Here is a 121,896-nt window from a genome sequence, read left to right as displayed (position 1 = left end):
TTCAATGTCAGGCTGTTTCTGTTTATCCTTTAAGACATGGCTTGGAGAGCTCCGCCTCCAGGAAGCTGGCTCCCTAATATCCTCCCACTCCTGTGATGTCACTGCTGCTGCATCGTTAGTAATCCTGTAATCCTGTGTCTGTGTCTTACTCGCCTCCATCTCCCAGTGCCTAGTGCGTAACAGGCATTCCATACCCATAATAATCACAGCCAGCAAAGCACTAATGCTGACAGGTCAGTGTCAAGTAAACCCTATGAAGAGGCTCTTGAGCTGGGCTCTGAAGAGCATGTGGGGACCCGCTCAGCGGAAATGGGAGTGCAGGACCTCCCGGGTAGGGTAGAGTGAGCAGCAGGCACACAGGCCCAGGAGAGGGAAAACGTGTTTTCAGGAGCTGTGTGGCTATGGGTGGTGGGAAGGGCAGACAGGAACCACGGAGGGGCAATGAGTAAAAGAACATGATGAGAACTACATACTATGGATTGAACCCAGGGTCTTGGCACTAAGTTTCATCCCAGGTCATTCATTCATTCATATATTAATAGACAGGATTTCACTAAGTTGCCCAGGCTGGTATTGAACTTTTGGGTCCTCCTGCCTCAGCCTCCCAGAGTGCCAGGATTACAGGTATATATCACCACACTTAAGTTGAGACCTACATTTCAGAAAGGTCTCGCTCTGGCCTGGGCAACTTGGCAAGTCCTTGACTCAAAAATAAAGAAATAAAAAGGGCTGAGATATAGCTCAGTGTAAAGGCCCTGAGTTGAATTCCCAGTACCTGCAAAAAAATGGAGGGAGGGCGAGGAGGTGGGGGAGGCCTCTGGGATAGCAGGAGGTACACACTTTCAAAATACAGTTGGTTAAAGTCATCTGAAGGGCTCATTAGGACCCAGACTTTTAGGTCCCACCCCTGACTCCACACTCTTCAGGCCTGGGGTGCAGCCTTGGATCTGGATTTCTCACCAGTTCCAAGCTGATGCCAAGGCTGCTGGTCTGGGGACTCCACTTTGAGAACCCCTGGTGCAGAGGATGAGCTGGAGGGGAGTGTGGAGCCAGTGAGACTCAGGAAGGTGACTGAGGTGACCCAGAGACAGGGTGGGCCACGTTTCAGGCCCAGATGCTGCTGTGTCCTAATAGTGAGATGTCAGTCACAATGCTTCTTGCCACAGAGGGACAAGAAGGCTGCTTGAGGGGAAATCAGCTGGAAAATATGCTCCTGCCCAATGGCTCCCTATTTCTGCAGTGGCGTACCAGACTCACAGCTGGTAATGAGCTTCATTCAGAAAATACAACACAGACAAGAGGTCCAGAGCTGCCGTCGTTTAATGCCACAATCACACACAAGGTGCCTGAGCTGGTGCTCAGCAGGGTGGGACCCATCCCAGCGGTAGTGATCCCTATAGAGTCCCAGCATGGGAAGCAGGTTCCCATGGCCCAGACCCAGCCTCAAGAAAAGGACTGCTCCAAGTCTCCTTCCTTCTCACCCAGGCTTGGGCGGGTGGCCAGCTTGTGGCCTCCATGGTCACTGAGGGCCACACGGAAATACAGCGTCTCTGATGCTGAGACCTCAGGATGCAACAAGAACCAGAAAGCTGTTCAAAGAGCCCAGAGGCTTTCACTTTAAATCCACTAAGCTGCTCAACACTCAGACACCAGAGCACCCAAACTCTCGGCAACACCAAACACTGCAGAACGGAGGCTGAGAATGCTCGGGAGGGGAAACAAAGTCAAGTCACCCTAAAGCAAGGCTCCCTCTTCCCTTGCACCCATGCTAGCGGACCACATTAGGTGGAGAAAGACGTGTCCTGACACCTTCAGTAGTAAGAAATCTCTGAATTCCCAACTTTACTAACAATTTAATGCTACCCAGTTCCCTGGGGTCCCGAGCCTTTGATGTCCCTGAGGACATGAGTGACTTGGGGATCACTAGCGGGACTGAGAAATTTCCTGGTAGAAATCACCAACCACAGAAACAGGCTTTTCTCCTGACTTAGTTTTAAAGTTTCTGTGGCCCCCAGAGGAAATACCATTCAAAATGGTGTTCTTAAAGCACTCTACCGATATGGGGAGGTTTTAGACTGTTGAAGTAGCACAGGTCTATAACCCTATCACCCTGGGAAACTGAGGCGGGAGTATCCCAAGTTCAAGTCCTGATTAGGCAACTTAGTGAGACCCTGTCTCAAAATTAAAAAAAAATAAAAAGGGCTGGGAATGTAACTCAGTGTGAAGACCCTGGATTCAATCCCCAGTGCTGTTTTAAAAAAAAAAAAGGCGGGGGAGGTTTCAAGTGTTACTGGCAAGAAGGAGGCACAAGGTTATTTCCCACACTGAGCCTGGGGCTTAGTCTGGGAGGTCCAGCCCCTTGGCCAGGCAGGGTGCGAAGGGGACAGGACAGGATGAGCAGGGGCAGCTGCTCAGGAAGGCCCTCTGTCCAGCCCTCTGGCTGGGCCACTGGGAAACGAGCTCAAATTCCAGGCAGACTTAGCATTAACTCATTCCTGATGGGTCCTGAGGGCCTCTTCACTCCTCTCCAATTTAATTCTGGGAGAAAGCTCCAGTCAGAGCCCAAGGCATGGAGGTCAAGTGTCTCCGTCCTCAGAATTGGTACAAGGTGAGGGCCAGGGATTTAGCTCAGTAGCACTGTGCCTGCCTTGCAAGTGCAAGGTCCTGAGTTTGATTCTCCATACGGGGGGTTGGGGTGGGGCAGGGGGATTGGTACAAGGCTAAAAGTTAGGCCAGTGGAGATCTCGAAACAGCACTGCCACCTTTAGCCCCACTTGCTCCAAACCACGTTGCTTGCAGCACCCCTGTTCCCACCCAAGGGCCAAGGTGGCGCCTTTGGTCCTGAGGACGCTGGACTTCTGGGAGGGTGGGCTTCTGAGGAGACCTGAGAGTGTTTAGGGGTGGAGTCAGGCACACAAAACAAGAGTGGGGGCATCTGTGGGCTGCTCCCCCTCCTGGGAGGAGCCAATGTGAGACCCCAGGCAGGCGAGCCACAGGCAAGACCAGACTGCCCCCAGCTGGGCATCAGCTTACATTGGGTCCCACACCCAGGTAAGCCCACCTTCCCGACTTCACACCCAGACAGCCAGCTCAGGAACAACCCTAAGAAGCCAACTTCATACTTTAAATCAACTTAATGCTACAAATTTAAAGAAAAAAAAGTGCTGCCCAGCTGAGCCCCTGAGGAACCCCTGCTCCCTGAGGGTGGGTGGAAGGCCTCTCAGACCCTCAGCCTTGGGTGCCCCTCTACAGAAGGCACAGCCTTGAATCAGCCATCCCAGGTGGGGTGGGGAATGTGTGGAATGGCCAAGTCTCTGGAGGAACAGGGTGGAGACAAAAGACCTCCTCAGGCCTGAGGGCCTGAGGGCCTGAGGCAACACCAGCCCATCTCTTTCTTCATCAGTTGTGGAAGCCTGGTCCACAGTAAAGGCCCTTTCCTGTCACCCCTTCAGCATTCCAGTGACAAAATGAGTAAACATGCCACCAAGCCCTGGTCACCTCTGTCCTTGGAGGTCTGTGTGACAGTTGGTGGGGAAACAGAGGCCCTTAAAGAATCAGTCAGGCAGGGTGACACATGCCTGTGATTCCAGCACTCTGGGAAGCTGAGGCAGGAGGACTGCAACTTCCAACCCTGCCTGGGCAATTTATCAAGACCCTGTCTCAAAACATAAAAAGGGCTGGAGATGTAGCTCTGCATGAAGGCCCTGGGTTCAATCCCCAGTTTAAAAAAAAAAAAAAAGAGGAGGAGGAGGGGGGGAAGTGGAGGAGGAAGGAAAGGGAGGAGATACCAGCAGTTCCTGGGGATCCTTCCTGAGGCTTCCTGTTTTCACTTCATTCCTCTGTTTAGGTAGAATTGCCTCTGCTTTTCCTTGATCTGGGAGGAACTCTGAGGAAAGGAGCCGGTGGCAGCCATGACAGCTGCCTCCACATTCCTATCTGTTTCCTCGGGGAGGTTCTTATCTGATTCCCTAGAGTCTTGTCTCCCTAGAGCTTTTACGTTCTACGAGGAGAGGGAAGAATTCCATAGGAAGCAGGACTCCTTAATTGACTGCTCCTGTTTCTTCAGAAGCCTCAATGCTGCCTGCCCCAGGATGGCTACTAGAACCTTCTCTGGGCTGACACTTCAGCTGGGTATGTCAGGCTGAGAGTAGGCAGGGATCTGAGGGCTTGGCACTTACTAGAATTATAAGCCCTAAGTGCAATTAGCATTCCAAAAAACTGGACAACCCCTCAGAAACCCAGTCTCCACCACTGAGGGGAAACCGGGGAGTTGGCCTAGGCCTGACTGAGAAGTCTTGTAGAAACTAGAACACTCTCCCTGCTAAAACTCAGGGAGGACAAACAAACAAAACTCAACCTGAAATAAATACAAGGGCATTAAGTGCTTCTTGAGAAATCAAGGGTCCTAATTACCTCTCAGAAGGAGGTGGCAGGGCCTTTCCCTAAACCTAGTCACCTGTACCTATAGTCCTTCATGTGAGAGGTCAGAGGTCAGAAGAGGAAGGACAGGACCCAGCCCCTGATACCCTCCTCACCCACATCCTCCATATCTCCCAGACACCTGCTGGCAGGGAGGTTGGGAAGGAGAGAAGACCGACATGCCCTGAGGGTGGCACCCTATGTCCAATGTTCCCATGTGGGCAGAGGGCCTGTCAGTGTGTCTGTGAGGAGGTAGAGACAGGTGTGGCGCTTCTAGGGGCAGGCGAAGCTGCTCAATTAATCAGCAGGTCCCCGAGGTCATAGGAGTCAAAGAGGTCACTGACGCCCTCACCGCTGTCCAGGCCCCACAGGTAGTCGTCCTGGTCCAGAGGTGGGGAGAAGCTGATCAGAGGGGAGTTGCAGGGCAGGGTTGGAGACAGGAACTGGTCCTCAGTCTGCTGTAGAAGGGGATGTGTCAGCTCCAGCATACTGTCAGTGGCCTCCAAAGGGATGAGGGATGGTGGTGGTGGCGGTGGCAGTGGGTCCTGCCGGGGAGTTGGCGCTGGCGCTGGAGACAAATAGAAAAAGGTTATCCTGGACCTCAGCTCATAGGACAGCCTTCCTGTTTGCTCTCTGAATGACTGCGTTCCTACCTTCCTCCCAGCCTGCTCACACCTAATGGCATAGGCACACTCTTCCTTTCTCAGCACCAGCCCCAAAACCTTCCTCATTCTCCTACTGTCCCTCTCCCCTCCAGTGGGTGCAGTGCACTCCCAGCATCTGCACCCAAATCATTCCTTCTTTCCCTGAATCATTAACTGTCCTCACTCTACTGCACCATTCCCATCAGAGCACACATATATTCTAAGAATGTGTATCTTTCAAAAGCAGCCTTCCAGACTGGGCATGATGGCGCACACCTATGATCCCAGCGCTCAGGAGGCTGAGCCAGGAGGATCGCCACGAGTCCGAGGCCAGCCTAGGCTACATAGTGAGTTCAAGCTCAACCTGAACTACATAACAAGACCCTGCGGGTCCTCCCTAAGGGACAGTCCTTTTGACAAATGGTGCTGAGAAAGCTGGATGTCCACATGCAAAGAAATAAAGTTGGACCCTTAACTAACAAAAATTAATTCAAAATAAAAGACTAAAATTAGATCTAAAACTATAAAAATTTTAAAAGAAAACAGAACAAAAGCATCATGACAATTGGATTTTTCAATGATTTCTTGGGTGACACCAAAGGCCAAGCAATAACAGTAAAAAAAAGATAAACTGGACTTCATAAAAATTTTAGCTGGGTGTTGTGGTGAATGCCTGTAATCCGAGCATTTTGGGAGGCTGAGGCAGGAGGATCACGAATTCAAGCCAAGCCTGGGCAACTTAGTGAGATCCTGTCTCAAAATAAACAAGGGGGACTGGGGATTTAGCTCAGTGGTTTTGCCACCTGCTGCGCAAGCGTAAGGACCCAAAATCCCGGTACCAAAAAAATAAAATAAAATAAACAAGGGCTGAGGATGTAGTTCAATGCAAAGGCCCTGGGTCCAATCCTAGTACTACAAAATAAATAAATAGGTAATAATAAGTTTAGGCACCAAAAGACAAAATCAAGGGGCCGGGGATTTAGCTCAGTGGTACTGCACCTGCCTCAAAAGCGCAAGGTCCCGAGTTCGATCCCAGTACCAAAAAAAAGAGAGACACAAAATCAACAGAGTGAAAAGGTAACCCACAGAGTGGGAGAAAATATGAAATATTTGCAATTTTTTTCTTTTTGTACTGGGGATCAAACTCGGGACCTTGTGGTTTCAAGGCAGGCGCAGTACCACTGAGCTAAATCCCCAGCCCTTGCAAATAATATATATCCAGAATCTATATAGCAAAATACTAAAACTCAACAACAAAACCCCTGATTCAAAATGGGCAAAGGACTTGAATAGACATTTCTCCAAAAAACATATGCAAATATACAGTGAGCACTGAACAGATGCTCAGTGTCACTAATCAGGGAAATGCAAATCAAAACTACAATGGCATACCACTTCACACTCATTGCTGCTACCTTCAAAAAACAAGAGCGGGCAAGAATGTAGGGAAATTAGAATCCTTGTGCATCACTGGTAGGAATGTAAAATAATACAACGACTATGGATAACAGTATCCCTCAAAAAGTCAAAAATAGAGGGGCTGGGCATGTAGCTCAGTGGTAGAGCTGCATGAAGTCTGGGTTCAATCCCCAGCACCATACACATAAAAAATTAAAAATGACCAGGCATGGTGGTGCACACCTGTGATCCCAGCACTTGGGAGGCTGAGGCAGGAGGATCACCATGAGTTCAAGGCCAGCCTGGGCTACATAGTGAATTTGAGGCCAGCCTAAACTACCTAGTCTCAAAAAAAAAAAAAATATTGGGGCTGGGGATATAGCTCAGTGGCACCACGCCTACCTCCCAAGCCCAAGGTCCTGAGTTCGATCCCTGGTACCAAAAAAAAATTTTTTTTAATGTAATTACAATATGATTCAGCAATTCCATTTCGTGGCATATACCCCAAAGAATTGAAAGTGGGGGTCTCAAAAGACATTTGTACACTCATGTTTATAGTAGTATATTCACAATAACTAAAACATGGAAGCAACCCAAGTGCCCATTGACAGGTGAATGGATAAACAAAATGTGAATACACACAACGGAATAGTATTCAGCCTTAAAAAGGAAGGAAATTCTGACATGGAGGGATCTTGAGAACACTGTACAAAGTGAAATAAGCCAGTCACAAAAAGACAAACACTGTATGATTTTATGTTTAAGAGATACAGACTTAGAATGTATCAAACTTGGAGGCAGAAAGTAGAATGGTGGTTGCCGGAGGCTGGGAAGAGAGGAGGAACAGAGCTTTTGTCTCATGGATACGGTTTTGGTTTGATAACAAAAGTTATGTGGAGATGATGGGGGGAGGTGAAGTTGCCAGCATTATGAAAATATTTACTAACACTGAACTGTACACAAAAATAATTGAGATGGTAAATTTTACATTACATGTATTTTATCACACACAAAAATGAGGGGGAAAAAGTATACCTGACCTCATGACCCTTTCTAATGACCGGCCTTTCTTATTACTCTTTTTCATTGTAAGTTTTTTCAAAAGTTTGAGAAAGCATGTACTTATTCTCTACTTCCCCATCACTATTCATTCTTCAGCCCATTTTAATCTGTGGTCGTCCCCAACAAAGGACTGAACCAATGGCCTCCTTGCTGCTAAATCCAAAGGTGAATTCAAGGGCCTCACGTGATGCAGCTGCTCAGGGCTTTCTCCTTCAACACCTTCTTCACCTGCCTTCTGTTCTGGTTTGGAGCCACAATGGCCCCCCAAAGGCTCACGTGTTGAAGGGGAGAATGTGGCAGTGTTCAGAGGTGAATAGATCATAAGGATTCTAATTTCATCAAGTGGATTAATCCGCTGGTGAATCCATAATATGATGGCATTAATGGAAAGTGATGGAAACTTAGGAGGTGAGGCCTACCTAGTTAAAGTGAGTGGGTCAGCTGGGCATGGTGATGCACTTTGGGTGGCTGAGGAAGGATTGAAACTTTGAGCTCCACCCTGGGCAACTTAGTGGTTTATCAAGAGCCTATCTCTAGGGCTGGGGATTTAGCTCAGTGGTTCCGGCACCTGCCTTGAAAGCGCAAGGTCCTGAGTTTGACCCCCGGTACCACACACACACAAAAAAGACCCTGTCTCCAAAAAAAGTGGGGGAGGGTGCTGGGGATGTAGCTCTGTGTAAAGGCCTTGGGTTCAATCCCCAGTACTGCACAAACGGGGGGAGAGGGAATCATGGGTGCATGTCCTTGGGGACCATATCTTGTCCCTGGCCCCTTTCTTTTAGTTCTTTCCCTTCTCTGCTTCCTGGCTGCCATAAAGTAAACAGCTTTTCTCCATTACACCCTCAGGCCCACAGAAATGGAACCACCTGAGCATGAACTGAAACCTCTGGAATAGACCTTTCCTCCTTTGGGTTGATTTTCTCAGGTGTTTTGTCACAGTGAAGAAAAGCTGAGCACAGCTTCCCATGAATAGATCTTCCCAGTTCTCCTCTTACCTCTTTGGCCACTTCCCCTTGGCTAGATCCTCTTTCTCTTCCCTCTTCTAAGCCTTGAAAGCCCCAGGCTCCATCCTCTAACTCCCCTCTCCTGTGGCTGCACTCCTAGACACCTCTGCCCCAGAGCCCTGGGCTCCAACACTGTCTTCAACCTCACTGCTTAGACAGCTATGATATATCCTGGTCTCCCCTGAGTCTGTGGCTCCTCTAGTTTTCCTTCATCACAGTTAACGAGTCCCCACTCACTCAGGGCCAAAATACCCAAGAATCACCCAGAATCCTGCCATTGTGCCAGTATCCAATCTAGCATCCTGTCCAGGAGCTACTGTGAATACACAAGCTGCCCATTTCTCTTCTGTCGCACTGCTGTGATCCTGGTCCCAGCCGAGTCCCTACTCCCCTGGGTCACTGCAGGAGACTCCTCACTGGTCATCTTGCTTTGACCCTCACCCCTTGCAGCCCATGTTCTAAATTAAAAATCTTAATGGCTTCACACTGGCTTGGAATAAAATCCGAGTTCTGGGCAGGCCTGAAATGACCTGGTACAATCTGGCCCCCGTCTACATTTACCCTTTTCAATTTCCTTGCAGTTCCCGCTCCACCTCCCCAGCCATGCTTTCCTCAGCACAAGCTCATGTTTCCTCGGAGGAAGGTGATTTCTCACACAGGGACAAGGAAAGGGAGACCAGAAATTGCCCATCAAATAGATCTTAATACTCAGAGTCCCAGCGTTGGAGTCATTCCTTAAGCCTCAAACAAATATACTTTGAAAATACAGCTGTGATGGTTGGCAGAAGGCCTGGTCACCCTCGGACTGGCTCAGTACTTGTCATGTTTCCAGGCCTCCATTTCCTCACCCTGAAGGATGATGACGATAACTGCACATGTAACTGCACATTTACCTCACGGGGTACTGAGAGGATGGCCTGACCGGAGCAGGGAAAGAGCCGGTCTGCACCAACCTGAGGTGGGCCCGCAGGCCTCCCTGGTTCCTATGCACAGCAGCACTGGGCTGGGCGTGGCTCAGGGGTGGAGCACTTGCCTAGCATGTGTGAGGCCCTGCATCCCATCCCCAGCACTGCTAGAACAAGAACCAAAACCCAACAGTTCCCATTTACCAAGGGTTACGACAGCCTGGCTCTGCTCTGAGGTGAGGCTTGGTCCACTTCCTCAGACCCTCAGTGGCCCCTAGGGAGGTAAAGCCATTAGCTCTATTTATAGATGAGGCAACTGAGGCCCAAAGAAACCAATTAAATTTGAACTAAAAAAATCTAATGTTTGAAGCCAGGTGCACTGGTGGCTGACTGTAATTCCAGAACTCTGGGAGGCTGAGACAGGAGCATCACAAGTTCAAGTTCAGCTTGGAAAACTTAATGAGATCCTGTCCTAAAATTAAAAAATTAAAAAGGGCTGGGGATGTAGCTGAGTGTGAAGACTGGGTTCAATCCCAACACGTGCACAGAAGAGCACCACCCTAATGTCTGCTTGGCATGGCGGTGCTGATACAGTAATAGGCCTGACTTGGGAATGAGAAGGCTGTGGGCTTGCCAGTCCTGCCTCTCTTGTCAACTGTCGGACGTGGTGGCTGTTTTCTCACAAGGAAAAGCAAGGATCTGCCTGGCAGAGTCACTGGAAGCAGAAATTGGGATAAGGTGTGTAGAAAGTCCTACTGCAGGCTTGACCTTGCCCTTTCATGCCCTGATTGAGTCCAGAGCCGACCTGCCCTTTGGTATTCTGACTGTGTGCCATACTTTCATGGCTGTTTTTCTATCCCCTAAACTCCACCAGGCCCTACACAGTAATGCTCAGTTCACATCAGGTGTTAAAAGCCAAACTCATGCTGGAGCATCACCTGTAACCCATGCAATATTCATGAGGGAATTTTTTGTTTGTCTGTCTGTTTGTCGAGACAAGTTCTCTCTATGTTGCCCAGGCTGGCCTTGAACTCTTGTGTTCAAGTGATCCTCCTGCCTCAGCCTCCCAAGCAGCTGGTACACACCACCACACACAGCTTGAGGAGGGTATTTCAAGTGTCCCTATTTTAGAGATGTAGAAACCAAGGCTCAGAGAAGTTAAAGTGACTTGCCCACTATCACCAAGTCACCAAGAGGTGAGGTACAAGCAGGAACCCAAGTCTCCCAATTTCAAATCCTGTCCTGTCAGCTTCAATTTAGGTTTTCTTCAGAATGCCAGAGTCTAGAGAGGGGTTAGAGGCAACTCTTGTTCAAACCTCTTCTATCATGGATGAGAGAAACAGGCTGCAAAGGGTTAGCAGTCCTCCTGGTGATGCCTAACCAGGGAGAGGACCCAAGTCCCAAAATGGCAGTGACCTCCACTTTGGGCCTGGCCTCTGGTGCTCAGGCCTCAAAATCCCTCTACTTCAGGCCAGAACATGGAACATGTGTGTGAGGGTGTACATGCAGGTATGTGAAGCCTTCAGGAAAGCTTCCTCCTCCTTCCAGAGCAGGGGCAATGCTGAGGCCATGTGACAAGGCTGGAGGGGCAGGCATGGCATGGGGCCTGGCTTCCAGGCTGGCTCCACCAGTGACTGCTTTGTACCCTCTAATCTCTGGGGCATGGATCTTTTTCTTTTTCTTTTGTGGCGGTACCGCACTCAGGACCTTGCGCTTGCCAGGCAGTCACGGCACCACTGAGCTACATCCCTGGCCCCCTATCTTTTTCTTTTTTTTGACACAGGGTCTCTTTATGTATTCCAGGCTGGCCTTAAACTCACTGTGTAGCCAAGGCTAGCCTCAAACTCATGGCAATACTCCTGTCTCAGCCTCCCGAGTGCTGGGATTACAGGCATGCACCACAACCAACTGGGCTCAGGTCTTGATCTGTCAAAATCTGGTAGCAACTTCACCCTGGTATACTCCATGGGGTCCATCACCTCCACCTGAGGACTTGGGACAAGTGAAGGTGGTTCTAACTCTGGAGACCCTCGAACATGTTGACAGAGAAGGCAGAGCAGCAGGAGGAACAACAGGGTGGGGCACAAGTCTGGGGTAGGAGATAGGCAGTGGGGAGGTGCCCAGGGGACAGATGGCTGGCACAGGAAGAAGCCACAAACACAGGGCAGACTACTAGAAAAGAGGTGGGAGTCTGGGTTCTGGTCCCGTTTCTACCATCAACTTGCTGTGTGACCTTAGAGAAGCCACCTGCCCTCTCTGGGTCTCTAGTTTATTTGTATGTAAAATGAAGGGTTGAGTTAGATCAACAAAACTTTCTAAAAGGCCAGACAGCATTTTAGATTTTGTAGGACACTTGTGGTCTCTGTAACGCAATTGCCTCCTCCTCAACTCTTTAAAAATGTAAAACTCCAGAAAACTCTTGGGCAAGTTTTACTTGAAAGGAGAGCAAAGGAAAGTGACTCTGAGCTGGGAGTGGAGGTGCATGCCTGCCATCCCAGACCCTCAAGAGGTTGAAGCAGGAGGATCAGAAGTTCAAGGCCAGTCTGGGTAACTTAGTGAGACTTGTCTCAAAATAAAAAATAAAAGGAGATGAGGATGGAGCTCAGTGCAAAGGCCCTGGGTTCAATCCCCAGTACCATGGGGGGAAAAAAGTGAAAAAACAAGGTAAAAACCCCTCATTCTAGCTTGTGAGCCATGCAAAAGCAGTCCAGCTTTGACCTGACAGGCAAGTTTGTCAACTTTTGAGTTAAAGAAATGAAATCCAACCTGTAGACCCCCTACCACCACCACCACCACCATGCATCTTCCATCAGACCAGTTCTAGCTCTGCCTTGATTCAAACACAAGGGTCCTAGGGAAGGAATCTTGCTGCAAATGGAACAGGAAGTGGAACGCTGGCCACATGGCCCTGTGGACTCCTGCCAGTCTAACCTAGGGTGGAGCCCAATAAAGGGCAAGAGTATGAGGGGCCTTCACAGCTTTCTATTTCTGCCCCTCTAGACTCCCACTCTCCTTGCATGCTGTCAGGTCTTCCCCTGCCTCTTCACTCCCTGGCAATTTCCTGCCAGGCATCACCAGCTCTACCACCCACTTCCCAGCCAGGTGCCCCTTCCTTGATCTATTTTCTACTTGTGGAGAGAGCACTGGGATAGCAGTGTGGAGACCAAGTTCAAGACATAGCCAGAAAAAAAAAAAAAAAGAGAGAGAGTCATAGCCTGAGTGTGATATTGGACACACTTATAATTACAACACTCTGGAAGGCTGAGGCAGGAGGTTCACAAGTTTGAGGCCAGCCTGGGCAATGTATAAAGACCCTGTCTCCAAATAAAAAAATCTAAATGAGCTAGGTGATGATGTAGCTGTGTGAAAGCCCTGGGCTCAATCCTCAGGAACACACACACACACACACAACATAGCCATGGACCCTCCCAGCTGGGGGAACCTAAGGTAAGTCACATCACTTCTGTGGCTGTTTATTTATCTCTAAACTGGAAATAATAAAACCTACTCCAAGAAATGTTATGAAGAGTATCTGAGATGGAAGTGCTTGGCCCCTGGGCATGGTTCAATAAACCTCAGTTACTACTTTCCAAGAAAGTTTTGAGCCTCCTCAAGAACCATACACTTTCCCCTCACCATGGGTTTACTGCATGTGGGGCTGCACCCTTAGCAGCCTGCACAGTAGCATCAGCCCTGGCGGTAGTGGCAGTGGTAAGGGTAGTGGCCGTGGTAAGGGTAGTGGCCAGTAGTTACTGCCAAGCCAAGTGCTTTACTTATGATCTCTAATCCCACAATAACCTAAGAGTTCCATATTAACTACTATGCCCAATGTACAGATGGGGAAATTGAGGCAGAGAGATTACTTCATCTGTTCAGTCACACATAGCTGGTAAGGGGTGGAGCTGAGATTCAAATCCAGACCCTCCTCTGCCCCAGAGCAGTATCAATTCCACACAGAAACAGGGGTGAACACACACTTCCTAAAGCAGAAAGTGCTATGCACACCTGTGGGGAGACAACTATGCCCGTAGCCACTGGGAAGGTGGGAGGTGTCGAACAAATGTAAGTGCAGAAGAGGAAAAAGGCCAGTCACTCTCCCCACCTCCTCCCCCTACCTGAGGAGGCTGCAGGCTCTGAGACCCCAGGGTCGGCGCTGGTGGTAGGCAGGGTGCAGTCAGGGCTGGGGCTGAGGGGGGAGGTGGAAGGGAGAGGCTCCTTGGCTGGACTGTCAGGCTCCTGCACCTCCTCCGGGCACAGGTAGACTTCAATGGGCCCCTGGGTGCTCTTCAGATATATCTGCAGGTTCTCCTGGGGAGAAAGAGAAGCCGGTCACTGGTCGGGGCATCTGGACAGTGGCTCATGGGTCACTGTGTGGGCAGGGACACAGGAGGCTGCGGCTCTGCGCCTAAGCAAGTCAGGCCCTGAGCTGGACACTGAGGCCTGCCTGCCACCCAGCTCCTTGGCCCCTTCTTCTAGCGGGAACACCTTGATTTTCCTTTGGGAACCCCCCTCCCACAGGTTATGCAGTTGAGGGAGAGGAGTCCCCAACTTCAGGGGCTGAACTTGGGAAAGTTAGAGGGACGGGATTGGTCCAGGGAGGCACATGGCTCAGGTGAACCCAGGGCTCTGGGTGGAATTATGGGAAATGAGCTCCCTTGCGGGGATTGTGGGGGGCAGGCAGCTGAGCTGATATCACAAAACTCTGTTCCCCACCTGGGAACAGAGACAGTACAGAGAGAGGCAGGGTGGGGACTGGGGACAGATAGCTTTGAGTCACAGCTCGGGCCCCTTGCCTCCAGTCTCCAAATTTCCCCCAGGCTCATCACATGGTCCCCTCCCCTTCCCCCTCAGACTACACCAGATAGCCCTGGCTTTCTGTTACCTGTAACCAGGAGTCCTGAGACTTGGTCTTCCCACCACTGCCCTTTCCCTACCATATACCCACAATGCAAGCCACAGGGGACTGCATACAAAGCCAGGCCTCCTGGCACTTGTCTGCAATCCCAGCATTCTGGGAGGCTGAGGCAGGAGGTTCACAAGTTCAAGCCCAGCTAGTGATTTAGTGAGACCAATCTCAACAAATAAAAAGGGATTGGGGATGTAGCTTAGTGTGAAAGCCTTGGGTTCAATGCTCTTTGCTTCCCCTCCTTCCCAAAGAAGGGCTGCACACATGCTCCGTTCTTCATGCAGTGTTCCACATGGACAAACCCTATCTTTTTCCTTTCTGCAGTGCTGGGGAGAAAACCTGGGGGCCTTGAACATGCTAGGCAAGGGCACTACCACTGAGCTACATGCCCAGCCCTGTACTCAGTCTTATCTTTTTGTTTTTTTGGTACCGGGGATTAAACTCAGGACCTTGTGCTTGCAAGGCAGGGGTGGCACCACTGAACTAAATTCCAGGCCCAATCTTGTCCTCTTTATTGTGGTACTTGGGGATTGAACCCAGAGCCTTCACACTGAGCTACCTCCCAAGCCCGTTTTTATTTTTAATTTTAAAATAGGGTCTCACTAAGTCACTAAATTGTCTAGGCATAGCTTGAAGTTGTGATCCTCTTGCCTCGGCCTCTGTTGCTCTTTTCAGCTTCTGTCTACTGCACCAGCTTGGAAGCCACTAGTGTTGCCAGGGACACAAGAATGAACCAGGAGAGCTTGGGGCTGTGCAGTGCCAGGGACAGAGTTAGCAAAACTGACCGGGACTCTCCAATCCTGTTCTACATCAAAAGCTTCCCCTCTCACCTCAGCTTTGTCTGGCACTTCCAGTCTTGTCTGTGGAGGGGCCTTGACAGCGATCACCGTCTGCTCCTTAAAGTTGCCCATGGCGCGGATGTCTTGGTAAGTCACATAGGCCAGCGTAGGGGCAGGAGGGTCAAGAAAAGTGACTGTTCAGAATTGAAACTCCCAGTCAGGAATGGTGGCCAACGCCTGTAATCCCAACACTTGGGAGGCTGGGGCAGGAGGACTGAAAGTTCGAAGCCAGCCTGGGCTACATAGTGAGACCCTGTCTCAAAGCCCCTCTCCCCCAGGTCAAACCTCCAGGCACCTCTTGTAAGTTCCTGAACATCACTGTCTCACTTCTATGCAGCTCAGAAATACCTAAGCACTGTAACCTGTCCTTTGAATATTATCAGCTGTCTTGAATTCCTTTAGCAAATTGAGATATAAATCATTTTTAATGCTGCTTTTTAATCAGCTAATTATATATGTATATATACATATCAGCTTTTTATATAAAGACTACCTCTCACACTAGATCATTAGCTCTGAGAAGGCAGGAAGATTTTGGGGGTGAGAGGGGTATTGAAACAGGGTCTCACTATATAGCTCAGTCTGGCCTTGAACTCACCATGAAGCCCAGGCTGGCCTCAAACTTGTGGTGATCTTCCTGCCTCAGCCTCCTGACTGCTGAGATTATGGGCATGCGCTACCACACCTGGCTAGAAAGATTTTTAAAATTTCCTTGTATTTCTCACAATGTCTAGCATTCTTCCAAAAACACAAGTTCAGATCCAAAACCCAATGAGACATGAAACTATTTGGAAAAACATGAAAGAGCCTTAGTACAATCGATGTCCATTGACTCCATCATTTGTTTCTTTTTTTTTTTGGTACTGGGGATCGAACTTGGGACCTTGTGCTTGCAAGGCAGGCAGCGGAACCACTGAGCTAAGTCCCTGGCCCAACTCCATCATTTCTATCCTAGGAAGACAACCTAGGGTAATACCAAAAATATCGGAAAACATTCTACATTGAAGATGTTCATTGCCATGTTGCTTATAAAAATGGAAATCAGAATGATTTAAATATCAATTCTAGGCCTTATCAACAAACTAGAATACAGTCTGAGTAGGGAAGTCTGAAACCACTTTTTTAAAATTTTAAAACAGAATCTCAATCTTGCAATCCTCCTGCATTAACCTCTCATGTAGAGTTGGGTTTTATATTCTACCATGTCTAGCTCTTCAAACTACCTTAATATGAGGTTCAACCATATAGACTTGCTTCATTAAAAGTAACAAGTGGCCAAATAACAGCAATTTTATGTGAGTCCATCAAATAGATTGGAAAGATATGTAACAGCATTGAAAAATGTTTATGGTAATACACCAAATGGAGAATGTCATATACAGCAGGTGCATAATTATATTCATTTTTTATTTTTATTTCTTGGGTTTTTTGTTTGTTTGCTTGTTTTCTGAGAAAGGGTCTCAGGCTGGGGATTTAGCTCAGTGGTTCTGGCACCTGCCTCTCAAGCACAAGGTCCCAAGTACCAAAAAAAAAAGAGGGACAGGGTCTCGCTTTGTAGTCCAGGCTGGCCCTGAACTCACTATGTAGCCCAGGCTGGCCTTGAACTCACAGCGATCCTCCTGCCTCAGCCTCCCAAGTGCTGGGATTACAGGCATGCACCACCATGCCCAGCCATAGTTATATTTAAATAACACATAAGTGCATTGTTAGGGACAATAAACTGGGTATGGTGGTGCAGCCCTGTAATCCTAGCACTCTGGGATGATAAGGCAGGAGGATTCCAATTCTGAACCTACTGTGAGCAATTTAGCAAGATCCAGTCTCAAAATAAAAATTTTTTAAAGGGCTGAGGATGTAGCTCAGAGCAAAGGCACTGAGTTTAATCCCCAGTACTGCTAAATAAATAAACTATTTGTTTTATTTTTAATAGATAGTCTTCCAAGGAAAAGCCACTGAAGAGGGAAGAAACTAATGTGCCTGACCCCTAATGGGAGTCAGCCTCTGCAGGAAGTACTGAATCCACTCTGAATAGATGGAAACCTGCATTAGGCCCTGCTTCCGACCCCACCCTCCATGAAGAGGATATCTCTTGTTGGCTGTATCCTCGGTCAGGTGCTTGAAGCTGAGGGAACAGCTCTGGATGAGCTGGTCCAAGGCCTGCTCGGTGCTTGTCAGATCCTTCAGCTCCTGTCCCAGCTGTTGCTGCTTCACAGGCCTGGTGGGGTCTTCAAATAGTCCCCTTCCTCTGGGAACAGAGCAGCCCCCAAAGTCAGTGTCCATCCACATCCGGGAACCCCAACCCCAGGACTATGCACTGTGAGAGGGGGTGAACCTCTGGGAGAAGGCTAGTTGTGTGGTCTGTGATGGTGTCACACCCACAAGGTTGTGCAAATTGGTGGGCCAGCCTGGCTCCCGGGGACTGACCATGGACTGGAACTTGAGGTTGGGGGCTGGGCTAGGGTGAAGAAACCAGTTAAGGCCGGAGCTCCATTTTTAGAGAGTTTTCAACTCAGTCCATTCCTGTGCCTCAGCCTCTTCCAGATGGAAGGGAAGTGGAAGGACCTCACTCCAGAGTCCCTGGCCTGGGTTTTCTTAGGGTTCATGCCAGGGATTCAAAGTCTCCTCTTTAAGGCCTTGTAGAAGTGGAGAGAGAAATCTAGGTTATGCCTAGTGAGCTCCAGGAGACTTTCCTAAGCTAATAGAGAGGGATCTTGGGATCCCTGACACAGAGGAAGCCTCTGAGGTCTTCTCAGGCCTTTAACCTTCTAGAAATCATCTTCTACTCTGCCCTTCCCTTCATGCTGTCTTATTACTCAAGCACTTACACCTACTCTTCCGTCCTACTTCAAAGACGTTGGCTCTGACCCAGCATGGAAACCTTTGGTTGCTCTGGATCCACCCCCAGCCCTTGTGTCCACTGAACGTTGGCCTCAGCCCATGACACTGGCTATGGCTCCTGGCTTCACACATAGCACAGGCACCCACCAGGTGGTGCCGTTGGCCCCTGCCCAGGCACTCACACCCACTGGATGTTGTTCTTGGACTTCTTGCGGATGAGCTGGATGCCCTCCAGTACATTGGTGATGTCATAGATGCGACGCTTCTGCACATCTAGCACCTCAGCTGCCCAGTTCAGGTCCAGGACCCCATCCTCTGACTCGCTCAGGAGGTAAATGAACTTCTTGGTGAGCAGCCCCAGCGATGTGTCATACCGAGTCTTCTCTCCAGGGGACTTGGGTGCTGAGGGGGAAAAGGTTCACTCAAGCTCAGGGAGGGCCAGCCTGCAGAATCCCCTCCACCACCCTGGACCGGTAGCACCCCCCCCCCCCACATTCCTGTCTACAGAGCTCCATGAGGCAGGGGCGTTCACCACTGTCATCCAGAGAGGAACCTGATACCTACAAGGCAAGTGACCTGCTCAAGAGCTCTCACAGCCAGGGGCACCATCAGGACAGGAAGCCAAGGCTCCTGACCGCTGTTTCAGAGCACCTTTGCATCACAACTCAGGACAGCCATCTCAATCCCTAACCCTACCAGGCCGGCTTCCTGTGTGAAGCTCACTGTTCTAAGTACTTGCCATACACGAACACATTTAATCCTTACCACACTGCATAAGATTGGTGTGCAACTATTCCCATTCTTCAGATGAGAAAACTGAGGCACAGACAGATTAAGTAACTTGCTCAACTCAGCTAGAAAGTGGCACAACTAGGATTCAAAATCCAGACAATCTGACTCCAAAGTCTTCCTTCTTCACCATTACCCCATCTTCCCAGTCAGGAATTTGGATTTAGGGTAGAGAGGGACTGACAAGCCTGGATTTGAGAACACTTTGTAGATGCATAGTTGCTTTTTCTTCTTATGTATTATCTGAGGGGAATCAGTCACAGGCGGGCTCATGAAAAGGGTCCCTTTCTCAGTGAGGCTGATGTTGCAAGACATCTCAGCTGCAGCATTTTAAACCACAGGGGGACTTTTGCAATCAAGTGACTCGCAGGTCACATAGCAAGTCAGTGGCTAAACTAGTTCTAGAACCCGAGTTAGAGAGTCTCAGATTCATCTGGAAGGAATTCATTCAGAATTCCTTAACACACAATGGTGAGGGTTTGGCATACAGTACTTTGTCATATTTTCTGCACATGGCAGACATTACTAATTGATCAGTGCACTCTTTTTCACCAGTCCAGCTGAGCTTTAGAATTCTTCAATGCAGTACTCCGGGCAGCCTCTGCCAATCAATTGGAGAAGAAACCGTCTCATCATTCCTGATCTAGCTGTGCCTCGTTTTACAGATGAGACAGCTAGGGTTCACAGAAGAGGAGAGACCAGTTAAGTCAGGTCAGAGCCCTGCCTGGACACCAGTATTCCACCCAGTCACACACCTTTTTCATTAGGTCTGGGGAAACTAGCTTATCTCCCAATCAGTGCCTCAAATTCCTACTTTAACCAGGATATGAACTTAACTTTAGTATGACTCCAGTTGCACTCTGGATCTTTTTTTTTCTTTTGAGACAGAGTTTAATTATGTAGCCCAGTCTGGCCTCACACTCACAATCCTCCTGCCTCAGTCTGAGCCCTCACTGGATCTGGTGGCCTCTAGAGCCTGAGTCTCGGAGATGAGAGTGTCATTTGCTCCCCAGAAATCAGGACCTGCCCCTTCTGAATGCTCATTTATCAGACCACTGACATACATGATGAACAGCCTGGATTAAGTCAAACTTCACTTCCCCTTGTCTCACTTAGTTAGCTCTGTCGGCATGTGGGAGAAAGACCCTGATTAGCCCATGTTCTGTCCTGAGCGAGGTTCTCTTGTAGAAAGGCCAGATTGAACTAAATATGAAAACTGTTTTCTTGATGCTTATATATAATTTTATTATTATAGTATAATATATATTTCCAGAAAGATACACAAAGCATATTACTAGTCACTTTATCTCATTGAACATCCTTCTTCACAGTGTGAACTTTTTTGTTTGGTAGTTTTTACCATATGTATATTACTTTCATTTAAAAAAGAAAATTGGCTGCAGGGAGGAAAAGGAACCCTTCTACATTGGTGGGAATGTAAACTAGTACAACCACTATGGAAATCAGTATGGAGAGTCCTCAAGATACTAAAACTAGAAATTCCATTTGACCCAGCTATTTCTCCTTCTACATATCTTCCCGAACGAGTTAAAGACATCACATTACAGTTAATCCCCAAAAGTGCTAAATACATGCATTCTCATGCTTATAGCAGCACAATTCATAATAGCTACATCTTGGAAGCATCCTATATGTCCATCAATACATAAATGATAAGGAAAATGTAGCATTTATATACAATGGAGTACTATTCTGTCATAAAGAGTCATTTGTAGTAAAATGGATGTACCTTGAGTCCATAATGTTAACTGAAATAAATCAAGCTTAAATATTGCATGGTTTCTCTTATATGAGAAACCCAAATTATAAAGAAAGAACAATGCAAAGGATAGACAGTAGGATGTAGGCAGATAAGAGCTTTCTCAAATGGGAAGGGGGTCAGGAGATGGAGGGAAGGCGAGAAGAGGGAAAGGAGATGAGAAGAGGAATCAAGATGTGTCGTGCACATGGACCAACTCTGCACGAGGAATGTAAACAATATGTACTGCACATATGTGCTAATAAAAAGGAAGAAAGAAAAAGAAAGAAAATTGGAGGCTCAGAGTTAGAGGTCACTTCACTGGGATTAGGGATTTTTTTGCTGGGATTAGGGCCAGAACTGAGCCTTCCGACTTCTCTCTGAGTACGAAAACTTTTACAAATAGTAAGCTCCCAAAGTAAACACTGGTCATACTTTGGTCATGGGCGTGGGGTGTGACGTGGAAGAGGCATGTCCTTTTGTCCTGATTCCACACTAGCTGTAGGGCCCTGGGCCAGGGCTGAGTCTCAAACTGCATTATCAGAAGGGAGATACTCCTATCTACTGGGCAGGGCCCAGTGAGAGAGCACACAGGAAACCTTGGTAAACTAGCAAGTGTGGTCCATTTCCACTGTGGGCCCAATACTGCTCCTGATGACTTGGCCCGCTGCCCTCTGTCCCTGCCCCACTTTCTCCCCAGGTACCCAGCCTGGATAGAAGCCTACTTTTGGGGCTAGGAAGGCCGTCCACTCGGAAGCCCTTCCCCTTGGGAGTCCGGAATTCAGGGACTGCAGGCCTCCCGATACTCTCCAGATCCAGCTTCCTTTTGGCCTAGGAGAGAGGGGGGAGAGAGAGAGAGAGAGAGAGAGAGAGAGAGAGAAAGGCAGAGCATGAGAGTCAATCTTTCTTCAGCCTTTCCCTGACCTGGGGCCAAGACTTGAGGCCACCAGCAGCCACCTCCTGTGGCGGTTGGTCACTGTCCTGTGAAGCATGGTCACACTAGGTAAGAAAATCTCAAGGTCTGAGAAGGAAACATTCAGAGGGGGCAAGTCCTGTTTTCCAGGGAATGAGTGACACTCCTATCTCTGAGGCCCAGGCACTGGAGGCCACCAAATCCAGTGAGGCCTAGGCTCAGGCTCCCTTAGCCCAGGCCATGGGCTGCCTCTACCCCTCCATGCCCGGAGGACACACCAGGAAGAAGGAGTGGGTAGGGTCGGAACCACATCAGGCTGGGCACCACAGCTGCCAAGCAGCAGCTGGCCCAGCCAGACGGGGTGCCCATCACAGCCTCACAGCTGGCCCTTATCAGAGTGCAGCCCGGCATCCGCCCAGGCCTAGGGGACTTCCTGGCTCGGTGCCACACCCCAGGGAGGTGCCCACACGGGAAGCAGAGCAAACACTCCCCACCCCCATGTTTGGGCTGTCACTCAAGGGCCCAGGGCCTCCTGAATACTCTATTTGTCATTCTTTTTTCCACAGAGGGGCAGACAATGAGTCCTCCCCCAGTGTCTTAAGGACCAGCTGCTGAAGCCCCCCGCCGCCCCTCCCTGTTCCCGCCAAGCTTGGGAAACACCTGCTGGGGAAATCAAACCACAGACCCATCTGCTCCTCCCTGCCACCACAGCCACGGGGCCCCACAGAGGCCTGGAGCTACACTGAGCGGCACTGCCCAGAAAGGGCCTCCCTCCAGGTTAGAGCTGGGCAGGGCCAGGGCACTGGAGCACAGGTCAGGGGGCTGGGCTGGAACCCCAGGCTCACTGTGACCTGGGGAAATGGTCTTTATCTAGGTTTCCTCCACTGTAAAATGAGGTGGAGCTATGGTGCAGATTCAGGAGGACACTTCTATGAAGTTCTCAGCCTGTGGCTCAGCACACAGTAAGTATTCAGGAAATGCATGGTACTTTCCCTAAAATCCAATCTCAACATCCTCCTTCATAACCTTCTTGAGCCACTGAGCCCATTTCCTTCCTCTTCTGTCCCCCTTGCCCAGACCCCCTGGCTTGGCTTAGAGGCTTATTTTAACACTTGGTGGTGAAGTCATGCTCAGTGGGGCTGAGTCGTCTAACTGCTGCTACCCACAGCTGGGCTGACAGGTGGGTGACAGCTCCTCCTGCACTCAGTCCCCCTCTCCCTCTCCCGCCTCCTCCAGGAAGTCTTCTGGAGCTGGTTGGAGGAGCTCTGCTCCATCATTAGAAATGATGCTCCTCTCCACACCCCTACCAAGACCCGGATGTAATCCAAACAGCTCCCTGGCTCATTCCTTTTGAACGTTCCTTACCTATCTCTCAACTGGTGAAATCCTAGATTCTAGGGGAACCACACCATCCTGTCACTAAAGAAAGGCCCAGTCCTTCCCTGAGAACTTCCAAATGCTCTGAGCAGGCCCCAACACCATCTCCTCATGGAACCTTCCACACTGCAGGCCCCCATTTTACATTTGAAGGCATAGTGATGGGGTGAGCCTAAGGCCTTTATCCATCCTGATCAAGGCTGTCCACACCAGGGTCTTCATCCAAAAGAATACCAAGGACAGGGAGAGCAGGGGAGATCAGGCTGAGTGCTGCCTGAAGCAGAGACGGGGTGGCCCAGGTCTCCCCAACCCTACTCTCCTCTCCTACCTGAGCCTCCCTACCTGTAGAGCAGAGTAGGTGGTGAGGACCTTGACCAGATCCTTGTGCTGGGCCTATCTCATGCTCCTAGATTCCTGCAGTATCAGTACCGGCAATCTCTCCTGGCAGACAAGGTGTAGACTCAGAGGTTAGGGTGAATACCCAAGGTCACACAGACAAAGGCAGAGCCAGGGTCTGAACCCAAGTCCATCGGGTTTCAAGGCCACTTACCAAGCTGCCTCAGCTCCATCCCACCCCCCACCCCCAGGATTTGCTGGAATATAGGCCAAGGCCTGGCTCCCGTCACTTCACACACTCACACCCCAGCTCCCTGACTCCCCCCACCTTTAAGCTGCACTCCCAGGGTCTCTAGGCTGCAAAGTATCTTCCCCCTATGGACACCTCTCTGACACCTTTGGGCATAATCCACAGAAAAGTCAATGTATGGGGGCAAAAGGGGGTTGCTCAGTGTTGGAGCACTTGCCTAGCATGCATGAGGCCCTGGGTTCAATCCCCAGCACCAAAATGAAGACAAGGGAGGAAGGAAGGAATAAAAATAAATTCATAGCTAGGATGATCTTGTAGAACCAATGTGGCAGAGGACTAGCTCAAGGAGAGGTTGAACTCCAGTCCTGGGGGGTCAGACCAAGGCAGTTCTCAGCTAGGCACCCCTTCATCACTGGGTGAGTTGGGAAGTCAGCTGACCTCTTGAGCCACTTGTAAACCAGGGCTAATCCACTCCACCTCTGCTGAGGAGTCAGCAAGACAGTGTACTAAAACACTCCGCTCAGTGCCAGTGTTAAAGCTGCCAGCACTAAGATGCTGGGGCATTAGCAGAGGCAGAGTTCAAAATGAGCTGCAAAGAGACAGCAAGGGGCCCAGGAGAGCAAAGGTCCATAGCCACACCGGAGGCCAGCCTGGCTCTAACTTGGACCTGCATTGGCAGCCCCTTTGGCGTGGTTAGGATTCACCCTGCCCACACCCAGGAGAAAAGCACAGTTCCTTCCTGTACAGAACTCCCTGGGCACAACCCCTTCCAGCAGCAGGCTGAGGACACTGGGGTCACAGAAAGGGAAGTGACTAGCTCAAGGTCGCAAAGAGAGAGTATGGGACAGGAGCACAGGGAAGGAGCTTCACCTCACTTTCACCTCTCAGCTGTGCCACTTGGTAGCTGGGCAGACTAGATTGGCTGCCTCACCCCTCTAAGCCTACACTTCCTCTTCTGAGCTGCCTTGCAGAGTTTAGTAAAATGTTTATTTTCTGCCTGGTATGGCAGTACACACCCTCAGTCCCAGCTGCTCAGTAGGCTGAGGCAGGAGGGTCATTTGACAACATAGCCCAGGCAACACTTGAGCCAGCCTGGGTAACATAGGAAGACCCAGTCTCAAACAAAGCATATTTTCTTTTACAGAAATCTAGGTAACATAGACAAATTAAAGAGAAAGAACCACTGCAAGATCCAACTGTCTTCAACAGCTTCCCGTGGGGCTGAGACATAATGCCATGTGCCTAGCCAGACGAGGGACTCAGCACAGAGAAGGGAGCTCTGCACAGGAGTATCCCCCTAGTCTCCAGAGAGTGGTGGCAAGAGCACGGGACATGGAGCAAGAAGAGCCGAGTTCTAGCCTTCATCCTGCCATTGCAGTTGGTTGCAATCCCTGAAAAGGGCAGCTCCCCAACAAATCCTGCTCACCCCACACTTTGCCGCTTGGCCACAAAGCAGGCAGCCACACCCAGGGTTGGGCTTGGAACTGTTCCCAGTCACGCCCTTGTGAAATGAGTAAGCAGGGGCTGGGGGGCCCTGGGCATCTGGGGACCACAGGGATGGGGATCTCATTGGCCTGGCAGGTCTTTAGGGGGTCTCGTACAAGGAGATCCCCACTTCCTGGATGGTGACTTGGGCAGGTGTCTTCACTTCTCTGCTCAGTCTCCTCATGTGCAAGGTGCCTCAGCCCGGGCATCTTGTCCAAGATAACAAACGTGACGAGTGCCAAGCAGTGCTTGGCATAGGAGAGGTGTTCAGTCAAAGAGAGCCATTCTTGCTAAGATCACTGAGCCCCTCTGGGAGGGAGGTACAGACAGTTGCACTCGGGTTCCTCTGGGAGTGATGAAAGTTCAAAACCACGGCTGTTACAGAAACTCCTGAGTCTGAAAGCAGCTGGCCAGAGGAGAGACTGGGCACACCCCCGAACCCCCTTCCCTGGTAACACCAGGCTCCTAAGTCGGGCAGTGCTGGGGAAAGTCAAGGCTGCATAGAGAAGGCTGTCTTGAGGGGCAGCCCCCCCACCTCCCTGTATGACTTTGCACAGGTCATATCCTCTCTCTGACCCTCAGTTTCTCCTGTAATATGGAGCTATCAACTCCATCTACTTCACAGGCTACAAAAACATTTCAGGCTGTAAAATGCTGAACACAAGACACCACAAGATAATAGCTTTCTTCAGTTGCTTGTCCTATAAAATGGGGATAACAGCATACCCACTTCCTACTCTTCTAGTGGGAAATAATGTGCAGGAAGGAACTCTGGGAAGGTAAAACAAGTGTGGTTCCAATGCCAGGAATTGGGGCTCTGCCTACAGCTAGAGATGGCTTGCATTGGTGCCTGCCAACTGGCACAGGTCTGACCAGATGCCTCTGAGACCATGGGAAGTCATCTTGTCCTTGTATCCCTACCCACAAATAAGCAAACATACAACACCCCAACTTCCCTCCCGGAGCCTGGTTCCAAATCCCAGTACTGGGAGCTGGAAGTGACCAGAGATGAGCCAGCACCATGCATTTTCAGAGAGGAAACTGAGGCCTAGACTTGTCCAAACAATACATGAATTAGAGGCAGAGCCAGAATCAGAAACCAGGCTCCCCAACCCCCAACCTCATCCTTGTTCCCCCAGGTCCTTTCCCACTCCACCCCCACACTGAAGTGGTTTCATTGCCCCAGAGCTCCAGAAATTCCACTCCCACGACACACACCCTGTGTTGCAGCCTAATGCCACCACACTCTGGACCCTCCCTGGCCACAGCCTGGGGGCTTGAGGAGGAAAGACCCATTTGAGCAGGAGGCCAATGAGGCTGTCTGCATTGGCATCCACTACTGGCTATCAGGAGGAAGACTGGGCCTGGGTAAGGGTGGAAGGCAAATACTTGGGAAAAGTTTAGCTGGATGAACAATCTGGAGTCTGCCCAAGCCACTCTGGACTGAGAGACCTAGATCTACCCCGGGTATAAAGTCCTCAAATTCCAAGCCCTGTGCCTAGATAATAACTGATACCCAGTTCTGCTTTCCAGACCAAACACTGTGCCCATGGTCACACAGAGGACTAGGGACTCCCAATGCAGTCCTCTTTACCCTGCTACCAAGGACGAGATTACTTCATCCAAAGTCTGAAAATGACGAGGTCTTTTACTAGGTCCTGGGAGCAATGGATTGTTTTGGAAACTGAAAGCTCATCTTCCTCCTCCCCAAAACTCAACTCCAAGCCCCCCTCCTTCCACCTGGAAAAGCACAGAGGGAAGCAGTTAGGGTCCCCAGCATTACCGGCAGCCGGCCGGCCGGCACGCAGCGCACAGCTTGGCCGTCAGGTCCGTGGGGGGTGGCGTCGAGGCAGGTGCCCGGCGCTGCAGCGGGAGGCACCGTCTGCGGGAACAGCGAGGTGTAGTAGGTGGTGGTGGCTGGGCAGAGCTGGGGGCTGCCAAGGCCGGGCGGCCACAGCTCAGTGGGACTCAAAGCGGGCACCCCCTTGGGGGGCTGCGTAACGGCTGGGGCCAGGGCCCGGGGCCCGCGCAGCATGGCGACTGCGGCGACCCCCACCCAAGCTGGCCTGGCGCTCCTGCTGGCACTTGCGGGCTTTGGAGCCTGCAGCGGCTCACGCGGCCGGCGGCATGGCGCGGAGGCCCGGGAAAGCCGCCAATGGACGCTTGCGGGGCACGACCGGACCCTCCCCTCCTGGCCCGCGGCCGAGCCAAGCAGTGCTTGGAGATCGCCTGGCGGGCAGTGGCACTGCCAGGGGGTGTTCTCCCCGAAAACGGCCCGCGGCCCGAGCGCCTGGGCGCTGGGGTCCGGCCCGACCGATCTGAGGAAGGGTCCCCGGAGCCCGCGAGCTTAGCAGAGACGCGATGCGCTCGGACAGTGGAGGGAACCTCACGGCCCCGAGTCGCTCTCTGATCGCTCTCTGGTCCCCAGCCTTTCTCGGTTTCTTTTTTCTTTTCTGTCTCTCTCTCTCTTTTTTTTTTTTTTTTTTAGCGCCAAACTACGAGCCGCGAAATTCAGATTTCCCGCGGAAAACGCAGCGCTCCGATTGGCTGTTGCAACAGGTACAGGCTCCACCCACCGGAAAGGACCAGCTTTCGAAGCGCCGATTGAGCCACCAGCTTTACTGCTTAAAGGGCCCGCGACGTGTGCTATTTGCCCAGCGTCCGCCAGAGAAGGTGGTTTCCGGCATGTACGGTACAGACTCGGCCCGAGCGGTGTACAGCTTGGTGATGAATGGGCTCGGGCTCTCTGGGGTTAGGAGAAAACATTTTGGTGCGGGAGTCAGCACCTGAAGCTACACGCTACAGTGGATAGCGACACGGCCTTTTATTAAATTTGCACTGCTGCTTAGCTAGATTATATGTATTTATGTCCCATTTCCTGCTAAAATTAAAACCAGGATACCTGTACTCTTACTTGACAAGGGTCGAGGGACGGAGCTTAACATTTAATTCCTCTTCCTAGGGAAAAACTAACATCTACTGAGCACCTGCTGTATGTCAAACACCACGTTAGATCATTAGATGTGTTGTTTTATTTAATTTACTCCAACAACCCTGGGAAGAGGAAGGTAAAGTGGGAGAGTCTGAGAAGGCGGGGTAACTTGCCCAAGGTCGTACAGAGAGATCTGCCACAGTCCAGCTCAGGAGCCCTGGTCTTTCCAGTAAAGGGCTCCTCCCGACTCTTCCCAAGCCGCGCCCTGCACGTTCACAGGCACCACGGGGTGGGGGTCCAAGTGCGGAGCTCCCTCTTGTTCACAGTTGTCTTCCCAGACTTAATGCTCAGTAAATATTTGAACATCTCCAGGTTTCTCCTAAACACTCCTTTTGTCACAAGGGTTTCCCTCCCTCGTTTGAAAACCTTCATTGCTGATCATCCCTTTACATTCCTCATCTCTCCTGTTGACAGAGGCTCAGGGAGGTGACAGGCTGTGAGGAGCAGGTCTGCCGATTCCTGCCTGGTGCTGTGTGACTTGTATGGAAGCCTGAGCCTTGGCATGTGAAGCCCTCCGTGGTGGCTTTGTCACCAGCATTTCTGGATTCAAATTCAGGCCCTGCTGACTTACTGGCTGTGTGACCCCAGGCAAGTTTTTTTTAAGTCTCTGAGCCTTGGTTTTCTCTTCCCAATAACACTTACCTCATAGCATTATTGGGAAATCTAATGAGATAATGCAAGTAAAGCTTTCAGCACAGATCCTGGTTCAGAAGGAGCTGCACGAATTGGCAGCTGTCACTACATCTCTGACCTTATCTCCAGTACACAGACCCTTTTAATCTCCATATCTCACTGGTCCTTCAAGGCCCGGGTTAAACTTCACCTCCTCTAAGAAGCCTTCCCTGCCTGCTTCCCTCTCACAGCCAGAGCTCCTCTTGCCCTCTTCTGACCCATAGTGTGTTCCACCTCAGCAATCAATGCTTTTCATTCCTTGTTTATCAGTTGGGTTGTAAGCTCCTTCAAGGGTCTAGGTCAGATTTCTCTTTGAATGTCCCTCAGAGCCTGGCCTGGCACATACAGAAGGTGCGTAATAAGTATTGGTCGTGGTTTGCTCATCTGTCTGTCCAGCAAAGAGTAGCTGAAGTGAATAAGATCTGAAATTGAAGGTCAGCAGGCCTCGATTAAATCCTGCTCTCTACTTCCTAGCCGGGCAGGCCTGGCAGCTTGTCCACCTCTCTTAGCCTCAGTTTCCTCAACCATCAGATAAAGACCGTGCTACTACTTGGCCTGTTTCCCAGGAATTCAGAGACAGTATACAGTGTCAATGGTGATGATGATTGAGAGTATTTATTGAGAAGCTATAGCTAGTATTTATTCTGCTGGGCTCCAAGCATCATCTTACCTTAAGCATTGTCTGTGATCTTCACAACCCACCTCTGACATAAGACACTATGATTATCCCCATTTTACAGATGAGGGAATCTGGAAAGAATTGTAGCAGAGCAGGTTTGGGAAAGAAGCAGGGCCCCAGGGCCAGGGAGGGAGATGGGGGTGGCAGGGTGGAGCTGGGAGGAAAGAAGGGAGCCAGCAGGGGGCTGAGAGCCAGCTCTCTGCGGTTGAGTTTCGGGCAGCTGGGACTGGCTTTGGAGTTTCACTGCCTGTGAACTAACAAATTCTTGCAAGAGGTGTAGGGCACAGTTCTCCTTGGGCCCAACTTCCTGTCCTTGAATTCATTCCTGGTGTTGTGATCTTGGTCAGGTCACTAGACCTCTGTGAACCTCAATGTCCTTATCTTTGAAATAGAGATGGCAAAAGTGACCTCTCCATTTGCTGCCAGGACTCTAAGGTATTGGATTTAAAGTCCTTAGAAGGGTGCCAGGCACACAGGGTGTACTTGCTATAATGCCAAGCTATGCATTTTACATGCATTATTTTGTTGAAACCTCTGAACTATCTTATCATAGAGATAACAATTTGGACAGATGAGAAACTTGAGGCTGAAACATGTAAAGGGACTGGATTAAATGCTGGTTAAAGATGAGATGAGGATCTAAACTCCGATATTTCTCTCCCAGGGCACTGAGATCTTCTGAACAAAGAACCAGCCCCAGGGCCCCTGTGAAGGAGGGGGTGTTTTGCCAATGAGTCAGGGGTTCCAGGGCTGCGGACACTGTTGGAAATGGAAAGTGTGTGCTGCACAACTAACTCATCAGTTAAGAGTGCTTAATGCCATTTTCCAGGAGAGGAAACAGGCACGGGGACATTAAGTGACTTGGCTGAGACCACAGAGCTGGTGAGTGAGGAAGCCCCATCCCAGCCAAGCCCAAACACCCCTGAAAAACTCCCCAAGCCAGTACAAACGTCCATTCTCACTGAATCTCTCAGCCTCACCGCCTCTTCTGGAAAATGCCTCATTTTCCTCTGCTCAAAGTCCTGTTCATCAGAACTCAAGCCTTAATACGTACTTCCTGTTCTAAGGTTCTCAGTGTTCAGATAAAGATCACCTGTTCAGGTGACCCCAAAATCACAGAGAAGGTGTGGGGAAGCAGGGGGAGAATTAGCCAGGCGTGGTAGCACCTACCTGTAATCTCAGCACTCTGAGAAGCTAAGGCAAGAGGATCTCAAATTTGAGCCCAGCCTGGGCAACCTAGTGACTTAATGAGACCTTGTCTCAAAATAAAAAATAAAAAAGGGCTGGTGATGTAGCTCAGTGTGAAGGCCCTGAGTTCAATCCCCAGTACTGGAAAAGAAGGGGGTAGATCTCTACCCCACCTTCATGCTTCTTCTACAACAAACATGCATTACTTTGGTAATGGGAGAATAAAAGTTGTTTAAAGGGCTGGGGATGTTTTTCAGTGACAGGGCCCTTGTCTAGCACAGGGCCCTGGTGAGGGCCTTTGATTCCATCCTCAGTACTGCAAAGCAAAGAAAGAGGAGGAAGAAGACGGAGGAGGAAGACGGAAGGAAGAAGTTGTTGCTTCAGAAAAGCTTTGCTAATGATGATAACGCTTGCTGGAAAATTGTTGTAATGTGGGGTTCCTGGGTTTTCAACACAGAAAAGGCCGTATGAATGTTTGTTAAATACATGAATCCCAAACCCTGACACTCCATTAGCTGTGTGCCTGTGAGTGTGTCACAATACTGTTCTGAGCCTCAGTTCCTTCACCTGAGAAATGGGGTCATCATGGCTGTCTCCTAGGGTGACTGTGTTGAAGTGAAACTGGGATGAGATAGGAATGTGCTGTGTGTGTGTGTGTGTGTGTGTGTATGTGTGTGTTTATCAAAATTTATTGAGAAGGCAAAAGATTCTGATGCACAGTTCTCCAGAGAAGAGATATAGAGGCTGATAAGCACATGAAAATAAGCTCCACAGCATCAGTCATTTGAGAAAGGATGAAGCCACAGGGATACCACATCATGCTCACAGGAATGGCTATCATAAAAGAGATGGACATGTATTTAACAAATAGGATGTGGAGAAACTGGAACCCTCATTCATTGCTGGTTGGGATGTGTATGGTGCAGCTGCTTTGGAAAACAATTTGGTAGTTTCTCCAAAAGCAGCTCTCACAGAGATACTGCATGATTTGGCAATTCTATCTCCAGGTATATAGCCAAGAAAAGTGAAAACATGTCTAAACAAAAGTGTATACATAAATTTCATAGCAGCATTTATTAGTAAAAAGAAAAAGAAAAAACCCCAAAGTTCATCAACTAATGAACAGATAAAAAATATATCTATATTTTAAAAATTATATAATGGAATATTACTCAGCCATGAAAAGGAAAGAAGTACTGACCCATGCTACAACGTGGAGAAACCTTGAAAACATGCTAGCTGAATGCCTATAAACCAGCACTCTGGGAGGCTGAGGCAGGAGGATCACAAGTTCAAGCCTAGCCTGGACAACAGGGACTTAGCCTGTCTCAAAATAAAAAAAAGAGCTGAGGATGTAGCTCAGTGCAAAGGCCCTGAATTCAATCCCCAGTTCTGGACAAAGAAAACCAGTATTACACTAAGTGTGTGAAACCAGACCCCAAAGGCCACACTTGTAGGCGTCTGTGTATATGAAGTGCTCAGTATGGGCAAGTCTACAGCGACAGAAAGTAGACTAATAGTTGCCAGGAGTGGGTCAGACTCATTTTACAGATTGGAAAATGAAGCTCAGAGAAGACAGCGGCCACTGTGCTCACCTGTGTGATGCTGGCCTGGCTGGTGACTTCACCTCTTTGAGCTTTAGTTTTTTTGACTGTAAAGTGGAGATAATGACGTCCCCTGAGAGGGTAGTCTATAGGGCAGCCTGACTGTGAGACCTTATGCAGATGTTACTTCCTTCTCTCCTCCTGCCTTTGCGTGGAAGCGGCCAGGGTTTAACGGTGAAGGCTGCCATCTAGAGGCGAACTCCGGCACCTGCCGAGGCGCTGTGGCGGGCTGTGTTCTCGAGGTACTGACCGCCTGTGGGCTTGAGGAAGAGACAAGGATGTGAAGGATACAACCCTGCTGGGGAGCCCAGGGCCACCAATTTGGCCAGATCCCTCCCAGATGTTTCCAGACCCTGGAGATGGTTTTCACAGATGTTGGGTCCTGCGGAGGTGGGAAGGAGAGCCATCAGATTTAGGTCCCATGGAAGGAAGGGCCCCTATAATTCCTGGAGTTATCAGTTTATTCCCTGCTGTTCCTGAAGGATCTCATTAAAATGCACACCAGACCTTGTCACTCTCTAAGCTTAAGGCCTGGCAAGTAGCTCCCTGCCAGGGCCTGGCTGTACCTAACACCCAGCACCCCTGACCTTTAGCCTCTTCACACATGGGCCTTAGGTTCTGATCAAACACACTCCTCCTAGCTCCCCCTCTGACCGCTCTGCTCCTCATTTGCCTGTGATGTTCTCTGCTTGAGACATCTCTCTCCACCTCTACCACCAGGGAAAAACTGCCCTGTTCTCAAATTCCTTCTTTTCTTTATACCAGATAAACAAACCACTGAGAATGTCATGTGGCCCATATCCACACAGCATCTCACAGAACCCTGAACAGAAATGAGTTGAGTTTGTTTGTTTGTTTTTGGTACGGGGGATAGAACTCAGGACCTTGTGCTTTCGAGGCAGGTGGCAGAACCACTGAGCTAAATCTCCAGCCTCTTGTTTGTTTGTTTTTTGTAGTGCTGGAGATTGAATGCAGCGCCTTGTGCATGTTACAAAAGTGCTGTACCACTGAGCAACATCCTCAGGCCAAAATGGGTGTATTTAACTCTTCAGAGTGACATAATTGAAACACAGGATGGCAAAATCAAGAGTCGAGGTCAAAACAGACCTGCCTGCAGTCCTAGCTACTCAGCAGGCTGACGTGGGAAGATCACTTGAGTCCAGAGGCCAGCCCTGGGCAGTACGGTAAGACCTATCTCAAAACGGGGGGCAGACCGGGGCTGGGGGTATAATTTAGAGGTGGTGCACTTGCATAGCATTTGTTCTTCCCACTCTTCCCTCATGGGTTTGATCCCTAGCACACCCCCCAAACAATCTGTTTTTGCTTCTGTATTTTGGTACCGGGGATCAAACTTGGGTCCCTGCGATTTCAAGGCAGGCGGCAGAACCACTGAGCTGATCCCGGGCCCCTACCCAAAACAATACGAACCGATTGCTAACATTGAAAAATGAGGCTCAGAGCTCTTTGGAAATAAACAAGACACCCAGTCTTTGGAATTCAGGTGGTGGTGGCCACAGGATGGGTGGTGCTGGCTATAGCATCCATCTTTCGGAAGCTGGCCCTGACCCCTGCCCCCCACCTCCTGTTAGCAATCCCAATCTGTCATCGGCTCACATCATAATTACAGCTGTTTTTATGTTTTGTGCTCCCAACAGCCTGAACAGTTCCTCCTTTTCTCTATCTTTACACCTCAATATCCAACACTGAGAAGACTCACAGAATTGCTTATTGAACTAATCACCATAAAAAGAGTTTTGGAGTAGTTGAAAGATCACTTACAATCCCATGAGTGCCTCTAGCCACTATCAGAGTCTCTGTTACTCTTGGTGAAGAGAAATGTTGAGTCAGAGACCCTGGGAAGCCAGAGGTCTTCACGGGGGCCAAATTCTCAGGTACTTCCTTCTCTAGGCCTATGGAGGCAGAAGCATAACTCCACACTTTCTAAACCACCTCTTTCCCCCTCCAACCCATCCTCTGATCTTTTCTCCCCCACAGGTGGATAAAAAGTGATGCTAAACTAGGCATGGTGGAACACACCTATAATCCCAACACTTGGGAGGCTGAAGCAAGAGGATCACGAGTTTGAGGTCAGCCTGCAATACATATCGAATTTAAAGCCAGTTTGTGTTACATAGTGTGACACTGTCTCAAAAATAAAAAAACAAACAAAAAAGGATGCTAACTGGGTTGGGATTGAAGCTCAGGAGAGAGGACACTTGCCTAGAATGTGCAAGGCCCTGCTGGGTTGGATCCCCAGCACCAAAAAAAAGATGCTAATCACTGAAAATCCAAAACTTTTTTGTCAGTGTTGAGGATTAAACCCAAGACCTCATGCATGCTTGACAAGTGCTTCACCACTGAGCCACATCGTCAGCAAAACTCCAAGCTTTCTAAGTGTTGATACACCACCACAAGTGGAAAATTCCATGCCTGATCTGATAGGATGGATCGCAGTCAAAATGCAGTTGCACTAAAAATATTGTACACAATCACGTGCAGCTTATGTATATAAGGTGGATATGAAATGTAAATCATTTTACATGTTTAGGCTCGGGTCCCATCCCTGAGACACTGTACTTAATTATGCACATAGGTCAAAACCTGAAATCTAAAGCACTTCTGGTCTGAAACATTTCAGATAAGGGTTATTCTCTACCTACACTAGCAAAGCGAGGGCACTCACACCTCAGATCCACTGCAGGGATCTCAGTCATCCTGTGAAGATGCCACATATATGATTGTCCTAACATCCTATAAATTGTGTATTACCATCACTCCCGTTTTACAGATGGAGCTTCATAAATTTGCCCCAGGCCACAGGGCATTTCTGGAGCCAGGACAGACTGGCTCTCACTCACCCTGCTCTCTTTCTTCTAGAAACATGGGCTTCAGCATGTGTATGTAGGACAAGAACCCCACCACACAGGATGGGTGTGAGGACTAGATGTAACAGGTGTGGCATCAGGAACACTGTACATAATACTCAGGAAGAAGTCAGTCCTCTTTTTTGCTCCTCTCTAGCGGGCAACTAACAATTTCAGCAACTGGCCACCAGAGGGAAGTCATGTGCCTAAGACCTAAGCCTTCCCTGGGGCCTGGTTACTGCTTTGACGTTAAGAATTCTGCTGAGTCCCTTTTCCCCTTATGTTCAGCCCTGGGATCAAGGACATTTCTCACCAGCGTGGAACCTCAAAGAACTGACCCATAAGGGTTATGCCTTAAACCCATCCAGGGCCCCTTTACCAACATCAGCTCTGGGACGGGAGGGTGGGGGCTGAATGCTGAGGGGGCCGTATGCTGAGGGGGCCCAGCTGTGTCCCATTTTCCCATTTGGTAGTGGTAGTGGTGGAGGGTGGCAATTATCAGCAGTTCCCCTCCTGCTGGAGGCTGGGTTCCTGGAGTCACAGCTGCAGGCTGGTGGGTAGCAGGGAAGGCTTTGGAATTGTCTCCCTGGGGGTTTCCATGGTTACAGATTGACGCAGGCAGCCCACTAGACTGGGTCCTTTATCTGCATTGTCTCCTGGGGAGACAATGGGCTTTGGGGATGGGGGCACTCTATGTAGATCACTACCTCAGCAGAGGCCTTGTGTGACCTGTGCTGTGAACCGTTTGACCCCAGCTGCTGGGGCTGAAGGAGCTGGGTATAGGAGTCAGCCTTGGCAATCACTCCTTGTTTTGGGGTACAGCACTGCTGCTATGGAGGGGCTGGAGAGGCCATCATGGGGTGACATAAGCAAATCCGAGGCTCCCAACAACAAAGCTACAATATCCACCAGGCACTAAATAAAATGCAAACTCTTTGGAGTGAGCTGGCCTAGATCAAATCATGACCGTCTTTTACTGGTTGTGTGATTTGGGCAAGTTAATTTACCTACTTGAGTCTCAATTTCCTCATCTGGAAAAGAGGACAACAAGGGTTTAATAAAATTGCTGTGGAGAGGCACCAAGCACAAAATTTGGTGTCAAGATGGTGCTCAGAGAGTACCTGAGTCCAGAGAGACTCATAGTAACTCATGGTACTTCTTGGGACATGGGGCTGGCTCTGTCACTCTGCAGCCTTAGCTAAGACCTTTTTCTCTGGGCCTCAGCTCCTCCATCTATGACCTGGGGAACCCAGGTTTATAAAAGTTGATATGAGACAATGATAAGAAAGTGCTTGGAAAAGCAGAAATCAAACCACTAACACACAGCCCTGCCTTCTAGGACTTATATGGAGTTTGAAAAGGCAATACATAATCTCAGGGGCCTGTGGTATTTGTGGAGGTGGAATCTTTGGGGCTATGGCAGTTAAGTGAGGTTTTTCCGAAGGAGGTAAAATGTAAGTGGGCTTGTGGGGGGTGGGGGTGGGGTGCTGAATCAGTGAATTATCCAGAAGATTCTATTGCACTATGCCAAGGAAAAGCAGAAGCCCAGAGGAGTGAATGGACTCAGCTCTCTGCCACCCAGCGTAATATCTTTCCTGGTCACAGCTGTCTTCTCCAGGGAAGAGTATATGTAGGTGAGGAGGAAAGGCAGGAGTAGGGAGAGCTATTGTCATTTGTGTCCCATGCAGCAGTCCCATTTATGGGACACCTTTATCTGAGACAAATTGATCATTAGCTCCATTTTATAGATAAGGAAACTAAAGATTTCCATTGTTTTCCAATTGATTTGGCAGGAAAATGCATAAGGCCCAAGAATAAAATAATTTTTTCTGGAGTATGGAATAGAGAATTTGCCTAAGGGAAAAGTAAAACAATTTCTTCATGCTTAAATCATCAGCAGAGAGAACCAAAATCTTTCAAATGTTTATTACTCATCACTCCATTATGAGGCACTCAGCACAGACCTTTGGCACAAGGTAAATGTTCAGTAAAGGAAGTTCTTATCACCATCCCCATTATTAATTGTTTATGTGTGTGGTGCTAGGGATGGAATCAGGGTGCTGTACCACCAATCTATCGCACCCCCCTGGAATTTTGATTTTGAGTTTTGAGACAAGGTCTTGTTAATTTACCCAACATACTTCAAACTTGTGATCCTCCTGCCTCAGCCTTCCAAGTAGCTGGGATTACAGGTGTGTGCCACTAGGCCTGGCCATCACCATTATTATTATATTTATTACTGTGCCTTCACTGCTGAGGATATAGGTAAATAAAACTCCTTCCTTTTTGGTTTTTTTTTTTTTCTTTTTGAGATAGGGTCTTGTTATGTAGTGCAGGCTGGTCCAGGTTGGCCTCAAACTTCCTTCAATATTCTTGTCTCAGCCTCCTGTGTGCTGGGATTACAGGTATGCGCCACCATGCCTGGCCTTCCTCGTATCTTAGAGAAGTTCAGCCTAGTGAGAGGGAAGGAGGTAGAAAAAAAATAATCTCTCACCTGCTTAACACTTTTACTTACACCCCCTTATTGAATTCTCAAAATAACCTTTGGAGGAAGGTTTTTTTTTTCCCTTGCCTTTTTAGAGAAAAGGAAAAAATAAGGCTCAGTGGGCTTCATTGACTTGCACAAACATTGTAAAATATGAAAAAAATAAGATTGGGGGTAAAAACACCTTTAATGGCTTAACAGAGGTGTTAAAAACCAATAAAGTATATAATTATATAAGGCACATAGATCATAGCCCCAATTTATTAAATAATACATAAAAGATTATTTTTTTTACTGAATTGCAAAATGAGCCAGGCTTCTAAGAGCTTTCATTTGTGGGGCCAGGTGCTTTCTACATCCCTTGAATCCTCCAAAGAACCCCTAAAGGTACAAGTGGAGAGCCCCTTTGAGAAATGAGGAAGCTGAGTCTCAGAGAGGTGAAGCTATGTGTCTGGGGTTGCACAGCAAGGAGGGCATACACCCAAGGCTGAGCCTCTCAGGCTTAGAGCTGGAGCCAGGACTTCCTTCTTGGGCAGTTCTGCCATGGATACAAGGCTACTGCTGTTATGGGAGGCATCCCCCTTCCTGCCTTTCTCCAGAGAGCAGGCTGAGGGGCGGAGATTGGAAGCAGCGCTCCACGTAAGAGGACTTGTTTCAGCCCATTTGGGAAGCAGCCCAGTATAGCGTGGCCTCTCAGAGCATGTGTGTCCACAGGCGTGTGTGTTCATGCAGGCTCATGTGTGACTATGTGTGAAGCTGGCCCCATGCCAGGTCTCACAGAACCATGTGATAAAAATCTGGTACCTCTTCCTGATATGTAAATTTTACTAAACAAAAAATTAAAATAAAAAGCCATCATGATTTTATATGAAGATACAGATGACTATGGAATGTATGAGAACAGATGTTTCTTGGCAGGCTGAGAAAATGAATAAACTAGCCTTTGCATGGGTGCAGAGGGGTGTGTGCCAAGCACTAATCTAAGAGTTACATATGTTAACTAATCCTCACCACAACTGTCTGTAGGACAGATTACTATCGCTCCCATTTTACGATGTAGAGACTGAAGACAAAAGAAATTAAGTCTCGTGTCCAAGTTCACACCGGTAGTTAAGTGGAAGAGTTTGGGAATACGTGGGTATTTTGATACCTGTATGGTCCGTTGCTTGTTCAGTCAAAGGTGTGCAAGTTTTGCACATGAAGGTGACCATAAAGAAGCAGGTGACTACCTCCTGACAAAATGACAAAGGCTGCCAATGGTGAGCAGGAGGGGCTCACCTGTGCTGGGTAGTCTGGCTCTGTTGCCTTTCATAATTCTTACACCCAATGTGTGTGAGAGAGACAGTGCACACATGCAATGGTGTCGGGTAGCTGCCCACACAGCTAAGAAGTGGCAGAGACAGGCTCTGTCTGATCACAAAGCTGCTGCTCTCACCCAGGACCATGTCACCTCCGGCTTCCAGGCCTTGCCCCCGCTGGGTTGTATTTCCCTTCCCCCCAACTCCCGCTGTCTTCCAGGGAGGGTGGGTTCTGGTCAGTCTAGGCCTGGACGGATTCACAGGGCTTGATGTGCTGTCTCTCCACCAGCCAAGATCACACTTTTCATGAAATCCTTCCAGACCACAACAATGAAAAAGTAATAGCTAGGCCCTAATGGGATGTGTGAAAATCTGGGGTTTTTCTTTTTCTTTTTTTTCTTTTTTTTTTTGGTATTGGGGATCAAACTTGGGATCTTCTGCTTTCGAGGCAGGTGGTGGCACCACTGAGCTAAATCCCCGGCCCTGGGGTTTTTCTTTGTTTTTGGTGCTGGGGACTGAACCCAGGTTCTTGTGCACACCCTGAGCCCCAGGATCTGACTTTTTATCCCCAGGTGTATGAAGGATTCTTTGCACTTGCCCTTGTTCAATTCACTTCTCTGCCGTGTGCCTCAGTCTCTCCATCTGTGAAATGGAAACAGTAATGCTAGCTATCACTGCTTGAGTGCAGGTTGTGCCCTGGCAAGCTCCTGAGTGCCTTACATTCAGTTCGTTGCTGAATCCTCACTAAGACTCTGAGGACAGGTCTCAGGATTCCCACAGTGTCACAGGGAGGAGCCTGAGGCTCTGAGAGGTATGTGCAAAGTGGCAGAGCCTGGGAGTGGAGGTGCTGGGATAGAGGCCTGCATTTCCTCTCCACACTGTTATTCCTTAAGGCAGGACACTCTTGGGCCAGCAGTCCTGAGATGCTGTGATTGCATTCTGCCCACAGCACTGCCTTCCTGGAAAGACAGGAGGGAGTTATGCTAAGAATCTGACACCAAGCCCAGCAAACTCCCTGGTGGGAGTCGCCCAAGAGCTACCCAAGTGCCAGGCTCTTTACAAATGTTGTTTAGTCTGATCAACACATCAGTCACATGTGGCTCAGAGAGGATAAATAACTCACCTGCAATGGCACAGCTGATAAAGGACAAAGCTGGGATTTCAACCAGAGTCTGATTCCCAGAGTCCCACAGGGAAAGCACCAGGGAACTTGCTGGGGCTGGGAGAGACCCACTCTATAGGCTGTATCTGTTTGTACAACGTATTCATTAGATTTTTTTCTTTTCTTTTTCCTGATGGTACCAGGGATCAAACTCCCGGCCTCGCACAAGCTAGGCAAATGCTACCACTGAGCTACACCCCCTGCCTATACAAAGTTTTAAAAGAGCTACAGACAGTAAGAGCCTTGGATGCGGATGTCTCCTAGTGTCGAAGACCTGAGCTGTGACACTTACTCCAAGGTGACCTTTGTTAGGTCATCTAATATCTGTGAATCTCATAGGGGTGAAATCAGCTCTGATACCGTAGATGGTAAAACACTATGTACTAGCAAGTGGCCTCAAAAACTGCCTGTCCTAGGGGGCGGGGATTTAGCTCAGTGGTTCTGCTGCCTGGCTTGAAAGCACAAGGTCCTGAGTTCAATCCCCGGTACCAAAAAAAAAATGCCTGTCTTTGTATATGAAGTTGAATCTGCAGTGGACAATGTGATTGACAGGATGTGGACTAACACACAGGCCCTTTGGGGCTTACCTGGATGAACCCTAGGGGGACACCAGGATCATAAACCATGGCTCAGCCCTTCACACATCTGCACAGACAGTAAGACCCACCAGGTCTCTGGCCCTAATGATGAAGAAAGAAGTCAGGTTGTGGAGAACGTATGTATCTACCCTGATGGTCTCCAAGTCCTCATCCCTTTCCTGAATACCCTACAGTGGCTCAGTACCCAGGCATGCCTTGAGAACCTGCTTGGGTGCCATAAATGGCATGGCCTGGAAACAAAATAAATTAGCAAGAACATGATCACTGAGTAGGTGGGTTATTGTGGGGAGGCTGCAGGGCTATGAGTTCCCTCACTGCTACACAACACACACTTTTTAGCCCTAAACCCACCAACTGCCAGCTGGCCAGAGACCACCTTGATTTAGGGTAATGAGCTCCATATGTTTCTGTGAAAGCTCAGCTAAGTTTTCCCCAGCCGTTCCCTGTCTTCTCTCCCTCCCTGCTTCCAACTCCCCCTTGGCCACCCTGTTCCATTTGCTCCTCACCAGGGTAGAAAGGAGGGGGCTGGGTGGGCAAGAACAAGGAGACAGTGCTTTCCAGAGCCTCAGGGTGGGGAGCTATGCTGTCCACCACCCGCTGGCAGTCACTCCTGAAAGTTGTGGATGAGGTCCTAGCTGCCCCATCCCTAAAGTAGGAATTACAATCCCTGCTCAAGGTAGGGATGGCATCCTGAAAGGACCTGAGGATAGGAAGCCAGGAGGCTTGGGCTCCAGTCTTCAGTCTTGTCTGGCCCATTAGTCTGCTATATGTCCCTGAGCAGACTCCTTGCCCTTCTGAGCCACATCTTTGTGTGACTTCTTTGAGTGACTAACAGCAGTCAGGCCCAATGAGGGCTTCTGCCTGCAGCACCTGGCACAAGGACAGAGGGTGTCCCCAGCCGGAAAGACATTTCCACAGCCTTGGCCTAGGATGGCCAAAGAAGGATGTAAACTTGAGCTCAGCGGGCTACAGAGAACTGCCCCTCTTTGTCTGGCCTGTCAAAGGCAACCCCCAAATCCTGATGTCAAGGTGACCTACTTACCCTGCTCCTGACTGCCCACTGTCCTTGCCCACAGGCTGATCCTCATGCCCTGCCCATTTGAGCCGGACCACAGAGTGACTACTGGCAACTTCTACCCACAATTATCCTTAAACTCTGCCACAGACTGGCTGAACCCCAATTCTGGTCACACTGACCCCTGATCTCAAGTCACACAGAGACCCCTTGACCTTGCCACTGACTGACCCCCAACAGGAGATCAGAGAACAATCAAATACTAAACCGTGAGTGGAACAGGCCTTCACAGAGAAGACGGGGAGGGGGGTAGGAGGGAGAGACCGGGGCCTGAGGCCACTCTCAGAAGGTCGGAGAGGCCTTGTGCAGGGCACGTCGCAGGCGCTCGAGGAATGCGAGTGGCCTGAAAGAATGAAGGAAGGAAGGAACGGGGCGCAGGGAGCAGCCCGGCCCGGGGCACAGCGGCCGAGGCAGGAAGCGAGTGGGGGTGCGCCGAGGCTGCGGCGGCCCGAGCGCAGCAGGGGGCAGCGGGAGAGCAGTGGGGTCAGCGCCTCGGCTGGGTGGGGGGCACCCCAGGCCCCCCCAGGCCGGGAGGCTGGGAAGCGGGAGGCCGCGCTACTGGCAGAGCGGCGGGGGCGCCGCGAGGCTCCGGATGGGCTGCGAGCCCCGCCCGCGGGCTGCGGAGGGAGCCAGAGCCAGAGTGGAGCCAGAGCTCAGACATCCGGGCGCCAGCGAACACCTGCGAGCAGCCCCCAGGGCCCGCGGGGGGAGCGGGCGCCGGGCGGGGGCGGGGCCGGACGACTCCGCCCAGCCGGGCTCCAGGCCACGTGGGCCGAAGCTCCGCCCCCGCCCGGCGCCAGGCAGCCGCGGGTGGGAGTCGCTCTCTGCCCGAGGCCCGCGGGTGGGTAGAGGGGACCTCTGGAAACAGCTCTGTGGGAAAGACAGCGAGCGGGTGCAGCCTGGGGCAGAAGTGGTGGCCATGAGAGGCGATGAGGCCAGGAAGATGGGTAATTAATTGAAAGTTGTCTCGCATATCTACAGCTGGAGAGGGCTTCACTGGGCTTCTGGACCGGGCACCATTTCTGGTGTCACAGGCATGAGATCTCTGCTTTGTTAGACGCTATGCGGCCACGGGCAAGTTATTCTGCCTGTTCTGAGATGATTTACGAGGTAAAAATAGCTCCCAAATGTCTATATTTCAGAGCTGATGGGAAGTTCGGATGTAAAATGAGCGAAAACCCCTCATTTAATAGTGAATCTTGTAGTTTCAGGAGCCTAGTAGCTACTTTATGAGTGTAGTCTTTTTATCAAACCACAAACTTTGAAGAGTTACCATACCATCATCCACCACCCTTTCACAGAGGAGGAGGCGGCCTAAGGTCTTTCCCTTTAGCAAGCTCCTACTGGGATCCAAATACGTGGCCGGCTCAGGGAAAGCAGCTCGTCAGAAGTCAAGGCGAGAATGTGGACTTTGCAGCTAGAGAAAGTGAGTGTTCCTTAACCCGCTGCCGCTGCCTTGCTGTGACCTGGATCGAGTTGTGCAGCCTCTGAGTCTATTTCCTCTGAAACAGCAATAATGATAACCTTGCTGGGTTGTAGTGACAATTAGAAAAAATTAAGATAAAATGGAGTTTGGCACCTGGTAAGTACTAGATAAGTGTTATGACGGAAGACACTATCCTCTGAGTTTTCTGACCTAGAGCCAAATTGCTTTCACTCTCTAATTAGACTAATGGATTGGCACATTGGTCTAAGCTTTTGTCCTGGCCACCTGAACAGCTCAGTCCTGGGAGTCCTGACAAGCAATTTCCTTGGAATTAGCTTAATAATGCCTGGTAGGTGTGTGATGCATTTCAAAGAACTTTCCCATCATTATCTTCAGTCAAGGGAGGCAGCCAGGCAAAAAAGAGTGGCTCTCAGAGGTGAAGTCCCACAACCTAAGAGCCGATGCTGCTCTTTCAATCCATCCCAGTCCTGCAGCTTCTGAGCAAGCAGGAGGCCAGACACTATGCAGAAATGGATGCAGGCCATGGAGTTTAAATACTTGGATCTATTGCAGTTAAGGATGTCTTATTGGGCCAGGCATCTCAGGACTACTTCCTCAAGATCAGCTCCCTTTTACAGATGTGAAAGCTGAGGCTCAACAGAGGCAAAGTCTCTCTAGCCTATGTGGCAGGCAGGGATTTGCACCTTCCTGTGGCTGTCCCCAGAGCCATCATAGCACCCCATCATATGCTCTACAGCAGACCTAAGTGGGGTCCTGTATTTGGTTTGGATTTTCATATGGGAACTAAGGGATTCCGGAGGTTGAGCATTGCTACTGTTCTGCAAAGTTATGTATGTGTGTATACTTTATAAAGAGAGTGTTCATACTATTAGATCATTGGAGGAATCAGGACTAGAAACAGGATAAGAACAACTGGTCAGGCTAGGAGGATGGTTGGCAGAGAAAGAGACTGTACCTCCTCCATGTCCTTGTGTACCCCAGAAAGCACACCAGGGTTAAGGCACAAAGGGTGATGACATGACATGTTTGTTATGAAACACTAAAGTAACACATGCCAGGGGCCAACTCAAAGATGACATCATATCATAAACAGGAATCCAGTAAGGCCAGGTGCCAGTGGAGCCCACCTGGGGAGCCACCAGGTGGGGGGCAGTAGGTGATGGCATTGATATCTTGCCACCTCTCCTACTCCGAGGCCTAGTTGCATGGAATGGCCAGTTAGTCCCTGATCTTGCCCACCTCAGACCCAGTGACTGTGGTTAAGGTTCAGATCCTACCTCTGCTCTCAAGGGGCTGTGAGAACCTGGTTCAGACCCATTACTACTGAGCCCCACTTTCCCCCTTCTGAAATGGAGACAAATATGCTTACAGAATAGGTTTCCAATGGAAGGAGGTACAGGGATGCCAGAGGAATAAGGGCTGTAGGGCCTTTTCCTCAAATTCCCAGCTTAAGGTCAGAACCTATATAGGGATAGGTACCAGTACCTCTCAACTAACCTAGAAATTCTTGTCAAGAGTAGCTGCAGATTTGAGGACAGAGCTCCTGCTCTTCTCTTCCCAACTTTGGAAGCCCGGGGGAAGCCATACCAGAGAGCATGAAAGAAATGAAAACAGGCCCCATGCTCAACTTATTCATCTCTGAAATGGGTCTATCAGCCATCACCCATGACTGGGCACCAGATGAAGCAGGCAAACTCAAGGTGCAACTCTTTACCACATCCCCTGCTAGAAAGGCATCATGAGTAATTAATGACATCTAAGAGGTCAGCCATTGCCAGATATCAAAGGAACTGAGAATTTAGCTCCCACCTTGCTGGATAAGCTTGTGCCAGTCTTATGTCAGAGGAGAGGGCAGGACCAGGATCTTTTCTCTGCTGAACCACCAATTGATTTGGGTTCATAGTCCCTTTCCACCACCCCATCCCACCCTGCCCCTCAGTTTCAGGTGGGAATTTTCTCACCTCAAGGTAATAAGTAAGTCTGCTCTTCCCAAACACCAGATATTCATTTCCCCAAAGTCACCATGTGAAAAAAAGCATCAGTACTTAAGGAACGGGGAGGCCAGTGATGAGACCATAAAGTGTTTAAAAATCGTTTTTATTATGCAAAATGTTAACTTTTATAAAAAGTTCAATATACATCGCATGATTACAGAAAGTCACCTTCCTGTAAAAAAGGTACAAAAGCTATATACTCTATTATAGAGTTCATAATAAGGGCAACAGAGCCTTTTTCCAAGGAGACCAGAAGACCAGCTCTAATGCCGCCTTGGCAGAGTTGGAGAGCAGCCATCCCCTACTCCCCAGCTCTCCACGCTCTGCAAAGACAAGTCCTTAAAACTTGAGGGTGAGGTGGGGGCAGTGATGTTGCCCAACTGGTGGCCAGAGCTAGCTCTGGCTCTTCAGGCCACCCAAGTTCACAGTCCTTCACTCTCGGGTGCCAGGTCCAGCCTCCAGGCAGGAGTCTGGGGAAGTAAAGTGGGCCGGGCGAGGTTGGGGCTCATCCATGCCCTCGAGATTCCGGCCGAAGAGGGTCCCCAGGTCCCAGGCGGAACGGGTGCCAGCACCTGCGTTCTGGACGGGGGAGGAAAAAAGATCAGGGAGCCGTCAGTTTCCGCCAAGCGCGCAGAGGCGGGGCCGCCCGCAGACTGGCCGGCGCCAGGGAGGAAACTTGGTCTCTACCTCCAGCTGATAACTCCGCGCCCCACACAGCCCCCACCAAATTGGTGCCAAAGGGCCACAGGCGGAGCTACCGCTATTCCTCTCCCTTGGAAGTGACACATGTTGGAAGGGAGCTAAGGAAGACTCAGCTCCCATTACGACTCCAAACAGAAAGGCTATTTTATTTAGTGGGACCTGCGCCTACTTTCCCCGATCTTTGGCCACCCTGGGGTAGGGGCAGGGCAAAGTGCGTTTAAGTCTGAAACGCATGCTAGACAGAATTGGTTCTGCCGATCATTTGAAGTGACCATGGTCACTTGCCCCTCTCTGGCCTCAGCTTCCCTAGCAATCCTTTACAAGGCGCGCCAACTCCCACATTGCCAGATAAGCCTTCGTCCTCCCGCCCCACCCCAAGGAGGAGATTCTTACCTGAAGGTGCCAGGACTGCCGGGTCAGTGGCAGAAGCTCCTCTTGTCGTTGGAGATCACAAGCTCCGGAGCAAGCTCAGATGTCTGAGAAAGGAGGACAAGGAAGAATTACGCGGAGCACTCGGAGACCTCTGGGGGGTCCCGCAGCATCCCGTCCCGGTCGCTCGCCTCGGCCCCGCCCCGGCTCCCACGCACACCTGGATGGGGAGATGCGGACCGTCTGGGGGTCCAGGGGCCGGCTCGGCTAGGACCACCTGCAGGTCGAGGATGTAATCGATGACGCGCTGCAGGATTTCCACCTGGCTAAGCTGAGTGCCTCGCGGGACTCCGGGCACCAGTTCCCGCAGGCGCGAGTAGCAGTGGTTCATGTCGTCCAGGAGGCTCAGCGGCTCCTCGGCAGCTGGGCTCTTACCGCGGCCCCGCGCGATGGCTAGACTGCGTTCCGACAGGCAGCACACCGCCTCGTAGCAGCCGCGCACCGGGCTCAGCGCCTTCATGTCGGGGATTGAGGCTGGAAGTGCCGAGAGGACCGAAACCCACTAAGGACTACAGGAGCTCGAAACGCGCGCAGTCCTGCCGCCGCCCGCTCTTATAGAACCCGCCTCCGCGGCACGCCCCTTTATTCAAAATATCCGCCCTGGTCACGCCCCCGACGATCCTGGCCCTGCCTTCCCCAACCCTGGGCGTTCACAGCCCGCTTAAATTGCTAACAGGCTTCCTCCCGCTGGTCTGACGCCGAAGACCGCGGAGCCACGGTTTCAAAGAATGAGGAAGCGCTGAATACTGGGGAGAGGCGGGCTTCTTCGCCAGCAAGGATTTTAAAAATCACTTAAAACCATTAACTTTAAGAATTTGCCTTTTCCTGGCAGTGCCCCAGATCTTTGAGCTCCCCTGCCCCCTGCCAGTGCGCTCTTAGCCCAACACTGGTTCGAACCCACAGCTCCTCCGAGGTCATAAATCCCTGAACAGCTAAGAAGCTTTTTTTTTTTTTTTTTTTTTTAAGCAAAAGATTTTTCAAGGGAAACTTGTAAGGAATTAGTGCCGCCTTGTTCCCCAATTTGCTGTTCGTCTGACCTCCAGACTCACTGGCGTCAGGAATTATCTTGTGACCAGAGGGAAAAAAAATTAATTGCGGTGAAGCTGAGGTTACAATGAAGAAAACAGATTTGGGCTAGGCGCTGAGATTGCAGCAGGAGGAGGGGAAAAGGGTTTTGAGCAAAGAACACTATTTATTTGAGCAACAGGGGGAAAGAAGGAAAAAAAAAAGGAAAAGAAAGCAGCCTTGAATTCATGCTTTTTGCATGGAGAAAGAAAAGAGCTCGGACCTTTTGCCCCATGAAACTCCATAAAGAACCAAATATATGCCCAGTTGTTCTTCAGAAGTGAATTTGGCTAGACTTTTGTACAGGATTTCAAATATGGGGGACAAGAGGGAACAATTTCTAGATAAATCTTTTTAGGAGCTCCCTCCCCTTTTGGTCAGCAAATCTATTTTAACTTTTGCTTCCCCATTTGTCCCCAACTTTCCACACACTTCTGTGCAGAAAACAATGATAATTTCATCACTCTATTGTCTGTTCCTTTCTGCTATGAAAAGGCAGCCACCTGGACTTGATTATTCTTCGCCCTGCTGAAGTAGCTCCAAGTTTATCTAAGAGACCAGAAAGACAAGACACTAGTGGGCAGGCGAGCTAACTCCTATGTTGCAAAAGGACATTGTGCTCAATATTCTTTGCTTGTCTTCTTGTCCCTTCAAAGGATTTTTGGGAATCTGCAGTTCCAAGATTCTGGTTTCCATCTTGGAAATGACTGAGTGGGATTCCCCCAATTCTTGCTCTCTTAATCTATCATCAGTTAGTAAATATTTATGGAGTGGCTTTATGTAAAACAGTGGCTTCTGTTCTCAAGAATCGCACAATTTGGGGAGACAAGATTAACACAGGAAACAATTAAGAGTTCAATAGTGTGTGGCACTGATTAACAGGACAATAGGAGCTCAGAGCTAGGACTGTCTCCAAATAGTTATATAGTGGAAAGGACACTGGACTAGGAATCTTAGGAGGTCTGTGTTCATCCCGACACCTCTGCTGACCATTGGTCATGTAATCTTGAAGAAGCCCAGGTACCCTGGCTTTAGTTGCCTTGTGAGTAAAATGAGGAGATGATTATTTTGAATCCTTGCCAACTCTGTTACATCTAAGGTTTTGTGAAATTGGGATCAGCAGGTGTGGGATAGCAAAGGGCCCCAAGAGGAGATATAAGACATGTTCAATACCACACCACAAAGAATACCATAGGGTTCTCACTTTGTCTCAGGAAAGAGGTCATCAAAAGTTTTCTTCTTGGAATATTAATGTTTTCAAGGACAGCCTTTTCATTATAAGAAAGAGGGTGAAAATAACCTGTTAAGAAACAAGTCAAGGGCCAGGGATTTAACTCAGTGGTTCCACCGCCTGCCTCACAAGCTAAGGACCCGAGTTCGATCCCCGGTACCAAAAAAAAAAAAAGAAAGAAACAAGTCAGTCTCTATATGCTGAAGAAGTACCAGCCATTGGATCATGGGAGGGGAAAACAGTGGCTATAGGGACTCCTGAATGTCCAGACAGAAGATCCTTCTTTTTCTATCATGCAGATTTCTGTGGTTTGTGCAAAACAGTAAAGCCAGCAGGTTCTAGAAAAATCCTGGCCTTCAGAGCCAGGCAGATTTATGTTCAAATCTCCATTATTCTCTTTTACTAACTACAAATGTGGGGTAAAATCACCTGTGCTTCAATTTTCCAGTCTATAAAATGGGGCCACTCAGACCAACCTCATTCATTCAACAAATAACTATAGATTGCCTCTTCTCTGCTGTAAGGTGCTTAACTAGGTCCCTCCATCTGATCTCTTGGTCTCCCTGGTGCCTAGGGGCCCAACATGGGGCCAGGTGTGTGGTGGTGCTGGGCCACCCAGATTCTTTCCTCCTTTTCCCTCCTACCTTACTACCACTGATGCCTCAGGCTTGTGTAGTGGTTTATGCTTTGCAAAACACCTTCACATTTACTATTTCCCATGATGCTTCTGATGAAATACCCACGGGCTGTGACACAGGCAGAAGGGTGCAGTGGGATTAGCAAGTGGAATTCTGTTCTGTTCATGCCAATAACTTGCCCTCAGACAAATTTCTTTTCTTTCTGGACCTTCCTTTCTGGGGTGTGTGTGGGGTTGGGGGGGGGACGACAAATGACCTTTAAGAGTCTTCTCCAAACTAGGATTCTAATTCTGAAAAAAACGGGTTACGGTTGGATTGGGAACTCTGAATAGAGTTCTTTTCCCCCCACAGCGGACTGGACAGGCTAGCTCAGGCCTTCTGCAACTTGTTTAGTGGTGGCGGGGCCTCAGCCTCTTATTCCAAATGCCTCTGAACTTTCTGTTCCCAGTTCTGCTCCTTTTACCAGCTTTTTCCCCCCTCTTGCATTTTTTATTTTTATGAAAGGATGTCATTAAGGCTTTTGTCTGCGCTGTTTTTGTTTCAGAACTTTTCTCACAATCCTATTTTTTGTTAAGGAATCCGCTCCTTTGCCCAGCTGTGGGTCCCGGTCCCACAGCTGTGTTGATCTAAGACTCAGCCCCAGACAGCCTGGCGCCAGGGTGGGACGTCATGCGTTCACACAGGGATGCGTGTCCCAGGCAACCTTTCCTCGGGCAGTCACCGGCCGGCGACTGCCTCCCCGACCAATGAGCGCCCGACACCCGAGAAAGGGGCGGAGCCTGCGCCGCCCGACCAGCGAGCGGCTTGTGAATTGCAGATGCTGGGAACTTGATAACGTTATTGAATTGGGGCCCTTTAAACTCTCTCTCTCTCTCTCTCTCTCTCTCTCTCTCTCTCTCTCTCTCTCTCTCTCTCTCTCTCTCTCTCTCTCTCTCTCTCTCTCCTGTTCTTCTGTTTATTCATTTTCTTTCCACCTTCCTCCTTTATCTATATATGTATACAACCCCGCCCCTTTTCCCCTTTTAACTATCTCCTCCCAGTGTCAGGAATCATTTTGTAACCATTTCCAGGAACAGAATCTTCCTCTGCCAAAATTCAAAAAGAAAGAAAAAGATTCAGTGTTGTGCTGTCTGATTTTTCTTTTTTTGAGGAGTTGGCAGAACTATTAAGTTATATTGTTTTGTCTTTAAAAGTTTAAAATGAAGTGGTAGTGGAGTCTCTGAGCTATTGATTTCAAAGTGAAAGTAACGATGATGAAAATCGCAGATGTCTTTTTTTTCTTTTTCCTTTCTTTTCTTTCTCTCTCTCTTTTTTTTTTTTTTGGCCTAGACTGGGCTTCTATCAATCTAGCTAGCTATCTTTTCCCACTTACGTTGCAGACTTGGGGATCAAGGGAACCTCAGAAACTTGCCCAAGACTACTTGGGATGCCAGTGGTTGACCTATGGCCAGAATCCAGACCTCCTCTTCCTCTGACTCACTGTCCCCTCTACCTCCTACCTCTTCTCAGCATGAGGGTGGTCTGCCATGGTCTCTGAACAGTCCCAGATGCTGAATTTCATAGTATGTACCTGCTTGCATTCACAGTGCCTGAAAACGGTGTGCTGAAGACTTTTCAGCCATACCTAGAAAAAGCATCCATCCTTCTCTCAGCACCCCAAAGTATGGTTTGGGACTGAGGTGATATGAGGAATGCACAAGAGATTCCAAATCAAATCCTTTGCCCAGACTACCCACCCTCACTCAGCCCCAGTTATGTCCTCTGTAAAAATGGGAAGGAAATTTACCTCACAGCCTGGATCCCAGGGAACAAGGGATGGAAAGTGCTATGAGAACCAATTAGTTATCTTTGTGTGCTGTGATGTGATGTCACCCCTGTTGAGTAGGATAGGAGGTGCCAGGTGAGGTTAGTGGTTCCTGCTCAGACTGTTCTCAGCAATGTGGGCAAAACTGAGGAAGATGGTATGGGAAGCATAGGACTAGGGCGGAGATCTCAGGGATTTTCAAGATAAGCTACCATCCAGCTCAGAAGCACTTAGAGCTGCTATTACTATTATAATCATCATCATTGTTCATTGAGTCCTGTTTGCCAAGACCTGCTTGCCTTCTCATCTGTTGTTTTTTGTTTGTTTGTTTTGCAATGCTGGAGGTCTAACCCAAAGTTTCACCCAGGCTAAGCAAGTACTCTACCATTAAGCTATCCTCTTAGCTATACCCCCTCTTTTATGGACAAGGTGACAGAGATTTAGGTGAATGTGCCTGCCTAGGGTTACCTGGCAAGTAGCAGATCCAAGATTTGCACCCAGGTCTCCCTGTCTCCAAGCTTCTGTACCTATGCTTTTCCTTCTGACCTTCCACAGGATCTCCTGGGAAGGAAGCCTGGACCTCTGAGGGTTTTATTCTACCAGATAGAGAAAAGCAAGGCAGATTCTTAGCCACTGAGGTGTTGGAGATGTCCCAGAAAGAACACTTTTCTCTATGCAGAAAGACTCAGCATCAGAAATGTTATGGAAATTTCAAGCTGTCCATGCCTCAGGGGACTGTGTGTGTATGGAAGGGGTGGGGATCAAACAAGGGCCTTTGTACATGCTAAGCACACTCTCCACTACTGAGCTACACTCCCAGCTCTGATGTTTTTTCTTAAAGAATAACTATTTGTGTTTTTAGGTGTCAGCCTTGGAACTCAGTTCCCTCTTCTCTCTCTCTTCCCAAAGCCAGCCTCACTTGATCCAGCCACATTACCCTGAAGTTAACTGAAGGTCTGACCTGGGGATGTCCAAGGTCGGACTCTGCTCCTGGGGTAGAGGGATGGGCACCTACAAAGCAAGCCGAGAAGTCATTTTCTGGAGATCTATATTGTACTAGTGCTTTATAAATTCTATCTTGTATAATCTGCCCTTAACTTTTTTGAGCTAGGGATTATTATGATTATTTTCTGGATAGTGAAGTTCGAGAGATTTGTCTACAAAGCTGGTGGGGGCAAAATTTCAGCAGTCAGAATTTGAATCCAGGCTTGTGGTGCAATGTTACACACAATGAGAGACATTTAAGCTGCTCACAATGTTCAGACACCAAAGGACCAGCTCCCCTAGCCCTAGCAGTTCTAGAGGACAGCCTTTGCCTCATTTTTGTTATGGGGAAAGTTTGTAACTTCTAGACTCTGAAGAACATCAGCAAGTTAGGAGAGAATTTAACTGACTTAAAAAATAGTAAAAGGAATAAAACTTGTAAGCGTATATTGCAGAGGTCTTACTTTTTCCAAAGAACTTTCCTTCGCAGTTTCATTGAGCATTCTCAACTGCCTCCCACACTCATCCATTTTACCATGAAGTTTTATTTATCTTCCTAGTCTCGGGATTCCTCACAGTGCCTGGTACAGATTGGGCATGTAGAAAAGATGTAGTGAATTAAGTTCCATCCCAGTAATCACTTTTGGGAGACTAGCACTTTAGAGGCTAGATTTAAAATTCAAATGCAAGCTGGGTGTAGTGGCGCAAGCCTGTAATCCCGGCACTCAAGAGGATGAGGCAGGAAGATCACTTTGAGTTTAGGATGGCCAGGGCTCCATAGTGAAAACCCTGTCTCACAAAAGGAAAGGAAGGGGGCCGGGGATTTAGTTCAGTGGTTTCACGATCCCCAGTACAAAAAAAAAAGGAAAGGAAGGGAGAGAGGAAGGGAGGGAGGGAGGGAGGGAGAGAGAGAGAGGGAGCAAGGGAGTGAGAGAGCTAGAGCACAAGGGAAAACGACTTGGATCTAAAATTCAAACACAGGGGTAGGGGTATCGGTAAGTGGTAGAGCACTTGCCTAGTGTGCACACCCCTAGCACCATATAAATAATAAATAAATAATCAAAATAAACGCAGGTTGACTCCCGGGCATAATGTTCGCTGCTTCAGACAGGAGCTAACAGTTGCATTTGGACCCCTATCAATCTGAGTTGAGGAAAGGCTTTAGACAGATGATGGGGTCCAGGACAGGAAAAGATGAAAGCAAAAAAAGGGGGGGGCCTTGAAGAATCCAGCATAGTGGTACATGCCTATAACCCCAGCACTCTGGAGGCTGAGGCAGGAGGATTGTAAATCTGAGCCCAGCCTGGGCAACTAACTGAGTGATTTAGTGAGACCCTCTCTCAAAAAACTAACTAAGTAAAAGCCTTTAAGAGTTGAAGAGTAGGGCCGGGGATCTAGCTCAGTGGTTTCACTGCCTGCTGCGCAAGTGCAAGGACCCGAGTTCAATCCCTGGTACCAAAAAAAAAAAAAAGAGTTGAAAGAGCAGTGTTCACTCTGCCTAGACACTGTCTTGGCTTGGCCTAGGTCCCAGCTGCAGTTCAAAGGCTGCCAGTGGGGAGAGTTGGGAAGGGAGAGGACTGGGCCTAGGAACAGAGCTGACCCTGCTATAGAGAAAAGGGCTCCTCAACCCCTAATAGGTCCAGTGCTTTCAGAGGAGCTGGAAGTGCACAGGTGCCAGATAGGCAGGGACTACATCTCACAGGAAACCTCCCAAAGCTATCCCTAAACATAATCATCTGCTGTCAGCAGATTTAAGAAGGAAAACTTTTTTTTATTTTGGTATCGGGGATTGAACTCTGGACCTTGCGGTTTCGAGGCAGGCGCCGGAACCACTGAGCTAAATCCCCAGCCCCATGGAAAACTTTTTTCGAGACAGTTTCCTATGTAGTCCAGGCCAGCCTCGATTTTTCCCAATCCTCTGGCCTCAACCTCCAGAGTGGTGAGATTACAGGCATGCACCACAACTTTTTTTTTTATAGCGAGGATCGAACTCAGGACCTTGCGCTTGTGAGGCAGGTGTGGTGCCACTGCACCACCCAGTTTGGCTTGAAAGATAACTTTTGCTGAGTGCCAATCATGACCTGGGTATTTTACCTATATTATTTCCCTCGATTCTCATATTGATTGAGGCTCAGAAAGATGAAGTAACTTGGGCCGGGGATCTAGCTCAGTGGTTTCGCCACCTGCTGCGCAAGCGCACCTGAGTTTGATCCCTGGTACCAAAAAAAAAAAGATCACACAGATGTTGGGAGGCAGAAAAGGGCTGCCCCAGACTATAGCTTATGCTATGAATGGTCACCAGCTGGAGGGAGAGCTCTCCAGATCATTTTTAACAAGAAATTGGGGCTGGGCTTGGTGGTGCCTGTCCGTAATCCAAGCTACTCAGGAGGCTGAGGCTGGAGGATTGCAAGTCTGAGGCCAGCCTGTACATCTTAGCAAGAACCTCTTGCGAAATAAAATTAAAAGGGCTGGGGAAAGTAGCTCAGCATTCCTGGGTTCATTTCCCAGTACCACCAATGGAAAGGAAAGGAAAACACATTCGAAATCCATTTTAGTCCACAGAACTTTATGGTGTCAGGCATTGTGTGCGTGCGTGTTCGTGTTCGTGTGTGTGTGTGTGTGTGTGTGTGTGTGAGCGCGCGCGCGCGGACCCTCTCTGGTCTGGGGACCCACCCCCCGCCAGGTGAGGGCTGCAGCCCTCCCGGGTCTGGCACCACACATGCCCTTCCCCCGTGTGGTGTGCGGCCTCTCCCGAGCCCGCTTCCGCATGTGTCCATCTTGTGCACCTTCCCGCAATCTCCGGGCCAGGTGCAGAACAGGGCCACGAGGACAATGGGCTGCGCGCCCGGGGGTGGCCTTTTCCTCCCCTCCCTCACCCGCCGCGACCCTGCCCTCCCGCACCCCGCGCCCCGCTGCCCTTGCCGCGGCCCTCCGACCTTGCCGGGCCTCCCTCTGCGGCCCTTCGCGGTGTCAGGCGCCGGCCCCGCGCCCCACCTCGGCCCTGCGCGACCCTCGCGCCCCGCCCGGCCGCCCCCACCCACGGCGGTCCGGGGCGCGCAGCTGCGGGACACACAATCGCCGGCGCCCCATCCCTGCCCCCTGAGCAGCCCCTCGTCCAACAAAAGCCGCTTTCTTTCCCCACAACAGATTAAAGACCAGGAGGGGGTGAAAAATAGCTTCTCTAGCCACTGGCGGGGGAGGGGAGCGAGAAAAGCTGGGGCTTTGGGGATTCTTTGATGGCGAATGTGTGGGAAACCCGGAGGAATGCTGCTGCCCGGACCGCGGCCACGAAGACCCACCCCTCGCGACCCTGGGACCCCGGGACTCGCGCGCCCCCTGCGCGCCCTGCGGCCCGGCGCCCCCCGGAACCTGCTCTCCCCGGGCTGGCCGAGGGTCTCCCCCCACCGCCTCTGCTCATTCGGTCTCCCTCAGTCAGTTCTCTCAGTTTCTGATTTCTCCATCTCCTTCCTATTCCCTCTTCTTTGAAGCCTCTTTTTCGCGACCCCCCTTTCCCCCTCCATCTTTTTCTCGGTTCTATCCTTTTCGTCTCTCCCTGCGTCCTTATCTGGATCCACACACTCATTCTCTCTCTCCCTCTTTGTCTCTCTGGGCCTCTTTGTTTCCGCCTCTTTCTATTTCTTGGTGGCTCCTTCCCGCCTCTGGCTGTGGCTTCCTGGGCTGGTTCAGAGGAATGACGGATTTAGCGCCTTCCCGGTGGCCCATTCTCCTGCCTACTTGGAGAAGGCCGGGAAGAGGGAACCGGGCTGCGGGCAGTTTGTGGAACTCGTGTAAAAATGCAGCCGGGAGCTGAGAATGGGAGGTCTGGGGAGCCCAGGAGACTGCGCGCGCGTGCGTGCGTGCGTGCGTGCGTGTGTTGGGGGGCCCCAGCAGGCAAGATCTGGGTGCAGTGGGAATCGGGGCTCTTGGAGGCCTCCAAGGGTTCTGAATTATTTTCAGTGCTGAAAGGAATTCCTGGCCCAGGACCAGGATGATGGCCTTGGGACCCTGATGGGAAATGGCTTGGCCCCCTCCTCTCTAGTCCTTGGGACAGGCTTTGGGAGGCTGGTTTAAAACAAAGGGATTCCAGGTGGCTGAGGGTGGGGACCTTCCTTGTAAAGACTGTGAGGTGCAAGGAATGGAAGAGCTCAGCCTGGGATCCCGGAAACCCAGTTTTTGCACTTGGCTGACACTGCATCAGTTCACCCACGTGTAAAATGAGTGTGGCGGTGCAGCCGTGTAATCTCAGCAGTCTGGAGGCTGAGGCAGGAGGATCACAAGTTTGAGCCCATCTTGGGCAATTTAGTGACTTACCGAGACCTTGTCTCAAAATTAAAAATTAAAAAAGGTCTGGGGATGTAACTCAGTGAAAAAGCCCTGGATTCAATCCCCAGTGTTGAAAAAGAAAAAAAGAGAAAAAAGATGTTTGTTTAATCAGTTATCCTCAGCCTTTTATTCCACCCACAGATTCCAAGATCTGATTTATTCCAAATGCACTGCTTATATTATTTAATCTACTTTCTCATTTTTTATTTATGAAAGACAAGCATTCAGTCAAAGTTTCTGATTAGCATAATTCATTGCCATGCAGAGCTGGTCTAATTCAAAGAGCAAAGACTCTCATGACCCCCAAAGGCACCCCAACCCTAGCCAATGATACCCCAAAGCTCTTGGGATTTTAGTAGCCTGGGCAGCAAGATGCTATGGAAAAGCACAGGTATTGGTGTCAACTTGGGTTTGAATCCTGAATCTGCTAATGTCCAGCTGTGACCTGAGGAAGAACACATCCTCGGAGGTTTCCTTATCTGTACAAAGGAGATATTCATAATATTCATCCCACAGATTTGTGGTGAGCACTGCATCAGATAACAGATATAAAAGTAGAAGAAATAGGTTCTCAATAAATAATGACCATTACAGTGTTGACACCCTTACATCAGCACTGCCCAGTAAATCTATAATGCAAACCACAAATGTGAACCACATGTGTAATTTTCAATTTGGGAGGAACCACATTAAGAAAAGGACGGTACAATGCATTTCAGTAATATATTTTAGGGCCGGGATTTAGCTCAGTGGTTCTGGTGCCTGCTGCACAAGTGCACAAGTACAAAGTCCTGAGTTTGATCCCCAGTACTACCACACACACACACAAATATATATATATATATATATATATATAAAACATTCCAACATGCAATTAATATGAAAAGCTATTATTTTTACATTATTTGCATAGTAGGTCATCAAAATCTGGTGTGCACTTTTTTAAATTTTTTATTTGTTTTGATACCGGGGATCAAACTCGGGTCCTTGCGCTTGCGCAGCAGGCAGCAAAACCACTGAGCTAAATCCCCGGCCCTGGTGTGCACTTTATAATTCAGCATATCTCAGTTTGGACTAGCCACATTTCAGGTGCTCAATAGCACAGACAATGCTAAGAAAGTCAAGATGGACATTAGAAAGGAGAGAAGCTGAGGCTTGAAGCCAGCTGGGATTTTATTGCCTAAAGAGAAGGCAAGTGGACAGAAGGGAGAAGGCAGAGAATAATAAGAAGAAAGGCCTGATCTTTTACCTAGGCAGAAGTGGGGGTGTGGGGGACAGGGCTAGGCATCAGCCAAGACTGCAGAAGTAGATGGAGATGTGGTATCTGGTAAACTGTGACTGCCAGGCTAAAAAGCATTAAACATGTGAGCATGCTTCTAAGGTGGGAAGGGAGAAGGTAGCCAAAAAAATCAGAGTGAATGTCTTTATGAGATCTACTTTATTCAGGAAATTAGGCAACAGCACCCTGGGTCCTATAGATATCCTCTATTCTATTGAACCCTCTGTTGGTACTGGTTACCATAAACTGAGGATTTATGATGGCCAGGCACTAAACGCAGCACTTCATATTAATTTTGTCTACAAACTGTCATTCAGTGCTGATGAGAATATAAAACTTTGGAAAATAGTTTGGAATTTTTTTTTTTAAGTTAAGCTGGGTGTGATGGTGCGTGCTTACAATTTCAGCACTATGGGAGGCTGAGGTAGAAAAATCACAGGTTTGCCTGGGATTTAGCTCAGTGGTTCCATCGACTGCCTTGCAACCGCAAGGACCCAAGTTCGATCCCCAGTATCAAAATTAAATAAATAAATAAATAAATAAATAAATAAATAAATATCACAGGTTTGATCCCAGCCTGGGCTATTTAGCAACTTAGCAAGTTTCTATCTCAAAATTTTAAAAAAATGAAAAGAGGCTGGGGATATAGCTAGGTGTGAAGGCCCAGTACCACTAAATACATAAATGAACAAACAAATAAATAAAAAGTTAAATCTAAGGTTACCATATGATCCAGCCAGCTTCCTCCTGGGTGACACCCAAGAACAATGACATGTATCTACCCAAAGACTTGTATGGGGGTGTGCATAGAAGCATTGTTCACAATCACTGAAAAGTGGAAAGGATTCAGATGTTCAGTAATGGATGACTGAATCAACAATATACAGTATAACCACACAATGGAATATTATTCAGCCATAAAAAGGAATGAACTATAGAAATAGGCAACAGCATGGATGGAATTATGCTCAAAAACATTATGCTAAGTGAAAGGAGCAACACTTAAAGGACCATATTATACTGTATGGCTCCATTTATATGAAATTTCCATAAAAGGCAAATCTAGAAAGACAAGAAGTAGATTAATGGTTGCCTAGGGCTAAGGAGGGGTAAGAGAATGATTGCTAATGTGTATAAGGTGTGTGAGGGTGTGATGAAAATATTCCCATGGGCTGGGGATGTAGCTCAGTGGTTCCGGTGCCTGCCTTGAAAGCAGAAGGACCCGAGTTTGATCCCCGGTACCAAAAAAAAAAAAGAAAAGAAAAGAAAAGAAAATATCCCCAAAGTGGTGTGGTAGTTGCATAACTCTGTAAGTATGCTAAAAGTCATTGAATTGTATGTATACCTAAAGAGGATAGATTTTATGATATGTAACTTGTACTTCTAAAGATAGAATTTATGATATGTAACTTGTACCTTTAAAAAAACCCAGATAATCCAGCTGCAGTGGTGCCACCTCCTGTAGTTCCAACTCTTTGGAAGGCTGAGGCAGGTAGATTACTTGAACCCTGGAGTTTGGGACCAGCCAAGGCACTATAATGACAGCCTATCTCCATAAAAGTGGAAAATAATTCTTCCAGCAACTTTTGGGATAGATGCTCTTATTACCCCATGCATATCACACCAATGTAGAGTCCCCTGCCCTGTGCCCTGCCTTCTGGGTTCTCCATCCCCTGGGAATTGCTGGCAGTGCCCTTTGTCTATTGGGGGCCTTTAACCCCCAAGTTGGGTACCAGCCACGTTTGCAAATCCCACCAACTTCTTTGTAGAGGCCTGGGGTAAGTCTGGGGGCTGGGAAGCCTGCCGTGAGAAAGCTCAGCCAGCAGCTGGGTCTGCAGCAAGTTCCATGCTCGGACACCCCCTCCCCAGCCTGGTCTCCCTCCCAAGGGACTGAGGAACTTGGCTCCCAAACAGAGGCCAGAATGTGAGCCAGAGACCTAACCTGTCCCCCACCCTGGATCCACTGGCCTTGGATCTATGAAGGGGAGGTGCTGACCCCAAACTAAACAAACAAACAAAACCCAGTGCCCCCTTCAGCCTTGTTACTTTATGTCCTCCCGTAGGACAGCCTCTTTCACATAGCCTTGGGTCTGGAGCTTTGAAACCTAGTTCAAGCCCATTTTCTCTGTCACCAAATCCGGTGTCTGAGCAGCTCACTTACCTTCTCCTAGCCTCAGTTTCTCTATCTATGAAGTGGAGACAATCATATGCCCCTTAGAAGCTACTTATGAAGATTTAGGAGACCAAAAGTTAAATTCAATTCATTTTAGATTGCCTTTTGTTACATCTTAAATTGTTAGGATTTTAATGATTCCCTCTCTGAAAATAAACAAGATTAAGAGAGTAGTTGGCGGCCAGGGATTTAGCTCAGTGGTTTCGCTGCCTGCTGCGCAAGTGCAAGGACCCGAGTTCGATCCCTGGTACCAAAAAAAAAAAAAAGAGAGAGTAGTGAAAATAGTTAATAAGAGTCAATGTTTATGTGCATTGATCTTGTGCTGTTTCAAGTGTTTTACACACATTAACTCATTAATCTTCACAACAACCTCAGAGAGTAGTTATTATTATCCCTCTAATTTTACTCATGAGAAAACTGAGGGTCCGAGTAGTTAAGTATGTTACTCAAAGACACATATAGTGGAAGGGGCAAGCTGACTGTCTCTAGACCCTTAGTTTTGTAGCATACAGAATGGACAAGAATAGAGCTTAAGAAAACACGAGCCTGGTTTATGCAAGTCCTGACATATGAAGACAAGGAAAAGCAACCATTGGTTAAAGTGACAGCTGATTGGCCCAAAGTAAGTGGCAAATCTGTGAACATTTCACCATTTCTAGGCCATCCTGCAGTGTGGCCACACATTTTATCTTCATGGAAGTGCAGTATAGTCACCATGGCAACTGTATTCATGTTTTTACCTCTAATATAAATGATTTATGTTTTAAATTCTTTTTGAATGGATAAAAAGTTTTCAATTTAATGTTTTAAATAGGCACTTGTCTCATTTGGTTCAAAAAAATTTTTTGAAACACATAAAAAGACACAAGGTAAAAAAGCTCCTTCTCACTCCATGGCTGCCATCCCACAGCTGGTGTCTTGAAGTTAGAAAGGGTGTGCTTGGTCTGTTCTGGACTCTTGAGGCGTGAAGCCCACCTGACTCTGGTTGATTTCTTCAGGTCGCCTTGGCCTGATTTCCTGTACCCTTTGATGCTCTGCTGCTCCTGCAGGTGACGCTTGGTCCCTTAGGGACATGGCAGGTCCCTTCTCCCTCTGAACTTTCCCCTGAGGCATCTCCTCGGGTACTCACTGCACTCCTGGCTGCATTCCCTTCCACCTGCAGGTCCCAGAGCTTGCAGAGCCTGTGAATGCCAGCTGGCTTCTCATCTCACCAGAGCTGAGGGTAGAGGCTGACCCAGAGTCACATCTGAGTGGCTTCACATCAAATCTAGCCCAGGAGTTTTCCCATTTCCTTCCTTCTTTCCTTTCCTGCTTTCTTTTTCCTTTTTTTTTTTTTTTGCTGTACCGGGGGTTGAACTCAGGATCTTGTGCTTGCAAGGCAGACTCGGTGCCACTGAGCTAAATCCTCTGCCCTCCTGCTTTCTTTTTCTTTTACTTTGTCTGTACAGTGATTTCAAAATTGTAACACTTGACCAGAAAATCTGAATTTTCCAGATTCACCTGACATATTGGCAGTCCAGGTCACAGTGAACTCACGTTCACTCATGATGACATCAGCTGAGGCTGAGCAGCAGTTGCCCCTTTAGAATGGGTACTTGCTTTCTGGGTCAGTGAGGTCCATACCACTTCACACTGGTTACTGTAGTGGGCAGATCAAGTGTCTACACCTTAGCCCCGCAGCCTGTGCAGACGTGATGTTACTTGGCAAATGGGAAGTAAGATTGCAGCTGGGATTAAGGTGGCTAATTATCTGACCTTAAAATATTGAGTTAAGGGGCCAGAGATCTAGCTCAGTGGTTCCACCGCCTGCCTCGAAAATGCAAGGTCCCAAGTTCGATCTCCAGTACCAAAAAACCCCACAACATTGAGTTAAAAAATAAACTCGGGATTATCTGGGTGAGTCTGATGTAACCATAAGGGTCCTTAACAGTGGAGTGAAAGAAAGAGATGTGGATGGGAACAGGGCCAGAGAGATGCTGTGTTGCTGACTTTGAGGATGGAGCAAGGGGCATGAGCCAAGGAGTTTCAGGCAGACTCTAGAACCTAGAGAAGGCAGGAAATAGATTCTAATTTTTTTTCCAGTACTGGGGATTGATCCTAGGACCTTTATGCTGAGCTACATCCCCAGCCCTTTTAAAAATTATTTTTCATTTTGAGACAAGCTCTTAATACGTCACTAAATTACCCAAGATGGGTTCAAACTTGAAATCCTTCTGCCTCAGCCTCCCAGAGTGCTGGGATTACAAGCATACACCACCACACCTGGCTAGGAAATGGATTCTAACAAGAGCCCCCCAGAAAGGACCCTGGCCTTGCTGATACCTTGATTTTAGCTCAGTGAGATCAGGTTGGGCTTCTAACCTGCATAACTGTAAGACAGTAAATGTGTCTTGTTTTAAGCCATTCAGTATGTAGTCATTTGTTATAGCAGCAGTGGAAAACTAATACAGTGGATACAGGGCTCCAGGGATGAGAACTAGTGACACACTCAGCTTTTATGCTCCAGAAATGGCTCATGGTGTTTGAATGAGTAGCTAGCCAGGTGGGTCCCAGGTAGAGGAAGGACAGGGTGGTTCTTCCTCAGCTTTTCCACTCTCTGCTCTCATGACAGTCCTCTGCCTTTTTTCTCCACAAGGCCCAGATGCTGTCAGAGAGTTGAGCAGTGATGTTAGGCCTTGGGGCTGCACACAGCAATGGCTCCCAAAGGTGGCTGTTCATGGTGGCCAGTGGAGGAATCTGACTTCAGGCTGAGGATGAGATTAGAGCGTCAGGGTGGAAAAGCAGGGAATATTCCCAGACTGGGTAAAAGGCCATCAGAGCTGAAGGTGGGAGTGTCAGATGTGGGTCCTGCTGGGTGTAAGGCTGGGAAGAGCAGGGCAGGGGCTGGCCCAGGCTGGAGGCCTGTCCCGGTGGTGCTGGCTGGTGTCATGAGTGACACATGGCCTGGGATTACTCAGGCCGACCGAATACCTGTGAGCACTGCCCTCAGCCTGCCTCGGAACTAAGCTTGCCAGCCTTGGGCTCAGTTTTCACTCCATTATAACCTGCAGTCAGCCAACTTACCAGGAGGGGGCTGAAGAACAAATTAATCCTGAGCTGTTCTGAATGACTGATGGGGGCTACTGGGTCAGACTTGGCAAGGAGATCCATGTGTAGCAGTTCGTGTCACTAACCTGAAAAGATGGAGCTGCATGGAAGGTAGCAGGGTCAAAGAAGGAAAACCTCCCTGTCGACATGGGACATCATGCAGATGTGACTCACCTGCTCACAGGTCCTATACCTCAGAACATTTCCCATCTTCCAGCCCTTGTGGCATTCCAAATCTTTAGATTTATTTTCACCTGGGCTTTCATTCCATTATTTCATTTACTTTGTATACTGGGCAAGCTTGCTTGTAGTTTTTTAAGATTTACTTCACACTTACTATGTAGCAGGCACTGTTCTAAGTGCTTTATAAGTATTAACTTATTTAATCATCATAGTAGCTTTGACAGAGGTACTGTTCTCTCCATTTTATATATATATATATATATTTTTTTCCATTTTATAGATGATGAAACTGAAGCATCAAGTGATTAATTTGTCCCAGGCCACATGGCACCTTCAGAGCTTCAGCTTTCCTGGCTGTAACTGGAGACAGCAAAGAGAACTCTACAGCAGGGCTTCCCAGCCCTGCCATTACTGATGATTGGGGCCAGATGATTCTGTTGTGGGGGTTTTCCTGGGTGCCCTATGATGTTTAGTTGCATCCTTGGCCTCCACCCACAGGTGCCAGTAGCAACCCCTACCCAAGTTTGGACAAAATAACTCCAGACCTTGCCAAATGTCCCCTGAGGGCACAATCGATCCTATTTGAAAACCACTGCCTAAGAGGATCCAGGGGGAGGATTCAATGAGTGAATGCACTTAAAATACTTCCATGCATTCCTTTCCCTACCCTACTATACCTATACTTCCGGGACCCTCTTGCTCTCTCTGCTCCTCTGCTATCTGTGTGTGTATGTTCTGGAGAGAGGGTGATATTGGGGTTCAAACCCAGGGCTCATGCATGCTAGGCAGGCACTCTACCACTGAGCCCCATGCCAGCCTCTCCATTGCTAATTTCAAAAAATATGCCCAACTAAGTGAAGGCAGGGTGCTACAGAGCTTCTTGCAAACTCAAAGCTGGCTCCAATAGTCAGTTCTGCCACTCCCACTAGCATGCTGCAGGACTTTAGCTGAAGCTTTTCCTTCCCTGAGCCTCAGTTTCCCCATGTATGCGAGGGGGCTGACCTAGAAGCCTTCCAAAAGATCTTGCTGCAGAAATCAGTGACTATGTAATTCATGTCAAATACAAATTCCCCTTACAAAGTCCAAATTCTTCCAGAGACTTAGTCTTCACAGGGTTTGAACTTTCTCAAGAAAAACCTTTCGAAAAATTCTTCTAGCTTAAAAAAAAAAGCTATTAAAAAAAAGTAAAAGTTTCAAGACCAAATCCTAAGCAAACAAGCCCAAACACAATACAGATGCACAGTGAGTGCTGAAGGTAAGGCGAGAACAGGATATGAAACCGTGCAGGCCAGGGCCCAGAAATGATTCACAGGCCTTTCGAGATGTTTCTATTTCAAGACGTGATCCGCCCACTGGATCTGGTGGCTCCAGAAACAAAATAAACCTTCAAGAAACCACCGTTTCTTATCGCAACAGAGTTAGCCTTGCCAACGTCCTCAAGTCTCAAGGCTGCGAACAGGAGGCTGAGTCCTGTGAATCCTCTTTCCGTTCCATGCAAGCCTCAAGCTGCTGGCTTGTTTAAAGAAAGTCTTTTGCATCCACCCTGGGTTGGCTGACCTGGGTTTAAAGTAACACAGCCCAATGGGTCCATGGCACAGTCTTTGATTTCCTAAGTCTAGTCTCGCAAGACCTCTGTATGGCTCTGTCCTGCTAGATGGGCAAGCTGGTCACTCCAGGTTCTGATTGTGCATTTTAATATTATACTTGTTCCAGGCAGGAAATATGAATTTCTATTTATTTATTTAGATATACTGAGGATAGATATATCTCCAGCTCTTTATTTTTATTTTATTTTATTTTATTTTTATTTTTATATATTTATTTATTTTTTGTACCGGGGATCGAACTTGGGACCTTGCACTTGCGAGGCAGGAAGCAGTAGAACCACTGAGCCAAATCCCTGGCCCAAGCATATAATTTTCATGGTGCACATGTAGAACTTGGAAGGAATTTATAAAATACTGATAAGTTCTCTTGATATTTGTTGTTCAGTATGTTAATATATTACAGCTTAATCACTTCCAATTGAAGATAGACACAAGCTTTTCAAATGCACAGTTAAATGGATTCTTTAAAATGGATTTTGAAATATGGAAATTTCTTTTGTACCTGCATTGATGTATGACACATGTTTCTGGAACTGAAGTCTAGGCCTATTTTTATTTTATTTTGAGACAGAGAGTCTCATTAAGTGGTCCAGCTGGCTTTGAACTTGTAATCCTCCTACCTCAGCCTCCCAAGTGGCTGGGATTACAGGTGTGTGCCACCATGCTCAGAGGGAAATGTGAATGTTAGCACACTGTTCAATATTTCATGCTCTCATGTAAAACAGAAATATAGAAGTCATTCATTCATTCAATGAAGGGCTCATCAAGTGCTTACTTTATGCCAAGCACTAAACTAAGCATCAGCAATGTACTGGTGATAAAAAGTCCCTGCCTTCAACGAGCCGTGTTGGTTAGGAAAAGCACACCAATTACATACAGGAGAAATATATGGAGCTAGTCTCTTATAGGAAATGCCCTGAATAAAAGGTGATACCAAAGTTGGGCAAGACTGAAAGAAATGCAAATATTTGTGATACGGGTAAGTACATTTTCATCTGTACTTACCCTTGAGTTTTTTTTTTTCCTTCTTCTTTCACTGATGCTTTATTTGCCCTGCAAAAGTCCAGAATCTTTTAGAAAGGGTCACCATCTGGCCTGAATCTGTTTTTCTCAGCATCTTATTTTCCCACCCGTCGTTTGTTCACACCACAATTGCTGTGTGGAGTTTTCTCTCCTCTTCTTGTTGACCTTGTTGGTCCCCTAGGGTCTGATTCAAACTCACTTCCCTCAGGAAGCCTGGGTAGACTCATCTGGCCACAACCTCACTGGTCTCTGAACATAGATCTTGCGCTCTTTGCTGGATCGTTAGCTCATCCTGCCTTGTGACTGCTCTTGTACTTCTGTCCTGAACTTTACCTAACTTAAAAATTAGAGGCAAGAAGATAGGAACTGTTTGTTTGTTTGTTTATTTATTTATTCAGTACCAGGGATCGAACTCAGGACTTTGTGCTTGCAAGGCAGGTGTGGTGCCACTGAGCTAAATTCCTGGCCCTGGAACTGTTATTTATTAAGTATTTTCTTGCAGATCTAAGATGGGAGGATCACAAGTTCAAGGCCTGCGTGAGCAACTCAGTGAGATCCTCTCTCAAAATGAAACGAAAAGGACTGTGGAAGTGGCTCAGTGGTAGAGAGCTTGCCTGACATGCCTGGATTCTATCTTACTATTGCAAAAAAAGAAGAGTGTTTTCTTGGTGTTAGGCATTTTACCAGCTTCTTATTGTATGTTATGTGCCTGATAAATAGAAAATAGAAGAAGTTCAATAAGTATTTTTTCCAATGAACTTGTAGGTGATTGATTTTACTTATACTTAATAATAGCCCTGTGAAGCAAATAATGCTACTGTTTGCAATTTACAGGTGAGGAAACTGAGGCACAGACAAAAAAGCCTGCATGTGAGATCTTTCTGTTCAGCTGGAGTTCAGGCTGTTTCTTCTACTGTCTTTTTTTTTTTTTTCAAGTATCTATTTTCCACTAAAGTGTTTTGCTCATAGCAGGTGCTTAGTAAATGGCTATTGCCTGCTATGTGGAACATGCTCCCTGCTTTCCCCACCCCAGGCATTATTACTTGGTCTCTTTTGCATGTTCATGTTCTTTAATTCTACAGTTAGGTTGAAGCCAGGTATGTTCATACATGCCTGTAATCCCAGCCCTTGGGAGGCTGAGGCAGGAGGAGTGCCAGTTTGAGGCCAGCCTGGGCTACATAGTGAATTCAAGACCAGCCTAAATTACATAGTGAGACTCTGTCTCAAAAAAAAAAATACGGTTTGGTTGAAAACCACTCACAGCTGGCTGTGCCTTATCTACCTTTCTCGTGAGACCATGAGCAGTAAATGAGATGTAACTTTTGTGTCCTGGCTGAGCACTCAATGCTCAGTGAAGACTTGCTGAAGGATGGAGGTGGTGGTGACACTGTGAGCTGAGTTAGGCCCCCAAAATGATTTGTCCAAGTTCTAACACCTGGTACCTGTGGATGTAACCTTATTTGGAAATAGGGTATTTATGGATGTAATTCTTTTTCAGTGCTACTGAAGATTGAACCCAGGGCTTTTGCACTGAGTTATATACTCAGCCCCTTTTTTATTTTTAATTTTGAGACAAGGTCTTGCTAGATTGCCTACACTGGGCTTGATCTTGCAATCCTCCCCTTGCCTCAGCCTCCCAGGGTGCTGAGATTACAGGTGTCTGCCACCACGCTTGGCTACAGATGTAATTAAGAGATGATTGGTTATTTAGGGGTTCCTGAATCCAAAGACTGCTGTCCTTACAAGAGAAAGTGAGAAGGAAGACACAGGGAAGACATTCAAACAAAGACAGTGTGAGGAAGACCAAGCCAAGGACTGTCAAGAGCTGCTGGTGGCCACTAGAAGTGAGGAGAGGGGCACAGAATGGGGTACCTTAATCTTGGGCTGGTGGACTCCAGGGCTGTGAGGAAAGGGCTGTCTGTCATTAGCCACTATGTTTACAGTCATTTATTATTGCAGCCCTGGGGGACTATATAGGGTGAGCGGAGAAGAACCCTGGCTGGGAAATTCAGGCTGAGGGGAAATAGTTCCACCTCAAGGTCCTGCACACCTGGTTTTGGCACCTGCTTGTACCATGGTCTTTGACTTTGTTCCCCTGAGCCTCAGTTTCCTCCTTTGTAAATGGGGACAGTCATAGCAATAGCTACCATTTGTGGCATACCAGACAGTGTTCTAAGCCTGAAACAGTCCAGACAATAGGCCAGAAGTGCCATTAATAAAGATACTGGATTTACTATTTACAATCCCACATTGCACATATGAAGAAAACTGTACCCGGCCTTGCTTTGTTCTAAATCTGATGATGAGATAAGTCAAGAAAAGAGCAAGGACATTGGAGCCAGGCAGCACCAGGTTCAAATGCTGGCCCTGGCATTTAGCAGCTGGGTGGCTAGTGCCACCTGCCTGGAAAATGGGGATGGCATTGATTCCTTCATGTGGATACGGTGATTAAAGCAAATAATAAGTGCTGTTAGGGCAACACAGTTCTGTCACATAGTGGGTCAGCAAAAAAGAGGAAGTGGCTGCTACCGCTGAAGATGCTGGTTTGCGAGGGAACAATTCAGGAAGCTCGAAAGCGACTAAGAAGAGGAACACAACAGCTGGTGGTTGATTTTCCCAGAGGAGAAATGAGGGACAGCGAGAGCCTCTTGGGCAGCTGTTTCCTGGGGCTGTGATGTCACCGGCCCATCCAGGAGGCCACGGTACCAGCGCCTGTTGCTGCCTCCCAGCTGGCCTGTTCCACTTCCTGCACCCTGGGCCTGCCCTTGCCTGCTTTCTCATGACCCGAAGGAGGCAGCTGGACTGTGACTCAAAGAACAGCACTCACATGCAAGTCGGGAGAGCAGGGGCCCTTCTCCACTCCTGGGAGCCTCTACACCTTGGAAGGGACCCTAAAAAGTGACTTTTGTCCCGTGGTATTCAAACTGGATTCCTCTGAGGCCTGGGGCTCTGTGAAATTGCCTCAAGGGACAGTGGGGACAGGGTGGGGACTGGGCATAGTGGAAGCCACAGGTCCTCAAGCAGAGTTCTGAGGGCACTCTCACCCCTCTCCAGAGCACCCCACTTTCTTTCTTTTTTTTGGTACCGGGGATCAAACTCAGGACCTTGCACTTGCAAGGCAGGCACGGTGCCACTGAGCTGAATCCCTGGCCACCCCACTTTCATCTTGTTTGTGTAGTATTGGGTTTCACATCACATTTAATTTGGGAATCACAGATTCCATGACAAAGGAAAGTTCTAAAATCTTTAATCTTATATAGTATGTGAATTAAATCTCAGTTAAAAAAAAACACCTCAGGGCTGAGGTGTAGTTCAGTGCAGAGCTCTTGCCTGGCATGCACAAGGCCCTGTTTTTAATCCACAGCACTGAAAACACAGAACAAAACAAAACCCAAGAACTAGAAGATAGGATGGGGCCCGGGATCTAGCTCAGTGGTTTCGCTGCTTGCTGTGCAAGCGCAAGGATCCTAGTTAGATCCCTGGTACCAAAAAAAAAAAAAAAAAAAAGAACTAGAAGACAGGAGTATTAAGCTTTCCAATGGGAAGAAATGATAAATGTTTAAGGAAAGGGGAATGCTAATTGCCCTGATTCGATTATTATACATTTTATACATGTGTTGAATTATCACCCTGTTTCCCATAAATGTGTACAATTATCATGTGTCAACTATTTAAAAAATAAAGAACAAAATCAAGATTTTTCTTTTCTTTTTTGGCACCAGGGGTCGAACTCAGGACCTTGTGCTTGCGAGGCAAGGCAGCGGCTCCACTGAGCTAAATCCCTGGCCCTAGATTTTTCAATCTTAAAGAAAATCTGTTCTGCTCCTTTCATTTTTCTGGAGGGGAAACTGAGGCCAAGGGTCACCTAGCCCATCAGTGTAGACCAGACCGGGAAACCGGCCTCCTGCTGCAGCTGCGGCTGTTTCTGCACCACGTGGTGGTGGGAGTGGCTGGGATGGGGGCAGAGCACTCTGCTTCCTGCACCTGGAGGTCACCGTGTCCCCAGCACTCTGTGAGACTCAGGCCAGATGCAAAGCGGGTCCAAGTTCATGACGGGGAAAGGTAAACCTGAGGCTCCGAGTGCGTCATCTCACTTCTCCGAGACTCAGCTGTGAAACAGAGATGCTGGGCGGCAGAGGATCTGACTTTTCCATTGTTCCTTCAATAAATACTTTGGAAGCACCTACTGTGTGCCAGACACGGTCTCGGCTTTGAGAACAGAGGAAGTCTCGGGATGTCAGGCTCTCTCAGACTCCTGCTGTCACGGAAAATTTGCAGTTTTGGGGGGGGTGGGGGGACACCAAACAAGTAATGAAATAATTCAATGAAAAAATGTCAGCGAATGAATGATAACTTCTATGATGAAAACACAGAGGGCCAGGAGACAGAGTACGTTTCTGATTGGATGGGGCAGCTGGAGGGGATCCTTGAACCGAGACCTCACGGAGGTGAGGAATTCACAAGTTCTTGCTAAGCGAGGAGGGTATGTCATGCCACAGAGCAGTATGTGAAGATCAAAACTGATTTCCCTGAATATTCATTTCTATTACAATAAATTACAATAATTGAATTAATGTTATAAATTACATATGCAATGTGCATGGATTATATATCTGTTTTCTTACTTGAGTTTGATGATGGTAATAACTGTTTAAGGTGTTTTTTTGGTACCGGGGATCAAACTCGGGTCCTTGAGCTTACGCAGCAGGCGGCAAAACCACTGAGCTAAATCCCTGGCCCTAAGATTTTTTGCACACCCACATGTGCTAACTCCTTCTTTTCTTCCCCTTCCCTCCACCCTCCTCCTCCTCCTCTTCCTCTTCTTGCTTCCTCCTCCTCTTCCTCCTCTTCTGTGCTGGCAGATGAACCCAGGCCCTCACACATGCTAGGCAATTGTCACAGAGCTACAACCATGTACCTTTTTATTTTTTATTTTGGGATGGTGTCTCTCTGTTTCCCAGGCTGGCCTTGAACTTGGCAATCCTCCTGCCTCAGCCTCCCAGATAGCTGGGATTATAGAAGTGTGCCACCGTGCCTGGCTGCTGTATCCTCTTTTAAACATTTTGATGTATTGCCTCATTTAATCCTCATAGTAACCAGGCATTAATATTTTACTACTTTACAAACCATTTTTTAAACCATTATTTACCATTTTACAAGTAAGGGAATTGAGGCTTTAAGAGGTAAATTGAGGACTTGCTTGAGATCATACAGCTGGAAAGCAGCAGAGCTAGACTTGGAAGTCAACTGATCCAGGAGCTTTGGTTTTAACGACTGCCCAATCTTGCCTAGTCCACTATCTGCCCATAGTAGGTGCTCAAAAAAATGGAAGTCTGCTTGTGTTTGGGAAGAAAGATACATGGCTGGGCTGTCTAGGGCCTTCCTTTTTTTGGTACGGGGGATCGAACTCAGGACCTTGCATTTGCAAGGCAGGTGTGGTGCCACTGAGCTAAATCCCCGACCCTGTCTAGGGCATTCTTGACCCTTGGCAGGTGGTCTTATGCTCACCTTTCCCTGCTTTGCTGCCTCAAATCTTCCAAAACAAATCCCTGACATCCGGGGAGAGCGGTGAAGAAAGAGAATCTCGGCGGCTGAACTGTCCTGGCAGGAGACAGGATGGTGTCTGCACTCATCTGTGTGGATTGTGAAATTGGGACAAGTTCTGAGAACGTGACTCATGAATTTTACGTCAAGAAGAAAATTACAAACAAGGAATAATTGGGAGCATCAGTTCACGGAGTGTCCTTCCCTGGTTGTGTCACCCCAGGCCCCTGACCCTCTACTTTAGTCACCACAGCATCTGGAATGAAGATGGCAACCTTGTACCCCTCCTGCAGCTTTGCGGCCCCCACCCCGTCCTTCACTGAGGATTTAGTTTGGCTCTTGCTAAACTTCCTCCTGAGCCTCCTCCAGTTTCCCAAAGTGATGCTCTGGCTGAGAAGCCTAGCAGGTCTGGGTACAGGTCCAGGCTCAGCCACTCGCCAGCTGGTGCCCTTGGCCAGTTTCTGACCTCGAGATCCTGATTCAGGGACTAATAGGGCTACAGATGCCCACTTTCCAGGGCTCCTTGAGGAGCACCAGCCCCAACAGGGCAGCGGCCTAGTCTGCTGTGTTCATTGCTGTAGCCCAGGGCCTAGAATGGCAACTGGTGTGTAACAGACAAATGAATGAATGAATGTTCTATTATGATGCATGGCACGTAGTAGGTGCTCAAAATCTGGCCACTGTTATTATTACAGCTCCTGCAAGGGAATCTGCTCAGCAGATGATTTCAGAACTCCTGCTGCTCAGCCTCCCTTTCCCTCCACCTCAATCTCTTTCTCCATATGTATCTCTATGTCTATCTCTGTCTCAGAGCATATGCCAGCTTCTGGCATATTGCTTGTTCTTAGATGGATTTGCTCATGTGAGTCTGTGTCCCAGAGCCTGGACACCTGGGCGATGGAAGGGGTAGGGCACCTGAGGCCTTAATCTTGGAAAGTCCCAGAGGAGGGCTGAGGCATCAGGGTCTCCTGGAGGCTGCTACCTGTGGGGCTCAACTGGGGCAGGCAGCTCTGCAAAGACTCCTCTCCCAGGCCTCTCCTCCCAGCTAGAGTCTCACTCCACAGATCTCCAGATGTTCCCCAGCCTGGTTTATCCTTTGGGATACAGAGACATTCTTTCTGCAGCTGCAGAGGGAGACAGACAGAGAAAGCACTTCGGTGAAAAGAGTGGGGTAGGTTGCTTGCAGCAGTCAGGGGCCCAGCAGGGAGCAGGAGGCTCCCCGAAGGGACAACTAGAGAGAGGATGGAGTGAAGGGACTTAACCTTCAGAGGAGCTGGCATGGTTAGGGACAGAGAAGACCCAGGGACTGCCAACAACTGGGCCACTGTGACACTGAGGGTGTACAGGGAAGATGTGGTGAAAGTTGGAGCTGCAGGACGGGAGCTGTGGCCTTTGATAAAGGGGCAGTATAAGAGGAGGAGCTACAGCAATACAGGCCCCACTGCTTCTCTCTCTTCCTGGAGATATCAGTCTTTGCCATGACTTCCATTGGCCATCCCCAAGTGGGCCAGAGAAGCTCAGGTGCTGGGCCAGAGAAGCTCAGGTCCTGAGCCAGTGGAGAAAGAGAGGGGGTTGGGATGGAGGGGCAAATGGACAATTCACGTCAGCCTTCATTTGGGTTAATTTGAGCACCTGTACGTGTGAAGCATCTTACATACATCATTATACTATCTGTCACACATATTGTGACAATTGCTCTGAGAAGTGAGAGAATCTATATCTTTTGCATCCATGCGTCACCAGGACAAAGCTCACAGTGACTCTCTGACTGACACGTCCTGCTGTCCAGGAGAAATGGCTTCTGACTGGGGCTCACATGGGAGGAAATCAGAATTTAGGGCTGACCAAAGAGGAGGAAGATGTTTCACACTGTGGAGCCTCTTCGATGTTTAGCAAAGCAAAGGCCACCCCTGGAAATGTTTGTAGTTGCTCCTGTGAAACCCACAAGGAAGAGGAGCAGAGGCTGGATTTGGGAGGTGACTGCGCCCCCATAGAGAGCAGTAAGTAATCAAGCAAGTGCAAGCCAGGGATTCAGCTCACTGGTTTTGCCACCTGCTGTGCAAACGCAAGGACCCAAGCTCGATCCCCGGTATAAAAAAAAAAAGAGTGGGCAAGGGAGTGGAGCAAGTTTAGGATAAGACTGGATCATTGAAATAATGTTGCAGGCTCTGGGCTCTGCTTTTGGTCTCCAGTCCACTAGTGCCTGGCCTAGGGTGATTTAGAGCAGGGGGAGCATTAGCTTGGTGTTGAGAATTAGATAAAGGGGTGATTGGAGGTAAGGACTTCAGTGGTGGGTCAGTATAGGACCCTCAGTGGTGCACCCCTGTAATCCTGGCAATTTGGGAGGCTGAGGCAGGATTGCAAGTTCAAGTCCCACCTGGGGAACTTAGTGAGACCCTGTCTCAAAATTAAAAATTTTAAAAAGACTCAGAATGTAGCTCAGTGCAAAGGTTCCAACTCAATCCCCAGCACCCCAACCCACCAGGAAATGCACCTCACAGGCAAATTGTTTATTATCTCCAAGGATTAACTAGCCTGGGAGGGCAACGACTGCAGCATCAGCAAGGACCCAGGGTGTCAAAGCATCATAAAATACAGAAAATAAAAACAGGATTAATACATTCAGGCAATGGCTAAAAACAACAGCGCATTTGTACTTTGGAATACTAAGAGGTAGCTAAAAATAGCAAGATGGGTCTTTATGTTCCAGCACAGATGACCTCCAAGACATCGAGTAAGAAGCAAACAAACAGGTTGTGGAACAGTACTGCATGATTCCATTTACATGTGGAAGAAGAAAACTACAAGAGGAAACATACATTTCTGTGTATCCATGTATGTGTGTGCGCGTAAAGAGTGTGTGAGTGGATGGACATCGAATTCGTAGCAAGAGTTATGCTTGAAAAGGGGTGTGGGATTGGAAAAGGACTAGAAGGTGGTCTCTCACTATGTTTTTATAATAAATGCAAACTCATATACATAAATATATAACTGGGGATTAAATCCAGGACACTACCACTAAGCTACATCCCAGCCCTTTTTCCTTTTTATTTTGAGACAAGGCCTTGGTAAGTTCCCCAGGCTGGCCTCAAATCTTCAATCGTCCTGCCTCAGCCTCCCAAGTAGCTGGGATTACAGGTGTGCCCCACCTTACCCAGCTGTGTAATGTTGCAGGCTCTGAGCTATACATGTGGTTTCCAGTCCGCTAGTGCCTAGCCTGGGGTGATTTAGAGAAGGGGGAATATTAGCTTGGTGTTGAGAATTAGATAAAGGGGTGGTTGGAGGTAAGGACTTCAGTGGGTTAGTATATGGCATTTAGGGGTGCACCCCTAAATGCAGCACTTTCTTTTTTCTTATACTGGGGATCAAAGCCACACATGCTAGGCAAATGCTCTGCTGTTGAGGTACCCCCTCCACCCCTCTCAAATACCTCTCCTTCCCCAGATAATGTCAAGCCTATGTGATGAACTATGACGTGGAAGCAGAGAGCAGGGTCCCTCACTCTGATGCAGCAATCAGGGAAGTCTTCCTGAAAGAGGTGAGTCCCAGGTTATATTTTGAAGGGTAGGTGAAAATTAGCCAGGTGAAGTTGTGAAGGAGTGTTGTGGACCAAGGGAACCGCGTGTCAGAGGAGTGGGGGACAGCTGTATGTAGGAGCATGGATCTGAGGGAGAAGGAGAGGGATGAAACTGGAAAGGCAGGTGGGACTGTATCTCCAGGGGCCTCCTGAGTCCAGTCTGATTTACCCAGAGATCTCTGGAGAGGCCTGGATCGCCGGGCAGTGAGGCAGTGCAGTGGGATGCAGGCAGTGAGAACAGGCTATGACATAGCTCACCCTCCCACGCTCCAGCCCATGCATCTTTTCTGAGTGCTATGCAGCGACTCCGAACTTTGAGGTGCACCAGAATCACCTGGAGGGTTTGTTAAAAGCCCTGGAGTTTCCAGCAAGTCTGAGGTAGCTCTTGAGAATTTAAGTTTCTGACCAGTTTCTGGGCCACGCTAATGCTGTGGGTTGGGGAACCCCACTTTGAGAACCACTCCTCTCCATTTCCACCCCAGGGCCTTGGCACCTGCAATTCCCTCTCCTGGGATGGGAATGTGAATCCCCAGACCTTTGTTTCTTCCTCGGAGGAGACTTCCTTGACTGCTCACTTTTAAGTAGCCATTTGGTCACTATCTTCTTGCCCTGTTGTACTTTCTTTGGGGCACCTAGGTATCATTAGAAATTATCTGTTATCTGTTTTTGTTTTTGTTTTTGCAGTGCTGAGGGTGGAACCCAGGGCTGAATTTTTAAAAAATCAAGTCCAAGAAAGCAAGAAGCACACACCCTCCTGTAATCCTAGAACTCTGGGAGGCTGACACAGGAGGATCACAAGTTTCAGTGGAGGTTGGACAACTTAGAAAGACTCTGTTTCAAAATTTAAAAAAAAAAAAAAAAAAAGGCCATTCAGTGCAAAGACCCTGGGTTCAATCCCCAGTAATGAAAAAAAAAAAAGCCAGAAGCCTGATCCTGGGCCCTCAGCCTGCACATGGAAGGCAGCAATTGTACAGAATGTCTATTAAATTCAGTATGGAGGATGGGACTCTGCAGCCTGGGGAGTCTGGTGGTCCAGGGCTTTTGGAAGGTGAGGGGCAGGTGCCTGGCAGGTGCCAGAAGAGAGAAAGCTGTTTGGATGCTGAGCTGAGGTATTGACACAGGTTAGAAAAACTCATCCTTCAGGGTGGGGGGCACAGGGTGGGGTGAGAAATAGTATAAAATAGGAGACCTTTTCAAGCAGATGCAGAGGAGGCAAGGGCATGCTGACATCACAGCTAGGAGGCCCCAGCTCCTGTGGCCTAGGGGCCAGGGCCACCAGTTCGAGCCCCAGCCTGAGTCACCCCTACCTGTACAGCGGGTATCTGGGCCAGGCCCAGGGAGGGACACAGAGCCGAGGGGCACAGGTGGCAGCTGCTACCCAGCCTGAGCCTCCTCAGCCATTCACCACCCTCTGCACTGGGAGGCCTGGGTCCTCAGTTTCCCCCTCTGGGAAGTGGAGGGAGGGGAGGAAGCGTTTGGACGCTGAGGTCTCTCAGAATCAAGCCCAGTTTCTCTGCTCATCCTGGTGATCTCACCCCAGCTAGTCACCATCACTTCTCTCTCACATCTGCCTTGGGTTCTGGGGCCTTGCAACCTCTGCCCTCTGTGGTATGTCAGCGCCTTCTCTCCTGTATCCTCCGAGCTTGGGGGTGTTGGGTGCAGGAGAGGAGGGAGCTTGGCTTTTGGAGTCTGGCCCAGCTGGTTCCGACCAGGCCCTGTTCCGATACTCTTGGTGGACCTCCATCCTCTGACTTCAGTTTCCCTTTCTAGATAGTGGGTCTGTCTACCTTTGAGCTTGTGGTTAAGAGAAAAAATGATCCTACTGTGAAAGTTGGTTTCGTTTGCTCCCCCACTTCCCCTGGCCCTAGTTCAGCCACTGCTGCCCTGCAACTTTTCAGAATTTCTTCAAATGATGAATTTCAGTAACACCGAGGGCCCCGGGGCCAGGCCACCACGAATCCTCCACCCTAGCCTGGCTGAAACAGAGACGGTGCACACACTGCTGCTGTCCCTCTCCCCAGAGCTGGCAGGAGACAGGAAGGATTGCTGAGCACCAACTGTCCAGGCGCCCTGCCAGGCCCTCTCTGTGCATCAGCCTCCCTCGTCCTCTTCCCCCTGAGGTGCCATCATCCCCACCAGGAAAGGAAGGCCTGGGAGTGTCCTGACTTGTCCCAGCAGAGATTAGTGAGTGATGGGGCTGGAGAAGTGAAGACACTTTACCTTGAGGGCAATGGGGAGCCATGGCAGGTTTTAAACAGAGAGCTATCTTTTATTATTCATTAAGTTTATTGGTATCATGTTTAGGTATACCATAAGATGACATTCATCATTGGAAATTTGTTCCTTTACATGATATATCTTGGTTCTTTTTTTTTTTGGTGCCGGGGATTGAACTCGGGATCTTGCACTTACAAGGCAGGTGCCAGAACCAACCACTGAGCTAGATCCCGAGCCCTCTTTTGTTTTTGACAGGGAGCTATCTTGACCAGACTTGGGCTGTAGGCTGGACAAAGTTGAAATAGGCAGGGAGGAAAAGAGAAGGACAATGGTTTGATTTCCTCTTCCCAGGATCCCAGGGAGGGGACCTTACCTTGACAGAGAGGGAAAGTGATGTGGGTGGGAAAGCTGGCACCTGGGACCTGGAATGAGTCTTTTGAACTGGGATTGGTTGGGGAACTTGGGGCAGGCCCAGGTTGCCTAATATAGGGGCTGTGTGGTCTTGGACAAGTGACTTGGCTTCTCTGAAATTCTAGTTCCTCATCTGTTAATTGGGCTTAATCACAGTCTGACTTCCTGGGGAGGCCAGAGCTGAGTGCAGTAAGACATGCAAAGTGGGTACCGGGCTCCACCATGGAGCAGTGTAGGAGGGGACGCCATCCTGACTGGTGCTGTGACCCTCCTGCTCCTGGGACGCCTTCCAGCAGGCGGGGTTTCCATGCCAGGACATTCCCACGCCCCTTGAGATTTCAGGTGGGCTTCCTTCGATGACACCACCTCTTGTTCCTGGCAGGGGAGGGGCAGCAGCCAAGAGTGCAGGTGCTGCCTATGTCCCTCCCTGTCTATTTCCAGCTTGGCTGCCTGAGGCCACCGCCAGGTGTGAGCAGTGAGTCAGAGCCAGGGGGAGCGGACATGGCAGTCCGGGGGCTCATGCTGAGTTGTCACAAACTCCCTCCCTCAGCCTTTTCCAGGAGTGCTGTGTTGCAGGGAGGGCCTGTCCAGCGCCAACCCCTACCCCAGTCAGTGTCACCAAGAGGACATGGGGACAGAACCCCCAGATGCCTCAAATCCACTTCTTTGCTGACTAGAGATGGGAGCAGAGGCCACATCCTGTTTCCTTCCACCCCCAGTGTGCCTAGGACAGGGCTCGGCACATAGTAGGGATGCAGTAATGTCCACCAACCGAGTGAACTATGTTAGTACAGGACTTCAGAGAAATGGGGCTTGTCATGCGGCTCTGGAGACAGATGGGGTGTAGGTGACTTGGGCAGGGAAACTGCCTCTTAGCCTCCATTTGCTCATCGGTGAAATGGACATAACAGTGTGGGCCTTCTTGGAGATCATTGTGAGGTATAAGGGAGACAACCTCAGCAACCTCTGGGCCTCAGACTGGATGGAAAGGACACTGATTACATTTCATAACAAGTGTTTATTACTGTGTCTGCTTCTGTCCAGATAGTGAGGCCCCTGTGAGTGGATGTTTCTGAGACAGGAGGCATGAATTTGAATCCTGGACTGGCTTTGGGACCTAGGACAAATCACTAGTCCTCTCTGAGGACTCTTCAATTTCTTTATTTGTGAAACAGGACTACTGAGGCCACGGTGAGGATTTAGTGAGGCGTGTATGGCAGTGTCTGCCGCATGGAAGAAGCTGTAACATCGAGGAAGAAGAACAGGCTTGTTACTGATCGAAAGGCTCAGCCACATATCCAGGTAGATCTGACAGCTGAGGGTGCGAGACACACACTGTACTCTGGAATGGACTTTGAAGCCACCTGGTCCAGTGTCCTTGGACAGGTCCTTTCAGCTTTCTGGGCTCAGTGTCCCATCTGTAAAATGAAGGACTTCGACCCACAGCCCAGTGATCATGGCTGTGGGAGGTGCCACAGTCCGAGGCCAGTGAGCTGACAAAGCAGTAGAAGAGTGCAGACGACCCTGGCTGGAAGTTGTCACATGCACCCTGGCCCTGGCCCTGCAAACTGCAGGGACGAACCAGAGGCCTCACCAGGCAGTGAGGACGAGCCCAAGGCAGAGGTCAGTGCTCCCTCCCCTGCTGTCCCCCAAGAGGCTGCCCAAAAAAGCCCTGTGCCCCCTTGTCATCCTGATCTGTCCTCACCATGCACAGTGACACAGTCATCTTTTACATGGGGCTACTTTCATTCGTGCAGAAACAGCTCAGCGAGGTGAAGGTACTCTCCTGAGGGCGCTCAGCAGCAAAGGAGAGGAGCCAAAACTTGATCTTGGTTCTCCTTCTCCCAGGCTTTTCCTGATCTACCTGGGGCCTCCCACAAGGAATTTTCTCCACCTGGACATCACTGCCCCTGCTCTGGGCCCTCTACTCAACTAATGTCCTCAAGTCACCCCAACTTCTCCCAGGCCATCCTGCACCCTGGCTCTGACTGAGTTTTCTGAAAGGGTGCTGATCACCTGGCTAATGCATGCATCCATCCATCCACTTATCTAACCACTCATCCATGCATTCAACCATCCATCCATCCATCCATGTACTCATCCATCCATTCACTCATCCAAGTACTCATCCAGCCAGCCAGCCACTCATTCATTCATTTTTTTTCCACAAATATTTATTGAGCAGCCTCTATGGTGCCCAGCTTTGTTTGAAGCCACCAGGGATAGAGACAGGTGAATGAAACACAATCCCTGTCCTCATGAGGTTCACACTGTATTAGAGGAGGAAATAGGCCATAAACTACAAGTGGCTCTAAAGAAAGATAAAGCAAGGTCTGCAGATGGGGTGAAGGGTGTGGTTTGAGATGGGAAGGTCAGGTCACCTGATTATACTGCAGGTGCTGGGTGCTAATTCGGAGCATGTGCCAAGTATGCTGGAGATATGGTGGACAGGGCAGCTCTTTCCTCCTGAGAGGCTGCAAGGCAGGGCTGAGAGGGTCATCAGGGAAGGTGTCACAGACTCTTGTCATCTGAGCTGAACTATGGAGAGTGTAGCGGGCCAAGAACTGGGGAGGAGGACAGAACGTGCAAAGACAGGAGGGGACAGGAGCATGGTGGTATGAGTGGAGACAGAGCCAAAACTGGAACCAGATGGTAAATGGTATTTAAATGTCAAACACACAAGTGTGAACTTGATCCTGAGGGTGATAGGGAGCCCTTGAGGGTTGAGGAGGGGAGGAACACCTGCAGATGGATTTTAGAGCTCTTACTAGCATGATGGTGCAAGGGACTGGAGGGCCCAGGTTGGAGAGGCCAGGTGTGGAGAGGTCCAGTTCAGGCTGGCCCTGGGGGATTGGAGCTTGGAAAATTCCAACCCTTCACGGAGTCATGGCCTACAAACACTGAGAACTGGATTCTACTGGAGGCAGTAGGGAAGGAGGGAGAGCTCACAGAGTGGAGCCGGAGAGAACAGGGCAGGTGCAAGTTTGGGGCTGAGCAGAGTGGGAGAGGGGCTGATGAATCAGCCTTGGAAAAGTCAGAGTGAGCGATGCACCGGTAGCACCCAGTGGTGACCAGGCGGGCACAGCCTGTCCTAGAGAGAAGCTGAGCTTCAGCTTTCCATTGCCTCAGCACTGCCAGGTGCCAGGAGCTTTGCAGCTTACTGTGTCACATTCTCCCAGCGGCATCTGAGCATGGCTCTTATTGCCCCATCGCACAGGTGAGGGTACTAAGGCTCAGGGACATGAAGTCACTTGTCCAAGGCCATGTGCTGCTCTAGAGCTGGAGTTCAGGTCTGTGTGGCTCCACAGTGCTCATGGCCTCTCCCATGGTGCAGGTGTAGACAGAAGGTGCCAGGGAATGGCTGCTATGGATCTCTTGGCTGACCTCTGTGGCCTTGAGGGGGCTGTGACCTGGGGACGCTCCACAAGCACTGAGGAGTTTTAGGGACAGGTTTGAGTGTGTCCTTTCCAAACTCCATGTGGAAACTTAATCCTCGATGCAACACTATTAATGGCAGGCCCTTTAGGATTAGTGATTAGGCCATAAGGGCTCCCGTCTCTTGGATGGCATTAGTGGCTCCTACAGAAAGGCCATCAAGAACTGGCTGAGCCCTTTGCCACTCCACCTCTTCCGCCACTGAGGACACAACATCCATCTCCTCTGGAGGGCACAGCAATGAGGTGAGACCAGGACCTCACCAGACCTGGGCTCAGCCAGGGCTTGATCTTGGGCTCCCCAGCCTCCAGAACTGCGAGAAAATACATTTTTCTGATGTTTATAAATTATCCAATCCCTGGGTGTGTTTTGTTTTGTTTTTAGACAGGCTCTTGTGAAGTTGTTAAATTGCCCAGGCTGGGCTTGAACTTGTGATCCTCCTGCCTCAGCCTCTCAGAATGCTATGATTACAGGCAGGCACCACCACACTGGGTTCAGTCTTTGGTACTTTGTGGGTTTTTTTTGGTACCGGGGATCGAACACGAGACCTTGCGCTTTTGAGGCAGGCGCCGGAACCACTGAGCTAAATCCCCAGCCCTTTTGGTACTTTGTTAAAGCCGCATGAACTAAGACAGAGCCTCCTTCCCATGGTCACCCTGGTGCCCAGTGCAGCACACTGTAGCAGGTACTTATGTGATTCTTCTGAGTGAGGAACAGCCTTGGCCTTTATGACTGAGTCCCACACCATTGAGACGGCACAAGCTGCTCGGCTGGAAGGCGAGACATTTCTGGGAACCAATCCAACCAGGCTGTGATGAGAGTTCAGAAGCAGGGTCACAGGACTTGGCTAAACTGGTTTCTCGGTCACAGATAACATTTTCCTCCATCAAGGATGCCTCTGTCCGGCCTTTCAGAAATGAACCTCTTCCTCTCTCCCTGAGAGCTCATCTTCCCTGCTCACATCCCTTGCAGGTCACCCAAGTAGCTCCGTGTCAGGCAAGCTGGGCCTTTTACTTAATTCCTTGGAGTACCTGGGCCCTGGTTATTTCTGCATCTCCACTTCTCAGCATAGTGCCAGACACATGGCAGGTGCTCAATAAGGATGGTTCATGGGAATATATGAACAATGAAAGAAAGAAAGAAAGAAAGAATGAATGAATGAATGAATGAATGAATGGGTCAGGACTCAAGGAACCAGCAACTCTGCCGAGCTCTCTGTTAGTAAATCTCTGGATTTATACGACTCACTTTGACATTTCTGGGCCTTGATTTTCCTATCTTTTGTTTGATTTGCAATACTGGGGATTGAACTCAGGGGCTTCACATTGAACTACATCCCTTGCTTCCCAGCCCTTTCTATAAAAATTTTGAGACAGGATCTAAGTTACTGTATTGCTCAGGCTGAGTTCCAACTTGCAGTTCTCCTGCTTCAGCCTCCTGGAGTACTGGGATTACAGGCCTGGAATTTGTGATCTTCCTGCCTCAGACTCCTGAGTGCTGGGATTACAGGCATGCACCACTACACCTGGCTCTACCTTTGAAATGAACAGTTTTGATGGAACAGCTCAGTCCACCCCAGTGTCCACTGTGGCAAGGTGGACAGACAGTGGCCATTCGCATGCATGGCCTCCCCCTATGTACATGCTTAGGGGAAACTCAGTAATTGTCACGGGGGAAGCAAAGCCCTGAGATGACTTGTAGCCACCATTGTTGTTGACTGAGAAATAGCCGCTCACCATTGTGTGGGTTGGAGATTTCCAATCTTCTGCTCATGCTGAGTGAAGCTTCCTTTTGCTCTCTTGGAAGTTACTGCAGAGCACAGGGCACGATGGCATCACAGGGATTCCCTTGTCCATCTCTTTAGCTATGTATGCAGCATTGCCCTAGTACCTGGCGCTGGAGCACGACAGTGAGTTTACAGACTGGTGGGAGACATGGGAAGTGAATACATAAGGGCAGATATTAATCAGGAGGATTCTGATGAGAAGTGCTGTGAAGGAAGTCAAGAGTGCTGGGCTAGAGGGGCACAAGAATGGAGATCACCTTTAGCTTGGGGGGGGGGGTCACAGCAGCACGCAAAGGTTGATTAAAGGGCTTTATTTGAGCTGCAGCTGGAGGGTGAGAAGAGCTGAGCTTGCAGAGAGCAGAGGGAAGAGCAAGGCAGGCAGAAGGAACAGCATGTGCAAATGCTCAGAGCAGGGAAAGGAATCTTCAGGAACACTTTTTATTTTTTCAGCGAGAAATCCATATTAAACTGTAGTTCCTTAGTTATTAGTAGTACCTGATTAATTTTCTGTATTCAATAAATCAAGCCCCTGTGGTGTAGCCAGGCCTGGCTGCTGGACCCTGGGGACAAACAGTGATGAATGAAGGCAACATTCTTGTCGCATAGGTCCAGGAGCTGGCACCCCATGGAGAAGAGCAGGTCTGATGTTTGCAAAGGGCTCCCCAGCTCTTATCCCTGGGGAATCCAAACAAACCCCGCAGCTTCCGGCATCCCAGGCCTCCCTCCAGCGGCTGCTCCTCAGCCTCCCATGCAGGAGGCTTTGGCTTCCTGCCTCCCCTCCCCCACCCACCTGGGCACAGAGGGTCTTTCATCCATTGTGACTGCTTCCTGCCCATCGGCCCCAGCTGCAGGTCCGAACCCTGCAGATTCACAATGACAGCCGGATGCTTTCTCCAGGACCCTCAAGGGGGTCAGAGAGGGGAGTGGCCTGGGGTGGGGTGGGGGCAGTGTTAGACCCCGAGGACTGACGGGAAGCAGGCCCTGTCTTCAACCTCCCCTCTTGGGGGAGGGGTGATTAATGACCACGGACACAGCAGGGCCTCCCATCCCTCGGAATTGGGCGTGGGTTCCTCAACATCTTCCCTGGCTTCATTCATAATGCATGGGATGAACCCTGGGCTTATACTTGGTACCACCTCCATCAACTCCTAGCTAGGTGACTTAGGCAAGTTTCTTACCCTCTCTGGGCCTCAGTCCGCTACCAGCCCAATACTGAGGATTGAATCTAGGGCCCTGTGCATGCTAAGCCAATGCTTTACTACTGCTCTACATCTCCAGCCCTTTTAAATTTTTTTATCTTCTTTTATTTATTAGTTTTGGTACCAGGGATTGAACTCAGGACCTTGCACTTTCCGGGCAGGCATGGCACCACTAAAAATTTTATTTTGAGACAGGGTCTCAGTAAGTTGCCCAGGCTGGCCTCCAACTTTCAACCTTGCTGCCCAAGGACCCCTATCCCAGTAACTGGGATTTCATATATGTGCCACCACACACCCAGCTCTCAAGCCTTGTTTTTAAGGAAACAGATAAGCAAGCAGACATGTATCACACAACTGCTTGCAGCATTCAGGCATACCAGGAATATGGCTCTAGCTCATATCTTGGCTCTGTCACTGGCTGTGTGGCCATGGGCAAGTCACATAACCCCTCTGTGCCTGTTTCCTATATTTGTAAAATGGGGCAACAGCTACCTTGTAAGATGGTTGTGAGGGTTAAATGATTATGTGTCATATAATAAGTGCTCAGTAAACAAACTTCTCCTTACTATAGATGCTGATGAAGTGCCATGGAATGTGGAGGGGGTGGCCTGTGCCAGTACCAATGTGGCCATGTTTGGAGTGGAGAAAGACTCTACCAGGCGCTGGATCTTAAGGGGTGAGTGTGAATGAACCAGCAGTAGGAAGGGCAGAGGGCACAGCTCCAGGCACCAGGTAGGGAGAGAAGGGTGGAAGAAAAGAACCATTTGAGAAACACTGAGAAAATCAAAGCTGAAGGACTCTACTGATTGGATGTGGGAATGACAAAGAATTGCTTAAGTATTTATTAAGCCCCCACTATGGTGGAATGCTGACTTTTTAAAAATCACCATGTCTGTGATCTAGTTCACACAGCTGAAGAGCTAGCATTATCCATCTACCAACTCTTTGTTGAGCACCTACTATATACAGGGTGTGATCCTAGATGCTGGGGCTAGAAAACAAAGCAGTGCTGGCCCGTCTCCTGGAGCTCAGCACCTGGACTGGGTTAACGGCAGGAGAGCCGATGTCTGCTTTACCCAGATGGCCCTGGACTGCACAGGCTTGAAGCTGCTTTGGGGCAGATTCTTGGCATCAGCAGGCTGGTACCTAACGCACACCAAACCAGAGTCCCACACTCGCCCCTCCTGGGTTTTCCTGCAGGGGCCCCTTCAGGCATGGCATGGCCTCCAGGAAGTGCTCAGGCCAGGATCCTGGGGGGTCCTGCCCCACCCCAATCCACCTCTTCTGTAGCTCCTGTGAATTTTGGATATCTGACAGTATCTGGTTCTGTCTGCGATGCCCATCTTGGTGCTGCCTCCATCTCTGCTGCCTAGATGCCGATCTGCAACCTGACTGGTCTTCCTGTTGTGAAACCCCCTAGTCCTGAGCCCGCACAGCAGGCAAGAAGAAGCATCCTCAGAGGCTGCCACACCCCACACTGCACTGCACAAAGTCCTGCTCCAGGGGCTTCCCTTGATATTGGAGCCACGTCTCCGAGCTGCCCTGGTCTGACTCTACCTGCTTCTCACCTCCTCCTGCAAATCCACACCTTCCCCAACCCTGGCCTCTGGGGCCCGGAACTGCCCAGCTCCTGTCTGGAGACACCCTGCCCTTCCCTCGGTTGTCTGCAGGGCTGGTTCCTCCTCACCCTGGCTATGTGGGTCTCCCGGAGGGTCTTGCCCTCTGCCCTGTCAGAGCACTGGCCCCATTTGGCAGTCATCTTGTCCTTGCACTTGCTGCCTGTCTGCCCGTTCTCCAGCTGTTCCTACAGCCCAGCCCAACACCCACCCTTGGCCAACATCTGTCCCTGCAGTGGGAACCAGCACCCTCTCCTCTCCCCCGTTCCATGGGTAACCTGTGCATTGTCTTGTCATTTATCAAACCTCTAATAAGCAGGGGTATTTTTAGAACAGGTGAAAGCAACACTCTAACCTCTCAGAGGATTTTCCACTCCCACCTGCCTTTCTACTACAATTTGGTTTCCTGTGGTGGTTGCCCAGGCTGCCACACTAGTCAGCTTTGTTATTCTGGGGCACAGAGAGGGACCTCAAAAGAAAACCAAGCTCCCCTTCTTCCTCCCTGGCTGGAGAGAGAAACAAGGTACTTAGTTCCAGCCCCTGGCAGACAGAGGGAAGTCTGGGATGAAGCCTTAGGCTCTTCACTTGCTATGTTACTCTAGGCTGGTCACTTTCCATCTCTGAGCTTCAGTCACCCATCTGTTAGAGGAGGGGCTTGGAAGGTAAATGATTAAAGGCCTCTGACAGCCAAGATTTGCATGGACCCATGAGCTAATGGATCTTTTACATCCCTGGGCATCAATCGAATGAGTCTCACTTCTTTCTATGAATGAAATGTAGTTGGTGCCTCATCTGGTGCACATGCAAATAAATGCAAATTAATGTAAAATAAAGGACTCCAGAAATGCTCTTTCACAGGACCAAGGTCTGACCAGACCTGGGGTAGAGGGAGAAACTTAGCTCCTACCTTCAAACTTGCTTGGATATCTCTTCCTACACCCCACTCTACAGAGGGAAAATGAGGCCCAGAGAGGGAAAGTGACTCGCCCAAGGTTACACAGGCAAGATAACGACAAGTGACAGCAATGGCTGTGACTTTTTTCACTTCTTAGCACTTTTCTCTCCTGATCTTCCAACTATTTGGCCCCAGGCCTGGGGCTAGAACCTAGCTCCAAGGGAGCACACGCTCTCATGAACAGAGTACCTAGGAATAAGCATTGTAAAGAAGTTCAAGGAATCGGGTGTGGTGGTCCATGCCTGTAATTCCCAAACTTGGGAGGCTGAAGCAGGAGGATTCCAAGTTTGAGGCCAGCCTGGACTACATAGTGAGATCCTATCTCAAAAAAAAAAAAAAAAAGATCAGCCACAATGCACTATGTTGGAAATGCTCTGTGTTGGGAGCAGGGAGAGGTCCTTGGTTACATGACCAAGGTGAAGGTGTCCTTTTCAGTTAGACGTTGAAGAATGGAGAGGCGAAGAGAATGTCCCGTGTGTGTGTGTGTGTGTGTTGGGGGGAGCATACATACAGACATGGGTACAGAAAAGAGAAAGGTACAGTCATGGTCAAGGTCACTTATAATGACAACTTCAAGCCAGCCTCTCACCGAGTTCCCTTCCAACCAGAATGCACTGCCAGTCTCTTTAAAATGGAAATTCTGGAACTTCTACTGCTTGTAGGATAGAGTGCATAAATACTGAAATATGGAAAAACGAACCTAGGGGACAATGTGTGCAAAGCCCAAAGTGGCAAGTGTAGGAATATGGACTTTATTCTAGGAGGAACAGGGAGCCATGGAAAGTTCTATGGCAGTCAAAGAAGCAATCAGATTCACATTTAGGATAAGCTTCTTGTCCACTGGTGGCCGTAGTCCCACGGTAAAGGCAAAGCACTAGGTTTAGGTGGTAAGGATGGGGAATGGTCATTTGTCTGAATGGAGCAACGAGAGCCCATTTGGCAGGGGGACACGGGAGAGCACTGAGAACCGTGGCTTTTGCTTAATCCAGAGAGGAAGGAAGGAGGCCTCTTGATTCTACCCTTCCCGGGACTGGCAAGAAGCTGGTGCCCATGCAGAAGGGAAGGTGAAGGTCAGCGGAGCAGCTGCCTCCCGAGAATTCAGGGCAGAGGGCAGCTTCACTTTGTTCCCTGGGGACTTTTGTCCTATTCTTCTGACTCGATTAAAGAAAGCTCTGAGGGCCCTAGGGGACCACAAGTCAAGTATTTCTCAAACATTTACTTAGTACCGCCAGGGCCAAAGTATTAGCGTGGGGAACAGATATAACAAAGCTGTGGGTTTTTTTCTTTCTTTTGGAGCTGGGGATTGAATTTGCCTTGTGCACCCAGCCTCAGGAACCTATTTTTTGATTCTCAAATTGGGACACAGGAGCTGCATTGTTTTTTTTTTTTTCCAGATTCAAGGTTGATTTGCATGAAAACCCTTTAATGACATCTGGTATGGGTTGGGTTGTATCCCCTAAAAGACATGTTGAAGTCCTAACCCCTCATCCCTCAACTGGGACCTTATTTGGAAATATGGTTGCTGCAGATCTTATTAGTTGGGGTCAGCCTGGGATGGGGTGGCCCCTTGGTCCGACATGGGGGTGTTGTTTATGGAGAGGGCCGGCACAGGCAGAAGGCTGCATCCCCATCCCCTTTTATGTTTTTACTTTGAGACAGAGTCTTTCTAAGTCACTAAGTTCTCCAGGCTGGACTTGAACTTGCAGTCCCCCTGCCTCGGCCTCCCACAGTGCTGGCTGTTTTAAGGCACTCTGCCTGTGGTGCTTTGTCACAGCAGCCTTAGGAAGATAACAGAACATCAAAACTAAATTGCATTGAATTTTTGTCCCAATAGTCCATTTCTTTTTTTCTTTTCTTTTTTTTTTTTTGGTACCAGGGATTTAACTCAGGACCTTGCACTTGCGAGGCAGGCGGTGGAACCACTGAGCTAAATCCCCGGCCCCCCATTCGTCCATTTCTAAAGGAGGCTATCTTTCCAGATCACACACGCAGTAGCCCCCAGGGTTCAGGGTGATGTTTTGAGGGACCTTCTGTACTGTCCCCTCCCTCAGCACCAACAAACCAGCTCTGGGCCTGGTGGTCAGCCCTCAAAAGCAGCTACCATTCCCTCGCCTGGCTCAGCATGCTGCTTGCATCCTTCTTGACTGCTGTCCCAGTCCCCTCTATGTGGTGTCACCCCCATGCTACTGTACCTGTCTTTTCCAGCTTGTGCACTTCTCGGGGGGAAAGGGCTGTCCTGTGCCCTCACCTCCAAGCATACAGCAAGTGCTCAGTAAATGCCTGTGGCTCAAACAGTTGAGTAAGAGTTGGCTGTGGCCTCAGAGGCTCGGGGACACTTTCCCAGGACAGTCTGCCCATCCTTCTGGAAGTGAAAGTGTACAGTCAGTTCTGAGAGTGAGAGAAGGAAAGTGAGAACCAGAGAGGAGGAGGCAGCAGGCAGGGGCAGAGCCCCAGACCCTGCTCCGGCAGCCAGACCTTGCCCCCGGCTCCTGCGCATCCTGCCCTCCTGTGGTGCCCCCACGTGTTGTCACCCACGCACACCTACCCTGTCCCCCAGCAGGCAGCAGCTTCCTCTGACACACATTTTCCATCACTGGGCGGGGCAGAGCAGGTGGCAGGTGAAAACAATCTCTAAGGTTCCCTTCCCTGAACCCCCAAGTCAGCCCCCGACCTGGGTTTGGCTCCTGTCCCTGCTGACTGCACCTCTCTGCACCCCTGACTCCAATGACACAGGGTCAGTTGAAGGGTCAGAACACCGGAGGCGACATGGTGTCACTGAGCATGGAGCAGGTACAGGGGAGAGAGTCAGGATGGGGCTCTGTGGGGTCACCCTGGGCACTGTTCTAAGCACTCCAGAGACCTGGGGAAACCTTGCTGGTGTCCTCACACCCTTTCTGCTGCAGGCTCTCTGGTGTCCACAGCCAACCTGAGTCACTGCCAGGCTCATCAGCCAGCATTCCTTCTTCTGGCTCCACAAGCCCCTGTTCTCTTTCAGGGCCAGCTGTGGTGTTCGTTGCCCAGGAAGCCTTCTTTAAGTCCCTGGGGTGGAATCAGCCAGTTCCTCCTAGGGGTCCTGCTGCCCTTCCTGGAAGCTGCCACCTCACCCTCCCTTTCTCAGACTAAGGGGTCTGTCCACCTCTCTGGGGTCTTACTTATGGCCTAAAATCCAGAATTCCACACAGCAGAGTGGACGGTGCTAGATGGGTGGGTGACAGGAGGGGGGAAAATGAATGGACGGAAGAATTGGAGGTGGAGGGGCATGCAAGGCTATGGATGGATGATTTTATGGGGCCAGATAGATAATTGACAAATTGTGAAGAGACCAGTGAGTAATCAGTGGCCAATCATTGGTTTTAGCATGCCCTGGACTTGCCAGGGAATTCCCTGCTTCCACAATTCCACGGTCTGGTTTCCCCTCCATAATATGGATACAGGCCTGAGAATCCTCCTGACTCTCTCCACATGAGGGCCTGGGGCGATTCACTCCTAAGAATGCCTTACACTTACTGTCCCATCTTAATTTCCCAAGGAAACTTGGTGCCTAACTCACTGTGAGCTCTCCGCACACAATAGGCTCAGGAGCACATGCCTCTGGATGTTGGGGCTTGGAGAGAATCGCTGTGACACTGCTGGCCACTTTCATGAGCCTGGTCTAGCTGCCTCTGTCACCTCCCACCCACAGACAACCCTCTCTTCTTGGGAGACCATTGTGCCACTGGCCAGCAATGTCCTCTTCTTTTCTGCCCCCTGTTTCTGGCCATCTCAGGGACTCCAGGAGGAAAACTGGGGATCATTGTATCCCCACCGTGTGTCCTGTAGGGTCAGCAGACAGCAAAAACATTGCAGAAGGAGGTCACAGGAGCTTGGTTCCAGTTTGGACTTTTAAGCCTGCTCTGGGGAGCAGGCCCAGCCTAGAGGACATGGCAGCAGGGAGAGACAGGCTTTGGAGTGACTAGGATCCAAGTTCCAATCCAGGGAGTTCCAGTGACCTCAGGAAAAGTGACTCACTCCTGTAGTCTCCACCTCTTCCTCTGTAAAATGGAAGAAAAGACCTATCCACTTCCCAGCGCTGTTACGAGGTCCCAATAAAATGCTAAAGTGCTGCCCTACTGCTCACCATCACCACTTGGGGCTGTTGGGTACTGGAAATGTGACCAGTCAGGACTGAGATGTGCGGTGAGATTGTAAGTGATAATATTACCTATTGATAATATTTTGAAACATTGAGTTAAATGAAATGTCATTAAAACGGGGTGGGGGGTGGGCGGTGCTACTGGGAAGTTTTCTGGCCACTACAAGACGGGGAGAAGACACCAACCTTGGGAGAGAGCAAGGTTGGTGTCTTCTCCCCCTCTTGTAGTTGACTGTTTAGGTGTCTGTCTGCCTGGCTAGCCCAGGAGCTCCTCGTGGACAGGGACTGTCCCTTGGTCATCTGTATTCTACTCCCTGCACAGAGCCTGGCACATGGCAGATACCCAGCAGAGGATGTCACAGTGGATAAATAATGCATATGAAAGCAGTATTTGCTTTTTCTTTTTTTTTTTTTTTGGTACCGAGGATTGAACTCAGGACCTTGCACTTGTGAGGCAGGCGCCAGAAACACTGAGCTAAATCGCCAGCCCTGAAAGCAGTATTTGGATTTTTAGTATTGGACCACCCTGGAGTCCTAGGGGAATACAGCAGGATACATGTCTCACTAAAGCCACATAGGGCACAGGCTCAGGCAGGAAACAGCTAGCTAGTCTGAAAAGTTTAGTTGAGGAACAATGAATATGATCATAGGTTTGTGGGCAGGTTCTGGGAAACCAGAAGGGATGGCGCTGTACACAGGGCTGAAAAGAAGAAGGAGGTCACCTGGACCCAGGCTAGAGATGTATGCACAGGGTCATGGGGAGCACAGCCAGGCTGGGCAACCCTAATACCGGTGCTCACTTGCCACCTGCTCAGCCCTCCTTCCCACCCAACGAGGAGCCAGAGGGTTAAGGCATTGCTGTCACCCACAGAAGTCCCCTACCAGGGCACAGAACGGGTTAGGAAGGGCAGAGGGAAGTTCTGGGGGGCCACGTGGAGAGATCCAGCCCAAATGAGAACACAGTACCGCAGGATCTTTGGGGACCTCTGAACATCTTGCCCAAGCACAGTGAGTGGCCACACCCAGCCATAATCACCAGTGCCTAAGCACCTGTGCTGGCTCAGGTGCCGCGCTAAACCATTTTCAAGTGGTGAAAACCGAAGCTCACAGAGTCCAAGTAATCTGTGCAAGGGCACACAACAAGAAGTGGCAGAGCCAGGCCTGGATGACAGTGGGCCTCCAAACCCAGGTTCCCATGGCCTCTTAGTAACTCTGTTGTTAGGCACGCTCTCTATTCCAAGGAACACTTCGGGGGCAGTGTCCCTCTCCTGAGTCTCAGAGAGGTCCAGTGATTTCTCCAGGCCACACGGCTCCAGAGCCTTCACTGGGGGCAGAGAAGCAGGGCTGGAAGGTCTGCCATTCACTGGAGCTGATGCCTGGCAGACTGCATGGTGGCAGCCTCAGGGATTTTTTTAGCCCCAGCGGGTGGAGCCACCTCTTAGCAGGTGCCTCCCAGAATCACTCCTCAGCTGTAACCACAGGATTTAGATGTTCAGAGCTGGGCAGGGCCCTCGGCATCCTCTAGGCTGCCTCTCGCCTGTGATTTTAGAGCTAGTAATAATTACAGCACTGACAGCCATGGCTTCCTGTGCACTGCACCCAGGAGAGTTGCTCATTGTCTGCCTCTGGACTGTTATGAATCTGACCACCGTGCTCCCTTAGGATTGTGGGATATCTGTAGGCAGGTCCAGGCTGCTCAGGTAGATGAAGAACTAAGACTTAGAACACAATGACTTCTCCATGGTCACAAAGCAAATCAGATCCTACCGAGCCAGACCCAGGCTCTAGGACAGCTCTGAGCACTGACTCTGGACCAGACAGGCTAGGTGCAATGCCCGGACTTACACCTACAAGCCATGTGGACCTTGGATGAGTCACTTCTTTGTGCCTCAGTTTCCTCATCTATGATATCAGGATGACAGGCTGGGTGTAGTAGCACATGTCTAATCCCAGCACTTGGGAGGCTGAGGCAAGAGGATTACAGCAAGTTTGAGGGCAGCCTGGGGTACACATTGAGTTCAAGGTGAGCCTGAACTACAGAGTCAGACCCTGTCTCAAAAAAAAAAAAAGAAAAAAGAAAAGAAATTGGGATGACAATGGCATCTACTTCCCTTGGATTATTATACATAAAGCACTTGAAGCAGCAGTTAGAAACACAAGGGGCCTATGATTATTCTATCTCCAGGTCCTCTGAGCTTCCCACCCACATCCGGGGACTCTTCACAGTCATCGACTGAGTAGCTGCCAATGGGGCAGTGCCCTGTACTTTCTGTGCCTCATGGGCTCACCCAGCCTTCTCATCACTCCATCCCCATTTTGCAGACAAGGAAACTGAGGCCCATAGACAAGCAGTGACCAGCTGGGGCCTCCAGGCCTGATGCACTGCAGAGCCAAGGAGGCTGCTCCCAAGTGGGAGCTGGTCCCCCTCTCCCCACTGTAGGAAGCCAGAGTGTGATGAGCATTGGTGTCATCATCCCAAACAGTGCCAAGATGATGACAATGCCACAATCACAATCACGGAGGGTGCTTATTTCTCACCTTGGGGCCCAGAGGCAGGCGGGGCAGGCTCTGCAAAGAGGCTCCCAGCAGGAAGGGTAAGCAGCAGTGAAACCCTTGCAGCTGGGCCCCAGGTGCTGGGAGAGTGGTGGGCAGGAAGCGGGCAGGCCAGTTCTTGCTTTCCTCTCCTTTCTTATTTGTTTGAGAAGCAACTTTACTTTCTAAATCGGTCATTGTCACCCGTTGGCCCCTGTCCCACCTGGGCCAAGGCCTCTGGTGACAGGGGCTCAAGAGGAAGCTCGGGGACAGGAGGGATGAGGTCCTATATGTGACAGGGCCCCAGCCCAGCTTTTCTGGGGCCTCTTCCCCAGCAGGGGCCTCCTTGCACACTGTACCTGCCAGAGGAGGGTCCTCCAAGTCCAGCGGCCAGGGGGTGGGGCAAGGTGACTCACAAACAGGAAATCTGGCAGGAGTCTGGGCCAGGGCTCTGGAGCCACACCCAGTGGCTCCCAAGTGTGTCATCTTGGGCAAGTCACTTTACCTCTCTGAGCCTCTGTTTTCTCACCTGTAAAGTGGGAGGAACTGTGAAAATTAAACCGAATTAACATGACAAATGTGAAGCATTTAGCTCATTTACTAGCACTGAAGCATATTTACTGGCTGGAAGTTTATTTAAGAAGCCAACAATCATTGGGTGTTTACTGCATGCCAGGTGTGTCTAAAGCATTCTATACACAAGAATTCGTTTAGTCAGCACAGTGAGCATGCTCCCCACTTAACAGGTGAGAAAGCAGAGGCCTACAGAGAGGGCAAGAGGCTCATGAGGCAGCAGTTCCAGGCTTTGCAGAATATCAGTAAAGCTTGTTGGAGATTGGAGTTTCTTTAAAAAAGAATTCAAAGCTGGGCATGGTGATGTATGCCTGCAATCCTAGCCCTCTGGGAGACTGAGGCAGGGGGATCTCAAATTTGAGCTCAGCCTGGGCAATTTATCAACTTTGGTATAGGTCAGTGCAAAAGTCCTGAGTTCAACCCCCAGTACCAAAAAATAAATAAATAAAAATAAAATAATTCATAATTATGAATTCGAAATGAGGCTATGTGTGTGAGGAACTCAAGGCTCAGACTTCATGAATTGCACCTTGAATTTTCCTCTAAACTCTAGAGCACCTTGCTGGCCAGTGGCAGAGGCCAGAAGGACCCTGAGGTGGGGACAAGACACCCCTGCTTTGGAGTCACAGATGCCTGTACTAATCCTCATCCTGCTGCTCTCTAGCAGTGAGTCTCTGACCAGTCTTCTACATCTCTGAACCTCAGTTTTCTCATCTGTGAAATAGGGACTGCATAATTTATAAGGGGTTCATAAAGTCTAGAGACCCCAGTGATCATTGCACATGTTTTTAAACACACTACCAATAAACCATGTAGCTATGTAGATGTGTTGCCCACTTCTAGATCTGAGGACCACCTGGATAACACTGCATAGGGTGGTTTGGGGGATCCGGGATTAAGGAAGGGGCAATGTCTGCCCCATATTAGATGATCAGGACTGACAGACATTTCTTCCCAGGGAGCAAGGGGCAGGTCGTTTGTGAGAAGTGGATGTTTGGAATGGAGAACAGGACCAGGGGTCCAGTGGCCCATGTTCCAGGTGGACCAGCTCAGTCAAGACCTTGGACAAGTCACTCACTTCCTGAGCTATTTCTCCATGTACAAGCTGCTCAGCCTAAGGTCCTCACGAGCCTGGATTTCTGGATAGGAGTGCAGGAGGATCCCTGGGGCCCTGGAAGGGCTGCTCCCGTGGAGGCCCCCCTTTTCTTGGGGTACTCTTGAGACAGATCGGAAGGTCTTCGGGGAGCTCTCACCTCTCATCACTCCTGCAGAACCAGTGCAGGAGCTCAGCTCATGGGTTCTGCAGCCGGATGGCTCTGATCTAGTCTTTTAACTCATCTGAAAATGGGGATGAAGACGATGGACATCCTTATCTTCATTTTCCAGATGAAGGGACTGTGGTTCCAGGAGGCATAGGACCTGCTGGAGGCCACGGTTCCCACCCTGCCCTTGTGCTACTATTCGTGTCCTCCTCCCACAGCTGCCACCTTTCCCTGTGGGGATCCTGGCTTCCTCGCCTGTCACAGGTGACTGGCTCACACTGTCCTTCCCTCTCCCTGATGTCCTGTCTCTTTCTCTTCTACACCAGGCAAACTCACCTAATGGGCTGGCACCCATGGGTCAGCTATGGTGACCCCACTTACAAGCAGGGTGACCCCGAGCAAGCTGCCCACCCTAAGCCCCATCCCCTTGATGTAATGGGGACAACAGTCCCAACAATGTGTGGAAATGTCAGTACACCTGGCACCTGACCCATTGTGAGCATGGATGAAACATCAGGGTCCTTTGAACCACCTCGAATGTGGCCTTGTTAGCGGGCACAGGCAGGTCCCTATTGCACTTATCACCCTGTATGACAGCCACCCGCCATCAGGTCAGCACCTCACATGACCTCGAACTCCTGTGTTCCAGTCCTCCTCCTAATATTGGCCTGTCTGGCACAGGCACTTGTTAGAATGTTGAGTGGATGGATGGATGGATGGAGCTTCTGTGGGGGTAAATTTATGGGTTGTTCTTTCTGCCCTGTCAGGACAGCAGGCTTCTGGGTGCTACGACAACCCCATCACTACTATCTCCTCCACCAGCACTATACCTAGTTCCGGTTCATTATTTACTATGTGCTGGGCACTGAGGTACTGCTCCTTGGTGTCCTTTCACTCACACCCCAAAGTCACCCATGGGGTAGGTGTCTTGCTCTCATGCTCACTTCCCAAATAAGCAAACAGGCTGGGTTGGGGGAGGTGGTAGAATCTGTAGTGGTGAAATCAGGTCCCACATCCTTTACGGCCAGGTGAGTGTAGGTGGTCAGAGCCCAGGATAGTGAGGGCCGGTGTCTCTTCCCAGAATTTTCCCTTGACCATTCCTTCCTTGTAGAACATCTCTCTCAAGAATCTGCTTCCCCAGAACCCCTGTTAACACTTTTCGGTCTCCTCCTAAATTCTCTCCAGCCCTTAAATAGCCATGTCCCTAGGTTCTGCCCTCAAGCCTGTATTTTACCTTGTCAGCCTGGCAGACTTTTCCAGCCCTCTCACTTCTCTTAATGGAGGTTAGCATGGGATCCACCACAGGTCCTGCCCACTAGGAAGGGCAAGTAGGCCAATCACAATGCCTCCTTTTCCTTCACATGATGATTGCCTTGAGCCTAGGCATGTGACACAAACTGGGCCAATCAGACTCTTCCCTAGAACTTCTGTGGAACTAGTGGAGAAAACTGACTCTTTCCCAAGAATGAGCTGGGAATGTGTAGGTGTGAGCATCTTTCCTAAGACTAGAGAGGGCACGTGGGAGACAAGACCCCTTATTATTATTCCCCTCCCCCTCTGTTGTCTCCTCCTCCTCTTCTTTCCTCTTCTTGTAGTGGGTATTGAACCTAAGGCCTTGCTCATGCCAGGCAAGTGCTCTTCCACTAAACTACAACCCCAGCTCTAACGGCCCTCTCTTAAAGCCAGAAACAATCAGAACTGACTGACGGGTGGGGGAGATAACCCAGTGACATTACTGGAAGCTCTGGATGTAGCCATGCCTGAAGTCTGACTCACCCTTGAAACTCCAAGATAAAGATGCCATAAATTTTTTTTTTTTTTTTTTTTGGTACGGGGGCTCGAACTTGGGTCATTGCACTTGAGGGGCGGGGGGCAGAACCACTGAGCTAAATCTTCGGCCCTTGCCATCAACTTTTTAATCTTGTTTTCCTAAATCCAATTTGCATTGAATTTCTGTCACTTAACCGAAAGACTCCTGACGAACCAAATATTCTCTTCCCACTCTCAAGCCTCTCCCTGGGTGATCTCGGGTCCTATCTACTCTCTCACGGAGGTGTCCAATGCTGACAGTTCTTAAAGAAATGGGTCCCCAGCAGGTCCTTCTCTGCTCCCTTCCTCGTGTCCCCATTACAGAAGATGCTGTCACCATCTCCATGGGCTGGGGATTTGGCTCAGTGGTTCCGGCGCCTGCCTCACAAGCGCAAGGTCCTGAGTTCGATCCCCGGTACCAAAAAAGAAAAAAAAAAACCACACCATCTCCCTCAGGGCCCAGAGACAGAAAACTCAGTCACCTTTCTCTTCTCCCCCTAATATTGTTCTCCTATAAGTGCTGCTGTTCTGTTCCAGGAGGTTCTTACCCCATCTTATTCCCTTCTTGCTCATCACTGCTATTTCTTTGATTCACGCCACCTTTAATTCACTGCAGCACCTTCTCTGTCCTCCCTTTCTTCTTTCCCTTTATCTATCCTCCATGCTCATCACTGTGGCCATCTTTCCAGAGCCCGCTCCTGACTGCATCACTCCCCTGCTGCCAACCCTACCTGGATCCCCATCAACCTCAGGACGGCCTGAGCTTCCCCAAGGTGGCCCTGGGCCCTTCCCAATGTGGCTCCATCCAGAATCATTTCTTCTCCCCACCCTGTGTCTCAGTTACACTTTGTGCCCTTCCCCTGAACATACCAGCCACTTTCTCGTTCCTGGGCTTTCCTGCTGAGATTTGTCCTTGCTCATCCAGGCCTACCAGGAGTTCTGTCAGAGGCAACTCCTCCAGGTGTCCTCCTCCCCAGGACCTCGAACTGGCCCACCCAGCCAGTCTCTTTCCCTCTTCTGGTCTCTCAAGACCTGGGGGACCATAACCTCTGAGGGTGTGACCCTGCCTGATCTCCCGCCCCCTCCCAGGCCAGCGCTGCCCCCAGTAGAGAGCTCCATGAGTGAGGGTGAATACCAAGTGGTCTTTCTCAGGGGAATCTGGGAAACCCACTGGCTAAGTCCAGTTTGGGTCTTGAGTAACCCTTGATCCATCACTTAGGTCAAAAAATTAAAAAAGGACCTGAGAAGCTAGGTATGGCTGTGCACACCTGTAACTCCAGCACTATAGGAGGCCGAGGCAGGAGGATAACAAGTTAGAGCTCAGCTTCAGCAACTTAATGACTTAGCGAGACCCTGTTTCAAAATAAGGTGTGTGTCGGGGGGAGAGCTGGGGATGTGGGTCAGTGTGAAGGCCTTGAATTTAGTTCCCAGTACCACAATAAATACGTAGGCACCTGGAAGAAATAAGTACAGTCCTTTGCATGTGGACAGCATTGTATGATTTATAAAGTTGTTCTGGGTTTATTTCCTCATTTTGTCTTTACACTTCTGTGGCCTGGCAGGGAAGGCACTGCCGAACCCATTTTACAGATGAGAAACACGGCTCAGAGCTGGCTCCAATCCAATCTCCACATTTCCCAGAAATGAGCCGAGAACCAGGAACAGCAGCCTGGCTGAGGAAGAAGAGGGCTGTTGCTCCTGGATTGGGCTAACGGTGACAGCAGTAGCAACCACAGTGACAGCCGCGGCACTTGCTTTTCCTGGGACTAGCGTCCAGCCAATCCCTAAGCATTATCTATTTAGGAAGAGGGTTGCTCGTTCTCATGTCACAAATGAGGAAACTGAGGCACAGGACAGTTAAGAGACTTGCCTCTCCACGCCAGGTCCCACCCGATGCCTCCGTTATCGGTACAGCACTTTACAGTGTGTACCTTCAGCGTTTGTCTCTTCCTGCATTTCACCAGCTTGACCCCAGAGGTAGCCAAGTCTCCCATTTTAGAGGTGGCAACTGAGGACCAGAAGTCAGGGGAGGAGGGAGGAGATGGCACCGGGCCTTCTGATCCGCGGCGCAGCTTGAAATGTGGGGATCGTGGGGCTCAGGGCCCGTGGGCGTCCGCGTCACCTCCCCGCCTGCCAGGCGCAGCCGTGACCGCCCAACTGGTGGCAGCCAGCGCCGCAGGTGCGCGGGGCGGTGGGTGTGCGCCGCGGGCGTGGGCGAGGGACCCAGGCGGGCGGGTCCCCACGCCCATCCTCCCTCCCTCCGCCCCTCTCCCGTGGCTGGTGGCAGGTGAGTGGGTGTCGAGGAACCGCCAGGCAGCGGAGAAAACAGGACGCCGCAGAAATCAGATTACTCACCTGCAGCTGCGGTACCCCGGGCTAATAAAAGCCAAGCTTCCTGTTGTTTTTATTACCACCCTGTGCCTCCCCAGCCCCAGTCCGCTCCCAGCTGCAGCCAGAACCCTAACTGATCGCCAGAAACCAGTAGCTTGGGGTCCAGACCGCTCACAGCCAAATTCCACCATTTGACCCCCGCACGAGGCCGGATTAAGGTCACCTGGAGGGTGGCCTCGTTCACCTGTGTGGGAGCCATCGGGTGCTGATTAACAATACAGATCTCCAAGCAGCTCACACCTGCTGGGTTGCAATCTCAGCAATTCAGGGCCCCGGAGCCTGCGGATCCATATGAATCTAGGCGATTTGTATGCAGAGCAATGTCTGAGAGCCCCCCAAGTTCAGGTGTAGGTTCAGGCCATGCGGGTGTTTTTCCGGGCTGTGACCCAGAACTGCAGGGAGGAACCCGTCCCCAGTCTTGGCCAAGTGACCTCAGAGTCTCAGCTTGCTCCTTTGTAGAGCAGGGATGAAAACAGCCCAGACCTCCTGGGCCTGAAGGAGGCCAGGGAGAGAACGCTGTTGGCGTAAGTGGTAACCGTGGTGGCCGGAGTCTGCAGAGCAGCAAGGATAATATCAGCCAGCTGGAGTTTCCAGAGCAGGCAGGAGAAGGGCCCGGAGCTGCAGAGCTGTCCTGCGCCCTGTGCATGCTGAGCAAGACCCTTTGCCAACCAGAGCTCCGTCTACACCACACCACAGGGAGCTTCAGAAAGGCTCCGCCCCTGCTTCCAACCTTTCCCCTCAGTCACCTGCTCGAAGCTGAGCAGCCCCTCTCAGTGACCCCCCAGTACCCGGACTCTGCTTGACCAGCTCCAAGTGCATCCGTGCACTGTCCCCTCCACTGCTCCTCTGCTTGATGCCTGCTCTGCCGAAGGGCATCAAGTCTGCTCCTTGGCCTCCCATCCACTCATCAGTCCCATCAAGTTTATCTTCCTCGAATCTGGCCCCTTCTTTCCTTTTCCCTGCTCCATGTGCTCCATACTTCAGCCTCCTGGTTTGGGACTGCCAATCTCTTATGGGGATTTTTTTTTTTTTTCATTATTAGGGGATTGAACCCAGGGCATCACCCTGAGGTACATCCTCAGTCCTTTTTCTATTTTTTCTGTCTTGAGTTAGGGTCTAAGTTCCCAAGTAACCCAGTTGAGATCCTCCTACTTCAGCCTGCCCAGACACGTGCATTCCTGTGCCTGGTCACCAGGATTCTTCTTTTTTCTGGTAGTAAGGATCAAACTCAGGACCTTGCACTTGCCTGGCAGGCGCACGCCACTGAGCTACATCCCACGCCCACCAGGATTCTTTCAACTGGCCCTTAAGTGGCCTTCCTGGCTCCAGTCTTGCCCCTTGCTTTGGTTAGGGGGAATCTTTCTGAGACACAACCCCTCTCCTTGCTTTGCTTCAATCCCACAGTGGCTCTTCAGCACCTTTTGCATCCCCCAATCTTCTTTTCCTCCCATTTGACGCTCCTGGGGCAGAGCAACAGGCTCCTCTCCAACTCCAGGACCAAGGTGAGCCAGTTGTCTTTGGAGTTTATCTCAGCTCCAAGCATTCCCATGAGTATTAGTCTCTACTTTACAGATGGTGAAACCAAGGAAGACAGAGGTTAGGTAAATTGCCTAAGGCCACCCAGCTAGTGAGTAACAGAGTTGGGATTTGTATGCAGCTCTCTCTGGCTCTAAAGTGGGAGCCCTTAACTGTTCTAATCTTGAGCCTCCTCCTTCCAGCTGGGTCAGAGTCTCCTTTTTTAGGTGCCTTCCTTAGTGTCTAAGAGGATGCCTGGCATGTGGTAGATGTTTGTTGAATGACTGAACAACGATCTGCACTCCCATTTGATTCTACAAGACTTTCAAAACCTTTTGAATGTGTAGTATTTGATGAATGCAAAAAAGTGTGATGAATATCTGGTTTGCTAAGATTAATTTAGGGATTAGGAAATTCCCAACTGAGGAATTAAACCCTCACCTGCGCCATCTCAGCTCTCTGCTTGGGCTCCCCAGTCACACCTCACCTTCCTCTAGGAGTGAATGTAATCCTGAATTCCATGGTCACTATTCTGTTGCTTTGGAAAAAAAAATTCCCCTCTATGGGGATGGATCCTATACAACATATTATTTTGTTTGCTTTTTGACTTTCATATACAGTACAGTAGATATCTCTTCTTTGGTTTGATTTTTTTCATGCATTACTGTTTCTAAAATATGTGCATGAGTTTGTATTTTTAGAGGCCAATCCATCATTTTCTCTCCATCTAGTACTCCATTGTCTGAATAATTACTTCATGCATTTCCCAGTCAGCATGTAGGTTGTTTCCAGGTTTTTAATTCATTTGTTTGTTTGCTTGTTTGTTGGAGATTAAACCCAAGGCCTTGTACATGCCAGGCAAGTGCTCTACCACTGAGCTACACTCAGTCCTTTTTAAGTTTTTGTTTTGAGATAGGGCCTCACTAAATTGCCCAGGGTGGCCTCCAACTTGAAATTCTTCAGCCTCAGTCTTTCAAGTAGCTGGGATTACAGGCATTGCAGACATCCACCACCACACCTGGCCTATTTCCAGTGTTTTGCTGTCACCAATACGGCTGCCATAGTCACTCCTATTCAGGCCTCCTGGTGCACACCTAGAGGGATTTCTGTAAGCTTCACATCTGAGGCTCATGGGTCATTGGGTATGCACCTATTTAGCTTCACAAGTTGCTGTCATACTGTGGTCCAAAGTGCTGTCCCAGTCAATATTCTCTCCAACCCACAGCAGATGGGAGTTCCAGGTGCCCCACAATCCACCAACACTTAGTTCTATCAGGTCTCACAGTTCCTAATGTTCTAGTCTTCATTGGCACTTCCCTAATAGGATTAAGCATCTTTTTTTTTTTCTTCCGGTGCCAGGGCTTGAACCCAGGACCTCACACATACCAGGCAAGCTTTAAACCACTGAGCTACATCTCCAGGCCTTTGTAGTTTTTATTCTGAGACAAGATCTGGTGAAGTTGCCCAGTCTGGACTGGATCTTGCCATCCTCCTTGGTCTCCTGAGAAGTGGGTTTATGAGTGTGTGCCACCTCATCCTATTTTTTTATTAGGTCATTTAGTTTTGTCTTATCGGTTTGAGCCATCCTCAGGGAAGAGTTTTAGTTTTGTTTTTAAAAGAGTTGGTAAGAACCAAGTTCATAGGAAACAGAACCAGCCCAAACCCACATGGATCTGATTCTAGGACCCTGTGTTCCAATCCCTCTGCTCTCATTCATTTGTCCATCCCTCAAGGTCCACTTTCTTTCTTTCTTTTTTGCATTTGGCTTTCACTCTGAGCTACCTCCTAAGCCTTTTATTTATTTATTTATTTATTTATCTATTTGTACTGGGGATCAAACTCGGGACCTTGTGCTTACAATGCAGGCGGTGGAACCACTGAGCTAACTCCCCAGCCCTTTAGTTTTATTTTGAGACAGGGTCTTGCTAAGTCCCTAAATTCCTCAGGATGAAACTCACCAACCTAAAGCCTCAGCCTCCAGAGTGTGCCACCGTGGGCCTCCATGCCTGGCTCCCTGGTGACTTTCTCCGGGACCCTAGTGAGAGAGTAGAGGGCTGTGGTTAAAATCTCTTTTCTGCCACTCACTAGCTGAGACCTTAGATACAAAACTGGAAACTGTCCATACTGTCCCATCGGTGCCGTTGTTTCCTTATCTACAAAGTCAGGATAACATTAACCCTATCTCCCCAGGACTGATGTAGGAAGACTGAATGAGGTCCATGGCACCAGAGACCCAAGGCCACTCAGCCTTCTGTGCTGAGTGAATACCTAGGCCGTCCCTGGCACCGTGCCCACTGTGCACTGCTCTAGGGACGTGTGGCTGAGACAGGCAGGACACCACCCCACAGAGCGCACTGTCCAATGGAAGGAGACAAGCATGAGGCAAGTGAAGAGATAAATTCAGGAATGTGGCTGTGATAAAGAAGTAAAGCACAAAGTGTCAAGACGGTGACCAGGCCCTGACTCATCGAGTGGTCATGCAGGGAAAGCCCCCAGAAGAGGTGACATTTGGGCTTAGTGGAGGAGACAGGGCCCAGCAGAAGTATGGACTTGTACAGAGGCCCTGCTTGGTGTTCCAAAGGACCAAAGGGACAGCCCAGTGGCCAGAGCAGGGAGTGAGCAGGAGAGGAAGAGGAGATCTACTGAGTCACCAGCCAGCCCGTGCTGAGGCTGTGGATTTGATCTGCATACAGTGGGTCATTTGGGACAGCAGTGTTCTGAGGTGATTTCCGTCTTTAAAAGATCACTCCAGTTCTGCCACCTGCCTTGCAAGCTCAAGGACCTGAGTTCGATCCCTGGTACCAAAAAAACAAAAACAAAAACAGATCACTCCGACTGCTGTGCGAAGACCAACTCTCTATGAATTAATCTGAGTTCTTCTTGAAGCCACTAGTATTTTTAGCCAGTGCCCCCTCTCTGTGAAGCAAAACTTCCCTTTATTGGTCTTAAATTTATTGCTTTTGGGTTTCGAGGGGGGGCCCCCTTCCGCCTTGTAGCTGAGAGTTAGTGACCCAACGTGTGATTGCCCCTCAAGGTTTTAACAGGGGGGTGACAGGAGGGTCTCCTGGGTTGTGCCTTACCTGCTCTGGGACATTTCCATGCCTGTAAAATAAACATCACAAGAGCAACCACCTCAGAGTGGCTGAGAGAATGAAATGAGAGGCAGGTTGGCAGCAGGGAATGATCAGGAGGCAGCTTGGTGTGGGTGTGATGACACACGCCTATAATCTCAGCAGCTAGGCAGGCTGAGGCAGGAGAATCGAAAATTAGAGGCCAACTTGAGCAATCTAGTGAGACTCTGCCTCAAAATAAAAAGGGCTGGGGTGTAGCTCAGGGGTGGAATATATATGCTAGCTGCCATACAAATGGTGGTGACAATGGTGACAACAGTAATGACTGTTGATGAGGTGACCCTGATGCCGATGGGTTGCTGGGGATTCTGCTGTGTGACACTGGCCAAGTCACCAAACCACATCACACACATCTTTAAAACAACAATGTTCGATCCCCGGTACCAAAAAAAACCCAAAAAATAACTACAATGTTGGGTGAGGTGATCTGCAGGCCCACCCAGGCTGGGGCTCTAGAAGTCTCTAGGAGAGGGCTGCTTTTCCTCCTTTCAGCCTGGGTTATACATTTCCTCCCCTCCAACAAGTGATTGTCCTGCCTCAGCCTCCTGAGTAGCTAAGATTACAGGCGCGTGCCACCACACTCGCTGGCACACATTTGAACATAAAGATAAAGGGGAAAGAAAGCACAAAGTATGTGAGTCTCTGCTACAGTCACACAGGTGTCTGTCCACATGCCGCTAGCACCTCCAAATTCCTGCACACTCAGTGGCATGCGGCTCTCTGAGCACTACCCTGACGCTCAAAGGTTTTTCACACCATGTGGCCCTAGAGACAAGCCAGCCATTCCATCTGGTGACCAGCAGAAGCCACAGTTCTCTGTGACAACACCAGAGGGAGAAAGGAGTTCTGTGTTTGCTGTCCACTGATGGGCAACCTTGCTTCATCTCACTGGGAAAACAGAAGCCCTGAGCAGGAAGCTCCTGCAGGCTCCCCCTCCCCTCAGTGCCTCGAGGAGCAGATGCCCGCTGTGTGCTCCTGAGACTTCGCCCTCCACGTGGGCACTGTCCCAGGCCTGCTGGCTCCCCCAGGACACCATCCAGCAGCTCCTCAGGGCTCTGCTGTGACACCAGGTGTCTCCCTGGCTCATCCCATCAGCACACAACCTCACTGGGATTCTCACAATCTTACACACACACTGTCACTTTTCCTTCCTTTTTTGGTACTGGAGACTTGAACTCAGGGCCTTCCTCACACATGCTAAGGCAGGTGCTTTACCATCGCGCCACACCCCCAGCCCTTTTCATTGTTCTGAAACAAAGTCTTGTGAAGTTTCCCAGATTGGCCTTGAACTTGTCACCTTCCAACCTCAGCCTCCTGAGTAGCTGGGATGGCCTTTCGTCACAACTCCCGGTTCAGAGTCAGTTTTCTTTGTTCACCTTCAGGTAAAGCTTCCCCAAGAGTTTTCTTTTCTTTTCTTTTCTTTTTTTTTTTTGGTACCGGGGATCGAACTCGAAACCTTGCACTTTCCACGAAGGCGCCAGAACCACTGAGCTAAATCCCTGGCCCAAGAGTTTTCTTTTCTCCCTCCACCACCCCCCAAGAGTTTTCTGGATGGACTGTCATGATTCCACTTTTCCATTTCTCTTTTCTATGTCTGCTCTTGGGCTTTTGCCCCTACTGCTTGAAGGGTCTTTGCATTTGCTCTTCCTTCTGCCTGGAGTGCTTCCCTCTTATCCACTTAACTATCCAAAGGGCTCACATCTTTTGTTTTGTTTTTGTTTTTGGAGACAGGGTCGTACTATGAAGTGCAGGCTGGTCTTTACCTTTCGGCAATCCTCCTGCCTGAGCCTCCTGAGTGCTGGGGTTACAGGTATGCACCATCATGCCCTGCTCACATCTTCTTTTTACTTTGCAGTGCGGGGCTGGAACCCAGAGCATCACACACGCTGAGCGAGCACCTACCATGGAGCCACACCACTAGCCCTACACGGCTCGCTTCTGCTCATCATTAGAGTTTTCCTGGCTCCCATCTTCCCTTACCTCTTCCACCTTCGAGTCCCCTCTGCTTTGTTTTTCCTCACAGCCAATTCCCTATTGCATGGACACCCTGTGCATTTTCTGGCTCCTCTGTTCATCATGGGTCCCCTGTGAGGATGTTAACTCCACAAGGGTAGAAACTATTTTTCTCCTCTGTTCTACATAGCAGGTGTTGGATTTTGTTTGTTTGGTTTTTTAGTACCCAGGATTGAACTCGGGACCTTGTGCTTGTAAGGCAGGTGCCAGAACCACTGAGCTGAATCCCTGGTTTAAAGAGCAGATTGGGTTTTTTTTTTTGGTAACGGGGATTGAACTCTGGTCCTTGTGCTTGCACAGCAGGCAGCAAGGTGTTAGATAAACATATGCTGCCTGAATAAAAACATCTGAATAACTGATAAGCTGTTTTTGGCACCACTGTGGCACCCTCCTAAAGGATTTTCAAGGATATGCTCATTTGACCAATATTTGATGGCCTATTCTATTCTGTGCCAACTGGAAACTTAACCCCCAGGAAGACGAGTTCCCCAGCACTCTGTGGCACCTTCCCTCAGGCTCGAGCTGCAAGGTGGAGCAGCCACACCCTCCACATCCTTTTGTTGAGCCTCTATCAGGTGCCAACCACTGTGCAAGTGGCTGAAGTTTATTTTAGTCCTGGGGATCCAAGCCAGAGCCTTGCACATGCTAAGGACACACCCTACCACTGAGCTGCACCCCCAGTCCCTGGAATTTAAGGGAGCGATTCTAATTAAATCCTCTCTAGTGAGAGGCAGAGATGAAAATATATAATCTCAAAATACAGTTGCCCCTGACATTAAAAATAGTGGTGAAGGCTGGGGATGTAGCTCAGTGGCGCAGTGCCTGCCTGGAAAGCACAAAGTCCTGAGTTCAATCCCCAGTACTGTGAGAAAAAATACTGGTGAGGATGTGGGGAACTGCAGAGTCTCACGAATTATCAGTGGCTATCTGGGTTGGTGTGAGCTTTGTGGAAGGCATGTCTTTTGGTTCTATGCAGAACGTGTGTGCGTTCATGTGGGGGGGGTAAGTGTGTGTGTGTGTGTGTGTGTGTGTGTGTGTTGCTAAAGACTGAACTCAGGACTGCATGCATCCATGCTGAATTATATCCCCAGGCTCTTTTGTGGGTATTGAGATTGATCCCAGGGAGCACTGAGCTAGTTACTCACTCGTTAAACTCCCAGCCCGTTTTGTGTATTTATTTTGAGACAGAGTCTCACTATGTTGCCAAGGCAAGCTCAGACTTTCGATCTTCCTGCCTCAGCCTCTTGAGCATCTGGGACTACAGGTGTGTGACACCATACCTAGCTCCTTGGCTCAAGAATCCCCAGCCTAGGAATTTGCCCTCAGAAGATTGTCACACAAAGGCTAAGAGACGCAGGGATGTGCTTGGGGCAGTTTTTCTGTAACCGTGAAAAACTGGAAATAACACCAAGGTCTGGCCACACAGGGCTGGTTATGAAAATATGATAGATCTCTACCTCAGATCTAAGAGGTCACCAGACATGGTGTGGTGGAAGAATATTTAGAGAAACCTGAGAAGCTATTTGTAATATATTGTTAAGTGAAAAATTTAAAAAGCCAGCAGAATCAGGTGTGGTGACACATGCCTGTGATCCCAGAACTCAGAAGGCTGAAGCAGGAGGATCAAGGCCAGCCTGGACTACATAGTGAGATCCTGTCTCAAAACCACAAAAAAAGTATTGTAGAAAATCATTTGTAGTATTTTGATGAGCAAAAAACAACAGGTACATTATTAATCCTGGTGTGAAAAAGCAGTATATACTGCTCACCCATAGAGAAAACTCGAGCAAGCATGCCAAATGTTAGCAGGTGTTTTCCACTGGTGTGTCAGGCCACTAGGGACATAAGGAACAAGACTTCCCGGCCTCTGCTCTCAGGAGGCTTTCAAAGGAAGTGGGAAGGCCCATATTCATCAGATAGCCACTCAAACATATAATTAGAAAGTGTGATAAGCTTAAGAAGAGGAAGTGTTGAGCCCTGAGACCTATGGGGGGGGGGGAATCTTGATTTAGTGCTGGTAGGCAGGCTGGTGGCAACACCTCTGAGATCAGGATCTGAAGGAGTTTAGTGAGGAGTGATAGGGTGAGGAAAGAGTCCAGGTGGTAAAACAGCATGTGCAAAGGCCCTGCGGCAGGAAGGGCAGGGTGCTCTGGAGCCCATAGAGGCAGGAAGCCGGTGGGCAGAGGATGGGATACATTGTGTAGCTGAGGAGAGGATGGAGTCCACAGGGGCAGGTGGACTGTAGTTGGGAGCTAGTGAGAGTTGCAGGGGAGGGCTGGTGAGCAAGCTTTCACTCTGGACAGAGTCCTGGGGAAGTGGAGGTTTGGCAGGGAGGGCACAATGGCAGAGGATGTAAGGGAGGAGGGGGGAGGTAGGAAAGGGGAGATCTAAGAGCTGTTTGGGAGGTAGAGGGTAAGACTTGGTGTTGAGCTGGCCCTCGGGAAGGGGATGCTAAGAGGGGTCCTGGTGGCAAGCTCGGGACAAGGAAGGTCTGGTGACGCTGGCTTGAGAGACCTGGGAAGGCCCAACGAGGAGCCCTTCTGCCTGGGCTCCAGGAAGTGGGTCGCACGCCCCTAGTGGAATGAGCGGGGAAAGACAGTATCCCCGCTGAACCCGAGCTGTAACCGCAGAGCAATGAAACGTTAAGTTCAACATCTCCTCTGATGCTCGCATCAACCCCTCAAGCCCGGCGCAGCGACCCCCACAGCGAGTGGGAACCCCAGCGAGGCTGGCCCCAGACCTGCCTTTTGACCGAGTCCTAGTGCACTTGTGGCTTGGGAGCGGGGACAGAAATCCCAAAAGGAGGGACGCCATCCTCATCTTACAGGTGTGGAAACTGAGGATCAGAGAGGTTAAGCAGGTTTCCCAGTCACAATGGCCTTAAGGGGTAGCGTCAGGGTCCAGTCCAGGTCTGTCTGCCCTAAAGTCCTGGCTCTTAAGTAACATTCTAGGCAGAGTCTTGCCTCCTCCAGCAGACGAGCGGGCTCAATGAGAGGTCGGCAGTGGGGCCTGGGCCTGCAGCCGTCCACTGGCGCTTCGCTGGCGCCACCTGGTGGCCAAAGTGTGAAGCTCTGTCTGCTCCTTCCTGCCACCCTGACAGGCTCACAGGCAAGAGCTGTCCCCTTCCCACCTTCCCAGGATGAACTTAGACCCCATGTCATCCACACGCAGAGGACCCCGAGGGTCTGCAGGCCAGAACCCTCCTGGGCCTGCTTGGATGGGAAATGCAGTGCCTGACCCAGCCAGGGCATCTCTGGGGTGGAGTCCTGACTTCCAAACGTCACTGCCTCCCAGAGAAAGGGTTGATGGAAAGTGGGGACCAGGAGCAAGGGGATAATGGGGTGAACATCAAGCCAGCAGGAGGAGTAAGGGGCCCTGCTGTATCTGTGTGATTGAGTGTATATGAGTGGCAGGCAGTGAGAGTGTCATTTTGGGGCGTTGTCTTTGGGACAGCCTTGTGGCATTAGCTGTTTGACTGTCACTGAGGAAGCTGGGATTGGCGAATGGCCTGAAAGCCTTCTTGTCCAACATAAGAAGTCTGAATCAACTCCTAGTCATCCTTCCCAACTCAGCTTAAAAGTCACCTCCCCTGGGAAGCCCTCCTGGATTGCTACATGAGGTCTGAGTGTCAGGTTACACCCTTACAGGTTTTTTCTGCCTAGTATTCATCCAATGTGTTAAGTGTGTGCATTTACTCAGTAAACCCGTGTGTCTGGCCCAGCTGGTGTTGTTAGTGCCAAAATGCAGGATCAAACCAGGCCTCTAGGGGCAGAGGGACCCGTGGGCCTTGAGTGTTCTGTCTCATGAGCTCCAGCCTGTAGGGTTCTGAGTGACAGTTGCCCTTGAAGAGGATGTGGGAGTTTGTCAGACCAGCTTCCATTGTGTCCACTTAACGTCCATCTTTCTGTCCCCCTCCCCCAGACTGCAAGGGCCGATGACTGTCTTGACCCCTGCTGGGTCCCCAGAGCTTAACACAAAGCCTGAGCTTGTTGAAGGAAAGAATGAATAGAGGGAGCATGGGATTGGGGCCAGGGCTGGGAATCCAGGTTTGTGAGTGGGGAGCAAGGGGAAGGGTTCTAAGTAGGGCTGGCATGGGACAGAGGCAGGGGGTCACCAGGCCACATGTGGTCACTCACGGGGTGGCAACTCCTGGAGTTGTTCAGAGCAATATGCAGCCTGTCAGCCAATTGAGGGCCCTTAGATACCCCTCTGGCTCTTTAAAGACCATTGAGGGAAGCAAAGCCCATAGTAGGTGTTGGGGAACCAGGAGATACCCCAGCTTCCCTTCCTCCTTGGTTTCCCTGAGGTAGCAGCTCCTTGCTTAGCCTCCTCATAGCCTCAATTCCTGCAGCTGTGGCACCCTGAACAGCAACGAAGCTGTGTGGGGACACGCCCGTGACAGGCCTTGGCTGACCCTGGAAGGCTGGCAAGGGCCTTGCTGTCCCTCCCGAATCCAGGAGTCTGGTTCTCTGACTTCCTGTCTTAGAGGCAGGCACTGAGGCCAGCCCAAGGGGAGGGGGAGGAAGGAGGCCAGGTTGGGAGTAGACAGGCAGGGCGTCCCCCTCCTCCTCAGCCACTAAGCCAGATGACAAGGTCTCTCTCCCCACCTCCCTCCCGGGGGAGTTCTCTTCCCTGGGGGGATCCCAGGACACCGAGAGAGGGAGAGCCTATCCTGAGCAGTTGTGCAGACTACTCCATCAGGAGCCTGCCATGTGCTGCCACACACACACACACACACACACAAGCACACACACATACACTGTCACCCTCAGCACCCTGGGGACAGTGATATGGCAGGCTTATGGCAGGCTGATGGTGGGGGAAGAGAGCACCTGAGCCAAGAGGCCAGCACAGTGACCAAGAGCAAGCAAGGGAGCCTCAGTGTCCTCCCTTCAGGGTTGAGAATAGTGCATGTTCCACAGTGCTGCCATGATGCTCACAGAGAATTTCTGGAATGTATACCCAGTGATCAAAATATACAACGAATGTTGACATTTTACAAAAGTTACTACAGTAAGAGACACATTGCCATTAACCTCACCTCAAGGGCTGGAGATTTAGCTCAGTGGTTCCGGCACCTGCCTCGAAAGCACAAGGTCCCGAGTTCCATCCCTGGTACCAAAAAAACCAAAAAAAACCCCCCGAAAAAAACACCTCACCTCAAAATACTCCCCCGTGCTTCGTATACACTTGTCCCATCACCCTTGCTGCTTTCTGAAGCAGTTCTGGAAGTTCTCTTTCATGAGTGCCTTTATGAGGTGTGATCAAAAATACAGTGAATGCTGCTGCTGAGGGCCATCCAGTGGAAAGGCTCCTAAAAACATTTCAGTGTGTCCTCATCCGCCTTATTCACCAGATCTGGCATTGAGCAACTTCTGGCTCTTCCCCAAAGTCAAAACGACCATGAAAGGTAAATGTTTTGAATCCTTTCAGGACACTGAGGCAGCCATAACAGCATTCCAGGACTGCTTCAGAAAGTGGCAAGCATGGCGAGATAAGTGTGTTTGAAGTGAGGGGAGTGTTCTGACCAGGATTAATGGCAATGTGTTTTTTACTGTCATAAATTTTTAAAAATATTTAAGCATTCATTGTACTTTTAGGTCACATCCCATAATAGTTATTCAATAAGTGATCCATGCTTCTACCATTTTTACCAGTGTTACAAAGCTGTAAACAAAGAGATTTTCATCTCCCCCCCACCCCATCATTACTGTGTGACTTTTGTCGAGCGCTTACTATGTGTCGGACACTATTGTCAGCCCTTCCCCTGGCCAGCTCCCCCGGCCAGCTGCCCGGGCCCGCTGGCTCACCGCCTCCCGTGGCTCCTGTCATGGCCTGAGTGGTGTTTCCTAGGGTCACGTGTGGGAGCCCCCCCCCCATGTGACTGACGGAACTTGAACACACAGTGCTTTGGAGCCAGCTGAGGTTCAGTGAGATCATGAGGGTGGGGGCCCGGTCCCACAGGACTGCTGTCCTTAGGAGGCACCGGAGCGCTCACTGCCGTCCTCCCCAGCGCAGGAAGGTGACTGTCCACGAGCCAAAAAGAGAGGTCACCAGATCCAGAACCCGCCAGCTCCTTGAGCTCGGACTCCCGGCCCCAAGCTGCGAGTAAGTGCACGTATGTCCTTTAAACCCCAGGTCTTGGGATCTCCTTCGATTCCCAGAGCACAGATGCAGCCCCACTCCATCTAAGCTCGCTTCCTGACCTTTGTGGTCCCTGTGGCCGGGCAGCTCTCTGCTGTCAACAATCATTTCTTTCCTGCCTGTGGGTTCTGCAGGCGCCACCCCCTCTGGCTCTCCCCCAGACCTCACCCGAGGCAGCCCTTGCCTGGTCCTCTAGCCTGCGCCTGCGCAGATTCGTCCTCAGCTCAGAAATGGAGCACCGTCCCTCTCCGTCCCTGGAAGGAAAACTGCTCACTTGTTTCACTGTGTACTTTGGTCCTCTCTTGTTCAATAGTCCGGGGTCTGCCTGAGAACAGACATCTCATTCTGTTTGACCCTTTGTCCGGAGCACTTGCTGACCCTGGGGGCTCTTGTTCCAGGTTTCTTGATCTCTAAGAAGGATGCCAGGGCAGACTGATCAGCCCTGGAAGCCGGAGGCTGAAGAACAAGTGGAAAGCAGAACTGTGGTTGAGGAACAGGGCTGGAGGTCCAGTGGAGGGCGCAGTGGCCTCTGTCCATCAATTTTCCACTCAATTCCTTCTCCAGGAGAACCTCTAGCCGGATCTGAATGGAATGGTCACTCATTTAGTTAGTCAACAAACATGCGTTGCCCTGCCAGATAGCACCTGGGCCGGGTGCTGTGATGCAGCAAGGAAAGTGCTTGGGTCCCCACCAAGATTCACACCACTCAGGCCATCACTGTGCTGAATGAAAGGCTTCCCAGTGGGTAGCGGGAAAGAAGCCTGGTCGTCAGACAGACCTTGTCAGCTGGAGACACTGGGCAAGCCACGCATGTGCCCCAAGTTCTTTCTTCTTCTTTTTGTAAATCTTTTTTTTTTTTTGGTATCGGGGATTGAACTTGGGTCCTTGCGCTTGCGCAGCAGGCAGCGAAACCACTGAGCTAAATCCCCGGCCCTTCTTTTTGTAAATCTTTCTTTTTTTTGGTACCGGGGATTGAACTCGGGTCCTTGTGCTTGCGAGGCAGGCGACGGAACCACTGAGCTAAATCCCTGGCCTTTCTTTTCGTAAATCTTAAAAATGACCCTGATTAAAAAAAAAAAATGACCCTGCTATCCATCTTTGGGTCAGCAATTCTCAAACATTTTGGTCTCAGGAAACCTTTACATGCTTAAGAATTATTGAGAACCACTATCTCCCACTATTTACCACATAAATAATTGAAACTGAGCCATGTGTTGGCCCACGCCTGTAATCCCAGCTGTTCAGGAGACTGAGGCAGGGGGATCACAATTTCAAGGTCAGGTCGGGGCAACTTAGCCAGACTCCGGCTCAAAAAAAAAAATAAAAAAGGGCTGTGGGGTGCAGCTGTGGTAGAGCACCTATGAGTTTGATCCTCAGTACCACAAAGATAAATGAATGAATAAATGAATAAGTAAATAAAACCTGATTGTTAAAATTCATGAGCATATAAGTACACATGGCATTGGCCATTGGAGCAGTGCCACAATCATGTCTGCGTAACTCTGGGAAACTCTGCTGTGAGCTTGTGAGTGAGTGTGAAAAAGACCAATAACGTCTTAGTGTTGCTTTGAAAGTAGTTTCAACTCTCTGGACCTCTGAGGGCCCTGGGACAACACCGGGGCCACAGTGCAGTTCCAGGGCTCTGAGTAGTGGAGGGTTTACAGCCACTGCAAGGGCTGGTACAGAGCCTGTACTGTGTGCTCTGAGACCTTCCAGTGCTCTTCAGGGACAAAGGGAGGAAGGTAGGCTTTCCACATGGCACTGAAGCACTGGGCAAGGCCTGAGAAGAAAGGAGCAAGGGAGACTTTCCAGGCAGAAGTGTGACTTGGTTGACCAGGAAAACATAAGTCTGTGTTTGAGGGAAATGTGGGGAAGAAAGGGGAGAATAGTGTCAGACAGTGGGGCCATTGAGGTCAGTGGGGTGTCTGTGTGTGTGCGCGTGTGTGTGTGAGATGAAAGGCCTTGAAAGCCTGAAGTGTATTTGAATTTCATTCCATCCATCCATCCATCCATCCATCCATCCATCTATCCAGCCATCCAGCCATTTATCGACCCATAGCTTCTCTGACCTTACTAGAAAATTGCCTATTGGGTCAGAAGCACAAACACACTGTTTCATGACTTTTCTGACATCATAAATATATTTTTATATTTTTAAATTATAACACAGTATTGCTAGTAGCTACTACCATTTGCTAAGCTCTTGCAGTGTGCAGGCACAATTGATGTTACTCCACCTGCAGCATCTCATTTAACTCTTGGAACAATACAGTGGGGCAGGTGCTATAATTATCCCATCTTATAAATTCAGAGAGGCTCTGGTCCCACAGCTTCTAGGGCAGATTTGGAATGTGTACCTAGTCGATTCATTCAAGACCTTACCCTTTCAGCCACTCTACAATTTATGAGGGCAAATTAAAATATGCAGTAAAATGAACAAGCCTAGCAGATGTTTAGTTGATGATTTCATGTACCTCATGCCAGATATGATGGCACATGCCTGTAATCCCACCACTCTGGGAGGCTGAGGCAGGACAATGACAAGTTCAAAGCCTAGGCAACTCAGTGAGACCCAGTCTCAAGAAAAAAAAGCAATGTACCTCAGTGCTCCTTGGGTTCAATCCCCAGTACCACCAAAAAAAAAATCCTTTCAGTTACCCTAGCTTGTGTGATGCTATCTCTGCTTGGGGACTTGTGTGCTGCAGTTTGAGAAGCCACAGCGGAAGCGCCTGGCAGTCATTCTGGTCTGTTGTATCATAGACAACACTCAGTGAGCCGCCAAGCTGTGGTGCTGCAGTCTAGGGTCCCAGCCTCCTGGGCCTGGGGTCAGGAAGGTCTCGGGGCTCTGCCCGTCTTGCTGGGCCTGGTACTGTTCGTACACATGGTCCTCATTGCCAAGTACCTGGGCACAGAGCCATGAGCCTGACCTTTAGGCCTTCGCTGTGAACGCAGAAAGCTGCAGTTGCTGCCTTGAGCAATGGCACCGAAGCCTCTGACACAGAGCCGATACCACACCTTCACCAGCACCAGGGCGCTGCATGCCAGAGGCTGCCCAGCTGCTCCCCACGGCTAGGAAGGGGAAAGATGGCCACACCTATTCAGAAGGTGAATCAGCCAGTGCTCACTAGAGAAACAGATTTAATATGAGATATATGTAGTATATAGTAGGCTGCCTGCAGAGTCAGGTGCAGAAGAGTGCAAACAGCCATCTGTGCACTGGAGAGCAGAAGGATGCAGTCAAAAGTCAAAGGCCTGGAGCTCACTGTAGAGTCCTATTCAAGTCCTTATTAGGAAAGGTCTGCCCTGGGAATCAGACGATGGATGTCCGAGGTGAAGGTGGAGACTGCAGAAACAAACCTTCCTTCTTCTTTCCCTTCTTATTCCACCCCGGCTACAAGCCTATTGATTGGTGCCACTCACCCAGGGTGGGGCTTCCCTCTCCAGTATCCATTCAGCCACACCAGAACTATGCTAAGCCCATCAGCTGGGGGTATCTGACTCAAATTGACACAGCAGTTAACAATCACAGAAGAGCGGCAGAAGGAGTGATGTGGATGTGTACTGGTGCTGTGGAGGTAGGATTTGGGAGGGTGCTCCAGCCAGAGGGAACAGCTGTGGCACAGGCATGGAGGTGGTGTGTGGACGGGAACAATGAATTTCCCAAGCTCCAACTTGACGTAAGCCTCCTCTACTGATGGCTCGACTCCCAGGGGACACCACCCTTCTGTGTCCCCAAGTCTGGGAAATGCATTGGCACAGCCGATCTTGGCTACAAACAAGCAGCACGTGGCCATGGTGGCAAAGGCCTGTAATCCCACCACTCTGGGAGGCTGAGACAGGACAATGACAAGTTCAAAGCCTAGGCAACTTAGGACCCAGACTCAAGAAAAAAAAAAAAGTGACGTACCTCAGTGCTCCTTGGGTTCAATCCCCAATACCACCGAAAAAAAAATCCTTCCAGGTACCCTAGCTTGTGTGATGCTATCTCTGCTTGGGGAGTTGTGTGCTGCAGTTTGAGAAGCCACAGTGGAAGAGCCCTCAGGCCAGGACATGATCTTTCTGGCTCACTGCACTCTCTGGGATGAAAGGGCCCCACCCAAGAAATCTCTCCATCATGAGCTGTGCTGATACCAGCAAAACTCAGCTTATTGTCATCTTGCCAAGCACTGACACATCTTGACAAGCACTGTCTGTGCCACTCGCCAGGTCCATGTCCTTTAGCCTCTCTGTGCCTCAGTTCCCTGTCTCTGAGATGAGAGAAACATTACCTCCTGTCCTGGGTCGTCGGGAAGATGAGACCAGGTAACTGGGCACCTGGCACCATGCAGATGCTCAAGAAACATCCGTCCAGTTCATAACTGAGCGTGTTTCTTTAAGTTTACTCTTAGTGTCTCCATTCTTTTTAACTTTCACTTTTTTTTTTTTTTTTTTGGTACCAGGGATCAAACTCGGGACCTTGAGCTTTTAAGGTAGGCAGTGGCAGCACTGAGCTAAATCCCTGGCCCCTAACTTTCACCTTTTTTGAAAAATGAAAATATACTCAACTTTTCAGGAAAACAATAAACCAAAGCATTTGTTTTAACCTATGTGAATGGCTGGAGGTATGGCTCAGTGGTAGAGTGCTTGGCTAGCAAGTTTGAGGCCCTGGGTTTTATACACAGTGCTACAAACATAGATAAATAAGTAAATAAGTATCCTATGTGTGTTAGGAACACTTGGTGGTAAGAAGCAGAAATAATCTGGACCATAACAGGAAAAAAAGTCAAAATTTATTAACAAGACAAACTTAAAATTGTCCATTAAAAAAATGTAACAACAACAACAAAACTGTAACATTTCTGCTTCTACTCCAAGACAGATTAACTGGGATCAGGTTTCTCTTCCAAGAGAAACAACGAAGAAAGCTGGAGTGCAGAGAAGGCAGTGCTGTGCTGACCTTGGACTCCAGGGTGCGGGACTGTGGTCCCAAGGCCGGGACACAAATGGAGAGAGCCCTGGGACTGCCCCACCCGGGTGCACCAGGCCAGGGAGCCCAGGCAAGGCGGGGAAAGAGCCCTTTGGAAGGAGGGAAGCAAGCAAAGAGGGAGTTGGTGCTTTATAAGGAGGATCCCAAGGAGCCCCTGCTAGTGCTGGGATTCCGGGCACCATGACACACTGGTGCACAAGACTTTCAGACACATAGGTCACTACCAGATTCCTCTTGGCACAAGCTCATCCTAGTGTTTTAAAAAGCCTGGCTACCTGAAGAAACTCTTGCACGGTAAAATGAAATTACTGACCCACGAGATAGGTGGACCACCAAATAATCAGCATCTTCAAAAACTACTCATAGCTGTAATGGCATTTAAAGAAAACAAACAAACAAAGCTGCAAAAATGGCCATGGAGCATTATCTTTAGTTACTTGAAGAGTTTCTAGTTTTTAAAAATAGTCTATGTTAAAATAATTTTTATTAATTTAGAGAAGACAATGTGAGAAAAACAGACTTTCTTTTGGATTTTCTTTTTGTTGTCATTGTGAGTGATTGCTTCTTCCTTTGCTTAGCTTCCCATTCTTCCTCTGTTCTAAAACTTAGACTGATACCTAGCTTTGACAGTCATAGTATGTTTTATTTTCCTGGGTGGGGGGAATAACTTATAATGCTGTTCAATTTTGTAGTATTGGTGTGTTGGTGAATTTTTAAACTGTGTGCTAACTGCAAAAAATTCTATGAACTGAGAAAAAAAAAAACTACAGGTGTGGTGGCACATACCTGTAATCTAGCACTCTGGGAGCCTGAGGCAGGAGGATTAAAAACTCAAGCCCAGCCTGGGGAATGTAGTGACTTACTGAGTGCTCATCTTAAAATAAAAAAGGGCTGGGGATATAAAGTGTAAAGGTCCTGGGTCCAATAATACAACACACACACACACACACATACACACACACACCACCAACAACAACACTTATTATGTACATATTTGCCTATTTCCACAAGCTAGTGCCATAAGAACTATAGACATTCCTACGGCACTTTATAGAGAACTTTTATAGCTCATCTCACCTTCACAATAATCCTGTGAGGGCAGCTCCCATCATCTTTCTCCCATTGCTGACATAATGAGGCTCAGCGATATGAAGTAACCTGCTCAAAGTCACACAACCAGGAAGTGCTAAAACAGGAACTTGGTGCCTGACCTTTGGATGATAAAACCATGTTCCTTCCCAACACCATGCAGATGATCTGACGCACAAGCTGAAAGCCCACTGATGGGCATCACAAGAGCCTCCCTTTAGCTTTTATGGTCTTTCCAGAGCTATCACCAAGAAATTTGGGTAGCATTTCAAGATGCAAAGTACTTCGTGAAAAACAAAGCTTAGGTGAAAGCACAAGTTGCTACATCATCCAGCCACCCACTCACAGACCACTTCTCTACCACCAGCGTTATCTCAAAGAGAAGGATCAGACCTGGTCAAGCTGGTCAGAAGAGAGCTGTAAGAATAGCACCCCAGCTGGGCGTGGTGGTGCACACCTGTAATCCCAGCACTTTGAGAGGCTGAGGCAGGAGGATCGCTGAGAGTTCTTGGCCAGCTTGGGGTACATAGTGAGCCTGCACTAAATAGTGAGATCCTGTCTCAAAAAACTTAAAAAAAAAAAAAAAAAAGAACAGCACCCGAGGCATCCCTACCCCCCAATGCTGGTGAAAGAATCAATCTCCACCCCCTTTCTTTACTAATGAGTGACCCCAGGGCCTTTACCCTGAGCTACATCCCCAGACTTTTAAAAATTTTTTATTTTGAGGCAGGGTCTTGCAAAGTTACTAATTGCTGGGCTTGACCTTGTGATCCTCCTGCCTCAGTCTGAGGCAGTCTGCCTCTGCCCAGAGTGGTGAGATTACAGGTTTGTGCCACCACAACTGGCTGATTTTTCTCCTCTGTGGTGAGAGTGCCTCCATGTTTCTATTTTGTCTTACTAATTCTTTTAGAAGATCTGTTGTCTGTATGGCCAGGATTTTTTGTTTGTTTGTTTTGTTTTGTTTTTTGAGACAGGGTCTCCCTATGTAGCCCAAGTTAGCCTCGAACTCTCAATGATCTTCCTGCCTCAGCCTCCTGAGTGCTAGGATTACAGCGTGCACCACCACTCCTGGTTTACAAGGTCAGGATTTAGAATGGGAGAGAGCAAGTGTGAGGAAGAGGTGCCTTAGGTCCCTGAAAACCAGCAATACCAAGAAGTACCTAGAAACCACAGCTCATGGCAGGTAAGGGACTCATTGAAGGAAGAGGCACAGCCAGGATTCTGGTCTGAGAAGGTCAGCTTGATCCAGAAGCTTGTACGTTCTGCCTTCTTTCCCTGCATGGACCTGGCTGCTGGTTCCCTGGCACATGGCCCGGTCCTCAGGAACCGATGTGTGGATTGCTCCAGAACCCCCCTCAAGCTCCTTGTGGAACCGACTTTCTTGTGGGGCTGGAAGACACCCCTGCAGCTCATCTTACTCCCACCCCCCCACCCCCACAACATCCCACCCTAAATTTCATTCCAGGGAGGGATACAGGGGCCACAGGATGAACCAGCTGGGGCTGGAGTCAATCCCTCTCCCACTCCTTCTGACATTAACTCAGCAAGCAGAAGAGTGAGGCGCTTAGATTCCAGGGCTAGGGGCTGGGGATGCTGCTCAGTGGTGGAGCGTTTGTCTAGTGTGTGGGAGACCCTGGGTTTCAATCCTAATTTCTACTACTTTCTAATGGGTAATCTTGCTCCCACATCTCAGTTTCCTGGTTTTTCAGATGGAATTGAGGTAGGATAGAAGAAATAAGATACATAAAAAGGAGATGAGGAAAATTGCAATTTTAAAATTATATTTTTAAACCTGGCATGGTGGTGCATGCCTGTAATCCCAGTACTCAGGAGGGTGAGGCAGGAGGATCACTGTGAGTTTGAGGCCAGCCTGGGCTACATAGAGAGATCTTATCTCAAAACAAACAAACAAAAACCAAAAAAAATGTATTTTTAAGAAAAGTGCAACCTTAGGACACAATCCAAGTTAGTCACAGTTCTCCCTATCTGCTCTTCATTCCTTTATTCCCTTGGCTTCTTCATGTTCCCTAGGCTGTGACCAGGCATTTCAGAAATTCCACTCACCTTTTCCCTTTCTCATTTATTAATTGACTCCCCAGACAGAAAATTTACAAAGCCAGATTAACCAAAACCCCAATTTGCTTGAGACTGGGGAAAGAAAAATAAAGAAAAAATTTTCTTTCTTTCTTTTTTGGTGTATAATACTTTTTTTTTTTTTTGGTACCAGGGATCGAACTCTGGTCTTCGCACTGTGGAGGCAGATGCCAGAACCACTGAGCTAAATCCCCAGGCCTGTATAATACTTTTATTAAGCAGTTTTATGAGGAAAAATACCACATTTACTTATGTGTTACACCATATAATTTTCAGGCATGTCAGACTCCAGTGACAAATTACATTTGGAGAAAGGTTTTCAAATCTCTATCTGTATACCACTCCTTTGTGAAATACTGAAAAGCAGCTCTGTATCCCAGCATTATAGGTTACAAAAAGCACCATTTAAAGGAGAACGCTTTTCAGTGCCTTCAAGTTGTAGTCTTATTCCCCCTTACAGCAGACACAGAGCTACTCATTAAATACTTTTGTATAATAGCAATCAACATCCTCCAACTTACCAAAATTCAAATAAGTCTCATATAGGGGACTCAGTGTAGTAGGACTGATCAAACAACAAGCTTTCACTGTCTTAAAACTGCAAGCTGGGTAATCTAAGAAAAAATGTCTATTATTTAAAGCATGGAAAGTCATCCATGCTACCTTGTCACTGTTCCCTCTGACTCAACTCACTTAACTTACTTGGAACTTTCTTCTTGGTGGGTGGGCAGCTTTGAAAGTTGGGGTGACCCTCAGATCTTCCCCTCCTGTCCCTGGTCCAAGTGGACAAAGGCTCCTTCAAATATGCCTGGGTGCTAGGCAGGCTGAAGGCAGAGGAGGAATAGAGTATCATTGTCCCTGAGGACGTTGGAGGCCAAGAAGCGCTATATCACCATCACTGACATCCCCAAGGCACTGTGACTTACTCACAAACATGATCGAGGCCCCTCAAAGGTACCACCAGTGCTGCCTTGGCCTGCTGTGGGCAGTGGCATCCCGGGCCAGGTCTGAGCTGGGCCTTCTTCCTTTGGTCCCTTGGGCCAGGCAAACTGCACTATGCTGAGGGTGGCAAATGGTGCTGGCGAGTTTGAAGCTAGCACCTCCAGGAATGGGACCACCTGCTGACCTGCAGGCTGGGAGGGAAGCAGGTTGTCATGGCAGTCGGCAAGATGGGCATCCTAGAGCCATTCTAGAGATTAGTGGGAGGGGAAGGTCTGTATCAAGAAGACTGGTGACCCCTCTCAGCTGCACCCTTTGAGCACATCTTGTGCTGGCCCAGGGACAACATGTTGGAACCGAGCTGTAAAATGAGGGCAGACTGAGATAGAACCAATTAAGAGAGACTTTCCCAGGCCGGGGATTTAGCTCAGTGCTTTTGCCACCTGCTGCGCAAGCGCAGGGACCTGAGTTCGATTTCCGGTACCCTCCCCAAAAGAGAGACTTTCCCAATCAAATCTTTGAGCTACTCCTGGAAGAATTTACAGCATGCTTATGAGCTAGTCACTGGACCGTCTCCATCTCCTTGCTATATGTGATTCGATCTCCATTTTACAGATGAAATTTCTCAGGACAGTACAGCTAGTCAGCATAGAGCGGCGCTGACCAATATTGTAGTCACTAGCTACATGTGGCTATTTAAACTTTTTTAATGGAATAAAAGTAAAATATCTGGTTCCTTAGTTGTATTAGCTACAGGGAGCATTTTACGCAGGCATGAAGCAGAATTGAAACCCCAGGACTTTTTCTCGCTGTGCAGTTCAGGCTGGCCTCGAATTCATGGCGATCCTCCTGCTTGAGTTCTGGGATTACAGGTGTGCACAACCATGCCTGGAATAGTGGAATAGTTTGGAGTCTTCACCTAGCACGCACTGTCCAGTAGCCCTGGAGAAAGTATACAACAGCCATCAGCAGCACGTTTCTCTGGATGCGGTGGTGACCGGGTGAGGCCCGAGGGGCACTGTCCTTGGTGCTGAGGGTGTACCAGAGATGTAGAA

General features: G+C 49.3%; 2 protein-coding genes and 3 long non-coding RNA genes across 7 annotated transcripts; 3 read left to right on the top strand and 2 right to left on the bottom strand.

The window, feature by feature from the left end:
• Nucleotides 1-1,302: 1,302 nt before the first annotated feature.
• E2f2 (E2F transcription factor 2) lies at nt 1,303-27,390 on the bottom strand. The gene is made up of 7 exons (XM_013074186.3): nt 26,708-27,390; nt 21,289-21,394; nt 18,198-18,417; nt 17,264-17,422; nt 15,169-15,283; nt 13,548-13,740; nt 1,303-4,987 (listed from the first exon to the last, which is right to left on the bottom strand). The coding sequence occupies exons 1-7, from the start codon at nt 26,957-26,959 to the stop codon at nt 4,713-4,715; spliced, it is 1,320 nt and encodes a 439-aa protein (XP_012929640.2). The 5' UTR covers nt 26,960-27,390; the 3' UTR covers nt 1,303-4,712.
• On the top strand, nt 21,978-27,831 carry LOC101711542 (uncharacterized). 2 transcript variants are annotated; one of them, XR_205500.3, is made up of 3 exons: nt 21,978-22,253; nt 22,351-22,438; nt 27,413-27,831. It is a non-coding gene; the product is annotated as an uncharacterized LOC101711542 (long non-coding RNA). The 2 variants fall into 2 exon arrangements; XR_015452792.1 differs by having other exon boundaries at nt 24,584-27,831.
• A 1,395-nt stretch (nt 27,832-29,226) lies between these two features.
• On the top strand, nt 29,227-35,340 carry LOC110350374 (uncharacterized). The gene is made up of 3 exons (XR_002396918.2): nt 29,227-30,149; nt 33,016-33,243; nt 34,055-35,340. It is a non-coding gene; the product is annotated as an uncharacterized LOC110350374 (long non-coding RNA).
• A 5,948-nt stretch (nt 35,341-41,288) lies between these two features.
• On the top strand, nt 41,289-87,822 carry LOC101712978 (uncharacterized). Of its 2 annotated transcripts, none has more exons than XR_015452793.1 (3): nt 41,289-41,751; nt 84,252-84,356; nt 85,054-87,822. It is a non-coding gene; the product is annotated as an uncharacterized LOC101712978 (long non-coding RNA). The 2 variants fall into 2 exon arrangements; XR_015452794.1 differs by lacking the exon at nt 41,289-41,751 and adding an exon at nt 78,460-78,883.
• Nucleotides 45,071-46,747, bottom strand: Id3 (inhibitor of DNA binding 3). The gene is made up of 3 exons (XM_004850559.4): nt 46,275-46,747; nt 46,079-46,161; nt 45,071-45,562 (listed from the first exon to the last, which is right to left on the bottom strand). Exons 1-2 carry the CDS (start codon nt 46,572-46,574, stop codon nt 46,102-46,104), a joined length of 360 nt encoding a protein of 119 aa, XP_004850616.1. The 5' UTR covers nt 46,575-46,747; the 3' UTR covers nt 45,071-45,562; nt 46,079-46,101.
• Nucleotides 87,823-121,896: the final 34,074 nt, after the last annotated feature.

This window comes from Heterocephalus glaber, unplaced genomic scaffold (assembly GCF_053883595.1).
Source record: "Heterocephalus glaber isolate CG9 unplaced genomic scaffold, H.glaber_assembly_v1.0 deba00001452, whole genome shotgun sequence".
NCBI lineage: Eukaryota > Metazoa > Chordata > Mammalia > Rodentia > Bathyergidae > Heterocephalus > Heterocephalus glaber.
This window is presented reverse-complemented; position numbering and strand designations above follow the sequence as displayed.

Excerpts from the sequence above, each read along its gene's own strand:
- E2f2 (XM_013074186.3), bottom strand. The coding sequence starts at position 26,959 with ATGCTGCGCGGGCCCCGGGCCCTGGCCCCAGCCGTTACGCAGCCCCCC. Across the intron at positions 15,284-17,263 it reads GAGGATACAGCCAACAAGAG|GCTGGCCTATGTGACTTACC; the intron begins ATATCCTCTTCA and ends TCCTGCCCCTAC. Across the intron at positions 4,988-13,547 it reads AGAGCCTGCAGCCTCCTCAG|CGCCAGCGCCAACTCCCCGG; the intron begins GTAGGGGGAGGA and ends ATTTGTCTCCAG.
- Id3 (XM_004850559.4), bottom strand. The coding sequence starts at position 46,574 with ATGAAGGCGCTGAGCCCGGTGCGCGGCTGCTACGAGGCGGTGTGCTGC. Across the intron at positions 46,162-46,274 it reads GTCCGCATCTCCCCATCCAG|ACATCTGAGCTTGCTCCGGA; the intron begins GTGTGCGTGGGA and ends CTCCTTTCTCAG.